This window comes from Macaca fascicularis, chromosome 13 (genome assembly GCF_037993035.2).
Source record: "Macaca fascicularis isolate 582-1 chromosome 13, T2T-MFA8v1.1".
NCBI classification, from domain to species: Eukaryota; Metazoa; Chordata; class Mammalia; order Primates; family Cercopithecidae; genus Macaca; species Macaca fascicularis.
Window position 1 is genome coordinate 82,918,130 of NC_088387.1, and position 105,341 is coordinate 83,023,470.

Here is a 105,341-nt window from a genome sequence, read left to right on the forward strand (position 1 = left end):
CATCATATTTCGGTTATTTATTTGAGGATAATGAAAACAATAGATGGGATAAGTTTCTTTTCCACAAATTCTTTTAATTCAACTGAGGTCAACATAGAACAGTTGTCAGAAATAGCATATGAAATCTTTTGGGCCGGGCGCGGTGGCTCAAGCCTGTAATCCCAGCACTTTGGGAGGCCGAGACGGGCGGATCACGAGGTCAGGAGATCGAGACCATCCTGGCTAACACGGTGAAACCCCGTCTCTGCTAAAAAATACAAAAAACTAGCCGGGCGCGGTGGCGGGCGCCTGTAGTCCCAACTACTCGGGAGGCTGAGGCAGGAGAATGGCGGGAACCCGGGAGGCGGAGCTTGCAGTGAGCTGAGATCCGGCCACTGCACTCCAGCCTGGGCGGCAGAGCCAGACTCTGTCTCAAAAAAAAAAAAAAAAAAAAAAAAAAAAAGAAAAAAAAGAAATCTTTTGATAGGTGGAAGAACTGCAGAGGACTAAACTAAGAAAATAATATCCAAATATTTTTAAGTGGATTTCCAATTAATTGATGAAAATAAACCTTTGGCATCTGGGCAAATTTGTTGTAAATAAACTGTGAGAACATTGTCTTTTATAGCTTGATTAAGGCAAGTCTACCTTATTTTCCAGGTGTAACTTTGTACTGCAAGTCAATCGATAACAGCACTAATTTAAGTCACTTCCGCTGTAATGGAGAAGTATGAAAAATTAGCTAAGATTGGAGAAGGGTCTTATGGGGTTGTATTCAAATGCAGAAACAAAACCTCTGGACAAGTAGTAGCTATTAAAAAATTTGTGGAATCTGAAGATGATCCTGTTGTTAAGAAAATAGCACTAAGAGAAATACGTATGTTGAAGGTAAGTTAACTTTATATATATGTAAAATATCATGGTATTGAGTGAAATATGCATGCTAAAATTACAAAGAATTTTAAAGTTATTTTTCCCCATTGGACTTAAATTCCTTTGTATCAGCACTTTTGGGTAATAAATTGGTTATCACTTTGGACTTTGGCCACTCTGATTTTGTCTGATGTGTATGAATGTAGCTACAGATTGTTATATTGAAAAGAACTTTTATTCTTGTTAGTAAATATCCTAAGTCCACTCACCCCAGTGTTTACACTTGCCCCCAACCTCGGCCCTCCTCTGGATGTCCCTCCAAATACTTCCCCTACCAACCAGCAACTGAAAGAGCACCTCCTGGCACAGAGAGTCAGTCCCACAGGACCGCACCAATGCCCTGGTAGGCATTGACATTCATTGGTTCCTGCCTGCACTGCACCCCAGGTTATTAGACATACTGAATATCACCCCCAGTGACGTATACATTTTTTACTTCAAGGTTTTTGTTATAATTGTTTTCCCTCTGATAAGATTTGACATGTAAGATTCCTAAGTTCTCAATGTAAATTTTTTCTTACGCTAAAAATCTTACACTTTTAGAACTATAAGCGACCTTAGAAATGCTTCTTATCCACCACCTGTATTTTCCACAGAGGAAACGGAGGTCTGGGGCAGCACTTCTCAAATGTTAATATGCGTTGGAGTCCCCAGGGACCTTGTTGAAATGCAGATTCTGAGTTGGGAGGTCTGGGGTGGGCCCGAGATTCTGCATTTCTGAGTGCGGAAGCTGCTGGTTTGTGGGCTACACATTATGTAACAAGACCCTGTGATTTCAAGGACATACAGGCAACCTTCATTTTTGACATGTCGTCTGTTTTTAGAAAATCCCCAGAAATTCAGTTTGTAAGGGGGGGATAATAATTATCACTAATAATTATCATATTATCTCTCATTTTCAAATATGATTTCCCACAGGTTTCCTCAACTAATACATACTAGAGTTTTGTTTGAAATACAACTTGATACTTAGAGTATTCAGGAACATATCCATCATGATTTAAAAAAAAAAAAAGTTCACTATTACCTGTCAGCCAGCAGAGGGCGCGCTGGTCAGCTCGCCAGCTCTGGCACCCTCACTGAGCTAAGCTGCAGGGCGGGTCTGAACCAGGCAGTGTGGCTTTCTAATAAAAATAATGCTTTTACCTGTCAGCCTTTCCCTCCCAAGTCTTCAGATCAAGTTAATGCTCAGGTGATACCTTCTGCATTACAAGTGCCCCAACTTGAGAATGAGGCTGTAAGGTAAAAAGTAGCCTGATTACGACTCAGCTTGGTCTCTGATGAAGGCCCTCAGAATGTCAGAATGTCCATCCTTCTGCTTTTGGTAGGTTGTGTCCATGTATGCCCTGAACAGCTCCTTCTGTGATCCATTGACCTTACTTTTCTCACATAGTCCTGTTATTTAAATTGTGTTTGCCTCTCTCTCCTTACTACCTGTTTTTCTTTAGGCAAGTTACTGTTTTTCTGGGCTAGGTTAACTTCATTTGCAAAGGAGATATAAATTGCTGACCTACACAAAGACAGGAGATTGGCCCAGGTTTAACCTGGACATTGCATCAAGCTGTACCATCTGTAAATCTTTTACTCCCCTAGTAGAGACCCTGCTTTGCTTCCATGCTGTGGTTTTGCAGCAGCACGAAGCCACTGGCTTTTTAGATGACCTAGTCTCCTCCACTCTTTGCCTTTCTGCTGCTTTAGGCAGTGGAGCATATAGAAAACAAATTGGTTTGGTGCTTTGAGCTTTTCTTTTTTTTTCCCTTAGAGAGATGGGGTCTCAGTATGTTGCTTAGGCTGATCTCGAACTCCTAGGCTCACGCAATCGTCCTGCCTCACTCAGCCTGGGCATATTTTTAATGTATAGTGGATTCTCTTTTCCCATGCTGTTGAGCAGCAGGCACACAGTTTTAGAGTGACATTTGTTTTGGTCAAGCCATGCTTATGTTAATAGATACTGAGGTAAAGGCATGCATCGTAAGTCTCTGTACCTAAAACTTTCTACTGGGCCTGCTATTCGTTGAGCTTCTACTATATGCAAAATGCTGTGTTCTCTCTATATATCTTTCTGGGTAAATGATAGACAGTGTGGAAAGCTGATTTGTCTACTACACTGGGAAAACAACAGGAAAGATGGGTTAAGAATAAGAGTGATCACGTATCCTAATTTGCCCAAGACAGTTCTGCTTTATAGTTTTTGTCCCAGTGTCCTGCCTGGTTCACATCTCCTTTCCAAAGTGTCCTGGTGTGGCCAGGCCCAGTGACTCACACCTGTAATCCCAGCACTTTGGAAAGCCGAGGCAGATGGATCACTTGAGGTCAGGAGTTTGAGACCAGCCTGTCCAACACGGTGAAACCCCGTCTCTACTAAAAATACGAAAATTAGTCAGGCGTGGTAGCACGCACCTGTAGTCCCAGCTACTGCAAAGGCCGAGGCATGAGCATCACTTGGACCCAGGAGGCAGAGGTTGCAGTGAGCTGAGATGACACCACTGCACTTCAGCCTGGGCGATAGAGCGAAGAAAAAAAAAAAAGTGTCCTGGTGTGTATGCTAAATTATGTGGTCACCCTAGTTACAGGCAGAGTGACCATATGTGCTGGTTTGCCTAGGATAGTCCTAGCTTCTACCCATTACCCTAGTTTGGAGGATAAAATTGCATAATCGCTGTAGTGATAGTCTATCCTACCTAATCAGCATTTTCCCTTAGGTTTACAATATTAAACAGAGGCTGTGTTATAAAATGCTTCAGTTTGGGAATAGAATTTAACACACAAAATATCTATGCATAAGAGAGAACAACAGAATCAAAGAACAATGCTGAAAATATAATAAGTAAATTTAAAACACCGACTAATTGTGGGGACTTCTAGAAGAGACAGTTTGTTCCAATTTGATGGTTAAGATCTAGTATTACTGGGAGCCAACACTAGAATCCAGACTGGATTTAAATCCATAAAATCCATGGCAATATGTAAGCTGAGTGGTATTGATGATTTTTATAGTCCTTACTCAATAATTTCATTTCCTCAATTTTCTACTCAGGTTATTTTATGACTTGAATATATAGAATTTCCATAAAATACATAAAGTGTTTTTTGTTTTAGTGCAGTATTTTAAGTTACATACTTTACTTGCTATCACCAGAGAGATTCAAGCAGTTTTGTTACCACTTATTATAGGTACATTGGATGAATCTTAAATTTCTTCCAACTTTAAGTTTCTTTAAGGGGTCTGGGGAGACGCTTTTACTAGTAGCAGATCACTTAACTTTGCATTTCAATTCTTTCACAGCAATTAAAACATCCAAATCTTGTGAACCTCATCGAGGTGTTCAGGAGAAAAAGGAAAACGCATTTAGTTTTTGAATACTGTGATCATACACTTTTAAACGAGCTGGAAAGAAACCCAAATGGGTAAGTAATCTGGAAACTGAAATTCCGTACAGCCAGTTCTCAGTTTCATTTTCTGTGGAATTAACCATGGCAGATTTCAAATCCCAGCCACAATTCCCCTCTCTACCAAAATGCATCTGGCTACCCCGTCCAGTCTCAGTTAGGATGTCTTCAAAAGGCAAACAATGATTTACCTATAGGAGTTATAATTAGGAAGAAAAACCTACTGCAGATATAAAATAAAAATGAATTTGAGGCTGAATTGCATATTGGATTATCTGAATTCAAAGAATGAACCATGGTTTGATACTAGGAAACCTATTCATGTAATTCACTAACAAGTTAAAGGATAAAAAATACATATAATTGATAAATTTGAAAGTTTGAAATGTTGAGAAATTCAACATCCTTTCCTGATGATTTTTTAAAAATCCCTTGCATCTAGGGTTAAAAGAATAGTTTCTTTTTTCTTTTCTTTTCTTTTTTTTTTTTTTTTTTTTTTGAGATGGAATCTCACTCTGTTGCCCAGACTAGAGTGCAATGGCACAATCTCAGCTCACTGCAAACTCCACCTCCTGGGTTCAAGCAATTCTCTGCCTCAGCCTCCCAAGTAGCTAGGATTACAGGCGCCTGCCACCACACCTGGCTAATTTTTGTATTTTTACTAGAGATGGGGTTTCACCATCTTGGCCAGGCTGGTCTTGAACTCCTGACCTCATGATCCACCTGCCTCTGCTTCCCAAAGTATTGGCACACACACCTCTCTTCAAATCAACTGCCAATTTTATACTCAATGGTAAAACTAAAAGAACTTTCATTAAAATGAGGAAACGCGGCCGGGCGCGGTGGCTCAAGCCTGTAATCCCAGCACTTTGGGAGGCCGAGGCGGGCGGATCACGAGGTCAGGAGATCGAGACCATCCTGGCTAACACGGTGAAACCCCGTCTCTACTAAAAATACAAAAAGAAATTAGCCGGGCGTGGTGGCGGGCGCCTGTAGTCCCAGCTACTTGGGAGGCTGAGGCAGGAGAATGGCGTGAACCCGGGAGGCGGAGCTTGCAGTGAGCCGAGATCGCGCCACTGCACTCCAGTCTGGGCGACAGAGCGAGACTCCGTCTCAAAAAAAAAAAAAAAAAAAAAAAAAAAAAAATAAAATGAGGAAACAAGACAAGGATGTCAGCTGTCACCACTATAATGTAACGTTGTTCTGAGAACTCTAGCCAATGTAATGTAATAAGAAAAGCAAATAAAACATAGCTTTTGGAAATGAAATAAAATTGTCATTATTTGCAAGATATTACTGATCTACAAACTCTAAGAGAACCACCTAAAGAGTTATTAAAACCAATAGAATTCAGTACAGTGACCCCTATAACACTACAAATTCCACATGCAAAAACTAACAGCCTTTGTGTCAAACAGCACTTCAGAAAATCTAACAGAGAATGGCTGGGTGCAGTGTCTCATGCCTGTAATCCCAGCACTTTGGGAGGCCGAGGCAGGTGGATCATTTGAACTCACAAGTTTGAGACCAGCCTGGCCAACACGGTGAACCCCTGTCTCTACTAAAAATATAAAACTTACCTAGGTGTGGTGGCGGGCGCCTGTAGTACCAGCTAGTCGGGAGGCTGAGGTATGAAGATTGCTTGAACCCAGGAGGCGGAGGTTGCAGTGAGCTGAGATCACACTGCTGCACTCCCACCTGGATGACAGAGTGAGACTCTGTCTCAAAAAAAAAAAAAAAAAAGCTAGTGGAGAAGGATCCCATTCAAATATTAACAACAACAAAAGTTTAGGAATAAAGATAAAGAGTTGTTCTGACTCTACATGAAGACAGCTACAAAACTGAGGTACATAAGGATTTTATTTAAATGAACATATGTTTCTAGATGGAAATATTCATGATTATAAAAATATTGCCTCTACAGTTTATTTATTAAACAAAATTCTAATCAGAATACCAAAAGGTTTCTTTTGAAACTTGAAAAAGACTAAATTGAGAAAAAAGAGACTTTTAACTGTCAAATATTAAATCACAGTAGTTTGAGAGACTCCCTTTGACAAAAAAGTACCATAAATGAAACTAAAAAAGAAATGAGATATTGGGTAAACTATTTGCCAGAGTTGATAAATTTTATATCTACCTATGCAGATTTTACAAATAACATTTTTTAAAAGGTTGACATCCAATTAATAAATATATTCATTCAAAAAAAAACCTTCATAAATGTGGCCTATCATTGAACAAAGCACACGCAGAAAAGGAGCCTCACCTTACCTTCCAGTGAATGTGGAAAGCACATCATTGAAAAAGAGAAGGAGGCTGGGTGCAGTGGCTCATGCCTGTAATCCCAGCCCTTTGGGAGGCTGAGGCAGGTGGATCAGTTGAGCTCGGGAGTTCAAGACCAGCCTGGCCAACATGGCGAAACCCATCTCCACAAAAACTACACAAATTAACCTAGCCTCTCGTCCCAGCTAGTTGGGAGGCTGAGGTGGGAAGATCACTTGAGCTCAAGAAGTGGAGGCTGCAGTGAGCGGAGATCATGCCACTGCATTCTAACCTGGGTAACAGAATAAGACCCCATGTCACTGAAGACAGAAGTCTTCAAAAAACAAAAAAAAGAGAGAGAGAGAGAGAAGGAAATGACCAGTACACCTAAGAAAACATGCTTATCCTTCCCTATTAATCAAGGAAATTCAAAACTTTTTAGCAAGGTACCATTTCTCATCTATTACATTTGGCAAAGATTTTTCAAAATGTATTATACTTGGTCTTATCAACAGTCAGGGAATCAGACCTCCTCATTCATGGCTGGGGAGAGTGCCATTAGGAGGGCAATTTGGCAATATGTATGAAAAAAATTTAACTCTTTTCATCCTTTGATCAAGAGATTCGATTTAGAGAAATTTATAGTAAGAAAATAATCAGATCAGGGCAAAAAGTTATGCATATGAATATTCAATACTTCATTATTTATAACAAAAATATTGGACTCCCCTAATTTTCCAATAGTAAAGAATTGATTACAGGCATTTTAGTATATCCATCCATACAATAGTATAATATGCAGCCAGTCCATTAGAGAGCATGCTTCAGAACAATAGTTCATGTTCTGAGGAAATGTTCCTGGGATGATGTATGAAAAAATGAGATAACATACTAGAATGTTAAGTATAATTAAAAATTAGAGTTTTCTCAATATTCTGTGAATGCATATATATATTACTTTTAAAATAAAAATATAAAGACAATTAAAATGGTATATTAATTCATAGATCAATTTTATTCTGCACTAAATAGGATGTTTTATGTTGACTTAGAAGACTGATATGTTCAGCCAGTCTATAAATTAATTTATAAATTAACATACATTTTCATGAAGTTAGAAATTTATGCTTACTTCATGTATTGTTCAAGGCCCTGAGACTGTTATAAAACATTCAATGCATACACCAGTTTGATTGAACTGAACATCTTTCTCTTCCCTACTTGTATCCTAAGCTTTCCTGTCTGTAGACTTAGCTCATGTTCTTCTCATTTTAATCTAGAAGGTTCTAGCCTTTTTCACCTTCACTGTCTTTATCATAATCTTTATTTATTTATTTTGAGACACAGTCTCACACTGTCGCCAGGCTGGAGTGCAGTAGGGCAATCTCGGCTCACTGCAGCCTCTACCTCCTGGGCTCAAGCAGTCCTCCCACCCCAGCCTCCCAAATAGCTGGGACTACAGGGACCCACTACCACACCCGGCTAATTTTTGTATTTTTAGTAGAGATAGGGTTTCGCCATGTTGGTCAGGCTGGTCTCGAACTCCTGACCTCAGGTGATCCACCTGCCTCGGCCTCCTAAAGGGCTGGGATTACAGGCGTGAGCCCCTGCACCTGGCCTATCATAATCTTTAAAATGTGAAATCCTAGAATCTCTAAGTTTCCTTCATCTGGATGGAATTGCTTCCTTCCTTTGAATCCCTATGGAATTTTATTTTCATCCCTGTTATGGTACTTGGTACTTACTACTGTATATGTTTTTATGTGCAAACTCTCTCTCACTAGAGTATAAGTTTTTTGAGGGCATACTTCGTGTCTCATTGATCTTAATGGCTTCCTCATGCCTAGCATTCTTTTGCTCAAAAAGTATTTCATGGAGCATTTTACACTGGTGCAGAAGATACAGTTATAATGGCACAATCCTGCCCTCAAGAAGCTTAAAATGTAATGAAGAGACAGATATTGAAAGTAACAACTACAAATGCTTACGTTGATTGGGTTAATGCTGATGCAAGGGATGCACAAGAGAAGCAACTCCAACATCTGTTGACCCCGGGAAGTGAGAGAGATTCTGCAGAGAAGGCAGCATTTGAGTTTTGAAAAGGAAGAGGAGTTGGCCAGATGGACACCCCTGGAAGAATGCACAGACACAAGAAAGAGCAAGGCATGTTCAAGCAACTCCTCTGTTGAATATGTTTTGCAGTGCCAAGGACCTCTGAACCATCCCGCTTTGCACTTTTAAGTTTTACAAATGTGCTTAGCACTGCTAGTGTTCAGTAGTGCTTTGGGTCAGCCCTGAGACTTCAATCTATTATACATGTAGTAATGCAAATAGGAACAATCTAGAATATGCTACTCTTTTATGAAATGCTGGGTACTTCTAGATAACAATGATTAATTTAAAGCATTCATCTACTTGTACTCCTTTCCTAAAATCTACTTAAATAATAGGCAAGAAAGTATTTGTAAAGGCCTAAGTCCAGTGAATACCAAACAGAGATAAACAACCAGCTAGTATACATACCAAGCCTATTGGACTATTGTTTATTGAGGGAAACGTGTAGGAGAAATAACTGATGTGTGGGCATAAGATCAATGTGGCTGGGCGCGGTGGCTCAAGCCTGTAATCCCAACACTTTGGGAAGCCAAGATGGGCAGATCACGAGGTCAGGAGATCGAGAGCATCCTGGCTAACACGGTGAAACCCTGTATCTACTAAAAAACACAAAAAAATTAGCCGGGCTTGGTGGCGGGCGCCTGTAGTCCCAGCTACTCGGGAGGCTGAGGCAGGAGAATGACGTGAACCCGGGAGGTGGAGCTTGCAGTGAGCCGAGATTGCACCACTGCACTCCAGACTGGGCGACAGAGCGAGACTCCGTCTCAAAAAAAAAAAAAAAAAAAAGATCATCTATGTAGTGAATGTGGATTGAGCCATGGAATGGTGAGATAATGAAGGGACCCAACGACTAAATTATAGCATAAAGAAGAATTGGGCCAGGCACAGTGGCTCATGCCTGTAATCCCAGCACTTTGGGAGGCCAAGGAGGGCAGATCACCTGAGGTCAGGAGTTCAAGACCAGCCTGGCCAACATGGTGAAACCCCCATCTCTACTAAAAATACAAAATTAGCCAGGTGTGGTGGTACGCACCTGTAGTCCCAACTACTTAGGAGGCTGAGGCAGGAGAATCGCTTGAACCCAGGAGGCAGAGATTGCAGTAAGCCAATATTGCACCACTGCACTCCAGCCTGGGCAACAGACTGGAACTCTGTCTCAAAAAAAAAAAAAAAGAGTTGGGCTGGGCACAATGGCTCACACCTGTAATTTCAGCACTTTGGGAGGCCAAGGCAGGCAGATCATTTGAAGTCAGGAGTTCAAGAGCAGCCTGGCCAACATGGTAAAACTACATCTCTACTAAAAATACCAAAAAATGAGCCAGGCGTGGTGGTGTGCCCTTATAGTCCCTATAGTCCCAACTACTCAGGAGGCTGAGGTAGGAGAATCGCTTCAATATGGGAGGTGGAGGTTGCAGTGAGCCAAGATTGCGCCACTGCACTCCAGCCTGGGCAACAGAGCGAGACTCCATCGAAAAAAAAAAAAAAGAAAAGAAAAAGAAAAAGGGAGTTTTTGTCACAGTGAAGTAAGGTGGTGAAAGTGTACTGCTTCTCCTGCCAGATGAAAGCTGCTCTACTTACTGGATAGAGAAAAAAGCATTTGTTACATCAATAGATGCATCCAAAGTAGTGAGGCTGTGTTGGATTTGCTCCAGTAGAGAAACTGTATGTATAAGAGCGGCTACAATTGGCATCATCTGATTAAAGTGATAATCTATTCTCATTCTCTAAGATTCATTTTTCTTTCTACAAAGCCCAATAGTAAGTTAAATGCGATAGTGATAGGAAGTATCACTCCTGTCAACAGGGAGGATTTCCCTAAACTGCTATTGCACTACACATGATAGAATAATCCTGCCATCAAGAAGTTTAAAATCTGGCTGGTGCAGTGGCTCACACGTGTAATCCTAGCACTTTGGGAGGCCGAGGCAGGTGAATCATCTGAGGTCTGGAGTTCTAGACCAGCCTGACCAACATGGTGAAACCCCGTCTCTACTAAAAATACAAAAATTAGCCAGGTGTGGTGGTGGGTGCCTATAATCCCAGCTACTTGGGAGGCTGAGGCAGGAGAATCGCTTGAACCTGGGAGGCAGAGCTTGCAGTGAGCCGAGGTCACGTCATTGCACTCCAGCCTGGGCAACAAGAACAAAACTCCATCCAAAAAAAAACACAGAAGTTTAAAGTCTGATGAAGAATCAGATTACAAGGGAACAATTATAGATTATTATAGTGTTACAACTACCAAATGGGTTTATAAAACTGTAGCTGTCCATTTCTGACTGGTGACAACACATGATGTACATTGGTAAATTAAACTTGAATTTCTTTATCAGTTAATTGAGCATAGAAATTTACCATAAGGTTATGGGTGTGGCTTGGTGGAAGGATGACATTGAATCAGGAGTATTAATAAATACATTATTGGCTGGGCACGGTGGCTCACATCTGTAATCCCAGCACTTTGGGAGGCTGAGGCGGGTGGATCACCTGGGGTCAGGAGTTCAAGAGCAGCCTGACCAACATGGTGAAACCCCATCTGTATGAAAATACAAAAATTAGCTGGGCATGGTAGTGGGCCCCTGTAGTCCCAGCTACTCGGGAGGCTGAGACGGGAGAATTGTTTGAACCCAGGAGGTGGAGGTTGCAGTGAGCTGAGATTGCACCACTGCACTCCAGCCTGGACGACAAGAGCGAGATTCCGTAAAGTAAAGCCAGTGACCAGTGACCTTGAAAACCACTGTGGTTCACCAGTTTTGGGGGAATGGGGAGCTTAATGACAGTCAGGTGGCAAATGAATTTTGACTCAAATCCATTTCATGGTTGCCCCAGTGGGTCCACAGATCCATCCTGATGAATATTTTCCCATTTCCTAAGTGAGTTGCTGAAATAAATACACTAACAAAAGGAAGAGAAGTGAGGTGGCTCTCTGATCTAAGGAATGAAGGCTGTTATGGTGGAAGAGCCTAGTAGAAGTGTCTGGCACGTTGCTTTTTACCAAAATAGAAAACTGAAAGCAATGCTGCAGATTTGGAGAAAAGCATAGATTAGCGTTACCATTAAATGCTATGGGGAGACATAGTTGGGTACTCGATGAGCATGTTGTCTATGATAAATTCTCTTCAACGTTTCTGTCTCCTCCAGTCTCTGAGTTCCTTCTCCCTCATTTTATTAATGAATTTCTGGCGTCTTAACTTCCTTTGGCATAGGCAACCATTTAGTCCAGGCTCAGTCAACCAGTTCAGCAACTAACTAGAATCATTCCTGTATGCCCCAGGTGGTATGCTGAAATCAGAATCTGGAGCCAGGTGTGGTGATTCACACCTGTAATCCCAGCACTTTGGGAGGCTGAGGGAGACGGATCACTTGAGGTCAGGAGTTTGAGATCATCCTGGCCAACATGGTGGAACCCTGTCTCTACTAAAAATACAAAAAAATTAGCCAGGCATGGTGGCAGGCACCTGTAATCCCAGCTACTCGGGAGGCTGAGACAGGAGAATTGCTTGAACCTGGGAGGCAGAGGTTGCAGTGAGCCGAAACCATGCCACTTCACTCCAACCTAGGTGACAGAGCAAAACTCCGTCTCAGAAAAAAGGAAAAAAACAAAAACAAAAACAAAAACAGAATCTCGAATAAGTTGTGCCCATATTTTTATAATCAGCCCAATCTAAAGTCATATTTCTTCCCCTCTGGTCCAACACCCGTGAAATCCATTTCTTCATACATTCCCCGTTATAAATCAGCAAAATTTTGTAGTTCTTTTCACTATGTAAATCTCCTCTTCCTCTGTTTCACTTTGTTATAGGCCCCTGAGTCATGCTGAGATCTGACTTTAGTTAAGGTTTGGAGACCCTGAGGGGAGGTGGGGAGAGGAGGCTTGAAGAGAGTAGACATCCCCACACAAGGCACCTGCCTCAGGTGAGATCTGAGAGTCTGTAGCAAGGCAGAAGCAGCCTCATTGTACAAGTTTGGGGGCTACTTCCTATAAGAAGAAAAATTTGGGAGGAACTTAGGGTGCTCTTAGTTACATGAATACTTTCAAGTGTCACATTCCAATTCCTGGACAATTTCTCCTCCTCATCTCATTAACTGAGAAACTAATTACCCTCACATAAATTCAGTCTTGTTCCCTGCAGGGTTATTGTCTGTGTCAGTTTTTAACAATCTCATGGTAGTCCCAGTGGATCTGTAAAGTGGGTCCTACAGAAACAAGAAGTAAGGGGTTCTTTTAGGGTAAATATCAGAATGCCTGATGTCCTAACTGTGCCGTGAACCAAGATATTAAAGCTCTGAACCTGTGCTTTTTTTCTTTAATTTCTCCAGTGAAATTAGAAGCAGCCAGACCACCTCACATATCTGTTATTACCTATATTCCCCATATTGTTCTATCACACTTAGTTCACCAAAGCCTTGCCTTGAATAAGCATTTTATTCTAGATGGCCACAGGTGACTATTTAAATTCCCTTTTCAGGCCAAGCACAGTGGCTCATACCTGTAATCCTAGCACTCTGGGAGGCCGAGGCAGGCAGATTGCTTGAGGTCAGGAGTTCAAGACCACTCTGGGCAACAGAGTGAAATCCTGTTTCTACTAAAATACAAAAAATTAGCCAGGTGTGGTGGCAGGCACCTATAGTCCCACCTACTCAGGTGGCTGAGGCAGGAGAATTGCTTGAACCCAGGATGCGGAGGTTGCAGTGAGCCAAGATCACGCCACTGCACTCCAGCCTGAGTGACAGAGTGAGACTCTGTCTCAAAAAAAAAAAAAAAAAAAAAAAAAATATATATATATATATATGTATATATATACCTGTTTCATTACTGGGTGGCCATCTGCCAGCATCCCCGCCATTAATGGTAATTAGATGCTGCCCTTCAGACCCCATTACATCAGATACCCAATCCTAGATTCTCACAGCCTTGGATTGTTTCCCACATCCACTTCTGGTACCATGTCTTGAATTGGTCAGGACTCAACAACAGAATTCACTCTAGCTAGTTTACAGAGAAAGACATTTGTCTCAAGGTTTTAGTTTATAAAATTTCTGGGAGTGCCAGAGAATTGGTCAGGATTCAACAACAGAATTCACTCCAGCTAGTTTAAAGAGAAAGACATTTGTCGCAAGGTTTTAGTTTATAACATTTCTGGGAGTGCCAGAGAAACAAGATTAATTGAGCTCCTATTAGGTACCAGGTCCTGTTCTAGGTGCTGGGACTGTAATAATGGGCAAGAGAAAGTCCTTGCCTTGTGCAATTTACATTCTGATGTAGTCCAGCAATAAAGAAGAGTTATGAGTCTTTGAAGAAAAATGAAGCACAACGTGAAGTTAGAGAATGCCCAGGAGGTGTATTAGTCAAGGTTCTTCAGAGAAACAAAACCAATACGATACGTAGAGGTATTGATAACAGATTTATTATGGGTATTGACTCGTGTGATTATGGAGGGAGAAAAGTTCCACAATCTGCCATCTGCAAGCCAGAGAACCAGGAAAGCCGATGGTCTAATTCAGGCCAAGTCCTAAGGCCCAAGAGGACAGAAGGCTTCTAAGTCCAAAGGCCTGAGAACCAGGAGCTTCCATGTCCAAGGGCAGGAGAAGACGGATGTCCCAGCTCAAGGAGACAGAAGCAACCCTTCCTCTACCTTTTTGTTGTATCCAGGCCCCCAGCAGGTTTGATGATGCCTGTCTGCCTACCCTCACCATTGTGGGTGGGTCTTCTTTACTCAGTCTACTGATTCAAATCTGAATCCCTTGCAGAAACACCCTCACAGACACACCCACAAATGATGTTTTGGGTTTTTTTGTTTTTTGAGAGAAGGTCTCATTCACTTGTCTCACTCTCTGCAGTGGCCTGAACATGGCTCGCTGCAGCTTCCAACTCCCGAACTCAAGCAATCCTCTTGCCTGAGCATCCTGAGCAGCTGGGACCACAGACACTCACCATTATGTCTGGCTAATTTTTAAACTGATTAGAGATGGGGTCTTGCCATGTTGCCCAGGCTGGTCTCAAACACCTGGGCTCAAGCAATCCTCGTGCCTCAGCCTCCCAAAGGGCTGGGATTACAAGCACAAGTCACTGCACCTGGCAGAAATAATGTTTTACCAGCTATCTGGGCATCCCTTAACCTAGTCAAGTTAACACAGAAAATTACTCATTACCAAAAGAGAGTAGAAGGAACAATAAACTGTTAATAGAAGTAGAAAAAGAAGTGAATATAGAAATAGAAGTAGAAATAGAAGTAAAATGTTATTAACAGCCTGATAGAAGGTATAAATAAGCCTAGGGGGCCAGGCACAGTGGCTCACACCTGTAATCCCAACACTTTTGGAAGGCCGAGGCAGGCAGATCACCTGAGGTCAGGAGTTCGAGACCAGCCTGACCAACATGGAGAAACCCCATCTCTACTAAAAATACAAAATTAGCTGGGTGCGGTGGTGCATGCCTGTAATCCCAGCTACTCAGAAGGCTGAGACAGGAGAATCACTTGAACCTGCGAGGCAGAGGTGGCGGTGAGCTGAGATTGTGCCATTGCACTCTAGCCTGGGCAACAAGAGTGAAACTCCATCTCAATAAATAAATAAATAATAAAATAAGCCTGGCGTGTTCAGAGAACAGCAGGAAATAATGGACTGGGATGGAGTGACTTTGGGGATGTGATAGGAGATAAAGTTGGGGAGGGAAATGGAAGTAAAATGTTATTAACAGCCTGGTAGGCCATAGTAACAAGGCTGGATTTTATTCTAGGATAGTAAAGATTTACTGAGAAGGACTGAATTCATCTTGGGTAGTAATAATGAAATCAAGCTTCCCCTATTAAGTTCTTATAACAAACTTCCAGGTCGTGACTTCTGATGTCAGCATCAGGTCTTCCTCTGAGTGATTCAAGGAGCATATTCCGAGCAGTTCAGTCTGAATTCCCCCATCATGTCACCCTTTCTTGTTAACCCATTCAGACTTGAACTGTGATGTCTCATGTTTGCTTTAAGGCCTTCATTACGACTTTTAGTATTACTTTTAGCGGCAAGAACCTCAATTACTTTTGAACCAATCAAATATTTGGTTTTGCACTCGCCCAAAATATAATATTTAAACACTGAGCATCATTTGATTTCACCAGAGGTTCATTTTGCTCCAAGATGCTTTGAAAAATGCTGCCTGTGGCTGAACAGTGCTGCAGCACTCTATCTTTCTGGACTGAGCACCGCGTGGATGTGCATTCTCTTTGATGGTTATCTTCTCTTTGCACGATCTGTAGTGGTGGTTTGTGGTTCTCTTTGATGACTATCTTCTCTTTGCACGATCAGGGATGTTGTTTTGCCCCTGACGGAATCTGCCTTCTTGGAAGCTAACTGAACCGAATGTGACACTTCCTGTGAGATGCCTTTAAACATCCTCTTTCATGTTAAAGGCATCTTTAATATCCTATGAAATTACTTTCCTATGAAATTACTTCATTCTTGATTCCATGTTATTTAGGCTAATAATTGGGGCTTTGCAGTTTCTGAATCCTAGCCCCTACCTCATTTCCCAATTCCTGTGCTTACTCTCCTGCACCTGTAGGCTCTTAGATCCCGACCAGACCAGCGTTCTGTTCCCACGTCAGTAGGAGCATGTGCTCCACCCTTGCTAGTTCCTCCCAAGGATGGAAATCCATTTCCCTTCCTCTCACTGCTGCCACCATAATCTAAGTGTCCAAATCTCACTTGGGTTATTGAATTAGCCTCCTAATTTCTCTCTACGTGTGTTGCCCCCCAGAAATCCATTCTCCATATTATGTCACTTCCTTGCTTGATTTCTTTCAGTGGTTTTGAATCTAGCATAAAATCCAAATTTCTTATCGAGATCTAGATCTCTGAGGCCCTCCATGGACTGGTCTCTGCCAATCTTCCCGTCTTCTTCACTCAAGCGTCAGCCACCCTGGCCTCATACTGTCTTCCCCACGCTCCCAGTTCTTTCTCTCCTCGGGGCCTCTCGCTATTCTTCTGCACCTCTTCCGTCTTTGTATGGGGTCTCAATCCCATCGACTGGCCTTATCTGATCTCAGACCTGTGTCTTCAGAACCCATGTGGGTGTTAAAACCAGACATTGAGGGGATAGATTACTCCATAAACTTATGAGATATTATTCTGTTATTACACATGAGGAAAACTGAAGGTTCAGAGAACTTAAATAATGTATGTTCAAGATTATAAAGTAGAGGCCAGACGCGATGGCTCACACCTGTAATCCCAGCACTTTGGGAGGCCGAGGGTGGATCACGAGGTCAGGAGATCAAGACCATCCTGGCTAACACGGTAAAACACCATCTCTACTAAAAATACAAAAAATTAGCTGGGTGTGGTGGCCGACACCTGTAGTCCCAGCTACTCAGGAGGCTGAGGCAGGAGAATGGTGTGAACCCAGGAGGCAGAGCTTGCAGTGAGCTGAGATTGGGCCACTGCACTCCAGCCTGGGCGACAGAGCAAGACTCTGTCTCAAAAAAAAAAAAAGATTATAAAGTAGGAAGGAAGCAGCATATCTGGGATTTGAATTCAAGCGACCTGTCTCACAGTGCTCAAAGTGGCTATACTATTCTTCCTGCCTCATATTTTAAAAATATAAATAATGTTGTTTCAGGTTTGACTCTAGGTGAAGTGGGGAGAATACAGTTACATCAGAATTCAGTGCTGGAAATAGACACTTCAAGTGGAAAGGGATTTAATCATGAGAATTAGGTACATTCACAATATTAATAATGAGGAGAACTGGAGTCAAAGGGTTGCCACTGGACCACTGATGTCAAGGGCATGCCACCATAATTGTGGTACAAGATCAGGAAACTGCTCTGAGGAAAATACCACGTACATCGCTTGCTTTTCTCTGCATGTACTTCAGCCTCACATGGTGGCATCTTGTAGCTAGTGTTATAACTGAGTCATGCCTAGGCCTTCCCACTGTTCTGTAAAGTCAGCTACATCTGCACATGTTCAGTTTTTAAAAAGTGATCTAAATATATGATTTAAATATCCAAACATGATAAAATATTAAATCTGAGTAATGGATATGTTTGGGGTATTACATAATATGATTTTTTTAATTAAGAAAATTCTTATAGTTGACATTTAGTAAAAGAAACCCTTATGTTTCAGATTTTTGAAAAATATACAGACAACAGCCACATCTCCATCAACAGGGCTGAAAGACAAACAACACTGAGAAAAATATTTGCAGCATATATAACAGACCGTGATATACATTGAGTCTTTGTAAATCAGTAAGAAAGCAGTGAACAGACCAATTTAAAAAGCAATAAATGCATGAAATGGAATTACACAAAAGAAGAAATGCAGTATCCAATAAGGGTGTGAAAAATAATAATCACTAAAAATTAGTGAAATGCAAATAAAAAACACAATGAGACATCTTTTTATTTTAACCACAGATTGGCAAACATAACATTGGCAAAACCAAATGTTGGCAAGACAATGAGGAGACAGGGACTTTGATGCACAGATGTTTGGTGGGAGTGAAAATGGGTATAACCTTCCTCAGAAAGGGTAGTTTAACAGTGTGTAAATGTGAAGGCATCATCATGGGACAGTGATGTGAGTGATGGAAAGCTACCAACAGAAAAGTTACAGAGAATGTAAATGCTATAATTCATGGAGATGGTTACATAAAGTAGAATACTCGCAAACAGAGTAAGTTTCCCAGACCCCCAATCCCCAGTGGAAAATACACCTGCCCATGATACTTCCCAATATTTTCTATACAGAGTGATGAGTCTGCCAGGGACAAGAAGCTTACACCCTCCCATTCTTATGAGATCCTTATTCTCCCTGGCCTCCTTTTGGGCTATCTGCTTACCAGGGACAAGAAACTATTACAAAATAACTTGAGTCTCTACCACCATCATGGATTGGATGAATTGAAGAGCCATCTTCCAAGTATACCTTTTTTTCCTGCAAAACCAAGTCTCAGGTCTACCTGAATTTCATCCCTGCAGGATCAAAATGTAATGGGTGCCTACCACTGGTCTCAGAAATCCCACTTCTAGAACTTATCTTAAGAAGGTAATTGCGGCCGGGCGCGGTGGCTCAAGCCTGTAATCCCAGCACTTTGGGAGGCCGAGACGGGCGGATCACAAGGTCAGGAGATCGAGACCAGCCTGGCTAATACGGTGAAACCCCGTCTCTACTAAAAAATACAAAAAACTAGCCGGGTGAGGTGGCAGGCGCCTGTAGTCCCAGCTACTCGGGAGGCTGAGGCAGGAGAATGGCATCAACCCGGGAGGCGGAGCTTGCAGTGAGCTGAGATGCGGCCACTGCACTCCAGCCTGGGGGACAGAGCGAGACTCTGTCTCAAAAAAAAAAAAAAAAAAAAAAAAGAAGGTAATTGCATAAATATCATAAGATGGATGATTACAGATATTCATTGAAGAGTTTCTAGAAATGAAAATTGGCAGAACTGAACTGCTCATCAATGGAGACTAAGTAAATTATGCTACAGCCATATAATGATCTCCTCTGGAGCCACTAAAATATATGTGTACATGTTGGTGTTTGTACCTCTATGCATAAAACATTTCTCAAAGTGGTCGGGGTGAAATTGAAGAAAATAAATGGGTGGCTAGGCAGGTGTCAGACAGACTTCATGTATATACTTTTATATGTTTAAAATTTGAACCATACAAATGTGTTTATTTTAAAATTAAAGTTAAAAAGTAAATACTGGCTGGGCATAGTGGCTCACACCGGTAATCCCAGCACTCTAGGAGGGTGAGGTAGATGGATCATCTGAGATCGGGAGTTCAGGACCACCCTGGCCAACATGGCGAAACTCCATCTCTACTAAAAATACAAAAATTAGCTGGGCATGGTGGTGCGCGCCTGTAATCCCAGCTACTTGGGAGGCTGAGGCAAGAGAATCTAATGTCTTGAACTCAGAAAGAGGAAGTTGCAGTGAGCTGAGATCATGCCACTGCACTCCAGCCTGGGTGACAGAGCCAGACCCTGTCTCCAAAAAAAAAAAAAAAAAAAGTACAGAGAGAGACAGGGAGAGAGAGGAACAGAGTTGCCTGAAGAGACAGCCACCAGAAGTTATAGCTGTTATTTTGGGGTAGCAAGATTTGACCCAACACATTTTATTCCTTTACTTTTCTATATTTTTTGAATCTTCATAAGCATGTATCATTTGTGGATGTAAAAAATTCAAATTACAAAAGGAAATTACATAACTATAATAAAAAGATAGTAAAGCCCAATTTTCACTAAAATTTTTTTTGGAATCCCTCTGCATGATGTTCCTTGAACACGGCAGTCCCTGGCCACTCCACTTCTATTCCCAACCCTTGCTTCTGGAACTCTATCCTATGAGTTTTCATTTCCTTTTTTATTTTTCCCTCAGAGTTGCTGATGGAGTGATCAAAAGTGTGTTATGGCAAACACTTCAAGCTCTTAATTTCTGTCATACACATAACGTAAGTAACATTTTCTAATGTATTTATTCATTTCTTCATGATGACTCTTCTAAATAGCTCAGGGTTTTGTTCGGAGAGCTGAAGACAAAGGGAAAGGAAGAGTCAAAGAAGCAAAACAAAAGGAAGTTCAGCCAGTAGTCCCAGCACTTTGGAAGGCAGAGGTAGGAGGATCAAGTGAGCCCCAGAGTTTGAGACCGGCCTGGGGAAAGACCCTGTCTGCAAAAAAGAAGAAAAGGAAATAACAAAAGAAAGTTCAAAATATGAGAAAAAAATGATGCATTATTCATGACTCTTTCCAATTTCTGTAAGAATCAAATTGCTAATTCCTTATGAATTAAAAATTTGAATAAATGTAATGATTCCTTTTGCCATAGTGCCAGTAACCCCTGAAACTATTTTTAAATTGGGCTAGAATAATTTTTCAGGGCCGGTGTGGTGGCTCATGCCTGTAATCCCTGCACTTTGGGAGGCCAATGCGGGCAGATGGCTTTGAGCTCAGGAGTTCAAGACCAGCCTGGGCAACATGGAGAAACCCTATCTCTATGAAAAAATATAAAAATTAGCCAGCCATGGTGGTGCACACCTGTAATCCTAGCTACTTGGGAGGCTGAAGCTGGAGAATCACTTGAACCCAGGAGGTGGAGGTTGCAGTGAGCCGAGATCACACCACTGCTCTCCAGCCTGGGCGACACAGTGAGACCCTGTCTCCAAAAGTAATAATAGTAAGTTTTCAGGATATTGCTGGTGTAATCCCCCATGGTACTTTTTTTTTTCACTATTATTTTTATGTCTCTTAAGTTCTTTACCCTATAGCAATCTAAGTCCCCCTTTCCTTTCCTTTTTAAAAGCTGTTTCCAGCCAGGCGTGGTGGCTCACGCCTGTAATCCCAGCACTTTGGGAGGCCAAGGCGGGCGGCTCATGAGGTCAGGACATCAAGACCATCCTGGCTAACACGGTGAAACCCCATCTCTACTAAGAATACAAAACATTAGCTGGGCGTGGTGGCAGGTGCTTGTAGTCCCAGCTACTAGGGAGGCTGAGGCAGGAGAATGGCATGAACCCGGGAGGCGGAGCTTGCAGTGAGCCAAGATTACACCACTGCACTCCGGCCTGGGCGACAGAGTGAGACTGTCTCAAAAAAAAAAAAAAGTTCATGAATCTTTTATAGCCGTAGTTCTCAAGCTTGGGCATGCATCAAAATCACTAGGAGGGCTTGTGAAAACACAGCTTCCTGGGCCCCGTCCCCAGAGTTTCTGATTCAGTAGGTCTGAGGCAGGGCCCCAAGAATGTGCATGTCTCCTATTTTTCCCAGATGCTACTGAAGCTGCTGGTTCAAGAACCACACTTTGAATACGACTATGTTAGAGAAATAATTTTGGCTGTTTCCTGTACATAACGTAACTTGTTCTTTCACTTGTATTTCCTGTAAATTGGAGTTTATATCTAGAGGCTTGATCATATTCAGGTTCAGCTTTCTTTTAGATAAGAACGCCTCCTATGTGGTGCTGTACACTTCCTGTCGCATCCCCATCATGAGTGCATAGCATCCACTTGTCCCACTTTCGAGAACGTTAAAATTGATGAGTGGGCTCAGGAGGTATTCGTTTGGTCCCCTCGTTATCATTTTCCCTGTCAACGTTGTTTCCCTGGTGGTTTTAGCATCCAGTGATGATTATTGTCTGCATCTAGTATTTCATGACAGTGATTTTCTAATTGTTATTCCTTCTGCATTTAATAATTGGAATTGTATGGAAAAGAACTCACCCTCATGGATTCTGGCTACTTTTATTTATCAACACTCAGGGTGATGAGCTGGTATCTTAGCAACCGTGACAAGTTTTGGGGAGAGGTGGCTGGAGCACCATTATAAACACAAATTTTGTATTGTGGTGTTTTCAATTCTTTGCTGTTATTGGTCTCTCTGATGCTCAGATTTTCCCATCTTAGGCCAATGGGAGCTTCTTCAAGTTGGCTCCTGGTACCTTTGCTCTATATCATTATATTTTTGCGACAGTCTCACTCCGTTGCCCAGGCTGGAGTACAGTGGCGTGATCATAACGCACTTGGGCCTCAAACTCCTGAGCTCAAGTGATTCTCCCACTTCAGCCTCGCTGAGTAGCTGGGACTACAGGCACATGCCACTACACTCAGCCAATTTTTGTTTCTATAGAGACGGGGGTCTCACTATCTTGCCCAGGCTGGCCTCAAACTCCTGCCTTGGCTGCCCAAAGTGCGAGGATTACAGGTGTGAACCACTGCACTCAGCCAGTGATAGCTTTTAAAAAATATATCTAGCCCTTTTGAGTTGGTGCCTAGACAGAGACAGTGCTGAGGCAATGATGCAGAGTACCATATGGTCAGTTTTGATGCCAGCAGAATGTCTATCATAGCAGTCTAGGATTGCTGAAAAAGAAAGTATAAGATCATGGGAATACATTTCAGTATGGAGGGGAAGCTTTCTTTACTTTTAGGAAAGTCAGTGAAGTTTTTATTAGGTTAAATCAAAAGCTTTTATTTTCTATTAATGTAGAGGGATATTTTTCACAAACTATGTAAACCTATTTTTCATGATGCAAATTATGCTTTCTGATACTTAATAAAGATCATGCCAAATGGAATCCTTATCTCTGTTGCTTTCCATCATGCTATAGGAGGTATCAAAGTTGCTGCAGGAGTTTTATGGGTAGTTAAAATGATTTCTAAAAATACCACTTACCACAAGTGTTTATCCCTACATAACCAGACACTTTCTGGGTACTTGGTTATAAGCTTGAATGCAATGTCTGTGGCTGCTTTATCTTTGTATCTCTTTAATACCTAAATTGGATATTTTTATATAAAGGGTGCTCAATAAATATTTATTTAATAACTGGATGGATGGATGGATGGATGGATGGATGGATGGATGGATGGATCAATGGTTGGTTGGTTGAATGAGTCAGTCAGTCAGTCAACCCAAACTGCCTAACTGATTGTGACTATTTCCAGTGGACCCAAACATTTTTGTAGACCAATGCAACTGCCATCATTTCTGCGCTTGGAACAAGACATTCTATACCCGAAGCTTTAAAACACCGAAAACTTCTGATTGATAATATATGGCCTCTATTAAAAACAAATACTTTTTCAGGCCAGGCATGGTGGTTCATGCCTGTAATCCCAGGACTTTGGGAGGTTGAGGTGGGCAGATTACCTGAGGTGAGGAGTTCAAGACCAGCCTGGCCAACATGGTGAAACCCTCTCTCTACTAAAAATACAAAAATTTTCCAGGCATGGTAATGCATGCCTGTAATCCCAGTTACTACTCGGGATGCTGAGGTGGAAGAATCACTTGAACTCGGGAGGCAGCAGTTACAGTGAGCTAAGATCAGGCCACTGCCCTCCAGCCTGGGTGACAGAGCAAGACTCTGTCTCAAAAAAAAGATAATTTTTCAGACAAATTTGTATCCTCCAAGATGGAAATTCCTTCTCATTTTCTTATGGTAAGCCTTTGTGTATCTGTCTTTTTATTTATCTATAATTAACATGCATGCAAAGAAAAAAAATCTAAGCCATATATAAAGCTGTCACAATAATACAACTAAAACCTTCATACTCTCCTTATTTTTAAATGAACTCCCATGATAGTCTCAAAGGATAGAAAAGGCAATCTGACCCAGTGGTGTTGCTGACGACTCACAGCTTTCAACCTGTAGAGACCATGTGTACCTTATCATCTCCAGAGTCGAGATCCTAAGCAGGACACTGAAGGTTAAAGTACCAAGGGATTCAGGCCTTGCTACTCCAACTATGGTTCATAGAGATCACCTGGGAGCTTGTTAGAAATGCTGACTCTGAGGTCCTCTACAGACCTGCTGAATCAGAGTCTGCATTTTAACCAGAGCTCCAGGTGGTTCATGTGCACATTAAATTTGGAGAAGCGCAGGACTTAAGAAAATACCTACTCATTTGGTTCTGTTTTACCCTATAATATCACTAGAGTGAGGTAACCAAAGTGATCCATTTAACACCATAATGATCCCATGGATTTTTATATATTTGCTGTATTGATTAGAGAAAAAGGGGAAAGGGGCTTCATCTCAAAATGGCAAAAATGACTTTTTTTTTTTTTTTTTTTCCTGAGACAGGATCTTGGTCTATTGCCCAGGCTAGAATGCAGTGGCACCTTCACGGCTCACTGCAACCTCAGCCTCCCATGCTCAAACAATCCTTTCACCTTAGCCTCCCAAGGAACTGGGACTACACATGCCACCATGCATGGCTAATTAAAAAAAAAAAATTTTTTTTTTTGGTAGTGATAGTTTCATTGTGTTGCCCAGGGTGGTCTCAAACCCCTGACCTCAAGCGATCCTCCCACCTTGGCCTCCCAAAGAGCTAGGATTACAGGCATGAGCCACCATGCCCAGCTGGCAAAAATGACTTCTGAGATAGGAGCAGGCCAGGCTGCAACCTCCATCAGCATCTTGTTGATCCTTATGTTTTGGTTGTTGAGGAGGGGGTCCCTTTTCTCTCCTTGCTGTATGAGCATCCATGCCTAAGGCTCCAAGAGAATAAATTTATCAGATAATAAAAAAAACCCTATTTATTGTTTTTATCAGGCTATTTAAGAAGCAATTTCTGGTGTGCAAGTTTGCAGAGATGATTTTAAAGTTAAAAGTCAGTTTTAAAATACCATAGATATCTCTTTTGGCTCGCTTGTGAGCCAAAAAACAAGATTGCCCATCAGCCACAACAACCGAACCTGAGCAATGTTGCTAAAAGCTGTGTACAAGGCCGAGCGTGGTGTCTCATGCCTGTAATCCCAGCACTTTGGGAGGCTGAGGCAGGTGGATCACCTGAGGTCAGGAGTTCAAGACCAGCCTGGCCAACATGGCGAAACCCCATCTCTACTAAAAAATACAAAAAATTAGCCAGGTGTGGTGGTGGGCGACTGTAATCTCAGCGACTCAGGAGGCTGACAGGCAGGAGAATCACTTGAACCCGGGAGGCAGAGCTTGCAGTGAGCCGAGATCATGCCACTGCACTCCAGCCTGGGTAACAAAGAGCGACTCCGTCTCAAAAAAATAAATAAATAAATAAATAATTTTAAAAAGCTGTGTATAAAACTCAATTTATTAAAATTATTTTATTAACAGAGACTTGCATGCTTCTTGTTCTTTGAGGGAAAATAAGCTGATTGCAAGAGGCATTGCAGAGAGTTTGCATTGAGTGTGGCTTTGCAGTGGAGTAGGTGAATGCTTTATTTCTAAGCATCTTCTTCTCCCCCATGCCCTGTTTCTTATGGTTCCAATTATTTATTTTTTAATTTTATTTTTTAATTTGTATTTATTTATTTTGAGACAGAGTCTTGCTATGTCACCCAGGCTGGGGTCCAGTGGCACAACTGCAGCTCACTGCAACCTCCACCTCCCAGGTTCAAGCGATTCTCCTGCGTCAGCCCCCCGAGTAGCTGGGATTACAGGCATCCACAACCACGCCTGGCTAATTTTTGTATGTTTAGTAGAGACAGGGTTTCACCATGTTGGCCAGGCTGATCTCGAACTCCTGACCTCAGGTGATCTGCCTGCCTCAGCCTCCCAAAGTGCTGGGATTACAGGCATGAACCACCGCACCCAGCCAGGTTCCAATTATTTTTACTCCCTTTTAAATTTCTTCAGTATCCTCTCACTCTTTATCAGTAACTTCTCCTACCTGCTCCTATACCAATAAATGTTCCTGTTTCTTTGGGATATGATATGTCAATACTTCATTTCCTTTTGTATATTTGGTTGAAAAATAAGTGCTATAAATTTCACATGGATTAAATCCAGAAAACATATGTATAGGCCAATGGACAGATATCGATGTAAATCCATTTACTTGGTAATGCTACACATAGTCTAGAAATTCTAGATTTCTAGAATTTTAAATGAGTTGATGCAAACTCATTTAAAGGACGTAACCTGTTCTAATGTAATCACCAACTATAAGTGAGTGTTACTGACTCAGAGTGTTAGTCTAAATTTCTTAAGTGTGTTGCTTAAAAGGTAGGATATCAAAACTATGTTCATTTATATTCCAACAATTTTTTTTTTTTTTTTTTTTTTGAGGCAGGGTCTCACTCTGTCAGACAGGCTAGAGTGTGGTGGTGCCATCTTGGCTCACTGCAACCTCCACCTCCTGGGCACAAGCCATCCTCCCATCTCAGCCTCTTGTGTAGCTGGGACTAAAGGCGCACACCACACACCTGGCTAATTTTTGTATTTTTTGTGGAGACTGACTTTCACCATTGGGCCCAGGCTGGTATGAAACTCCTGGGCTCAAGCGATCCGCCCAACTTGGCCTCTGGAAGTGCAAGGATTACAGGCATCAGCAACCATGCCCGGCCTATGTGTTTTTTCTAATTAGTGTCTAAGGCCTTAGTACTTTTAAGAGACCTAAAAAAGTTTCTTCTAACTGCTCTTCATACAAATTACGAAGCAGTTGACAGTAATTGAGACTAAATAGGAACAAGCTCCTGCTACCAGTGTCATTTCTGCAACCTAAAATGAATTTAGGGCTCAGCTCTTTTTCTCTTCCTAGATAGCTATTAGAGAACCAAAGACAACCATTTCAGAATTGTCAAATTGACAAAAATGCTTAAAGGGCCTGACAGCGTAGTAGAGAGGGAGGCAGAAGGAGTTGATTATTGTGACACTCAATTCATGTACTCTGTCAGCGGCCACTTGCAATCACAGGATTGTTGCAAGGATGAAATAATTCATGCTTTGAATTGAAAGTGCTTTGAAAAGTACAGAGTTCCCTGTGAGGGCCCAGTGATGGAGATCGATACTATTTTCATCCATTTTCTTTTTTGGGAGCGTGGATAAACGGGAAGTTCTGAAGGGTAAGGTCTGAGCTGTTTTCTCACAGCACCTCCGCAACATGGAAACCCATTTCTGGAATGCCCATGCGCGCGCGGGCTTACTCAGCCTGCCCTCACCCAGGCCCCTAGCCGGGCCGCTCTTGTCCGGCGAGGAGCATCTGCTTCATTCGGGGTCATTATGATTCGGCAGCAAATTGTAAGGCCGCTGCATATGAAAGCATAGCGGGGTCCAGGCGCGGTGGCTCAGGCCTGTAATCCCGGCACTTTGGGAGGCAGAGGTGGGCGGATCACTTGAGCTCAGTAATTCAAGACCAGACTGGACAACAAGATGGTGAAACCTGTCTCTACTAAAAATACAAAATTAGCCGGGCATGGTGGTGAGCGCCTGTCTAGCTACTCGGGACACACCCGTAGTCCCAGCTACTCGGGAGGCTGAGGCAGGAGAATCGCTTTAATCCAGGATGCGGAGCTTGCAGTGAGCCAAGATCGCGCCACTGCACTCCAGCCTGGGCGACAGAGCGAGTGAGGTCAGCGTGCCACAGGTCCCACTTTCCCAGTAGGGATTCTGACAACATCGTGGGCCATCTCAGGAGTGTTGCTGATCGTTCCAGGATAGCTCCGTGGTGAGGATGTGGAAATGATGCCCATGTCCTGACGAGGAATGCTTCGGAATCTCTGCTAAGTGGGGGATCGTGCGCCCCAGCTCACTCAGGCAGTCCTGGTTTGTGCCTATTGTCCTGGCATGATTATTAATAGGCCCCTCCTTCACACTTGGAAGTCTCCTGATTTGGATGTAAATAATATGGTCATTCTAATTATAAGTGAATTTTGCTTTTTGTTATCATTTAAATGTTTTTCTAATTTCTCAAATCTGCAAGTTTTTCAACCTTAATTGTGACTCTTGGGTGGCAGCAGTTATTAGAGGTACTCTGAGTCTAATCTCATTTAAGGTTTTACCTCATACAGTTTAAACAGGGACCAGCAAAAAGCGAAAGAATTGTATGATACTCTCTTCTTGAATTTAATTTTTTATTTTTATTTATTTGTTTTTGAGACAGGGTCTAGCTCAGTTGCTCAGGCTCTGTGCAGTGTGATCATAGCTCACTGCAGCCTCAACCTTCCAGGCTCAAATGATCCTTCAGCCTCAGCCTCCTGAGTAGCTAGGACCACAAGTGCATGCCACCACGCCTGGCTAATTTTTTAACTTTTTTGTAGAGACAGGGTCTCAGTGCATTGCCCAGGGTGGTCTCAAACTCCTGGCTTCAAGTTATCCTCCTGCCTCAGCCTCTCAAAGTGCTGGGATTATGGACATAGCCACCACACCTAGCCTGATAATCCCTTCTTTAAAAAAAAAAAAGAGACGGTTTTCACATACAATTATAATTTTAATTATTTCAATAATAAAACAATATTTTAATAAATGTTTTAATTTGGGTATGATAAGAGTTACAAGTGAAAAACTGCCAATTTAAGTTCTTTTAGAAAAGTGAAGGAAGCCCACATTTGTTTTTATCTCATAGGCTGTGTATCTATTAAACTAGTAGTTAATGTTTATTCTTTGTCATTTTGGTGGTTCAGAAAAATAAACAAATAATGATTTTACAGTGTATTCACAGAGATGTAAAACCTGAAAATATTCTAATAACTAAACAAGGAATAATCAAGATTTGTGACTTTGGGTTTGCACGAATTCTGAGTAAGTAGCAATTTTTTTTTACTAATATCCAGTTCAGATGATGATAAAATGACATGGTTTAAATTCTTACTTTGGATATTGGACATGTGCCAAATATTGTATTGTTGTTATTAAAAAAGGAAAATCTCACTTTAGCCTTTTAGTCAGTACATTCGTTTGCACTTCAACTCTGCTCCATTCATCTAGAATTTATTGGATGTCACCTTTCTGTGCTTTACCTCATAGGAAAGGAAAAGAGTTCTAAAAGCATTTCTGCTCTTCATGCACTTATAATCTACAGTAAAAGAAACAAAGAATAATACAAGATGATTGGCAATAAAGTACTAAAGTGAAGGTGCAGACGGTTCCCTGGAGGGAGATATTAATGTGGGCGAGAGTGGTTGAAAAAAACTTCATGGAGCTGGTGAGACTAGAAGAGTAAACTGAAAATTAAAGAGACGATTCAGAGACAGTGCTAAGAAAAAGGAGATCATTCCAGGCAAGGAGGAACTGAAGGGAAAGGGAGACAAATAATTGTTTCTCCCTCAATCTAGAACTTTGCAACAGACAAATAGATGTATTAGCAACATAAACCTCGCAGTCTGGGTGTGGACATAATCGGTATCCTGACGGCACCCAAACACGAGTGACTTGGCAATGCATGTGGAAGGGTTGGGCAAAAACAAAAACCGATCAAGGCTTTCTGAGGTTGCTGTGCTTTGTGGTAAAGATAATAGGATCCTAATGATAATTGGTCCCTGTGCCATGGGGCTGAAAAGGGAAATAGACAAACACTGGAAAACTACCGAGTTACGAACGCTGCACATAGTACCATGGTGCATCAGTATCAGGAAATGCTGGGCTGCCATTAGCAGGGATGTTTGCAGAGTTTCAGTGGCATCGGAAAATGTTTAAGACACGGTAAGAGAAAAAGAAAAGTGAAAGCGTATGTATACAGTATGATCTCAACTATACAGGAAATACATAGAAAAAAATTACTGAAATATATATGACCCTCAATTTAGGAAATTAAGTGAATGTTAGTCATCCAATGCATGGTATAGATCCGGTGTCATAGATTTGGGGTTTTTTTCCCGGAAATCCATTATATACCACCAAAATACCCAATTTAGTCACAAAAATAAGTGAAAAAACCTACACAGATATGCCATTACAAGCATTAAGAACATAAGAGCAGCATTTCATATGAAAGTTACCTCACAATTGTTCCTTTTAGGGATTTTTCTCCATGGGCTGGCAAAGCTTCTTAAACTGGCAATACTGCTGAAAATATAAATATTTTTAATTTTTCATGAATATGCATTCTTTTTTTCCCTTCCTTTTTCATTTTCCTTTGCATTTCTGTGCTGAATATGCAAGTCAGCTTTCCTACTGAGTTTTCCTGTAGCAAACATAGTCATTCTTGTCTGAATGAAGAACCTTAGAACTGAGTTCAATATTAGGGTCATCTGTCTCAGAAATTTTGACTGCATGAACACATCCAGAAGTCTGAATGGTGAACCCACTGTGGCAATTCCAATAATGATACCTTTTGCCATATTATTATAAGCAAAGTGGTAATACAAGGCACTGCCAACTTGTTAGTGCTGGCTTAAACCTCCACAAGACATGAGCTCAGGCACTGGTTACAGCTTAAGTCTTCTAAGTACTGGTATGAGTCATTGCTGGGGTCATTGTTGGCCATTTATAATGAGAAAGGCAAAGGAGGGGGTCCCATTATGTGATAAAATGCTAACAGTGGCTCAATAGACATCCACATAAAAATGTAAGCTCCTATTGGATATCCACATGCAAAAGAAGGAAGTTGGACCTTTACCTTACATTATACTCACCAAAATGAATCACCAACGTAAACATCAGAAATAAAGCTGTAGGAGAGGCGCTGGGGCTTCTTCTCCTGAAGGGGCTGCAAGAGGGAAGACTTAGCCATGTCATCCTTGATCAAAAGGGTGATCAGCACCGCAAAAGCTCCAGGGGCCATTGGACCCTACAGTCAAGCTGTGTTAGTCAACAGGACCATTTACATTTCAAGACAGATAGGCATGGACCCTTCAAGTGGACAGCTTGTGTCAGGAGGGATAGCAGAAGAAGCTAAACAAGCTCTTAAAAACATGGGTGAAATTCTGAAAGCTGCAGGCTATGACTTCACTAATGTGGTGAAAACAGCTGTTCTTCTGGCTGACATAAACGACTTCAATACTGTCAATGAAGTCTACAAACGGTATTTCAAGAGTAATTTTCCTGCTAGAGCTGCTTACCAAGTTGCTGCTTTGCCCAAAGGTAGCCAAATTGAAAGTGAAGCAGTAGCTGTCCAAGCACCGCTGACAACAGCATCACTATAAGTGGGCCAGTGCTTTGTAGTCCGGAATTGTCAACATTTTAATATCTACAACTGATGTAACATCTTAATTAACCTTTTAATTTCCACAATTGATGACAGTGTGAGCTTGATGAAAATATCTGAAGTTATTATGGAAATACCATATAATAGGGAGAGTTAAACATGAACTGAAGATTAGAGAAGGAATCCAGTTACTGTTTTAAATTACACCTGTATTACTGAATATAGGAAAGAGATACCCATTACATAGTTACTCAATAAATAAAAGAGAAATAACAGGTAGGAAAGAAGAGTAATTATTCCTGAGAAATAATCAAGAACATATCTAATTCAAACTAATGATGTGAATGATTTAGTTTTCATGTCAGGTATGTGATTCTGCTTCTACTTGAGTAAAATTTAAGTGTTTAAATTTGAGGTCAAGGAGAAGAAAGTGGACCAAAATTTAATATGGATAATATTTTTCTAATGGAAATAAAACAGACTTGCAGATTTCAAAAAAAGAAAAAAAAGAAAAGAAAGAAAGAAAAAGAAAGAAAGCTGTAAAACTCTTAGAAGAAAACATAGACCAAACGCCTCATGACATTGGATTTAACAGTGATTTCTTGAAGGTGACACCACAAGCATAAGCCACAAAAGGAAAAATAGAGAAATTGCACTTCATCAAAATTAAAAACTTCTGTGCATCAAAGGACACTATAAACAGAATGAAAAGCAACCCATGGAAAGGGAGAAAATATTAGCAGATTTATACGTAATAAAGAATTAATATCCAGAATGTTCAGAACTATAACTCAATAACAAAAACTAATTTGAAAGTGGCCAAAGGACTTGAATAGACATTTCTTTTTTGTTGTTTTATTTCAATAGGTTTTTGGGGAACAGGTGGTGTTTGGTTACATGAAAAAGTTCGTTTTGTTTTGTTATGTTTTGTTTTGTTTTGTTTGAGACAGAGTCCAGAGTCTTGCCTTGTTGCCTAGGCTGGAGTGCCATGGTGAGATCTCGGCTCACCGCAAACTCCACTTCCTGGGTTCAGGCAATTCTACTGTCTCAGCCTCCTGAGTAGCTGTAACTTCAGGAACACGCCACCACACCCAGGTAATTTTTTTTTATTTTTGGTAGAGATGGGTTTTCTCAATGTTGGCCAGGCTTGTCTTGAACTTCTGAGCTCGTCATCTGCCTGCCTCGGCCTCCCAAAGTGCTGGGATTACAGGTGTTAGCCACCACGCCTGGCTATGTGAATAATTTTTTTGGTGGTGATATCTGGGATTTTGGTTCACCCACCACCTGAGCAGTGTACACTGTGCCCAATGTGTAGTCTTTTATCCCTCACCGCCCCCCACACCCTTTCCCCTGAGTCCCCAAAGTCCATTGTATTATTCTTATGCCTTTGTGTCCTTGTAGCTTAGCTCCCACTTATTAGAACATAGATGTTTGGTTTTCTATTCCTGAGTTATTTCACTTAGAATAATGGTCTCCAATTCCATCCAGATTGCTGCAAATGCCATTATTTTGTTCCTTTGTATGACTGAGTAGTATTCTGTGGTATATATATACACCACATTTTCTTTATCTGCTTGCTGATTGATGATCATTTGGGCTGGTTCCGTATTTTTTCAGTTGCAAGTGTGCTGCTATAAACATGCGTGTGCAAGTATATATATATTTTTTTGCTTTGTTTTGTTTTGTTTTGTTTTTTGTTTTGAGACGGAGTCTCCCTCTGTCGCCTGGGCTGGAGTGCAGTGGCCGGATCTCAGCTCACTGCAAGCTCCGCCTCCCGGGTTCACGCCATTCTCCTGCCTCAGCCTCCCGAGTAGCTGGGACTACAGGCGCCCGCCACCTCGCCCGGCTAGTTTTTTGTATTTTTTTAGTAGAGACGGGGTTTCACCGTGTTAGCCAGGATGGTCTCGATCTCCTGACCTCGTGATCCGCCCGTCTCGGCCTCCCAAAGTGCTGGGATTACAGGCTTGAGCCACCGTGCCCGGCCAAGTATATTTTTTATATAATGACTTCTTTTCCTATTGGTAGATACCCAGGAGTGGGGCTGCTGGATCAAATGGTAGATCTACTTTTAGTTCTTTAAGAAATCTCCACAGTTTTTCATAGTGATTGTACTAATTTAGATTCCCTCCAAAGTATAAAAGTGTTCCCTTTTCACCACATCCATGCCAACATCTATAGTTTTGTTTTGTTTTTTGTTTTTTATTTTTGTTTTTTTTTTGGTTATGGCCATTCTTGCAGGAGTAAGGTGGTATCATATTATGGTTTTGATTTGCATTTCCCTAATAATTAGTGATGTTGAGCATTTTTTTCATGTTTTTGTTGGCCATTTGTATATCTTCTTTTGAGAACTGTCTATTCATGTCCTTAGCCCACTTTTTTGATGGTATTATTTGTTTTTTTCTTGCTGATTTGTTTGAGTTCCTTGTAGATTCTGGATATTAGTCCTCTGTTGGATGTATAGATTGTGAAGATTTTCTCCCACTCTGTGGGTTGTCTGTTTACTCTGCTGATTATTTCTTTTGTTGTGCAGAAGCTTTTTAGTTTAAGTTCCATGTATTTATCTTTGTTTTTGTTGCATTTGCTTTTGGGTTCTTGGCCATGAGAAGTCTTTGCCTAAGCCAGTGTTATCTTCTAGAATTTTTATGGTTTCAGGTCTTAGATTTAAGTCTTTGATCCATCTTGAGATGATTTTTATATAGGTGAGAGGTGAGGATCCAGTTTCATTCTTCTACATGTGGCTTGCCAATTATACCAGCACCATTTGTTTAATACAGTGTCCTTTCATCACTTTATGTTTTTGTTTGCTTTGTCAAAGATCATTTGACTATAAGTATTTGGCTTTATTTCTGGGTTCTCTATTCTGTTCCATTGGTCTATATGCTTGTCTTGATACCAATACCATACTGCTTTGATAACTATGGCCTTATAGTATAGTTTGAAGTCAGGTAGGGTAATCCCTCCAGATTTGTTCTTTTTGTTTAGTCTTGCTTTGGCTATGCAGGCTCTTTTTTTGGTTCCATATGAATTTTAGGATTTTTTTTTCTAGTTCTGTGAAGAATGATGGGGGTATTTTGATAGGAATTATGTTGGATTTGTAGGTTGCTTTTGGCAGTATGGTCATCTTCACAATATTGATTCTACCCATCCATGAGCATAGGAGGTGTTTCCATTTGTTTGTGTCATCTATGATTTCTTTCAGCAATGTTTTGTAGTTTTCCTTGTAGAGGTTTTTCACCTCCTTGGTTAAGTATATTCCTAAGTATTTTGTTTTTTGCAGCTATTATAAAAGGGGTTGAGTTCTTGGTTTGATTCTCAGCTTGGTTGTTGTTGGTGTATAGCAGGGCTACTAATTTGTGTACATTAATTTTGTTATCCTAAAATTTTGCTGAATTCATTTACCAGTTCTAGGAGCTTTTTGAATGAGTCTTAAGGGTTTTCTAGGTTTATGATCATGTCATCAGCCAACAGCAAAAGTTTGACTTCCTCTTTACCAATTTAGATGCCTTTTATTTTTTTCTCTTGTCTGATTGCTCTGGCTAGGATTTCCAGTACTATGTTGAATAGGAGTGGTGAAAGTGGGCATCCCCTTATCTTGTTCCAGTGCTCAGGGGAAATGCTTTCAACTTTTCCCTATTCAGTATAATGTTGACTGTGGGTTTGTCCTCAATGACTTTTATTACCTTAAGGTATGTCCCTTCTATGCTGATTTTGCTGAGGGTTTTCATCATAAAGCAACGCTGAATTTTGTCAAATGCTTTTTCTGCATCTATTGAGATGACCTTGTGATTTTTGTTTTTAATTATGTTTATGTGGTGTATCGCATTTATTGACTTGCAGATGTTAAACCATCCCTGCATCCCTGGTACAAAACCCACTTGATCATGGCGGATTATCTTTTTGGTATGCTGTTGGATTTGGTTAGCTAGTATTTTGTTGAGGATTTTTGCATCTATGTTCATCACGGACATTAGTCTGTAGTTTTCTTTTTTGTTATGTCCTTTCCTGGTTTTGTTATTAGGGTGATACTGGCTTCATAGAATTATTTAGAGAGGATTCCCTTTCTCTGTCTTTTGGAATAGTGTCAGTAGGATTGGTACCAATTTTTCTTTGAATGTCTGATAGAATTTAGCTGTGAATCTCTCTCGTCTTGGACTTTTTTTTCATTGGTAACTTTTTAATTATCATTTCAATCTCGCTGCTTGTTATTGGTCTGTTCAGAGGTTCTATTTCTTCCTGGTTTAATCTAGGAGGGTTGTATATTTCCAGGAATTTATCCATCCTCCTCTAGGTTTTCTAGTTTATGTGTGTAAAGGTATTCATAGGAGCCTTGAGTGATCTTTTGTATTTCTGTGGTATCAGTTGTAATATCTCCTGTTTCATTTCTAATTGAGCTTACTTTGATCTTCTCTCTTCTTTTATTGGTTAATCTTGCTAACGGCCTATCAATTTTATTTATCTTTTCAAAGAACCAGATTTTTGTTTCATTCATCTTTTGTAGGGTTTTTTGTTGTTGTTGTTTCAATATCATTTACTTCTGCTCTGATCTTGGTTATTTCTTTTCTTCTGCTGGGTTTAGGTTTGTTTTTTTCCTGTTTCTCTAGCTCCTTGAGGTGTGACCTTAGATTGTCTATTTGTGCTCTTTCAGACTTTTTGATGTAGGCATTTAATGCTATAAACTTTCCTCTTAGCATTGCCTTTGCTGTATACCAGAGGTTTTGATAGGTTGTGTCCTATTATTGTTCAGTTCAAATAATTTTAAAATTTCCATCTTGATTTCATTATTGACTCAACAATCATTCAGGAGCAGGTCATTTAATTTCCATGTATTTGCATAGTTTTGAGGATTCCTTTTGGAGTTGATTTCCAATTCTGTTCCACTGTAGTCTGAGAGAGTTCTTGCTATAATTTCAATTTTCTTTAATTTTTTTGTTTTGTGGCCTATTATATGGTCTATCTTGGCAGATGTTCCATGTGCTGATGAACAGAATGTATATTCTGCAGTTGTTGGGTAGAATATTCTGTAAATATCTGTTAAGTCCATTTGTTGTAGGGTATAGTTTAAGTCCATTGTTTCTTTGTTGACTTTCTGTCTTAATGACCTGTCTAGTGTTGTCAGTGAGTATTGAAATCCCCCACTATTATTGTGTTACTATCTCATTTCTTAGGTCTAGTAGTAATTGTTTTATAAATTTGGGAGCTCCAATGTTAGGTGCATATATATTTAGGATTGTGATATTTACCAGTTGGACAATTTTTTTTATTATCATTATATAATGTCTCTCTTTGTCTTTTTTAACTGCTGTTGCTTTAAAGTCTGTTTTGTCTGATATGAGAATAGCTACTCCTGCTCACTTTTGGTATCCATTTGCAGGGAATACCTTTTTTCCCTCCTTTACCTTAAGCTTATGTGAGTCCTTGTGTGTCAGATGAGTCTCATGAAGACAGCAGATACTTGGTTGGTGAATTTTTATCCACTCTGCCATTCTGTATCTTTTAAGTGGACCATTTAGGCCATTTATATCCAACATCAGTATTGAGATGTGAGGTACTATTCTATTCATCATGCTACTTGTTGCCTGAATACCCTGGGTTTTTTTCATTGTGTTGCTGTTTTATAGGTCCTGTGAGATTTATGCTTTAAGGGGTTTCTATTTTAGTGTATTTCAAACATTTGTTTCAAGATTTAGAGCTCCTTTTAACAGTTCCTCTAGTGCTGGCTTGGCAGTGGCAAATTCTGTCAGCATTTCTTTGTCTGAAAAAGACTGTATCTTTCCTTCATTTATGAAGCTTAGTTTCACTAGATACAAAATTCTTGGCTGATAATTGTTTTGTTTAAGAAGGCTAAAGATAGGACCTCAATCCTTTCTGGCCTGTAGGGTTTCTACTGAGAAATCTGCTGTTAGTCTGATAGGTTTTCCTTTATAGTACCTGATGTTTTTGCCTCAGAGTTCTTAATATTCTTTCCTTCGTCTTGACTTTAGATAACCTGATGCCTACGTGCCTAGGTGATGATCTTTTTGCAATAAATTTCCCAGGTGTTCTTTGAGCAAGAAGTATTTGGATGTCTAGATCTCTAGTGAGGCCAGGGAAGTTTTCCTCAATTATTCCCTCAAATACGTTTTCCAAACTTTTAGATTTCCCTTCTTCCTTGGGAACACCAATTATTCTTAGGTTTCATCATTAAACATAATACCAATCTTCTTGGAGGCTTTGTTCATTTTTTTAGTTCTTATTTCTTTGTCTTTGTCAGATTGGGTTAGTTTGAATGCCTTGTCTTCAAACTCTGAAGTTCTTTCTTGAACTTGTGCAATTCTGTTGCTGAGACTTTCCAGTGCATTTTGCATTTCTCTAAGTGTGTCCTTGATTTCCAGAAGTTGTGATTGTTTTTTTATTTATGCTCTCTATTTCACTGAAGATTTTTCCACTCATATCCTGTATCATTTTTTTTATTTCTTTAGGTTGGACTTCATCTTTCTCTGTTGCCTCCTTGATTGGCTTAATAGTTGACCTTCTGAATTCTTTTTCTATCAAATCAGAGATTATTTCTTGGCTTGGATCCATTGCTGGTGAGCTAGTGTGATCTTTTGGAAGTGTTAAAGAACCTTGTTTTGGGCCAGGCACAGTGGCTTACGCCTGTAATCTTAACACTTTGGGAGGCCAAGGCGAGCAGATACCTGAGGTCAGGAGTTCAAGAGCAGCCTGGCCAACATGGTGAAACTTCATCTGTACTAAAAATTCAAAACTTAGCTGGGCATGGCAGCACATACCTGTAGTCCCAGGTACTCAGGAGGCTCAGGCAGGAGAATCACTTGTACCCAGGAAGCAGAGGTTGCAGTGAGCCAAGATCACACCACTGCACTCCAGCCTAGGCGACAGAGCAAGATTCTGCCTCAAAAAAAAAAAGAACCTTGTTTTGTCATCATGTTACTGGAATTGTTTTCCTGGTTTCTTCTCATTTGGGTAGACTATGTCAGAGGTAAGATCTGGGACTTGAGGGCTGCTGTTCAGATTCTTCTGTCCTATGGGGTGCTCCCTTGATGTGGTGCTCTCCCCTTTCCCCTAGGGACAGGGCTTCCTGAGAGCTGAACTGCATTGATTGTTATTTCTCTTCTGGATCTAGCCACCCAGAGAAGCTACCAGGCTCTGGGCTGGTACTAAGTGTCTGCAAAGAGTCCTGTGATGTGATCCATTGTCAGGTCTTTCAGCCATGGATACCAGCACGTGCTCTGGTAGAGGTAGCAGGGGAGTGAAGCGGACTCTGTGAGGGTCCTTGGTTGTGTTTTTGTTAAGCACACTGGTTTTATGTTGGTTGACTTGGCTCTATTTTTGTTAAGCGCACTAGTTTATGTTGGTTGACCTCCAGCCAGGAGGTGGTGCTCTCAAGAGCACATCAGCTGCGGTAGCATAGGGTGGATCAGGCAGTGGGTGGGGCCATAGAGCTCCTAGGAGAATATGACCTTTGTCTTCGGAGCTCCTTGGCTGTCCCACAGAGCCTGCAGCGGTAATCCACCGTCTTCAAAGGGTCTGTGGATTCTCTCGGCTTTCCTGGTACGTTCCTGTGGTAGTTCTTGGAGCAAAAGTTCATGATGTCAGTCTCCACACGCTGCTCTGTCTGTCCCAGTCGTAGCTGCAAGTTAGTCCTGCCTCCTATCCGCCATTTTCCTCAGAAACCATCAGAATAGACATTTCTTTAAAGCAGATATATAAGGCAGGGCGCAGTGGCTCACACCTGTAATCCCAGCTAACTCAGGAGTCTGAGGCATGAGAGTAGCTCGAACCCAGGAGACAGAGGTTGCAGTGAGCCGAGATCGCACCACTACACTCCAGCCTGGGCAAGAGAGCAAGACCCTGTCTCAAAAAGAAAATAAATTAAAAATGTAAAAAATAAAAAGTAAAAAAAAAAGATATACAAATGGCCAATAAGTACATGAAAGATGCTTAAGGTAATCATTAGGGATAGGCAAATCAAAACCACAATGAGATACCACTTCACATCCATTAGGATGATTCTTATTTTTTAAAAACACACAGAACAAAATAACAAGTGTTGGTAAAGATGTGAAGAAATTAGAGCCCTCATGCATTGCTAGTGGGAATGTACCATGGTGCAGCTGCTGTGGAAAGCAGTATGGCAGTTCTTCAAAAAATTAAACATAGAATCACTGTATGATCCAGCAATTCCACTTCTAGGTACATACCCCCAAAAAACTGACAGCAGGGACTTGAAGATATTTGTATGCCAATGCTTATAGTAGGATTATTCACAATGACAAAAGGTGGAAACAACCCAAATGTCCATCAAGGATGAGTGGATAAACAAAATGTAGTATATACATATAATGAAATCTTACTCAGTCTTAAAAAGAAATGAAATTCTGATATATGCTACGACATGGATGCACCTTGAAAACATTAAGCCAAGCGAAATAAGACAGACAGAAAAGGACAAATATCATATGATTCTATTTACATGCTCTACCTAGAATAGTCAAATTCATGGAGACAGAAAAAAGAATAGTGGTTATCAGGACTAGGGGAAGGGAGAATGGGGAGCTATTGTTTAAAGGATACAGAGTTTCAGGCTGGGGTGATGGGAAAATTTTGGAAGTGCATGGTGGTGATGGTTGCGCAACACTGAATGTACTTCATGCCACTGAATTGTACAATCTTAAATGGTTAAGTGGTAAATGTTATATTATGTATATTTTACCACAAAATAAATGTAAGCTCCTCCTATATATAGATGTATAGATATACACAGAGAGGTAAAAATTTTAAAGTCAATAACCAAAGGAGAGAATATTTCAAAATTGGTAATAGGTTGATAGATAAGAGCTTATATAAATTGGTTTAAAAAAAAACCACAAAAGCTCTGAGTAGAAAAATTAGCAAGATATCGACAGTTCACAGATGAAAGAAAAGGCTAAAAACAAGAAATAGTCTTCATCTTCACTGATATCAAATAAATGCACATTAAAATACTACTCTTCACCAATGAAGCTGGCAGAGTATTTTTTGTTTGTTTGTTTGTTTTTGAGACAGAGTCTCACTCTGTCACCCAGGCTGGAGTGCAGTGGCGTGATCTCAGCTCATTGAAACCTCCACCTCCAAGGCTCAAGCAATCTTCCCACCTCAGCCTCCCAAGTAGCTGGGACGACAGATGTATACCACCACACAGGGCTAAATTTTGTATTTTTGGTAGAGACAGGGTTTCACCATGGGTCCCAGGCTGATCTCGAACTTCTGGCCTCAAGTGATCCTCCCACCTCAGTCTCCCAAAGTGCTGGGATTACAGGTGTGAGCCCCCATGCCCAGCCAGATTTTTCAAACAATAACTACACAGAGCTCACAAGATTGTTTTTAGTGGGAACACAATTTTGAACAAATCCTTGAGAAAGCAGTAAGTGCCCTTTGTATCTTTAATTTCGCTTTTAGGAATCTCTCATAATCCAAGATACTACCGCCCAAAATAATACAACATAATATTCACTGTAGAACCATTTATTACTGAGAAATAAATTAAGAGGAACCCAGTCATTCAGAAATACGGAAATGGCTAAAGAATTTATCTGACTTAATACTGTAAAAATATATTTTTAAAGGATTTTAATGACATGAGAAATGCTCTAGCTCACAACATGGGGCTAAATGAAAAAGAACACATAGCTGCACATACAGACTGATCCCAGTTCTCTTCCCCAGGTTAACTTGGTTTCTGTCTGGGTGGTAGGTGATATTTTTATTTTCTTCTTTATGCTTTTTTGTATTTTCTAAGTTTTCTACAAAGAACATAAATTTCTTTAATAATTTTATAAATGGGGCCGGGCGCGGTGGCTCAAGCCTGTAATCCCAGCACTTTGGGAGGCCGAGGCGGGCGGATCACAAGGTCAGGAGATCGAGACCATCCTGGCGAACACGGTGAAACCCCGTCTCTACTAAAAAATACAAAAAACTAGCCGGGCGAGGCGGCGGGCGCCTGTAGTCCCAGCTACTCGGGAGGCTGAGGCAGGAGAATGGCGTAAACCCGGGGGGCGGAGCTTGCAGTGAGCTGAGATCCGGCCACTGCACTCCAGCCCGGGCGACAGAGCCAGACTCCGTCTCAAAAAAAATAATCATAATAATAATAATAATAATAATAATAATAATTTTATAAATGGGCACTGTGGCCCACGCCTGTAATCCCAGCACTTTGGGAGGCCAAGGCAGGCGGATCACCTGAGGTCAGGAGTTTGAGACCAGCCTGACTCGCATAGAGAAACCCCATCTCTACTAAAAATACAAAATTAGCTGGGCATGATGACGCATGTCTGTAATCCCAGCTACTAGGGAGGCTGAGGCAGGAGAGTCGCATGTACCCGGGAGGTGGAGGTTGTGGTGAGCTGAGATCATGCCATTGAACTCCAGCCTGGGCAACAAGAGCGAAACTCCTTCTCAAAAATAATAATAATAATTTTATAAGTGATGTTTACACCTCTCAATCTAATAATTCCACTCACAGAAAATCATTCTAAAGGAATAATTCTTTTTTTTTTTTTTTTAGAGAGAGAGAGATTTTGCCATTTTGCCCAGACTGGTCTCGAATACCTAGGCTCAAGTGATCCATCCCCTTCAGCCTCCCAAAGTGCCGGGACTACAGGCATGAGCCACCAAGCCCAGCTCCTTTTTTTTTTTTTTTTTTTTTTTTTTAAGAGATGGAGTCTCGCTCTGTAGCCCAGGCTGGAGGGCAGTGATATGATCATAGCTCACTGCAGCCTCAACCTCCTAGGCTCAAGCTATCCTCCTGCCTCAACCTCCCATGTAGCTGGGACCACAGGTGCGTGCTACTATGCCTGGTTGATTTTTTTTATTTTTATTTTTGTAGAGACAAGATTTCACCATGTTGCTCTAGCTGGCCTCAAACTCCTGGGCTCACACAATCCGCCTGCCTTGGCCTCCCAAAGTGCTGAGGTTATAGGCGTCAGCTAGTGTGCCTGGCCTTGAAATAATTCTAAATACAGAAAAAGTTTTGTGCAGGGATGATTGAAAAATAATGTGGTGTTATTTGTAGTGACAAAATGTTGGACAATTTGGGGAAGGTAAAGTAAATCCTGGCGTATGCACTTGGTAAGCTGTTACGCGGCCATTAAACTCAAGTTTAGGAAGAGTTTATAACAACATGATAAATGCATAGAATTCAATGAAAAAAATCAGGACACAAAATTTTATATGTAGTATGATCAAAAGTACTTGTACCGGCCTGAGCAACGTAGTGAGACCTCCATCTATAAAAATTAAAAAAAAATTTTTTTTTTAATTTTTTTTTTTTTTAATTAGCCAGGCATAGTTTCAAGCCCCTATAGTCCCAGCTACTCAGGAGGCTGAGGCAGGAAGATCACGTGAGCCCAGGAGTTCAAAGCTGCAGTGAGCTATGATTGTTTCACTGCATTTTAGCCTGGGGGACAGCATCACCCTGCCTCCACAAAAGCACTCAAAACTATGCTGTAAATAAGAAAAAGACTCAAACAAAATACACCAAAAGATTAACACAAGGTACCTTTGGGTAGTAAAACTTGGGTTTATTTACCTTCTTTCTGTTTTCTTATGTATTTTTTCATATTCTCTGCAGTGAGCATATATGACTTTTAAGTTGAAAAATGTTCCAAACAAATAAAACAGCTGACATAGCCTGTGAATAGTGACAATTGCTAGTGGTTGTTATTTTCCTTCTTATTCTCCATTTTGCAAATTTCCATTACGGTATTTATTAATTTTTATCCTTTAAAAGTTTATATAATTTTATAAAAGAGCAATGAGCAAGTAAGATTATTTCCTTTTCCCACTCCTATGAGGACTGTTCTCTGACCAGAGCTGCAGCCGCTATTTTCTGAGCTGCCTTTTGTGGCAGCATCTTTGGGGCTACCCAACGACTTTACTAAGGAGAATTGCACATTACCTCATCTCTGCAAGCCGGGCTGCTTTCCAATTGTTCCTCCTCTGTAATGCATGTGTAGGGCTCCTTATCGTTCAGGGTCATGTGATGATTCTGGGATTGGCTTCCATCCACTTGGAGGCAGGTGTCTTGGGTCCAGGCAGTCCACACCTGTGGCATAGGGCAGGGCTGGGCAGTGAGGGTGCACCCAGCTCTCTGTCATCTGTCTATCACATACCACAGAGGACTCATATACATAGTACAAGGAGTCAAATTGAGGTCTTTGTCACCATGGGTCCTAAGTAACACATTTGGATAGAAAAATTAATTTATGCAATTGTCTAGTGCTGCATTAGTTTCCTGGGGCTGCCATGATACATTACCACAATCTGAGTGGCTGAAAACAACAGAAATCTATTTTCTCACAATTCTGGAGGCCAGACATCTGCCATCAAGGTTTCAGCAGAGCCACATCCCCTCTGAAGGCTCTAGGAGAGGACCCTTCCATGTCTCTATCCTAGCTTCTTTTTTGTATATGTGTGAGTCAGAGTCTTACTCTATCGCCCAGGCTGGAGTGCAGTGGCGCGATCACGCCTCACTGCAGCCTCCACAAGTTCAAGTGATTCTCCTGCCTCAGCTTCCCAAGTAGCTAGGACGACAAGCACACACCACCATGCCTGGCTAATGTTTGTATTTTTAGTAAAGACAGGGTTTTGCCATGTTGCCCAGGCTGGTCTCTAACTCCTGACCTCAAGTGATCTGCCCACCTCGGCCTCCCAAAGTGCTGGGATGACAGGCGTGAGCCACCATGCCCGGCCTCTATCCCAGCTGCTGGTGGATGTGGGAAACCTTGGCATTCCTGTGCTTGCAACTGCATCACTCCAGTCTCTGCCTCCAGTATCACATGGCATTCTCTGTGTCTCTGTGTCCCTGTAAGGATTCAAGTCATTGGATTTAGAGTCCACCCTAATCTAGTATGACCTCATCTTAACTAATTAATTACATCTGCAAAAACCTTATTTCCAAATAAGGTCACATTCCCAGTACCAAGAATTAGAACTTCAACCTATCTTTTGAGGGGACGCAATTCAACGCACAACAACTCCCATGCTGATGATAAAATGGAAACCAACAATGCAGTTTAGACTTAAAGTCACACTCCAGAAATTCTCATTCCCCTCATCACTACCACACCACCCGCTGCCCCAGTTTGGAGTAATAATAGATGTTAGTTACCTAAAGTGCTCTTGAATGTCAAATTTACTATGTCAATGCACAGTAACTGTTTCCTCAATTAGTGCCTCACTGCATTAACTGTTAAGAGTATCATGGCCTCTGATGGTTATTGAAGGCTGAATGCCTGATGTGTTCTTGGGAGCAGTTCACATGTTGGGAGAATTGACTTACCTGATCTGATTGATGCATTTGCAGTTCCAGGAGATGCCTACACCGATTATGTAGCTACGAGATGGTACCGAGCTCCTGAACTTCTTGTGGGAGATACTCAGTATGGTTCTTCAGTAGATATATGGGCTGTTGGTTGCGTTTTTGCAGAGCTCCTGACAGGCCAGCCACTGTGGCCTGGAAAATCAGATGTGGACCAACTTTATCTGATAATCAGAACACTAGGTATGAATTGCATTTTATGGCGACAGAGGTGCTGAACTGTTATAGCATTCATAGCATTCATATGTTACAATAAATAAATACATACATACACAAATAAATAAATAGAAAAAACAAGAGTTTTATTGCTTCTTCAAACTTTAAACTTAGGATGGTTGCTCTGGGGTCTGGGTTGTAGCCAAAGCCCAATCCTTTTCTAAACATGTAGAACCCTAACTCCTCTCAGGGAGCTCTCAGACCCCTTTCCAGGAAAAGTCAATTAGCCGTGGAATAAACTATACATTTACTTTCCATATCAGACTAAGATAGGGATAAGGATATGAGTCAGCTGCTGAGAGCCTAGTGTAAGATATTCGATCAAGTGCAATTTCTGTCCACTGTAAAAGAGGTTTCCCCCCTTTATTCTAGAGCAGGAATCAGCAAATTGTTTCCATAAAAAGCTAGATGGTAAATATTTTAGGTTATGCAGACTGTACAGTCTCTGCTGCAATTCCCCAACTCTGCTATTGTAGTGCAAAAGCAGCCATACACAGCATGTCAACAAATGAGCATAGCTGTGTTCCCATAGAACTTTATGGACACAGAAATTTTAATTTCTTCTAGTTTTCACATGCAACAAAACATCAAAAAATCTTTTTTGAATTTTAAAAATCTGCTTAAAAATGTAAAAGCAATTCTGAGGTCACAAGCCGTACAGAAACAGGCGCTAGGCCAGATTTGGCCTGCAGGCCATAGTTTGGCGGACCCCTGCCGGAGAGCTTAAGAGTCTGATTTTACTTCCTGATTAGGAGTGGCTGCTGAAGTTTCGAATAATGTTAACACATCTTCTTTGTATAGTACTTTAGAATTTACAAATTACTTTCATACGCATCATCTTTTTCAGTCTTAAGAAAAACCTGTTAAGGAAGTTACAATGTTTTTAATTGTGCCTATGTTATAAATGAGGAAACAGAGGCTTAGGGAGCTTCCATGATTGGCCTGAAGTTGCATAGCCAGGTAAGTGCAGAATAGGAATGGGACTCCAAGGGTTTCTTTCGTGAGCTTTCATTATGTGTCAGCATAACCTGAAAAGTGAGCCACAGCTTCATGCCAACAGCATAGATGCAAAGAAAGTGATACGTCTACACATAAAATGAGAATTTGTTAATTCCTTCCCACGGGCTCTCCTGGCAGCATGGCTGCTGGACAGATCCCTGTTCAGTTCCAACGTATTATGGAAAATTCTGCAGCATGAAAAATGTGGGGTAGAGTACCACTACCGGCCCCACTTTGTCTGATTCATTCCCTGAGAAGATTCTGGAAATTTGCATTACGGACCTGAGTTTAAATCCTGGATCTGTTAGGTTACTGTGTGATCTTGGACAAGTTATTACACTTCTCTGAACCTCATTTTCCTCATTGGAACAATAGGGATTTAAAATAGCAACTACTCCAACCTGGACAACATAGGCAGACCCCATATCTACAAAAAAATTTTAAAAATTGGTTGGACATGATGGCGCATACCTGTAGTCCCAGCTACTCGGGAGGCTGAGGTGAAGGATTGCTTGAGACTGGGAGGTCGAGGCTGAAATGAGCCATGATTGTGCCACTGCACTCCAGTTTTGGCAACAGAGAGAGACCCTGTCTCAAAATAAATAAATAACAACTATTGTCTTGAGATTATGAGATGAAGTCTCATCAAATCTCATTTATGAGATTAAATGAGATAATGTGTGTAAAGACTGTAGAACCATTCTCTCACCTTGTCTTTTTTTTTTTTTTTTTTTTTTTTTTGAGATGGACTGTCACTCTGTCACCAGGCTGGAGTACAGCGGTGCGATCTCGGCTCACTGCAACCTCTGCCTCCCAAATTCAAGCGATTCTCCTGCCTCGGCCTCCCAAGTAGCTGGGACTATAGGTGTGCGCACCACCACGCCCAGCTAATTTTTTGTATTTTTAGTAGAGACAGGGTTTCACCATGTTGGCCAGGATGGTCTCGAGCTCTTGACCTTGTGATCCACCTCCCCCGGCCTCCCAAAGTGCTGGGACTACAGGCATGAGCCAACGCGCCCAGTCTTCACCTTTTGATGGAGGCTGAATGGTGACCACATGTGACGAAGAGACTGGTTTGGGAGAACTGCCCTTACCTGAGAAGGCATACGTCTGCAGAATCCCATTCCTCTCATCTCTGGAGGGACCAATCAGGCACAATATTTCTTTCACACCTGCACTTCAGGCATTAACCCTGTTTTTTGTCTTTTTTGTTTGTTTTGTTTTTGTTTTGAGATGGAGTCTTGCTCTGTTGCCCAGGCTGTAGTTCAGTGCCATGATCACAGCTCACTGCAACCTCTGCCTCCCAAGATCAAGCGATTCTCCTGCCTCAGCCTCCTGAGTAGCTGGGATTACAGGCACTGACCACCACGCCTGGCTAATTTTTGTATTTTTAGTAAAGACGGGGTTTCGCCATGTTGACCAGGCTGGTCTCGAACTCTTGACGTCAAGTGATCCACCTGCCTTGGCCTCTCAAAGTGCTGGGATTACAGGTGTGAGCCTGTAATCCTTCAGGATTACACCTGGCCTTCAGGCATTAACCATTTAAACACTTGATTATTCTTTGCCAAATTTATGATGAATTATGTGGTTTGTATTTTACAGGAAAATTAATCCCAAGACATCAATCAATCTTTAAAAGTAACCGGTTTTTCCACGGCATCAGTATACCTGAACCAGAAGATATGGTAAACTGCTCTATCTTGAATATTTTATTACTTGTGTTGCTGCTTTCTTTAAAGAGGTAGTTGTTTCTTATTTATTTATTTATTTAGAGATGATATCTCACTCTATCACCAAGGCTGGAGTGCAGTGGCAAGGTCATGGCGCACTACAGCCTCAACCTCCGAGACTCAAGTGATCCTCCCACCTCAGCCTCCCCAATGCTGGAATTACTCATAGGAGCCACCATGCCCGGGCTGTTTCTTTTTTAATATTTGTGGTTTTGGCTTCTTGTGACATATTGACACAGTGTATTAGTCTGTTTTCACACTGCTGTAAAGAACTTCCCTGAGACTGGGTAATTTATAAAGGAAAGAGGTTTAATTGATTCACAGTCCTGCATGGCTGGGGAGGCCTCAGGAAACTTACAATCATGGCAGGAGGGGAAGCAAACATATCCTTCTTCACAAGGTGGCTGGAGAGGTGAGGGCACAAGGGAAAACTGCCACTTTTGAAACCATCGGATTTTGTAAGAATTCCCTTACTATCATGAGAACAGCATGGAGGAACCCCCGTCATGATCCAATCACCTCCCTCTCTCAACACATGGGGGTTATAATTTGAGATGAGATTTGTGTGGGGACACAGAGCCAAACCATATCTCATATATTGAAGAAACTATATGAAAACTACATTACAATGAGCCAGGAAAAATGCTTTAAATGTTTACTTGTCTTAACTATTCAAAAATTAATGTTAAATTTAAAGTGAAAGTATATTTAGTATCTTAGATACGACATACTTTTAATCCATTGGTCAGAGCCTTAGGAGAATTTTCCCTTAAATAGTTATATTCTCATAAAGACTACTTATAGTAGTCTTATTCATTTTGACAAAAATGCATTTTAAAATTTTTTCGGCTTGTAAAACAAAACTCAAATCAATCAAAAGCTTTTTTCACCACATATATTTTTACACGGGTGGTTGTTTTACAAAATGATCCCCATTGTACTCATTAAACTCCAAATCACAGGGATCATCTCTCTACTCTTGCAATGGTCTTTGCCTTTATTTGAAAACGTATCAATGACCACTTGACTCTCTCTCTTACCCTCTGAAGACATTGACTTCCTGTGTGTGTTACCTAAGTTCAGGCTATGCTCTTTAAAGCTCCATATGGTCCAGAATCTGCCTATAAAAGAAAAAACTGCCGGGAAAAGCATGTGTCCACACTCCAGCTGTGCTGGAGTCAGAACCATGTGCGGATGGGAAAAACTCTGAGAAGGCAAATCATGATCTGTGATAGGTGTGAACTGTCCAAATAACCTGAGCTCCAAATGATCCCAACCATCTCTAGACACCCTGTTCATTTTAAATCAATTATTTCATATAATGTCTTGAATTATATACTGGTTTTCTTTTTTATTGTCTTTGTTAAAACCTTTAACAAATGTAATACAAGGTTAAAGGCTGAACTGCAAGGTTAAAGGTTACAAAGGAATATTTATATAACATGTGTTTAAAGAATAAACTACAACAAATTTAAGTGTCTTAAGTTTCCCACCGTTATCTTTCAGGCATCTCCATCCCCTTCCTTCCTCATCATTCTGAATGTTGTGTTTTTCATTCTTTTGGTTTCTGTAGTGTTCTTATGCATGTAGTCCAAGGTATTTTCGTGAATACTCGAAAACATCCTTAGAAGTAGATCAGGCACAGATTTTACGGCACTGTTGTGGGATTTCAGATGGGAGCATTTGGGACCCACATTCACCCAGCATCAACTGCAAGACATTGTGAAATTAAGAAAATAACTTCATTTTATGTATTTCAGATCTTTACAGTGTACAATTATATAAAAGCATGATTTTTTAAAAATATATTTAAAATGAATTATCTAACCTACTAGAGGGTCTTTCTTTAAAGTGTTGTTATTACTAATATATTCAAAATATAGGCCAGGTGAGCTGGCTCACCCCTATAATCCCGGCACTTTGGGAGACTGAGGCAGAAGAATCACTTGAGGCCAGAAGTTTGAGACCAGCTCATGCAACATAGCAAGACCCCATCTCTACAAAAAAATAAAAAATTAGCTGGGTGTGGTGGCACCCACCTATAGTCCTAGATACTCAGGAGGCTGAGGTGGAAAAATCTCTTGAGCCCAGGAGTTCAAGGTTAGAGTAAGCTATGATCATGCCACTGCACTGCAGCCTGAGAGACAGAGGGAGACCCTGTCCGTAAATACACACATACACACACACACACACACACACACACAATTACTTTGTTGTTATGTAATATTGAATGTTTTAACTTTGTTTTTCAGGAAACTCTTGAGGAAAAGTTCTCAGATGCTCATCCTGTGGCTCTGAACTTCATGAAGGTACTTAAGAATCAATTATAACTCTTATTAGCTATAAATTGTAATGACTGAAGCTGGTAATTTGAGGAGGGGTGGAAAGTGGATTAAATAATGCCAAAATAGGATGTAGTCATTGAAAATGATAAAGAACTGTAAAATAATCCCAGTTAAAGGGACATCAGTGGTTAAAGCAGTCATTGTTCTAACATATCTATTAACATTAGTAGATGAGGCAAAATCAGAGCCATGCAGACACCAGACCTAGCTCCTGCACTAGGCCTAAGAGAGATGGTCAAACCAAGGACAGATTCAAATAAAAAGCAGAAGAAACTTACCTCTGCCTAGTCTGCCATTCATGCTTGACCAAATGAAGCCACACTAGAAGGTGTGTGACCCTGCCATCCATTGTATATACCAAAAGCTCATTGGACAATGGGTATGAGGATACTGGAGAGGGTATCTATCTTTAACAGTCAATTAAGTTCTGTCTACAGCAGTGTCTTCCAAATGTGGCTATTCATCTGAATGGCCTGGGAGCTTTTGAAAAATATGGATTCCGGTATCTAGCCTCAGATTGAGAAGGAGAATTTTCATGAGTGGGACCTTGGCATGTGTATCTTTAAACATGCCCTTAGGTGATTACGATCAACAACTCAGTTTAAGACTCATCTGATCTAGACAGTGGGGCCATTTGGATGACCTAGAGTCAACTTTGTAGACCAGCCTTTGTGGGAGTGCTGATCACTGCCATGGTGCTATCCAGAGTGCTGGAGTGCTTCAACCTGAGTCCTCCTGAGAGTCAGAGCCAGATACCCCTGTGCTCTCAGACTCCCCATACCATTGCTCCACCTGACCTCAGCTGCCATCTGTCCTGTCTTACTGCCCAGACCTGCCTTCATCCAGCACTCAGCAGGTCCTGTCCTAGAAGCCCAATTCCCTGACCTTGTTCTTGACAGGTGGTTCTGACCCACCTGCAATTTAGCAAAACCTGCAAGGGAGAAGGGAGGCATCAAGCACTGCAAGCCCAACCAATTCTCAGATAGAAGCCAGAGACGACCTGTGGTTCCCTCGAAGGCAACTCTGGGGCATGAAAACTGCAAGATGTAGGACAAGTTCCCCGTCCTCATCTCCAAAGATGAAGAGCCCTGGTTGGCTGCCTAAGCTTTTAGATGAAGCTAGGTTTGTTACTCAACTATTTTATTTAGACCCATAAGTATCAACCTAAGGCCCAAGAATCCTCTCAGTGCATCAAGAATTGTGCTATTACATGGGTCACACCTTATCTTATAGACTCCTGCCCCATGGTAGATGAAAGAACACTTTAATTCTTTGCAGTTGAGACATCCTTTTTTTTTTTTTTTTTTTTTTTTTTTGAGACAGAGTCTTGCTCTGTCTCCCAGGCTGGAGTTCTCTGCTCACTGCAACCTCCGCCAACTGGGTTCGAGCGATTCACCTGCCTCAGTCTCCCGAGTAGCTGGGACTACAGGTGCGCACAACCACACTGGGCTAATTTTTGTATTTTTAGTAGAGACGGGGTTTCATCATGTTGGCTAGGATGGTCTCCATCTCCTGACCTCATGATCCACTCACCTCGGCCTCCCAAAGTGCTGAGATTACAAGCGTGAGCCACTGTACCCGGCCCAGGACATCTTTAACAGCAAATAAGTACTGGCTGCCATAACTGGTGTTTATCCCATGGGACCGAATCGTAACCTATGCAGGGAACTGCCCAGGTGGATGACGTATTGGGCAATGGCGGAGTCAAGGGGAGCGGTGGCGTGCAGTGGCCAATCTATGGCAGGTCTTTTGTATTCTCTTCATTAGGTTTAAAATGAGACCATGAGCACAATCTTTCTTATTTATTACTCATTTATTTCCATAGTCATGACTATCCTATCACTATATCAGCTTAAGCTAGTCATCAAAAAGGAGACTATAGACTATTAGAAATTTTATTGGAGCGTTTTCTGTGAAATTTGAAGTTTGGACTTAAGAAAAGGATCCTGACTTGGACTTTACAGTTTTGATTTCTCATCTCCCATCTTCAAGACGTTTTCTGGGTCAGGAGCATGTCTACAGGGAACACCTCTGATTAATCCGTCAGCTTCTTGATATACAGAAAGTTATTAATCCAGGCAGGCAAAGGCTCAGAAGCCTCAGTTCTACTCAGTCCATCTTAGTGCTTCAGAACTAATCAAGCAGGACATTGTTCCCGCTCAGACTCCATGGAGGGAGCTCGGCATTAGTAGTGTCTTCTAAGAATCTAAAAATGTTCTTTAAAATGAAAATTCATAGGTATTTAGTGATGGACTAGATTTCAATAGTTTTGAAAGCCCATATAAAAATATGAATGAGTGAATGAGGCTGGGCATGGTGGCTCATGCCTGTAATCTTAGCACTTTGGGAGTCCAAGGCAGGAGGATCACTCGAGCCCAGGCATTTGAGACCAGCCTGGACAAAGTCAGACCCTATCTCTACAAAACACAAAAAATTAATAAAAATTATCCGGGAATGGTGGCACTTGCCTTTAGTCCCAGCTACTTGGGAGGCTAAGGCGGGAGGATTGCTTGAGCCCAGGAGTTGAAGACCACAGTGAGCCATGATTGTGCCACTGCACTCTAGCCTGGGCGACAGTGAAACCTCATCTCTAAAATTAAATTAAATTAAACGTGAATAAATTCAAGATATATTTGAAAGGAAAACTGATAGGACTTAATTATGACTGATATATGGGGAATAAAGTAGAAGAGGTGGCAAGGATACAGTGCCTGTATTGGTTTTTCAGGTGTTGGCAGGTCCGGGCTTTCTCTGAAAACTCTTGGCAAGGGTCTTTCCTTGCCTCTTCCAGCTTCTGGTAGCCCCAGGCATTCTTTGACTTGGGACAATGTAACTCCAATTTCTACCTCCGTCATAGCATGGCATTCACTCTGTGTGTCTGTCTATGCCATCTTCCCTCTTCTTATAAGGAAACCAATTATAATTGGGTTAGGGGGTCTACTCCATGCCATTATGACCTTGTCTTCACAAATTACTTCTGCAAAGACCTTATTTCCAAATAAGGTAACATTCTGAGGTACTGGGAGTTAGAACTTCAACATATATATTTTTGTGGCGACACAATTCAACCCACAACAGTGACCTTGAGACAGATGTTAAGTAAGCAGTTGCGCCTGCAGGTCTGGAGTTCCTAGGGGAGGTCTGGAATGGAATTGTAGATGTGGAAATCTCTGGTAAACTTTGATAATTGAAGCCATCGGCAGCAAAGAGATCACCTAGAAACCAAGAATAGATGAGAAAAAAAGGGGTGGCTAGGATTTGGCCTTGAGGAACTTTATCCAGCCATCGTGGAGAAGAAGGTAAACTAGCAAAGGCTGGTTTGAAAAGGAGTGGCCAGGAGAGAGGAGCAAGGAAAGTGAGAGATTAGAGAAGCCAAAGAGAAACAAAGTTTCAAGGAGGGCTTGGTCAGTAGTGTCTCATACTATTGAGGAGACAGAATTCAAAACACATGATCGGTTGAAGGCTATGGAAGTAGAGGTCAGAGGTGTTAATAACGAGAGCCACTTTAATGGAACAGTGGAAGCAAAAACCAGAATTGAGTGATAAAGAAATAGAGACTATCACAGTCTGTATTCAAAATAGTCTTTCTGGCCGGGTGCAGTGGCTCACGCCTGTAGTTCCAACACTGGGAGGCCGAGGCGGGCAGATTACTTGAGGTCAGGAGTTCGAGACCAGCCTGGCCAACATGGTAAACCTGTCTCTACTAAAAATACAAAAATGTACTCAGCATGGTGGTGCATGCCTGTAATTCTAGCTGTCTGGGAGGCTGAGGCATGAGAATCGCTCAAACCCGGGAGGCGGAGCTTGCAGTAAGCCGAGGTGGCGCCACTGCATTCCAACCTGGCTGACAGCCAGAACGAGACTTTGTCTCAAAAAAACAAACAAAAAAAAGTTTTTCTGTCCTGGTTATAGCCCTGACAGTATTAGGGTTTGAGGAGAATTCTTCGGCAGCTGGGGCTGATATATGGCATGGGTCATTAATTAGGGGTCATTTGCTTGGACCAGGCAGTAGACATGGAGGGACAGGTAAGTCTAGTTTTGCTGAGCAGGATTGTTTCTTGAAGAACAGGACTAATCAGATCGCTCGCCAAGGGCCAGGTGCTACTGCTTACGGGCAGGCAGCTTCAGGGATCTCAGAGATCTGAGGTCAGCTGGTGTCAGGGAGGAACAGACACCACAGGGCAGTGCCCGGCTGGGGCAGCCTCAGGCAATGCAATTGTCTGGGCTTCAGAATGTCTCAAAACAATGTTTGTGACGGTGGTGAGCCTTATTTCTCTCTTATGGATGGAAGGCAATAATTGTCAGGTCATCTGTGCCTGGGTATTGTAAAGCTGCTCCTTTTAAAAATGCAAATGTAGGAGAGATGGGGTCTCACTATGTTACCCAGTCTGGTCCAGACCTCTGGCCTCCTGAAGTGCTAGGATTACAGGCATGAGCCACCAGGTCTGGCTTAAAGCTACTGTTTATGGATCATAATCTGTGTTTATTGATGGGCAAAGTCCCACTGTCTGGCTGGAGTATCAGTGTTTCTCAGAGAAAACCTCTTTGTGTCAGGACCCCCACAGACCCCTCTGCTGTGATACTCCTCCCCACTCTCAGAAGCTGACCTAGAGGCTTCTAATGGTCTCAAATATAGAAGGGTCATCATGTCACCTTTTCTGTTTTGCCTGTAGTTTTTTTTATATGAATATATAGTCCATTCATTTCTCCTTGTTTTAGGTTCACTCTCATGACTGAGGTTCTCACTTCCTCAGCCATCTCCTTAACCCAGATGTTCTCAAACCTGAGCATATGGGCATCGGAATCACCCAGAGAGCTTGTCAAACACAAACTGCCAGGCCGCACCTCCAGTGCTTCGATTCCCTTTGGCAGGCGGGGGGTAGGACCCAAGACTTCGCGTTTCTAGCAAGTTCCTGCGACGCTGATGTTTTTAGTCCAGGGACTACACTCTGCAGACTGCTGCAAACAATTTGCTTTCAGTAGTGATTTTACAATGTCATTGGTGGGAACACCAGATCTACAGGCGGCCTCTTCCAGAGAGACACTGACCATCCATTCATTCTGCCCTCAAAAGACCTTGAAGTAGCAAAAAGAAGAGCAATCCTATTAACAAGCTCCAACTACTTGATAATACACAAACTTGAAGATTTTCTAAACTCATATTTATCCTAACAAGTTATTACTCAGTTTGTGGGCATGGTAACAAAATAAGCCCCTCCCTCAATATCTTCTTTGTGATTCTCTTCCTCCAAAGGGGTGTCTGAAGATGAATCCAGATGACAGATCAACCTGTTCCCAACTCCTGGAGAGCTCCTACTTTGATTCTTTTCATGAGGACCAAATTAAAAGAAAAGCGCGTAATGAAGGAAGAAACAGCAGACGCCAGCAGGTACTTCCGCTCAAAAGTTAAAGTGCTATAAAAAGAATTCCTTTTTTGTTTTTGTTTGTCTGCCTTTCAAAGTGAGACAAGGTGGACACCAAGACCTTTCGTTTGTACTGGTGTAGTTGTATTTGTCTAGCTTAATAAATATTGGTAATTGATGTAATAAAACCATAGAACTATGAAAATATCAAGATTATTATTACAAAACCTTATTCCAAACACACTTGAATCAAATCGTTACACAACTGTTTGGCTGCTCTGATTGGATATACCACCCACAAGATTGTATACCCGTAATATAACAACTTCATACAATCAAACGCTGATTCCAACAGGACTGAGTTTTGCCAGCATTGCAAAGGAATCCAAGTGCCTTTCTGTAGCCTCCAGATGTGCAATAAAGGTAACTTGACTCTTCCATCTTTTCACCCACGGCAGGCACCTAAGTCTGCCTTTCCTAGGCTTTTTCTCAAAACCAAGATCTGCCAGCTACAAAGGAATGAAACCCAGACATCTGGGAAACAAATTCTATCCAATGGGCCAGTATTGCAGAACAGTACAGTGACTCTTATGACAAATATTAATTCTGCAGTTTATCAGGTGACTGTCCTTCACTTGCTTTCAGAAAACTTTGAAGTTAAACCATAAACTCCATGGAAATAGGTTTGTTTTGGTTCAGGGCTTTTTCTCACCTTGTAAACCCAGCACCTAAAACAGTATCTGATCCATAGAAGGTCCTTAATATTATTAAAATAAATAAGTAGATGAACATTGCCTAATAATAAACCAAGTTGGTAATTTCCAATTTATCAGAGGCTAGCAATTTTCACAGTTTGCATTTGCTTAATCTTTCATCTTCAATCTAATTTTCAGTCATCTGTCTTCTCATTAGCATGTTTTCCATAAAGGAAGAAAGTGTTGGCTTTTCCCAACCTTTTCATAGTTAAAATAGAAGTTTGTTGGGAGAGAAAAATCAAACTAATCAAGAAGATGAAATGTTAAATCAGTTCTGTGTATCCAAAATCTCCAGGTATCCATATTTTGATTACATGGGCCATTTTACCTTTTACTATTAAATGTTTGCAAATCAAGCCCAATGCAGCTTATACTTAAATAACAACAAAAAAATTAAATAAAGATTGCTGAGGCAGCAATCTGAAAGACAGTGTGAATTGCGTGTAAAAGGACACTCTCCTGTTAAAAACATCTCAGCTGGCGCAGTGGCTCTCGCCTGTAATCCCAGCACTTTGGGAGGCCGAGGTGGGCAGATCACTTGAAGTCAGGAGTTTGAGACCAGCCTGGCCAACATGACAAAACCCTGTCTCTTCTAAAAATACAAAAATTAGCCGGGCATGGTGGCGGGTGCCTGTAATCCCAGCTCCTTGGGAGACTGAGGCAGGAGACTTGCTTGAACCTGGGAGGCAGAGTTGCAGTGAGCCAATATCATGCCACTGCACTCCAGCTTGGGCAACAAGAGCAAGACTCCATCTCAAAAAACAAAAAAAAAAAACACCTCACTGGATTCCCCCCCACACTGGCCTGGGAGGGTGCACAGTGTCAGCTGCCCCCGCTGGCCTCCTGGTTCCCCTAGTCGCTGTCTCCCTGGGAATCTGTCACGGACCTCGCCTTGCCTCGAGGGGGTTGGGTGCTGCTCTCCCTTCACAGCTCCAGCTCTCTGCTTGGGTTTACAGCTGTGCTACCCTTTCGTTCAATGCCTGTAACCCAGCTGATACAGATCAGGGACTGTGAACAAGGCCTTCCAAAAGGCCCAGAGGCAACAAAAGGAAAGAAACACAAAGGGCAGCATGTACCTAGAGATGCTCATTTACAGAGATCAGCCCATGTTCTCCATCCTCTGTAAACTGCATCCTATCCACCTCTGCATGGTGGGCCCCCCTGTAGCACACACATGAGGCCAGTCCTAAACAGCTCTCTCCTTCAAGTGAGGTGCCCAGGGAGCCAGACCAAAAGAAAGACAGGGGTGCCTTTCAAGTTCTGGTTTTCCTTCAGAAGACACACCTGAATCCTAGACATTTTACCATGGCAGAAAACAAATGTTACAGAAAAAAATATTTTCATTCATTGTGGTTTCCTTAAGAACTAAATAATGTTTAAAGTTGATAGTAAAGAGGTTTTAAGCCTTTGCTGTTCTGCCAATATCCTAGCTATTAAAAATTTGAGGCCAGGTGGGTGGCCCACGCCTGTAATCCCAGCATTTTGGGAGGCTGAGGCAGGTGGATCACCTGAGGTCAGGAGTTCAAGACCAGCCTGGCCAACATGGTGAAACTCTGTCCTTATCAAAAATGCAAAAATTAGCTGGGCATGGACGCTCATGCCTGTAATTTCAGCTACTTGGGAGGCTGAGGCACAAGAATCGCTTGAATCTGGAGGCAGAGGTTGCAGTGAGCTGAGATTGCACCATTGCACTCCAGCCTGCACAACAGGCTGAAACAGAGTGAAATGGTGTCCAAAAAACAAAAATTTGTTTTGAGATGGGTATTGTGTAGTCTCCTGGAATTATTGTATAGTAGCTGATGGGCATCTACCTCTTAAACATTGACTAGATACTCAGATTAAGTGTACTGAAATAAATAATAGTATATCCATGGGTATCCTAGAATAAGTAATAGAACCTAATTTTCAGGTATCAGAAAATCTCAATTTTTGGAAAGGTAACCCTACTTAATTTTAAAATTGATGTATTTTGACATCTTTGTACCATAAGTATCCACTTGTCTTACCATCTTTAAATCAAATTGTACAAATAAGAATTGTTTTCAATTTACTTTCTTATTTTTTGTCTTGTTCTGCTATTAGAATCAACTGTTGCCTCTCATACCAGGAAGCCACATCTCCCCCACACCTGATGGAAGAAAACAAGTCCTCCAGTTAAAATTTGATCATCTTCCAAACATTTAGGAAAATGTTCTTTCAAGTGCAAAGTAATTTAATATGTACACATTTTGTACAAGTGAGATAGGAATTCACAGTGTTTCAAATGCAAATGAGCCATATGAAAATTAAGATGCCTTCTAGAATTGTTTTGCTCCAATCATTGCTGATTCCTTTCCCCGTGCTTTTACATGCCAACTTTATCTTTTAGAATATTCCCTTTAAATGTTATAAAGCCTAAAACTGTACATATGGAAGAGACATTTTCAATTTCATCAGAGCAGCCCCTCCTGAGGCTATTTATATGGAGAATTTGTGAGCTTATACTTTGATTTATGAAAAAGATTTACATGTGTCATCTTGCTTCAGCTGACCACATAATTTCTTAAAGCAATATCAGATAGCCTGCCTCACTGTTTGTATAAGAAATGACATATGTTCCTGCATTGTAATTCACACTTATTGTAACCAGGTCTGTTGAGTAATGCTGGTATCTTATTCTGTGTTTTCACATTGGTGTAGAAAGGGAACCTTGAAAGGTCATTCAGGTTTATCTCTAGATTCCACGGCAGGCTCTCCTTTGTCTGTCTCATGAGGCATTGATGATTCTATTTTTAAAGCAAGCTAGAGAAAATTACATACAAATTCCAATACATAGCAAACAGTGGACCAATGACAAGGAATTGCCATCCTCATCAGTAATGCCCTCGGATAATTGTCTGTTGTCCTTTGCTATATCACCATTTCTTATCCTTTTCTCCTCCTGTCTAAATCATCTCAGGACCCAAGCTGATCCTCTGGGGTGTGTTGTCTAAATAGCTCATTGCCAGTCCTCTCTTGCAAACATTCGCATCCATAGCCTCTATGAAATTGTGCAGCCCAAAACTAGTCAATGTGTCGTAATCAGGTTGGTTTGTAAACACAAGAGCAGGAAGATTATCTTTCAGTTAATATCATTTCATATCTCTTACAAAACAACAAAGCAAAACAAACCCCTCAATAACTGAGCTGAATTTACTTTGGGATATTTACCCAACTAAACTTGACATACATACATATATACATATATGTATATACATGTATTTGTAAATATATACTTAAAATTATAAATTTTACAGCATCGTAGTAGGTGCCTTTTATCCTGGACATCAAAAATGATGCAGAATATTTAAAAGTACTTTTAGTTTTCTAACAAGGAACTCATATAAAATAATAGCATAGGGCTATCACTGTTAGGCAAAAAGGCACTATCAGTGATATTCCTATCAAGAAAAATTAAGAATATTTTATTAACTCATTTCTGCTCCCGTGTCTGGCATACTTGATGGTTGTCAAATTCTGCAAATACACTTTATTCCAGAAATTTTCTGTGTCCAGAACCAAGAGTTAAGGATATATTGTTAGTGAAGAAACATAAATCCTATGTTCATGTCTAAAAGTCTTCCGCACTTAGAAACACATAAACTCCCAGAGAATCTCATTCAGTTATGTAGAAGCATCCATTTCATAAGGAATTATGACATCTAAACAATAGTTTTTTGTTCAAGGGAAGGATTTCTTTTTTTTTTTTTTTTTTTTTTTGAGACAGGGTCTTGCTCTGTCACCCAGGCTGGAGTGCAGTGGTGTAACCACAGCTCCCTGCAACCTCCACCTCCCCAGCTCAAGTGATCCACCCACCTCAGCCCGTAGCTGGGACTACAGCGGGCACCACCACACCTGGCTAATTTCTAACTTGTTTTGTAGAAACAAGGTCTAGCTATGTTGCCCAGGCTGGTCTCTAACGCCTGAGTTCAAGTGATCCTCCCACCTCGGCCTCCCAAAGATTACAGGCTCATGCCTGTAATCCCAGACAGGAAGGACTTTTTAAGTGAGCTGATCTGATCTGGCCATTTTACATTCTTAGTGTAAATATAACCTGTTAAGGCCTTCTTATTTTCATCTTGTTATCAGGAATATGCCTTTTCAGATTGGTATGTTTCTTGCTTTTTTTCTTTTTGAGACAAGGTCTCACTCTGTCACCAAGGCTGGAGTGGCGCAATCATGGCTCACTGCACCCTCGACCTCCTGGGCTCAAGCAATCCTCCTGCCTCAGCCTCTCAAGTAATTGGGACTACAGGTACATGTCACCACGCCCAGCTAATTTTTTTTTTTTTTTTTGAGATGGAGTCTCACTCTGTCTCCCAGGCTGAAGTGCAGTGGTGCAATCTCTGCTCACTGCAAGCTCCGCCTCCCAGGTTCATGCCATTCTCCTGCCTCAGCCTCCCCGGTAGCTGGGACTACAGGCACCTGCCACCACGCCCGGCTAATTGTGTTGTATTTTTAGTAGAGATGGGGTTTCACTGTGTTAGCCAGGATGGCCTCCATCTCCTGACCTTGTGATCTACCTGCCTCGGCCTCCCAAAGTGCTGGGATTACAGGTGTGAGCCACTGCGCCCGGCCCCGGCTAATTTTTTGTAGAGAAAAGGTCTTGCTATATTGCCCAGGCTGATCTCAAACTCCTGGGCTCAAGCAGTCTCCCTGCCTCGCCCTCCCAAAATGCTGGGATTACAGGCGTGACCCACCACACCCAGCCGGTTTCATGCATTTTTAATCGGATGATATTACGAAAATGAGAAATAAAAGATAAAAGGCAACTTTGCTGAACAATTTATTTTTAGCTTTCATAATATTTTTCATTTAAGCCTTCTTATTATCAAACCACTCATACTGCTGTAGCTCTCCTAAATATATATCTCTATATATTATGTATCTATATAGATAATATATTTATGCATATATATATGCATACAAAATATGATATACACATACACATGCAGAAAATAAGACAGCATTCCATTGCCCATTTTGCTTGTAATTATGTTTCAAATAACAACGAAGTTTTTGGCAGGGATGGTGGGGTGACTGTCTTTCCTTATTTTTGCTTGCATTAAAAAATTAATTCAAACTAGCATTTCTTTTTTTCATTTTTTTCCTCAGACAAATCCATCATTTAGGTGTCACTGGCGAGGGGACAGGAGAGAACAGCTAATGCTTAGAAAAATGCTGTAATAGAGTCATATTACCATGAAGACAAATAAACAGGCCAGGCACAGTGGCTCATGCCTGTAATCCCAGCACTTTTGGGAGGCTGAGGCAGGCTGATCACTTGAGGTCAGGAGTTCAAGACCAGTCTGGCCAACATGGTGAAACATGTCTCTACTAAAAATACAAAAATTAGCCTGGTGTGGTGGTGGGTGCCTGTAATCCCAGCTACTCAGGAGGCCGAGGCCGGAGAATCACTTGAACCCAGGAGGCAGAGGTTGTAGTGAGCCAAGATGACACCACTTCACTCCAGCTTGGGTGACAGAGCAAGACTCCATCTAAAAAAAAAAGAAAAGACAAGAAAAGAAAAATCAGTTTCTGATGCCATATGCCTGTTTAATTGTCCCTGGGTGGCCCAGGCCACAGCATAGCACTGCTGCTGCCTGCGTTGCCCAGGGTCCCAAGTCTCAAGCTGTAACTCCTTCCTGTTTCAAGTACATATCTCTCACCTCTATGCCACACAAATTCTCTCACACCCTTCAGCCCATGGATAACAGTTGCTCTTCAGCATCTGGTTCCCAAATTGTGCAATGCCATTTTTCTTTTTCTTTTTTTGGGGGGGGACAGAGTCTCACCCTGTCATGCCCAGGCTGGAGTGCAGTGGTGCGATCTCAGCTCACTGCAACGTCTGCCTCCTGGGCTCAAACGATTCTCCTGCCTCAGCCTCCCTAGTAGCTGGGATTACAGGTGTGTGCCACCATGCCCAGCTAATTTTTTTTTTTTTTTTGTATTTTTAGTAAAAATGAGTTTTCACCATGTTGGCCAGGCTAGTCTTGAACTCCTGACCTCATGATCCGCCTGCCTCAGCCTCCCAAAGTGCTAGGACTACAGGCGTGAGCCACGGCGCCCAGCCTGTGTAATGCATTTTATAAGACTTATCTTTAGCAAATAGTCTTGTCCCAGACTCTTCACAGAAGCCTACTTGATCCCGTAATTATGAGTTTCTATTAGGCTCTTGTGCAGTTTCTGGATCACCCGGGTTCTGTCTCACTTATGCCAACTTTCAAGCCTTTTAATTTGTTTATGTAGCTCCTTCCTGATGCTGTCCAAGTACTGCGCCATCATGCTGAGTGACGCTGCCCGAACACTCCTCTGTGCTCTGCCTCTTCGTGGCCTCTTCCCACCTTAGTTTCCTCAGACTTTCCACACACATGTACTTGAGAGTCTCCAAACAGTTTTTTATTTGTTTGTTTTTTTAGTTTGTTTGCTTTCACAGTATTTTCAGGCCATTCAAAATGCAGACTTTGCTTATTCTTAGAGCTCCAACATAAAGGACATTTCATTAGACCTCTCTCAGCCCTGGAAGCCTGTGTGCTTGGGCTGTGTCTTTGGTCTCTATTTCAGTCCTGGTGATATTTGAATGTAATTTTTCCAACTTGCCCCAACCACAAAGCCCTTTTAGGAGATCACTTTCTGAAGATTACTTTAACTAGACTGAATTGCTGAAAAGTTGTATTCAAGAAGCTTTTGAATCCTTGGGATTAGGGAGGTGATTGAGTAAAGGGTAAGAACTAAGTTCTCGGGGAATGAAGAGTTGAAACAGAAAGTAATGTTTTTTTCCTTGTAAATTAGGTGTATCACGGTTCTTCATTGCACTTGCAGATTTCCCAACCACAAAATTAAGGTTATTCTGAAAACCTTTTTTTTTTTTTTTTTTTTTTTTTGTGAGACAGTCTCTCTCTGTCACTCAGGCTACAATGCAGTGGCATAATCTCAGTTAACTGCTGCCTTCACCTCCCGCGTTCAAGTGATCCTCCTGCCTCAGCCTCCCATATAACTGGTATTACAGGCATGTGCCACCACGCCCAGCTAATTTTTGTATTTTTAGTAGAGATGGGGTTTCATCCTGTCGGCCAGGCTGGTCTCGAACTCCTGACCTCAAGTAATCCACCCACCTTGGCCTCCCAAAGTGCTGAGATTACAGGAATGAGCCTGACCTGAAAATGTTTTGTGCTCCTTTAGCTTACTTGCCATAAAATTACAATTTTCCAAAAAGTTAGCACTTTCTTAGTCATTTGTTACCACCATTGATTTCTAATCCTGGTCACAGAATTCTCAAAAAAAAAATTTTTTTTTAATTAAAAAATACCACTAGAAGAGGAATAATCCTAAAATTTTGCGAACAGTAATATCCTTAAAAAACTGGGGGGCCAGGCATGGTGGCTCACGTCTGTAATCCCAGCACTTTGGGAGCCCGAGGTGGGCAGATCATGAGGTCAGGAGTTCAAGACCAGCCTGGCCAACATGGTGAAACCCCGTCTCTACTAAAAATGCAAAAATTAACCAGGCGTGGTGGTGGGCACCTGTAATCCCAGCTACTCGGGAGGCTGAGGTAAGAGAATCGCTTGAACCCGGGAGGCGGAGGTTGCAGTGAGCCAATATTGTGCCTTTGCACTCTAGCCTGGGCGACAAGCACAAGACTCTGTTTCAAAAACAACAGCAACGCCGCACGCGGTGGCTCAAGCCTGTAATCCCAGCACTTTGGGAGGCCGAGACGGGTGGATCACGAGGTCAGGAGATCGAGACCATCCTGGCTAACACCGTGAAACCCCGTCTCTACTAAAAATACAAAAAACTAGCCAGGCGAGGTGGCGGGCGCCTGTAGTCCCAGCTACTCGGGAGGCTGAGGCAGGAGAATGGCGTGAACCCGGGAGGCGGAGCTTGCAGTGAGCTGAGATCAGGCCACTGCACTCCAGCCTGGGCGACAGAGTGAGACTCTGTCTCAAAAAAAAAAAAAAAACAACAACAGCAACAAAACTGGGGAGTCAGTGTTAGCTTCATCACAAAGATACAGATTTTCAGGACATAAAGATAAAATGCCACTCACAAGTTAATGTTCTGCATATGTGTGTGTTTGTTTGCTCTTTGGAGACAGCATCTCACTCAGTCTCCAGGCTGGAGAGTTGTGTGTTTTATATGAAAATTAACAACTTCATTCTTGTTTTAGTAGAAGACTAAAGGTGTTTAAGAGTAGTAGTTAGGGCCAGGCATGGTGGTGCACACCTGTAATCTTGGCACTTTGGGAGTAGTAATTTACAGGCAACCATCTAACACAGATTAAATTTTCTAAATGAAAGTGGATTTTGAAGCTAATTATCACTAGATTTTAATAAAATAAAATAGGTGTGTTTTTAAAATGCAGAGTAATATGTAATCATTCTTTGACGTTTTCATCAAAGAATTGGAAATGATGCATATCATCAAGGAAGAACATTTAATCAAGTTTTAACTTCAGCAACACTTTTAGTAGTTTCAGTAAATGATAATTAAATTTTACAGATATATCTGAATTGTATACATTTTTGTTTCAAAAGCAAGGACTCGAGCCGGGCGCAGTGGCTCATGCTTATAATCCCAGCACTTTGGGAGGCTGAGGCGGGCAGATCACGAGGTCAACAGATCGAGACCGTCCTAGCCAACATGGTGAAACCCTGTCTTTACTAAAAATACAAAAATTAGCTGGGCGTGGTGGCGTGTGCCTGTAGTCCCAGCTACTTGGGAGGCTGAGGCAGGAGAATCGCTTGAACCCAGGAGACAGAGCTTGCAGTGAGCGGAGATAACGCCACTGTACTCCAGCCTGGCAACAGAGTGAGACTCTGTCTCAAAAAAAAAAAAAAAAAAAGCAAGGACTCAGCCTCTCTCTCTTTTTTTTTTTTTCTTTTTGAGATGGAGTTTCTTTTTTACTTTTTATTTTTGAGATGGAGTCTCACTCTGTCGCCCAGGCTGGAGTGCGATGGTGCAATCTCAGCTCACGAAAGCTCCGCCTCCCGGGTTCACCCCATTCTCCTGCCTCCGCCTCCGGAGTAGCTGGGACTACAGGCGCCCACCACCACGCCCGGCTAATTTGTTTTGTATTTTTAGTAAACACGGGGTTTCACCGTGTTAGCCAGGATGATCTCGATCTCCTGACCTCGTGATCCGCCCGCCTCGGCCTCCCAAAGTGCTGGGATTACAGGTGTGAGCCACCGCACCTGGCCTTGAGATGGAGTTTCAGTAGCGCAATCTCAGCTCACTGCAACCTCCAACTCCCGGGTTCAAGTGATTATCCTGCCTCAGCCTCCTAAGTAGCTGAGATTACAGATATGAGCCACCACACCCAACTAATTTTGTATTTTTAATAGAGATGGGGTTTCACCATGTTGACCAGGTTGGTCTCAAGCTCCTGACCTTGGGTGATCCACCTGCCTCAGCCTCCCAAAGTGCTGGGATTACAAGCATAAGCCACCTCCCCCGGCCTGGTTCAGTCAACTTTTAATTTACCCCAAAATTTGCTCAAGCTGAGATTTGGTAATCCTACTCAACAGGCATATAAATGATTTGTATTTTTAAAGTTAAAATTTTTCTTTCTGTTACGAACACTAACTCATAGACCATATGTCTAAATATTGTCATACTGAAGATTCTGTATGTCCATTTATTATTTTAGAACATATTTGTGTAGAAGCAGGTATATTTCAAACCACTTGAAATTGTAGCTATATGTTAGTTAACATTGATAATTAGCCTAATCATAATTTAAACTACTAGAAACAATTCACTAAAAGCAATTTTAGTTTTATTATGTTAAATATACATAATATTATGGTTTTTAAAAATTTAGCTTAAGATACTTTGAAAACCCACATATGGGATTAAATATTTTGCTGACTTTATATTTGTATGTATAACTTGACTATGTTCTTTAGCTTATTTTAATAAAATAAATATTTCTGTCTCCTAATTTCTATTCAACTCAGCTATTCATTAATTTTCTAATACTTCGTATTTAAATGAGAAAAACTGTCATCTTCATATGTAAATTCCGCAACTTGTTAATTTCCTATTGGTTGGAATATCTGAACGGCTGGCATGGCAAACTTTTTGTGTGTGCCTTGTGTTGGAAATTTTTACAAATGAAAAAACTAACAAAATATTTTCCAGTCTAACTAACTAGATGCTTATCCTTGAGAAAATCTTCACAACTTTACTTTGAGGCTGTAAGATTCTTTTTCTTTCGATTTATCAAAATATTTATCTGATCTCTTATAATACTGAAGCTACAGGATATGAAATTTTCTTGCATCTTCATTTCCAGGCTATCACAGTGATTTCTGTTGTGGGTTGTAAAAGGTGAAAAGGGCTGAAGACCAAACTCAGACTAATGATCAAAAGAGAGAAAAACAACTATAAAATAATGAATTAGGTCACTATTTAAATATGCTCCAATTCTTTTATTTTATTTTTAACTAATCTTTCTGCTTTTATTCTTTTAATGGTGCCTGTGTTAAAAAGAGCATAGTAGATTGTTTCTATTGATGACTGCAACAATTTCTCCCAGCCTACATGCCTTTTGCAATGATCCTTTGCCACTCTTTTTATCAAGAGGTGAAGTTGCCCTCCTCTGTTCCTACCTGAGTCCAAGCTGGCCTTGTGATTTCCTGAGGCACACAGAATGCAGCAGAGGTGATGCTGTGCCATTTCTGGACCTAGCCCTTGGAGGGCCTGGCAGCTTCTATTCCCTCTCTCTGGGAAAGCCAGCTACCCTGCTGCAAAAGAGCTTAGGCTGGACTATTAAGATACCACGGAGAGAGACAGAGACCCCTGGAGAAGCACTAAAGGGCCAGACACATGAGTGAAGCCTTCCTGGACCTTCCAACTCCGTGCAGCCACCCGCCAAATATAGCCAAACAATGGTCCCCAGCCAGCACCAAGTGGAATAGATTAACTGTCCAGCTGAGCCTAGTCAAACCACAGAATTGTGAGAAATAATAAATCGTTGTTTTAAGCCACTAAATGTTGGGATGATTTGTTATGCAGCAATACATAACTGAAACAGAATATATATTTTTTGAGACGGAGTAGCACTCTGTTGCCCAGGCTGGAGTGCAGTGGCGCAGTCTCGGCTCACTGCAACCTCTGCCTCCTGGGTTCAAGCAGTTCTCCTGCCTCAGCATCCCAAGTAGCTGGGACTACAGGTACACACCACCACGCCTGGCTAATTTTCTGTATTTTAGTAGAGACGGTTTCACCGTGTTGCCCAGGCTGTTTGTGAACTCCTGAGCTCAGGCAAACCACTCGCCTCGGCCTCCAAAGTGCTGGGATTACAGGCGTGAGCCACTGTACCCAGCTGAAACAGAGTATATTTTTAGATTGCACTACAGTTGAGCACATGTTCCCAAATAATATGCACAGTTAAGATAAGGCATAAAATCTGATGTTATTTAACCTAGAACTCTAAGTACATTCTAGGGAGTCTATCCCCACCACCTACCCCGTCAAGGCTGCTATACTTCCAAGGGTCTCATAAAACATGTGTAAGCACGCTACAGGGGAAATCTAAAGCAGTGTATTAAAGAAATGGTCCAAAACATTGTATTTTACCAAATATATGAATACAAAATTTGCTCAAGTTTTCACCATGGCCTAAAAGGAAACTTCCATTTTTGTTTTTTTCTTTTTTAAGAAACAGGAGTCTCAAGGGCCAGGTGCAGTGGCTCATGCTTGTAATCCCAGCACTTTGGGAGGCCGAGGCAGGTGGATCACGAGGTCAGCATTTCGAGACCAGCCTGACCAACATGGTGAAACCCTGTCTCTACTAAAAAATACAAAAAAATTAGCTGGGCGTGGTGGTGGGCACCTGTAATCCCAGTGACTCGGGAGGCTGAGGCAGAAGAATCGCTTGAAACCAGAAGGCAGAGGTTGCAGTGAGCCAAGATTGTGCCGTTGCACTCTAGCCTGGGCAATATGAGCAAAATTCAGTCTCAAAAAAAAAAAAAAAAAAAAAATTGAAGGAACAGGAGTCTCACTATGTTGCCCAGGCTGGCCTCAAACTTCTGGGCTCAAGTGATCCTCCCACCTCAGTCAGCTTCTCAAGTAGCTGGGCATGGCCTTTTTTTTTTTTTTTTTTGGAGAGACGGGGGTTCTCACTATGTTGCCCGGGCCAGTTGAACTCCTGGCCTCAGCTCTCCTCCTGCCTTAGCCTCCCAAAGTGCTGGGATTACAGGCGAGAGCTACCATGAGAGGCCTCATATAATTTTTTTTAATGCAGTAGTTGCCATGTTGCCTCCCAAAGAAGCATGAAACCTCATCTTACTCAATTGCTTGTATCTTCCATTTGTTCGCTTTTACATTCCTAATATGAAAAAGCTCTTGTCTTACAGCAAAAAAAAAAAAAAAGTCAGGTTATTTTCTTTACACCAATTTAGTTCATTGACACTCTTTGAAAAAGTTTGCTTATTGTTTAGCAAACACTATCACCTGAAGAAAATAAGCCCTCAGTGGATACATAGCCACCAAGAGGAAACAGCCTAACAAGCTTAACCTGAAAGACATAAGACCTCACCAGAAAACGTAAGGAAAACACCAACAGGAACATCATGAAATAAATCTGACCATGACTCCAAGAGATCTCCCTCAGGATTGAAATGATCAGAGATAGAAGAGTTGGCTGGGGCGGTATCACTAAGTTTTGAAGAAGAAACATTTTTGGTTTGGAAGACACAAAACAAATTTAATATTGTGTCTATTAGATAGTCTTTTTTTTTTCTTTTTTTTCTTTTTTTTTTTTTTTTTTGAGGCAGGGTCTCACTCTGCCACCCAGGCTGGAGTGCAGTGGTGTGATTTTGGCTCACTGCAACCTCTGCCTCCTGGGCTTAAGCCATCCTCCCACCTCAGCCTCCCGAGTAGCTGGGACTACAGATGCACACCACCATGATTGGCTGATTTTTGTGTTTTTAGTAGAGACAGGGTTTCACCATGTTGCCCAGGCTGGTCCTGAACTCCTGAGCTCAAGCTGTGTGCCCACTTCGGCTTCTCAAAGTGCTGGGATTATAGGCATGAGCCACGGCACTCAGGCCAGAAACACAAATCTTAATTAAAGCTGTATATTCCGGCCACTAAAATCATATGAGCAATTTATTTTCCTGAGGCAGTGAGGTAGTGCTATGAGTAAGAAGAGCATTCAGTTCTAATCCTTGAGAAATAGTTGCAGTGAAAAAAAAATAGAAAAGGAACCATTAGAGGTACTAGCTAGCGGCCAGGGGTGCTGACTCACGCCTGTAATCCCAGCACTTTGGGAGGCTGAGGCAACCAGCCTGGGCAACATGGCAAGACCCCATCTCTACAAAAGATGAAAAAATTAGCCAGGCATGGTGGCACACACCTGTAGTCCCAACTATTAATACTAGGGAGGCTAAGGTGGGAGGATGACTTGAGACCAGGAGATGGAGGCTGCAGTGAGCTGTGATCAAACCACTGCCCTCCAGCCTAGGCAACAGAGCAAGACCGTGTCTCCAAAAAAAAAAAAAAAAGAAAGGAAAAAAAGAAAGTACTAGCTAGAAAGAATCCATACTTGTGGCAGGGTGTGGGGGCTCACACCTATAATCCCAGCACTTTGGGAGGCCAAGAAGGATGGATCACTTGAGGTTAGGAGTTCAAGATCAACCTGGCCAACATGGTGAAACCCCCATGTCAACTAAAAATACAAAATTTAGCTGGACGTGGTGGTATCCACCTGTAATCCTGAGGTTGCACTGAGCTGAGACTGACCCACTGCACTCCAGCCAGGGTGACAGAGCAAGACGCTGTCTCAAAAAAAAAAAAAAAAAAAAAAAAAAAAAAAAAAAAATCCCTACTGTTACTTATCTTGAAGAAGTCCCCATTTCAAGATCTTTTTTCCACTGTTCCTCCTTCCTGTTTCATAATTACTCTCCTCTCCAACCAATATCTACTTTTCTTAGATTTGAATCCCTTTCCTATTCATCAGTTTCATCCTTCATCAAATCCTCAGTATTCTACGCTCTGCTCTGACAAAGGCTGGTTCCATTATCCAATTTCCTTCTTCCCGAATTTGCTAATCTCCCCCTTCTACTACTTACAATTTCCAGATCAGAGAAAATCACTCTAATTGTGTCTAATATAAGAACTCCCTGTAAAAGCCAGCACTATTTTATATAAACTACATTTGAAAATAACCTTAGATTGAATTCAAATAAATCCCTACAATATATTTTAAAGATTGATCTCTCTCTGGATGCAGTACACCTTCTTATTTTTAAAGGTAATCCCATTTGGGAAAAATAATCCCTCACCAAAATTGACTCCATCAAATATTCCCTCTAAATTATGGGTTCTTGTCCAGGCTTAGTGGCTTATGCCTGTAATCCCACCACTTTGGGGGGCCAAGGTGCGCGGATCACTTGAGATCAAGAGTTCAAGACCAGCCTGGCCTCTACTAAAAATATAAAAATTAGGTGTGGTGGCACATACCTGTAATCCCAGCTACTTGGGAGGCTGAGGCAGGAGAATCGCTTGAACCCAGGAGATGGAAGCTGCAGTGAGCCAAGATCGTGCCACTGCACTCCAGCCTGGGCAACAGAGCAAGACTCCGTCTTAATTAATTAATTAAGCGTTCTTAGTCATGAATTGACTTCAAGGCGTTCATTGGAAGTCCGAGACTGCTACTGCCCTAAACTCCTTTGAGCTCTACTGGGTTCACACCCTGAGAACTCACAGTACTTCCCACCTGCAACAAAGCGTCTGCATACCAGCTTGCTTTTCCCATCTTGCTGAGCCCTTTTTGACTTGAAATTGAGCAAGACCATAACTAAATCTGCACTATTGACTGGTTGGCCTAGAAGAGATTAAAAATTCCTTTCTCATTCTGCTTTAAATATTTAACATTTAAAAATTAGAATGTAATTAGAAGTTAGAGTTTCAAAGCAATCCCACTGAGAAGATTAGGGAGATTAAGTACCAGTTTTAAAGGGATAGCTTTCCCAAGAGCTGTTTGTCATCGGTATGCTGAGAAAATGCATGTGGGGCTGGGGTGGTGGGACTGTTGGGTGACCAGAGGGCAACATGAAGGCACTGGGACTTTTCTTAGGGGTTGGGAGTAGAGAGCACCACAAAAGAGAAACAAAGAAGCTGGAAATTTGCCTATAGCAAACCGTGTCTGCTTTGGAAATTTACCAACTCAGACCTTGGCCGTGTGTTCTTCCAAAGAAATCCATCAAAGCAGTGTAGGAAAGTGGAAAATACCTTGGCTGGGATCTAGGGCCACCTCTGCTACCTAACCTCACGGCACTGGGTATGTCCTCTTCTCTCATTGGCCCCTCCATCTGTAATAAGGGGTATCGAGCTACATTAGATGATTTTAAGGATCCTTCCAGCTAACACACTTTGTGAAATGACATAACAGGCCGGGGCAGTGGCTCACGCCTGTAATCCCAGCACTCTGGGAGGCCAAGGCGGGTGGACCACTTGAGGTCAGGAGTTCGAGACCAGCCTGGTCAACATGGTGAAACTCCATCTCTACAAAAAATAGAAAAATTAGTCGGGTGTGGTGGCCGGTGTCTGTAATTTTAGCTACTCAGGAGGCTGAGGTGGGAGAATCGTTTGAGCCCAGGAGGCGGAGGTTGCAGTGAACCATGATCATGCCACTGTACTCCAGCCTGAGCAACCAAGTGAGACTCTGCCTCAAAAAAAAAAAAAAAAGTAATTAAATAAATAAAATGACATAACAAACAGCTGTCATCCATCTATCGTCCTGCTCCTGTGTCCCCATCCACCTTCCTTTTCTCAGGTCTGTTGCAGATTGAATTGAGATGTGAGCACAGAGAGAGGGCCTGGCTAGGGATCATGCTCTACCCGCTTCACAAGGAAGAAATTAGCACTGCATCTTTCCACCTTCCTGATCTACTCTGAGATCTTCAATCTCCGTCTTGTCTGCTGTGGAGAGCTACTAGCTCCACAGTGGCAAATGGATCCTGAGGGTGCAGTTGCTTTGCAAGAAAAAGCCCAGCTTTTATTTTTTAAGCAAGCTAGTGATATATAAGAGGTAGAAGATGTTTTGTTATTCAACACTGGGCTTGGTTTTTGTTTTGTTGTTGCTGCTGTTCAGTCTTGCCTTTGTAAGCACTTTCAACTCCTTGTTGCCATATGATAGCATGCCATAAATAGATGAGTTGGACGCCACTCCGAAGAAGAAGAATGCTGTTCTTACCTAATAAGTGCACAACAGGCCCTTTGATCAATAACATTGACAAAGAAGAATGTGCATGGCGGAGAGAATAGCTATTAAATACAAGCGAAATTGAAACTTCAATTTCAAATTGCGAAATTCCTAAGGATTAAAGTAAATCCTTGGCCAGAGTCCCAAGAAGGCTCCATCTAGCAACACTGCCAGGAGATTTTCCAGCACTCTCTCAGTATGTAAAAGTCCCAGAACATTATTTACAGTATTTTGAATTTTATCCGAACTTGCTAACTATCACTTACCTTATCTTGGACAAACTTAGTGTTTTTTATATATTTTTTTCTAATTGTCAGAACTTCTAAACCCTTAGAACAATAATGATCAATGCAGTTTAATATTTTAGGGAATTTCACAGCGCCAAAACTGGGAAGAAGCATGAAATAACTGGAGAAATCTCAAGCTTAATGTAGTAAAAAGGAAAGAAATAATTTAAATCAATATTCTAAATATAAAGCAGCTACCATATATTGAAATACAAATCATTAATACATAATAGAGCTAAAGGCCGGGCGCGGTGGCTCAAGCCTGTAATCCCAGCACTTTGGGAGGCCGAGACGGGCGGATCACGAGGTCAGGAGATCGAGACCATCCTGGCGAACACGGTGAAACCCCGTCTCTACTAAAAAATACAAAAAACTAGCCGGGTGAGGCGGCGGGCGCCTGTAGTCCCAGCTACTCGGGAGGCTGAGGCAGGAGAATGGCATAAACCCGGGGGGCGGAGCTTGCAGTGAGCTGAGATCCGGCCACTGCACTCCAGCCCGGGCGACAGAGCCAGACTCCGTCTCAAAAAAAAAAAAAAAAAAAAAAAAAAAAAAAAAAAAAAATAGAGCTAAATTATGGCTTTTTCAACTCATTTTAATTTTACCCATTCATAAAGTATCATAGTTACATATATATATACTATTTTTGCTTTTTAATTAATGAATAAAAATAATACATAGTGTATACAAAGGTTGTTTTGAAATAATATACATTGTGGAATGGTTAAATTGAGCTAATTAGCATAGGCATTACCTCACATACTCATCTTTTTGTGTGTGGTAAGAACACATATAGTCTATTCTCTTAGCAATTCTTATAAATGCAATATATTGTTATTAACTAGAGTCACCACATTGTACAATAGATCTCTTGAACTCATTCCTCCTAAATGAAATTCTGTATCCTTTGACCAACATCTCCCCAACATGTATGTACTATTACCTGTTTTCTGATTGCCTTTAAGTTCTTCGTACATTAACCGGTTCAAGAGAACTAAAGTGCATTAAGCCTTCATCAGATGCCAGGCGTTGTACTGGATGCTTTATCTATTTTTTCTTCTGTACTTTCCCAGACAACATAGGAAGTAGGTTTTGTTATCCACATTTTACAAATGAGAAATCTCAGGTTCGAAGAGGTAGCCAGAAAGTGGCAGAACCAGCTTGAAAAATCTCAGAAAATTTCCACCAAATTTTTAACTTATTTTTGCATTTAAAGTTGGTAAGCATTGACTCCCTAAAGCCAAGTCCCTTGCTTGGGCCATTTTCAATTTCCCATCAACTTTTACATCTTGATAACTTGTGATTTCTCTAATGCCAACCTTAGTTAAAACAACTGTGTAAGAACACTGTGTCCTTAGCATGGCTAGCTCCAAACTATAACAAATTTTTTTGTTTTTTTGGTTTTTTTTGAGACAGAGTCTTGCTCTGTCACGCAGGCTGGAGTGCAGTGGCGTGATCTTGGCTCACTGCAACCTTCGCCTCCCACATTCAAGCAAGTCTCCTGCCTCAGCCTCCCAAGGAGCTGGGATTACAGGTGTGCACCCCCATGCCCAGCTAATTTTTGTATTTTTAGTAGAGATAGTGTTTCACCATGTTGGCCAGCTGGTTCCGAACTCCTTACCTCAAGTGATCCACCGCCTCAGCCTCCCAAAGTGCTGCGATTACAGGCATGAGCCACTGCACCCAGCCCAAAATGATCTCTTTCTGTGGACATCACACTTGTAAATAAAGTTATCTGCATATTCTTCTGTATATGCAAGGCCTGACTCTAACCAAAGTGACAGTGTTAAAATTATCATGAAATGTGAACAGTCATATGAATGCTACATAAAAAGATAGAATTTAAATCAGGGAGTCTTTTGTGGGATCACACCAAAGTTCTGATTTTACAGATAAGGAAACCAAGGTCTTGAAAAAGTTAAAGGACCAAAAGAAATGTTAAACATAGATTAAATAGGTGGTCAAAACTATATTTGTTTAATTATTTACATCTCTTTATTACCTTATTTAACTGGATTTGAGGCCACTTTTATGTATAATAATTATAAAATAAAATGGAAAAACAAGTTCAAAAAGCAAGGATGATGAAATTGTTAAAAAATAAATAGTGGTGATAATCACACAATCTGTGACTAAAAAAACACTGAATTGCATATTTGGAAATGGTGAATGTTATGGTATAGCAATTAAATTTCAATGAAGCTGTCTTTAAAGCACCACTATGGGTGCAGCACACCAACATGGCACAAGTATACATATGTAACAAACCTGCACGTTATGCACATGTACCCTACAACTTAAAGTATAATAATAATAAATAAATTTAAAAATAAAAAAAAATAAAAAAAAAGCACCACTATACTCATTTTTTTTTAAAAATAGAATAGATGATAAAATCAGGGAATGATGTTGGGCATGGTGGCTCCCGCCTGTAATCCCAGCACTTGGGAAGACTGAGGAGGGCAGGTCACCTGAGGTCAGGAGTTCAATACCAGCCTGGCCAACATGGTGAAACTCCGTCCCACTAAAAATAGAAAAATTAGCTGGGTGCGGTGGCTCACACCTGCAATCCCAGCACTTTGGGAGGTCAAGGCAGGGGGATCACAGGGTCAGGAGTTTGAGACCAGCCTCGCCAACGTGAAAAAACCCCGTCTGTTCTGAAAATACAAAAAGTAGCCGGGCCTGGTGGTACATGCCTGTAAGCCCAAGAACTTGGGGGGTTGAAGCAGGAGAATTGTTTGAACCCAGGAGGCAGATGTTGGATTGAGCTGAGATCGTACCACTGCACTCTAGCCTGGGTGACAGCAAGACTCCATCTCAAAAACAAAACAAAACAAAACCAGGGAATGATGACATCTCTCTTTTCAAGTCTATCTTAGAATATCACCAGTGAATTAGCTCCCACTATATTATTAGCTTAATGAGTCATGAACCTTGACCCATTGCCTCCATTTCTCTGTGGTAGAGTATTAGGCCAGATTTTAAAGCGTCTATTGGGGTTGAGAAATTATTTCCAAATAACACTCTGGAATGTATTTCCAAAGAGAATGCATTTTTCTCATGAGAAACTCTTTGAGTAAATTAAAAACCATAAACTAAAGAGTCTTGTTGATTTCAATTAGGAAACAAAGTTGAATCTGTTGTTCTTTATGTACGCAGGCATGTATTTCAAGCAAAATGCTTTAAGATGAGTATACACAAACTGATCTAGGAATTCCCCATCTTCAAATTTATCATAAAATGTAATGAACTCAGAAAAAGGTTTGAGAACAAAGATCTTCATCACAGCATTATCATGATTTATAATAATGAAAACGTGGAAATAAACCGAAAAGTCCAAAAACAGGATAATTTTAGGGCATAGTGAAATATGGCAAAGACCTTTTAAAAATGGGGTTTTAAAAATCTGTATTAGTTTTCAGATTATAGAGATAATGGCAATATACATAAATCGCAAAAAAAAAAAAAAAAATTAAACCTCCAAATATTTCCCCACAATCCGCACCTCCCTCCCCACCCACCCCCAAGTGTTTTTAAGACAGAGTCTTGCTCTGTCGCTCAGACTGGACACTGCAACCTCCACCTCCCAGGTTAAAGCGATTCTCCTGCCTCAGCCTCTCGAGTAGCTGGGCTTACAGGCGACCATCACCATTCCCGGCTAATTTTTGTATTTTTAGTAAAGACAGGGTTTTACCACAATGGCCAGGCTGGTCTCGAACTCCTGGCCTCAAGTGATCTGCCTACCTCACCCTCCCAAAGTGCTGGGATTACAGGTGTGAGCCACTGCACCTGGCCACAATCCCCCTTTCTTAAGAGATAAGCAAAATTAAGTGCTTGGTGAATATTTTATATGATCATCCTATAGTACTGCTTTGCAGTCTGCTTCTATATTTCCCAAATTTTCTATGATTGGCATGTTAAAAATAGTACTGGCTTTTCTACATCCAAAAATAATATAGTTTTTTTTTGTAGGCAAACTGGAAAATATAGATAACCCCAAATAAAAAAATAGGAAGTCACTCATGATCTCCCTATCCTGAGATAATAACTATTGCCATTTAGACAATACTGTGTGTTTTCTATTTTACAGAAATAAAATTATACTGGCCATAATTTTTATAACTGCCCTTTGTCACTTAAACGTATTGTGAACAGTTTTTAAATATTATTAAATACTCTTCTACAAAATGATTATTTGGCCACACAGTACTATAATTCATATATGGGCATTCAGTTGTCACCAGTGTTTGCTTTCATAATTGATGCATGAATATTTGTATGGATAAATCTTTGTGCATGTATACTGTATAATATCTGGAGGCCAGGCACAGCGGCTCATGCCTGTAATCCCAGCACTTTGGGAGGCTGAGGCGGGTGGATCACTTGAGGTCAGGAGTTTGAGACCAGCCTGGCCAACATGATGAAACCCCATGTACTAAAAATACAAAAATTAGCCCGGCATGGTGGCTGGTGCTAATCCCAGCCACTTGGGAGGCTGAGGCAGGAGAATCGCTTGAACCCAGGAGGCGGAGGTTGCAGTGTCCAGCTTAAGCAACAGAGCAAGACTCTGTCTTAAAACAAAAAAAAAAATTGGGGGGAAGTGTGGATTGTGGAGGAGGTGGAGGTTGCAGAAGCCAAGATAGCACCACTGCACTCCAGCCTGGGCGGACAGAGCAAGACTCCATTTCGAAAAGAAAAAAAGAAAATTCATCTGGATAAATAGCTAGAAATGGAATTGCTGAGTCAGGTAGTCTGCAACATTTTAATGTTTATAATACTTATTGCCAAGATACTTCAGAAAAAGATTTAGCAAGTTTTCTTCCCAGCAGTGGTATGAGATAGTGGTCATTTTCCACACGTTCAGCAGTGCCAGATGTTACTAATCTGGGGACTAACTTTTATTATTTTTTTCTTATGTAAAAAATGATAAAGGTTTGTTATAGAGACTTAGAATGTACAAACACATAAAGAAAATAAAATAAAAATCACTAACGATACCATCAATCACTGATTTTCTGTTACTCTGTATGTACTTATGTGCACATGTACATTTATATTTCTTAATTTACTAAAGTTGAATCATGGGAGTAATAAATAACACCGAATAGTGCCTGTAATCCCAGCACTTTAGAAGGCTGAGGCAGATCGATCACTTGAGACCAGGAGTTTGATACCAGCCTGGGCAACATAGTGAAACCCTGTCTCTACTAAAAATACAAAAGTGAGCTGGGCGTTGTGGCACACACCTGTACTCCCAGCTACTCAGGAGGCTGAGACACAAGAATCACTTGAACTTAGGAGGCAGAGGTTGCAGCGAGCCAAGGTAACACCACTGCACTCCAGTCTGGGCAACAGAGCAAGACTCTGTTTAAAAAAAAAAAAATCCACAAAAACAAAATTTAAAAAAACCACCTAATAGTACATATTAATATTATATTGTGCAAGATCCTATGCTATTGGTTTAAAGTGAGTTAGCTTGAATCTTTATACCCCCATATAATAATAGTATTATTAGTATTTGTGTTTCCATTTTTTTATAAAAAGGAAAACTGAGTAGAAAAATTAAGAAACTGATTCCAGGTAATACAGCTGATATGTGGCAGAGCTGAAATTAATCCATATTCAGAGCCCCTGTTCTTATGTCCAATAGCAGCCTCTAGAGTTGTCTATTCCATCTCACCTGGGATGGTCAATTTGCTAAAAGTGTAAGTCATGATCTGACTCCTTTTACTTAAACAAGAGGATTTATTACTTTTAATTAAAAGGATGCCTATGTATAAAAGTTATTGAATAAATAAATAAACTGGGAGGTGGGGAGCAATCCTTCTTTTTTTTTTTTTTTTTTTTTTTTTTGAGACGAAGTCTCGCTTTGTCACCCAGGCTGGAGTGCAGTGGCGCAATCTCGGCTTTTTTACGTCATTCTCCTGCCTCAGCCTCCCAAGTAGCTGGGACTACAGGTGCCCGCCACCTCACCCGGCTAGTTTTTTGTACGTTTTAGTAGAGACGGGGTTTCACCATATTAGCCAGGATGGTCTCGATCTCCTGACCTCCCAAAGTGCTGGGATTACAGGCTTGAGCCACCGCGCCCGGCCCGAGCAATCCTTCTTACAGAAGAATTCCAAGTACTCTTATGCAGATACTACTCCCTCCAAGGGGTGGAGCTTAGCTCACCTTCCCCTTGAGTATGGGTTGTACGTAGTGACTGTCTCCCAAAGAACAGAGTATGGAAAGAGGAAAAAACCTGGGACTTTGCAAAGGAGAAACCTGGCAGATCCCACTGTAATCATGGGACCTGGTGAACATCACCAGTATAAATCATGTTGACATCATGTACCCCGATCTGGGGTGATGAGGAGGGCACCATACCTCTGATATTCTTCCCACAATCCATAACCCCAGTATGATCATGATAAATTAACATGAAACAAACTCAAGTTGAGGGACAGTCTACAAAATACCTGACCAGTACTCTTCAGAACTGCAAACCAAGAAACTGTCACAGAGTAGAGGAGGCTGAGGAGATACAATGATGAAATGCAATGTGGGATCCTGGATTGAATACTAGAACAACAAAAGGACATTTGTGGAAAAACTGGTGAAATCCAAATAAACTCTGGAGTTTAATGGACCGGTGTTGGTTTTTGTACCATAGTTTCATATGATGTTAGCATTAGGCAAAGCCAGATGAGGGATGTAAAGGAATTATCAATGTTATCTTTGCAACTTTTCTGTAAATCTAGAATTATTCAAAAATAAAAGGTGTATTTAAAAAAGGATGCTAGGCCAAGTGTGGTGGCTCACACCTGTAATTCCAGAACTTTGGAAGGCTGAGGCAAGAGGATCTTTTGAGCCAAAAGAGTTCAAGACCAGACTAGGCAACATAGCAAGACCCCATCACTATTTTATTAAAACAAGAAGAAAATAAAAACACACAAAAATAGGATGCTTGTCTCAATATGAACACCACTTGTGGGTAGCAGAGATGAGGTTCCAGCTATGGCAGGCTTTTCAGACTATCAGAACCTGAACCAGACCCGTCTCTTCTTCTTTTTTGTTTGTTTGTTTTCATGGAGTCTCATTCTGTCACCCAGGCTAGAGTGCAATGGCATGATCTCAGCTCACTGCAACCTCCGCCTCCCAGGTTCAAGCGATTCTCCTGCCTCAGCCTCCCAAGTAGTTAGGGTTACGGGTGCCTACCACCATGCTGGGCTAATTTTTGTATTTTTAATAGAGACAAGGTTTCACCACGCTGGCCAGGCTGTTCTCAAACTCCTGACCTCAGGTGATCCACCGGCCTTGGCCTCCCAAACTGCTGGGATTATAGGCGTGAGCCACCATGCTCAGCACCACTCATCTTGTCATTGTTTCCTGGTGAGGGGGCAACATCCAGCCAGAGTGAGAGCAATAGGGAAAACTCAGGTGGGGCCGGGCCGACTGATCTCTAGGGCCTGATCCCAGGGACTATGACTAGTTTTTCTGCAAGGGTTGGTTTTATAGTTTCTGCAGAACTGACAGACCTCTGATACTGATTAGTCCATGCATGCCTCTGATAGATTTCTAACTCTGAATATTAGCAAGCAAAGTAGAAGGCGGTACAGCCCATTCCTTGGTTCACCTCAAGCATGGAAAAGAAAAGTATGTTAGGATCACCAAGTACTCAGAGAACAATAAAACACTGTGTGTTATCTCTTGCTGGATTGTCTCCCCAATATTTCCTTAGATCATGAACTGTTTCCCTGGCTACAAACATCAACTCACTAGGACAAAGAGCACAGAGGACGTATCATTCCAGGAATATGTAATGGCAAATGCCAAGCTTTTGAATGAATGTGTACATATGTGCCCTAACGATTGGAAAGAGACTTCTCGTGGACTTATAAACTAATAGAGCTCTCAACCACTTTGTAATCTGCTGCTTTAGTTTTTTTTCACTTAATAAATTATGAACGTCTATCCATGTTATTAAATGTTCTTCTACAAATTCCACAGATATGTTGATCAAAATGACTAGATAAATTAAGGGGCACACATCAAGTTCTGTGGTTGTTTAAAAGAATGAGTTAGATCTCCATTTACTCATATTGAAGAGTCTCCAAAAATCAAGTGTAAAGAGCCAAGGGGCTAGGGGCAGTGGCTCATGCCTGTAATCCTGCACTTTGGGAAGCTGAGGCCAGAGGATTATTTGAGCCCAGGAGTTCAAGAGCAACCTGGGCAACATAGTGAGTCCCTGTCTCTACAAAAAATGAAAAAATTATCCAGGTGTGGTGATGCACACCTGTGGTCTCAGCTACTCAGGAGGCTGAGGTGGGAGGATCACTTGAACCCAGGAAGTCAAGGCTGCAGTGAGCTGTGATCATGCCACTGCACTCTGGCCTGGGTGACAGAGTGAGACCCTGTCAAAAAAAAAAAAAAAAGCCAAGAGCAGAGTAGTAGGTATAATATGCTACCATATATATAAAAGAAAATATAGATATTCACTTTAACCTGGTAGGAGAAAGTTGCAGTGAGCCTAGGTCACGCTGCTGCACTCCAGCCTAGGCGACAGAATGAGACTCCATCTCAAAAAAAAAAAAAAAAAAGAGAAAATATAGATATGACACACCAGGAGAGACTGTCCCTGAATGGATTAGATTGAAAGGGAAGCATTTTAGTTGCCTTCAAGGAGGAAACTCAGTGGCTGAAAGATAGGGATGGAAAAAAGTTTAACAGAATAGCCTTTTGTATCTTAAAATTTTGTATGATATTCATGAATTATTTATTTTAAAGGAATGATTTTTTAAAATTACAACATCACTGTTGATGCCTGCCTATTTGCATTAGGCTGTTTCTTTCTTTCCTTCTTTCCTTCTCTCTTTCTTTTCTTTCTCTTTCTTTCTTTCTCTTTTTTTAGAGATGGGGTCTTGCTATGTTGCCCAGGCTGGTCTTGAACTCCTGGCCTCAAGCAATCCTCCCCCCTTGGCCTCCCAAAGTGCTGGGATTACAGGTGTGAGCTACCATACCTGGCCTGCATTAGACTGTTTCTGATTATCACTATTAGGCTGTATGCCACCTCTTAGTAGCTAAATCTTTGCCCACATTAATGCCAGTTTCCTTCAAATAACTTACTGCAAATAAAATTGCTGAGTCAAAAGGTGGGAACATTTTTAGAATTTTTGGTATGTTTTGCTAAATTCTCCAGAAAGAAATGAACTCACACCCCCACCATCATATTTCCCTGTTCCCTTCACTGACGGGAAAGAGGTTTTTTTTTTTTTTTCTCCTTCTCATTTTGTAGGATAAAAGTATAATGGAATTTTTTGTTTGTCTGTTTCAGGAGGAGAACATGGATGGTAAGCTTTTCAAGTCCTTGCATATATATCTTCATAGTTTTGTCCGTTACAGATTATTTTTATTTTTATTTTTTTAGAGTCAGGGTCTGTCTATGTTGCCCAGGCAAGTCACAAACTCTTGGGCTTATGCGATTGTCCCACCTCAGCCTCCACCTGGCTAGGACAACAGGTGTGTGCCAGCACTCCCAGGCCGTTATAGATTTTAAAGTTTAGTGTAATTTTGTTTCACAACTTTGAAGACAGACTGTCCATTACCTTCTAATACCCAGCACTGCTGATGTAGAGTCTGACATTGTCTGACTTGGGTCCCTTTGTAAGTTACCAGGTTTCTTTCTTCCCTTCTGGAAGATTTTATTATTTTATTTTATTTTATTTTATTTTATTTTATTTTATTTTATTTTATTTTTGAGCCAGAGTCTTGCTGTGTCGGCCAGGCTGGAATGCAGTGGTGTGATCTCAGCTTGCTGCAAACTCTGCCTCCTGGGCTTAAGCAATTCTCCTGCCTCAGGCCCCCAAGTAGATGGGACTACAGGCACCAGCCACCATGCCTGGCTAATTTTTTATGTGTTTTTAGTAGAGATGGGTTTCACCATGTTGGCCAGGCTAATCTCAAACCCCTGAACTCAAATGATCCACCCGCCTCAGCCTCCCAAAGTGCTGGGATTACAGGTGTGAGCCACCACACCCAGCCTGGAAGCTTTTAGAGTTTGGACTTGTTGGCTTTTGCTAGATTATGCTGCTTCACAACCTCGAAATCTTGTAGTTTACAACGACAAATATTTATCTCCTGCTCATGTTACAGGTCACTGGCTGTGTTTGGCTGCTGCAGCTCTGCTCCAAGCTGCATTGAGAATCGATTTCAAGTGTCTTCTCACTCAGGGACCCAGGCCAAAGGAGCAGCTCATATGGGAAATATGCCCTTCTCATGGCAGAGGGCACAGGAAACTTGAAATCTCCTTAAAATGTTCTGTTCAGGAGTGGTGTGCGTCACATCTGGTCACAGTTCATTTTCCAAGGAAAATTAACGGGCCAAGTTCAAGTCTAGGTCACCTACCTGTAAGGAACAAGTGAACAGGTCTTCTCCTTGGAGTTCTGAATTTTCCCTAGGAAGTATTCAGCCATGAATTTAGCTCCTCAATTTTCACAAAAACTCTATCCAAATAAAGCATTTTGTGAGTCGTAGTCTTTGCTAAAGAAAAAGAAAAGAAAATATGAAAGAAGAGGCAGGGTATTTATAGCAGTGGCACAAAAAAACTTCAAATTTGTGTTTTGACATTCATGGGTATAAAAGTCCTTTGATTCCCTGACCAAAGGGGGTCTTTGGGCTCCCACTTCATCCCATGTGTTAACCACACGTCTTGCTGTCTTCTCTCTCCTCTTCATCCTCCTCTCTCTCCTCCTCCTCACTCTCCAGTTCTTGGAATTTGGGGATTGATATTCTGGAACTTGAGCAGGAAGTGGGTGACCTGACAGAAGAAGATTAAACATGGCTGTTTCAGTTATCTTTGGCTGCTTAACAAACCACCCCAAATGCAGTGGCCGAAAACAACAGCCATTTTGTTATCTCGCACAATTCTGTGGGTTAGCTGGAGCTCAGCGGGATTGATTCTTTCTGCTGGTCTCATTTGTGGCCTCACGTGCTGCTGCCGTCAGATAGTGGTGCGGCTGAAAAATCAAGATGGCTTCCCTCATGTGTCTGGTAGGAGTCTGGGCTCAGCTGGGGCGCTGAGGCACCCAGGCCTCTCTCTCTACCCCGGATCATCTTAGGGCCCTTCTCTCTCCTGTGGTCTCTCCATGTAGTCCCTCTAGCAGGGTAGCAGGACTTGTTACATGTTTGCTCAGAGCGCCAAAACGTGCAAATGCAGAAGCTGCCAGGCCTTAAAGCCTAGGCCCGGCCAGGCGCGGTGACTCACACCTGTAATCCCAGCACTTTGGGAGGCTGAGCCAGGTTGATCACGAGGGCAGGAGTTCGAGACCAGCCTGGCCAACATGGTGAAGCCCCGTCTCTACTAAAGATACAAAAAAGTAGCCAGGCGTGGTGGCACGGCGCCTGTAATCCCAGCTACTCCAGAGGCTGAGGCAGGAGAATCGTTTGAACCCGGGAGGTGGAGGTTGCAGTGAGCCAAGATCACACCATTGCACTCCAGCCTGGGTGACAGGGCAAGACTCCATCTCAAAAAACAATAACAACAACAACAAGAACCAAAACCTAGGCCCAGGGTGAGCAGAGTATCACTATAATTTCCTACTAGGTCAAGTGCGTCCCAAGGACAGCGTGGCAGGTGATCATACAAACGCATGAATAACAGGAGGCATGCTGCATTGAGGCCCACCTTTGGAGAAAGATACCACAATGCTCTAACAACAGTAGTTAATAGTATTCATGCTTTGCAGTAGTTAATCGTATTCATGCTTTTGTTAATTGTACTCATTAAGTAGTAATAAAAGTTAATATTCACCATTGGCATTATTAAATATTAAAGTACTGGCCAGGTGCAGTGGTTCATGCCTGTATTGCCAGCAATTTGGGAGGCTGAGGCAGGTGGATCACTTGAGGCTAGGAGTTCGAGACCAGCCTGGCCAACATGGTGAAACACGGTCTCCATTAAAAATACAAAAAAAATTACCCAGATGTGGCCAGGCGCATTGGCTCATGCCTGTAATCCCAGCACTTTGGGAGGCCGAGGCGAGTGGATCATGAGGTCAGGCGTTCAAGACCAGCCTGGCCAACATAGTGAAACCCTTTCTCTACTAAAAATACAGAACATTAGCTGGGCATGGTGGCAGGCGCCTGTAATCCCGGCTACTCGGGAGGCTGAGGCAGAAGAATCGCTTGAACCTGGAGGCGGAGGTTGCAGTGAGCCGAGATCGCGTCACTGCTCTCCAGTCTGGGTGACAGTGCGAGACTCCATCTCAAAAAAAAAGAAAAAAAATTACCCAGGTGTGGCGGTGTGGTGGCAGGTGCGTGTAGTCCCAGCTACTCGGGAGGCTGAGACATGAAAATCACTTGAACCCGGGAGGCAGAGGTTGCAGTTAGCCAAGATCTCGCCATTGCACTCCAGCTTGGGCAACAGAGCAAGAGTCTACTCAAAATAAATAAATAAATAAATAAAATATTAAAGTATTGATTTTAAACTAAATCCTTTTATTACTTTGTTAATTGAGGATTTTGATTTTTTTTTTTTTTTTTTTTTTTGAGATGGAGTCTCGCTCTGTTGCCCAGGCTGAATGCAGTGGTGCCATCTCAGCTCACTGCAAGCTCCGCCTCCTGGGTTCACGCCATTCTCCTGCCTCAGCCTCCCAAGTAGCTGGGACTACAGGCGCCCACCACCATGTCCAGCTAATTTTTTGTATTTTTAGTAGAGACGGGTTTCACCGTGTTAGCCAGGATGGTCTCAATCTCCCGACCTCGTGATCCAACCGCCTCAGCCTCCCAGAGTGCTGGGAATACAGGCGTGAGCTACCACGCCCTGCCAAGGATTTTGATTTTTGATACCTCTCATTCCTACCTTCCTTCCCTTCCAAATAGATATAGCATTATAGGCTGGGCGTGGTGGCTGACACCTGTAATCCCAGCACTTTGGGAGGCCCACTTGAGGTCAGGAGTTTGATACCAGCCTGGCCAACATGAGGAAACGCCATGTCTACTAAAAATACAAACATTAGCCAGGTGTGGTGGTGTACACCTGCAATCCCAGCTACTCGGGAGACTGAGTCAGGAGAATCACTTGAACCTGGGAGGCAGAGGTTGCAGTGAGCCGATATCATGCCATTGCACTATAGCCTGGGTGACAAGAGTGAACACTCCATCTCAAAAAAAAAAGAAAAGATATAGCATTAATAGTATTATTTAGTTTATCTGTTGAATAATTTTATACCTTTAAATAATACTCTTACTTTTTTTAAACCAATCAACAGTATTTAGTTCATAAACTGGGAGATATTATCACACCTAGCTGCCCTGTAATGATGTGTGGCCAGGCACCTTCTCCTTCTAGGATCAGCTTATCCTCTGCAGGGCTGACCTGCCCTCCTTTTGGAGAGACTCTGTGGCTATGGAAGGGAGGCTCACTATTGTTCAAACTGGAGTTCAACCCTGACTGTGAAACAGTAGCAAACCTAATTCTGATTATGGCAAGCTACATTCCCTAATATGAGGTTTATAGTAGTAAAAAAAAAAAAAAAGTCATCTCTCAGACACCTGGGTTCAGTTCATAATTGATTCAGAAACCACAGTCATAAAGGGGCATAACGGATTCTCACCTCTCAACCCCAATGCTCAGAATCTCTACTGAATTTAGAATCCTCTTTAAAACTTATTGCTGTGGGTTTGTTTGTTTGTTTGTTTTTGAGACAAGATTTTGCTCTGTCACCCAGGCTGGAGTGCAGTGGCATGATCATGGCTCACTGCAACCTTGAACTCCTAGGTGTAAGCAGTCCTCTTGCCTCAGCCTCCCGAGTAGTTAGGACTACAGGAGCATGCCACCACACCCAGCTAATTTAAAAAACTTTTTTTTTTTTTTTTGGTAGAGACAGGGTTTCACTATGTTGCCTACGCTGGTCTTGAACTCCTGGCCTCAAGCGATCCTCGGCCTCAGCCTCCCAACATGTTGGGATTATAGGCGTGAGCCACCATGCCCAGCGGGAATCTGGGTTCAGAAGGTCAGGAATGATAGGAGATCAGTCACAGATCCATGGGAGGGACTGGAAAGGAATTCAGCCTGACTCTTTACAGCTTCAGGAGGCTCTGCAGTGCGTTCTATCCCATCACCTCCACAAACAGCTCACAGTGCCTGCAGCATGGGTCCCCTTTACTATCTGTGGAGAGTTTGCCTTGGGAATACTCACCAGGGCCCCGGTCTCCTCTCTCAGGAAGATGTTCTATTGCTGGTGCTGGGCATATGTCCCATGCAGGATGACAATCACCTCACTCTGTGGGGACCTGACTTCCTAATGTTGACCAACGTGCTACAACCAATCAGACAGACTGAGTGGGCTGGCAGTGGGACTGGGGGAAAGCAGGACAGCAACTCCATGTCAAAGGAGGAGAAACCTCAGCTTTCTTCTTTGTTTTATTTTTTTAGAGATGGGATCTTGCTATGTTGTCCAGGCTGGTCTTGAACTCCTGGGCCCAAACAATCCTCCCACCTTGGCCTCCCAAAGTCCTGGGATTACAGGCATGAGCCACCACTCCCCCCTGAACCTTTCTTGAAGATGATTGAGTTTAAATAGTGAAACAGTCTCTGAAAGAAAATTTTCCCATCATGGCATTTTATGGGAAGAACTGCACATTTCACTTAAAAAGTCTGTTTCGGCTAGAATAAATATATTTCCAGGGTCCTTTTTATACTCTTGAGAATCCAATAATAGCCTTAGACCTTTTAAAGGTGTGGGGAAAGCACAGGACTGGGGTGGTATCCAGGTACTCAAAGATGACCCTAATTATTCTCATCTCCTAGCTAGTGCTCATGTCCTTGTGTCATCTCCTCCCACACTGAATGGGGATGACTTGTTTAACTAATGGGATATGGAGGAAATGATGGATGTCACTTCTGAGGCAAGGTCCTACAAGAGATGGAGGCCTTTGCCTTGCTCTCTTGGATCATTTGCTCTAGGGGAAGCTAGCTGCCATGTCATGAGGACACTTAAGTAGCCAAATAGGAAGGTCCTTGAGGCAAAGAACGGAGGCTTCTGCCAACTAAGCACCAATTTGCCAGCCATGGGAATGAGCCATCTTGTAACCGGATCTTCCAGCCCCAGTCAAGCCTATGTGGCTGAGGGTGACCACAGCCTCAATTGACATCTTGGCTGCAACCTCATAAGGGATCCTGCCCAGCTAAGCTGCTCTGCATTCCTAACCCATAGAAACTGAAATAATATATGTCTATTGTTTCAAGCTGCCGGGCTTTGGGTGATTTCTTATGCAGAACAACTAATACACTATGGCATTACTTCTTGGCAGGATTGGTTAGCATCTGACAGATGTTATAAGGCTTGTCTTCTGGCAGAGAACCCTTAGCTGATTATGTAAATGGGTCCAATGTTAGCAGAGAGCAGAAAAACAACCCTGGGGGTTGTCTCAGGAGGTGATCTCTCCATCTAGAAAGGAAAGTGACATCATTACCCATTTGTGATAGTATTACCCTTTGATTTTATTTAGAATATATTAAAATATTAAATATTTTTATCCATTTGGAATTTTAGTGCAGAGTGCTTGCAAGGAATGAGTTTGAATGACAGATTTTTGCAGCCGAGCTGGGTGGCTCACGCCTGTAATCCCAGCACTTTGGGAGGCCGAGGCGGGTGGATTGCCTGAGGTCAGGAGTTTGAGACCAGCCTGGTCAACATAGTGAAACCCCGTCTCTACTAAAAATACAAAAAATTAGTCGGGCATGGTGGCAGGCGCCTGTAGTCCCAGCTACTCAGGAGACTGAGGCAGGAGAATGGCGTGAACCAGGGAGGCAGAGCTTGCAGTGAGCTGAGATCGCACCACTGCACTCCAGCGTGGGCAACAGAGTGAGACTCCGTCTCAAAAAAAAAAAAAAAAAAAAAAAGTCTATTTAAGGAAACTCCAAAATCCAGTGGTTCAAACTATGTAGAATTTTACTTCTCTGTCACATACTAGACCAAGATGGGAGTTCCAGAATAGCAGACATCTCTGCTTCACAGACACTCAGGGACTCATGCTGATGGGTGCTCTGACTCTCTTAACACATAGTATCCATGGTCATCTAGTCATCACCATTCAAGCCAAAAGTGTTGGGATTATAGGCATGAGCCACCGTGCCTGGACTGCTTCCCTCATTTTATAGATGAAGAAACTGAGGCCAGCGGGGTGAGGCCGATTCATACCTGGAGCTAAGTCCTGGGTTTTTTGACTCCCCACTCCTCAGTGATCTTTCTACTAAGCTACTAAAGGACACAAATATGCAACATGCAAAGGCCTATACCTCTTAATTTCAAGGCAAGTTCTTTTCTAAGGCTTTTATTTGCCTGAGTTGTGAATATAGAAGTTAGTTTAATAATTCCTCTTCTTAGACATTATCTACTATATTTTCCTTAAGTGTGAGAATGGTGAAGAACACAAAATAGGACCCACACCACATGTGAGACATTGAAATATGGTTGGTCCAAAGAATACGTGCTTATATGTAAAAAATACACTAAATTTCCAAGACTATGAATGTAAAATATCTCATTAATAATTTTTTACATAAGCATATGCATCCAAAAAAAGAAAATTTTATCAATTATATGTTGAAAAAATTATATTTAGGATATACTAGGTTTAAAGAAGTTTGGAGGTGGGGCATGGTGGCTCAGGTCTATAATCCCAGCACTTTGGGAGGCCGAGGTGGGCGGATCACTTGAGGTCAGGAACTCAAGACCAACCTGGCCAACATGGTAAAACCTTGTCTCTACTAAAAATACAAAAATTTGCCAGGTGTGGTCGTCTGCTCCTGTAATCCCAGCTACTCAAGAGGCTGAGGCAAGAGAATCACTTGAACCTGGGAGGCAGAGGTTGCAGTGAGCCGAGATCGTGCGACTGCACTCCAGGCTGCGTAACAAGGCAAGAGTTGGTCTCAAAAAAAAAAAAAAAAAAAAAGTTTTGAGCCTGTACTTCTAATATATCTATATTAACTTTTTTTTTTTTTTTTTGAGACAGAGTCTCGCTCTGTTGCCCAGACTGGAGTGCGGTGGCACCATCTCGGCTCACTGCAAGCTCTGCTTCCCTGGTTCACGCCATTCTCCTGCCTCAGCCTCCCAAGTAGCTGAGACTACAGGCGCCTGTCCCCACGCCCGGCTAATTTTTTATATTTTTACTACAGACAGGTTTCACCGTGTTAGCCAGGATGGTCTCAATTTCCTCACCTCCTGATCTGCCCGCCTCGGCCTCCCAAAGTGCTGGGTTTACAGGCGCAAGCCACTGTGCCCGGCCTTATATTAACTTTTTAAATTTTTCTTTTTGAAACAGGGTCTTTCTCTGTCACCAAAACTGGAGTGCAGACATGTCATCATGGCTAACTGCAACCTCAAACTCCTGGGCTCAAGCTGTCTTTCCACCTTAGCCTTCCAGGTAGCTAAGACTACACGCATGTGCCACCTTGGCAAATTTTTTTTTTTTACAGACATGGTCTTGCTATGTTGCCCCAGATGGTCTTGAACTCCTGGGCTCAAGTGATTCCCCCACTTTTGCCTCCCAAAGTGCTGAGATTACGGGTGTGAGCCACCGCACTCAGCCTATATTAACTTATAAGTTACACGCATGTACTACTAAGCTAAAATATTACGTTCATTAGAAAATATTTATTTTGGGCCGGGCACTCACGCCTGTAATCCCAGCACTTTGGGAGACCAAGGCAGGCGTATCACAAGGTCCAGAGATTGAGACCATACTGGCTAACATGGTGAAACCCCGTATCTACTAAAAATACGAAAAATTAGCCCGCATGGTGGCACGCGCCTGTAGTACCAGTTACTTGGGAGGCTGAGGCAGAAGAATCTCTTGAACCTGGGAAGCGGAGGTTGCAGTGAGCCGAGATTGCGCCACTGCACTCCAACCTAGGTGACAGAGTGAGACTCCATTTCAAAAAAAAAAAGGAAGAAAAGAAAATATTTATTTCGGCCAGGCACAGTGGCTCACACCTGTAATCCCAGCACTTTGGGAGGCCAAGGTGGGTGCATTGCTTTACGAAAATGTATTGTATTGTCCATATTTTTTCTACTTGCTGTAGTCTAGAAAAAAAACAAGTGGTTTTTGAGACTTGCTGGTCTGGAGCAGGTATCCCCAAAAACTTGCTCCCAGAATGGGTATACGAGCCGATGCTATGGAAGGAAAATAGCAGAACTTCTATTCATTTTTTAATCTGGAAGTAAGAAATGAAGCATTCTAATACTTAACATGCTGGCCAATCCTGGCACCTTCACTCAGCCACATCTGAGAAGAGGCTTCCATGACATGATTGGTTTGAGAGTGGGGCATCCATTAATTCCTTGGCTTTCAGCCATTGGAGTATTCATGGAATACTGTAGTATAGGTGAGCCTGCTAAGGGGCTTTAGTGGAATATTTATAATAATTTGTGATGAGGTGGGGAGTGTGGGGAATAAATTTTCCTTTGAGACTACTCAAACTCTTTAGAATATCCTCTCCACATTTCAATAGTTCTCCAAAATGTAAATCCCACTTCTCAATATAGAATGTGAAAAACTACATTTCTCAGCCTCCTTTGAGTTAGGGTGCAGACTTTGGATTTAGGTTCCATGCGTGAGGATCACCTATGTGACACTTTGATTTGGATCTGAGTAACATGGTGGTGGAGGCAGGTGGGAGGCATCCATTTTGCTATCATGGATAGTGGCAAAAGCTACATGGAGCTTTTGGAGCCAGCAGGTACAAGTGGCAGATGCCTTGGCAAGACAGTTCTGAGTTGGACCTTTAGAAGTTCACCCAGGGATCAGTTTCTTCTGCCTTTCTGATTATTCTTTAAAAAAAAAAAAAAAAAAAAAGTTCATAGAGACGAGAGTGGCGGTGGTGGGGGACTCCCTGTGTTGCCCAGGCTGGTCTTGAACTCCTGGCCTCCTGCCTCAGCCTCCCAAAGTGCTTGGATTACAAGTGTGAGCTACCACACCTGGCCCTGATTTTGCTTCTTAGTTACCTATGACCTTTCTGCTCAAACTAGATAGATTCTTTTATTTTCAACCGCGAACCCTGGCCAATTTCAGGAAATGACTGCCTTAGTCTATTCAGGCTACCATAACAAAATACCTTAGACTGGGTAACTTGCAAGCAACAGAAATGTATTTCTTACAGTTTTAGAGGCTGAGAAATCTAAGATAAAGTCACCAGCATATTTGCATATTTTCTGTCTGGTAAGGGCTCACTGCTCATAGATGGTACAAGCTCACTCAAGCCTCTTTAAAAAAAAAAAAAAAAAGGATTAATTCCATTCATGAGGTCTCCACCCTAATCATCCAGTCAATTACTAAAGTTCTCACCTATAAATACTATTGCATTGGGAATTAGGTTTCAACATATGAATGAGGATGCGGCACAAATAGGCCATAGCAGTAATGATGAAGACAAAGGTTTTCTGGTTATCTTCAGGCAAAATCCTTAAAGGAATCATCAAATTTGGTGAAGAGGTACAAAAAGACAAGTGTTCTAAATATGTTGACCTTTAAGTAATGACAAGAGGCTTTTTAGTAATTATAGTAGCTTTTGGAGTGAAACAAATCAGACCACCTTTTCAACACACAGGTGATATTTTAACAATAGCTACTATAGTAACTTCTTTCAGAAAGAAACATACATTAGAAAATGTGTTTCCCAAAAAACATACTTGGAAAATTTTCCTTCACTACATGAACTTTTGGAAACCTCAAATAACATAAAGAATGTCTTAAAGAAAAAAAGCTCTGAATATCTGCACACACAGAAAACTTGGAAACAGAATTTTCTGTTCACAAATCTTCCAAATGAATTCTATTTTAACTGCACTTGTTAAAGATATAAGAATTGGACAGTTTCCAATTAATTTGTAAGAATAACTGGTTGAGGCCAGGTGCAGTGGCTCATGCCTATAATCCCAGAACTTTGAGAGGCCAAGGTTGGTGGATCACCTGAAGTCACGAGTTCAAGGCCAACCTGACCAACATGGTGAAACCTAAAAATACGAAAATTAGCCAGGTGTGGTGGCACGTGCCTGTAATCCCAGCTACTCGGGAGGCTGAGGCAGGAGAATGCTTGAACCTGGGAGGCGGAGGTTGCAGTGAGCTGAGATAGTGCCACTGCACTCCAGCCTGGGCAACAAGAGCGGAACTCCATCTTAAAAATAAACAAATAGGCCAGGCACGGTGGCTCACGCCTGTCATCTCGACACTTTGGGAGGCCGAGACGGGCGGATCAGGCGATCAGGAAATCGAGACCATCCTGGCTAACACTGTGAAACCCCATCTCTACTAAAAATACAAAAACAAAATTAGCTGGGCGTGGTGGTGGGCGCCTGTGGTCCCAGGTACTCCGGAGGCTGAGGCGGGAGAATGGCGTGAACCTGGGAGGCAGAGCTTGCAGTGAGCCGAGATTGCATCACTGCACTCCAGCCTAAGCGACAGAGCAAGACTCCCTCCCGAAAAACTAATAAAATAAAATAAGAAATAGATAATCATATAGTAATTCAAATCCCTTTTGCAGGGGAATAAGCGAAATGTCAGGGAAAGCTTGAGGGCTACATAACAAATACAAGTGTGGTAAGTTTCTCAACATCATTAGTCATTAGGGAAATGCAAATCAAAAGCACAATGAAATGCCTCTTCACACATACATTAGGATGGCTATTATATTTTAAAAAAAAAGGAAAATAACAAGTGTTGGCCATGATGTGGAGAGATTGGAATTATCATGTGTGACTGGTAGGAATGTAAAGTGGTGCTGTGGAAAACTTTGGTAGCTTCTCAAAAAGTTAAACATAGAATTACCATACGATGTAGCAATTCCACTTTTAGGTGCATATCCAAAGGTATTGAAAGCGGAAATTCAAACAGATATTTATATATTAATCTTCATATTAGCATTATTCACAATATCCAAAAAGTGGAAAGTACCCAAATGTCCATCAACAGATGAATGAATAAACAAAACATGATATATGCATATTAGGAATATGATACAGCTTTAAAAAGGAGGGAAATCCTGACACATAATACAACAGGGATAAACTTTGAAAACATTATGCTAAGTGAAAGATGTCAGACACAAAAGGACAACTATTATATTATTCCAGTTACGTGAGGTACCTAGAATAGTCAAATTCTTAGAGAAAGAAAGTATAAGAGTGGTTAACAGGGGCTGGGGGAAGGGAGGTAGGAAGTTTTTGCTGAATGCATACAGAATATCAATCTGGGATGATGAAAAACTTCTGGAAATGGATAATGGTGATGGTTGCACAACACTGTGAATTTATTTATTTATTTATTTATTTATTTATTTTTATTTTTTTTTTTTTGAGACAGAGTCTCGCTCTGTCGCCCAGGCTGGAGTGCAGTGGCCGGATCTCAGCTCACTGCAAGTTCCGCCTCCGGGGTTCACGCCATTCTCCTGCCTCAGCCTCCCGAGTAGCTGGGACTACAGGCGCCTGCCACCACGCCCGGCTAGTTTTTTTTTGCATTTTTTAAGTAGAGACAGGGTTTCATGATGTTAGCCAGGATGGTCTCGATCTCCTGACCTCGTGATCCGCCCTTCTCGGCCTCCCAAAGTGCTAGGATTACAGGCTTAAGCCACCGTGCCCGGCCTGTGAATTTATTTAATGCCACTGAATTGCACACTTAAGATGGTTAAATGGTAAATTTCATGTATATTTTACCACAATTTTTTTAAAAGCAGAAAAAGGAACAAACGGTGAACATAATCAACCACATGGATGAAAGATTTGCTATCTCAGATAAATGATGGCGAGTGAAAGAATGCAGACACAAAAAGAGTCATAATTCCATTTATAAGTTTGAAATAGGTATATTTATTGTTAAATAAAACTTATAGGAGGCCATTGATTTAGACTGAGCTCCTGCACTAGGCCCCAATAGAGCAAATCAAACTGCAGTCATTCCTGCTAAAGTCACCAAATTAAATTGTTTATCTGATCTTCCAAGAAATCAGGAGAGAGATAATAGCCAAATTCCTAAACAGGCTAGTTTTAGCCTAGTATGTAAGAAAGTCTCCACAGTTTTAACCCTATAAGGAAAGAAACTTTAAGGCGATCAATCTGCTTTTTGTTCCCTATTTCTGCTTTCTTCAGTCCTTTTCTGCCCATAAAGCCAGCTTCCTCTGCTCAGCTCATTGGAACCTTTTCTGAATTTTTAGAGAAGATGCTGCTTTGGTTCACAAATCACAAATAGAAACCAATTAGATCATTTAAATTTGTTGTAATTTTGTCTTTTGACACTAACTTACAGTGATAGACATCAGAAGAGTGGTTGCTTGTATCTAGGCCGGGGCAAGTAAGGTTGATTGGAAAGGGGCACAAGGAGAGTGTCCCTTGAGAGTGATGAAAATGTTCCGTATTGGGCCGGGCGCGGTGGCTCAAGCCTGTAATCCCAGCACTTTGGGAGGCCGAGACGGGCGGATCACGAGGTCAGGAGATCGAGACCATCCTGGCTAACACGGTGAAACCCCGTCTCTACTAAAAAATACAAAAAAACTAGCCGGGCGAGGTGGCGGGCGCCTGTAGTCCCAGCTACTCGGGAGGCTGAGGCAGAAGAATGGCGTGAACCCGGGAGGCGGAGCTTGCAGTGAGCTGAGATCCGGTCACTGCACTCCAGCCTGGGTGACAGAGCAAGACTCCGTCTCAAAAAAAAAAAAAAAAAAAAAAAAAGAAAATGTTCTGTGTCTTGATTGGGGTGGTGGTTACTGTTGGTGTGTATACAATTGTCCAAACTCATGGAATTGTACACCTAGTATCTGTGCACTCTATATAAAGGACATGCCAATTAAAAGCAAACAAACAAAACAATATGATGCAAAAAATAAAACCAAAGTAAAAATTTTTTTTAGTTAGGAGTAAGAGATACTGTAAAATAAAATGATAGAATGCAATTCTGCTTCAAGACTTTAGGTTTTTCTGAGTAGCCAGAGCTCATTTCTTTACTGCTCAGTCGAATCAACATGAAAAATTCACAACTCTCAAGAAGAACTTATTTTGTTATTATTTCTTGGGGCTTTTTTTGTTTTGTTTTAATTTTTTTTTTTTTTTTTTTTTTTTTTTGAGACAGTCTCGCTCTGTCACCAAGGCTGGAATGCAGTGGTGCAATCTCAGCTCACTGCTAGCTCTGCCTCCTGGTTTCAGGTGATTCTCCTGCCTCGGCCTCCTGAATAGCTGGGATTACAGGTGTGTGCCACCACTCCTGGATCATTTTTGTATTTTTAGTAGAGATGGGGTTTCACCATGTTGGTCAGGCTGGTACTGAACTCCTGATCTCAAGTGATCTGCCTGCCTTGGCCTCCCAAAGTGCTGGTATTACAGGCGTGAGCCACTGAACCCGGCCTTGTTTTAGCTGTTAATATAAGTTAATATTAATCAGGAAAAGGACTTTAATCTCCTCAACTCCAAAGTATTGCTTTCTCAAGCATCTCCTTTATGGTCTATGTATTCTTGAGAATTTCCTGATTTTAGAAAAATACTTCCCCTACATACTCTATGGTAGTCTACTCAGTGAGATATTAATTTTGGTAAATACAAATTTGGTGACAAAAACATTCTGCTTGGTTTTCTGCTGAAAAAGACACAATTCATTAAATCATCAATGCAAACTGAAATGTAAATCCCCAACCAAACCTTCTCGGAACCACACCCAACTTTCTGGGTAGTAGGGCAGAGCCTGGAGAAATAGGTCAGCCAGGGCTGCAGGGAGCTAGAAAGATAGATGAAAGAGGGAGGATCCCATTCATTTTCAATGCCATCCACTGTTTTAGGAGCATTACTGTAATTATGTCATTTAAAGAATACAAACAAGAGTATGGAAAAGGGATTCGAACAGAGGTCAAAAAATTCCTTGCCTGTCTTTACCTATCAAGTACAAAAACATTTCTTGGCAGAAGCTGACAATGACAGATTCCAGGAAGGCCTGGGTAGAGGTGGCTGCCAAGAACAGTCACCTCCTAGGAAGTCTAACACCTCCCCCCACCCCAAACAGGTGGCTGGGTCTTTGTAAGACTTGGCTAAACAGCCAATATAAGAAAATGTGTGTTTAATTTTGGAGAAAGGGCCTGCTGTTTTATATGATTATTTTTAATGAGCTATTTTCTGAGGTTTGATTAAATTTGGAAATAATTGCATCTTGGGAACTATTCCAGAACCTCAGATTGTAAACCTAGGGCTGCCTCAGGAATTTGGGGATGGGTTGTCACCCTCTGACCAATTGCCAGTCCTGAAAACAAGCATCCTTTGTCTATAGAAGAGGTCGTGGCCATGCAAATTTTTCTAGTTCTTCTCTGCCTGGAAAGAGAATCCCATCTGGCTGACTTCTCTTTTTTCTCTATTTTCTTGTATGAAATATGCAAAACACAAATGCATGAGCCACCAGAGCAGCAGGCTATGTCGCCTGAATATTGCAGATAAAATGGAAACATGACAAGAAGTTAAAATTTGCCCTTGGAGAAAGCATGCAAAATACACTTTATTTGCATAATGACATTATAACATTTTTAATAAATCCGGAATGGGAAGTCAAGTAAATTATAGGGGGAAAAAGAAAATTGCCAGTTGGAAAAAAATTCAGTCATAAATAAACTGTAAAGAGAAATCGTTTAAGGATCTAGAATATTTAAAACTGGGATGTGAACTCACTGTTTTATAAATAGAAAAACCTGTTTCAGTTTTTGTTTGAGACAGAGTCTTGCTCTGTCGCCCAGGCTGGAATGCAGTGGTGCAGTCTCGGCTCACTGCAACCTCCGCCTCCCAGGTTCAAGCCATTCTCCTGCCTCAGCCTCCCAGGGAGCTGGGACTACAGGCATGTGCCACCATGCCTGGCTACTTTTTTTTTGTATTTTCAGTAGAGACGAGGTTTCACTATATTGGCCAGGCTGGTCTCGAATTCCTGACCTCAAGTGATCTGCCCGCCTCGACCTCCCAAAGTGCTGGGATTATAGGGGTGAGCCCCAGTGCCTGGCCAAAAAACCTGTTTCTTTATAGTGTTAAGATTATGTGTATGACCCATTTCCATTTATCACTTTGCAATTTACAAAGCACTTTTACACTCATTATACTGTCTGATACTCATGACAATCTATGCGTTAGGTAGGGCAGCTATTATTAGACCTGGTTTATACATGAAGAAACTGAAGTTCAGAACAGTGTTGTTCAAGGTCATACATGAGCTTTAATTGGAACCCACACGCAGGTCTTGACATTCAAAACTCCTGGACTCTTTACACAATATCCCACTGCTTCTATTCTCTTCCTGAAAATATTATGAAACTAAATAAGTTAACCATAGGGCAAACTCCTTATATTTACAAGCACGAATTTAGAAAGGCTTTATAGTGTGGTGGTAAAGACCACGGAATGTGAAACCACTGCTTAGCTGTGTGACCTGGTGTAAACTACTAAGCTTTCTATGCCTCAGTTTACTCTTCTGTAAGATAGGAATAATAAAAGCCCTTATCTAATCCAGGTTTCAAAAGCAACACATGAGTTAATACATGTTAAGCACTTGCTACAGTTCCCAGTTCCCAGTAATCACTTAATAAGTGCAAGGTATTACTGCTTTTGCAAATTAATTTTTGTGTTTAGGTTACTCTGAAAAGAGTAATTGAGATATTTTAAGTAGCTTTGTATGTGTTGTATTACATAGATCCTAAAACTATACAAAATAAAAACTGAAACCAGACATTTCACTATCTCTAGTTTGCTCTTGCCAGCTATAAATATATTTCTCTGTTATCTGATTTGGGATCAGACCTCGGAGTCAAATTAATTTGCCTGAAGTCATAACGAAATTCTGTAACTTACATCAACCTTGCATCATCCTACTCTAAGAATCACAGGGACTTCAATGTAATTTGGAACAGCCTTTTGCCCTTTCCAAAAAAATGGTCAAACACTTCGCTTGCTGAAGCACATTTATTATATAGAACATTATTTAGATATCAGGTCCCCTCAGGGAAATATTAAGTAGCAGACTTGGTAAAAACTACCCTCAAGATTCAGTGTAAAAACAGGCAAATACACAGTCAAATCACTGAGTCTTTTTGCATCATAATACAAGGATGCTCTCAAAAATTCTGGGCCAGGTGGAAAGAACACAGGAATAGCCTGAAGGGGATTCTATCAGATAAATGAAGAACTAGTTGGGCGTGAAAAAGAATGGTGGCATTCAAGAATTAGCAACTGAGTTTCCAAAGTCTATGAATCTATAGTGATGGGGGTGGTGACAGGGGAGAGGAGGGATAAAGAGAAAGGAAGGCTTTTCTATGTAGAAGAATGACAGCTAATAAACGTTCAATGAACTCTGGAAATTCACCATTTTGCAACCCCAGTGTTATAATTAATTAAAGCAAGAATTATCTAAACCAGTGGTTCTCAAATGTCAGTGTGCATCAGAATCACCTAGAGGCTTGTTAAAACACAGATTACTGGATGCCACCCCAGAGTTTCTAATTCAGCAGGTCTGAGGTGGGACCCAAGAATTTGCTTTTCTATCAAGCTCCCAGTTTATGCCAGTTCCAGAACAACACTTGGAGAACCACTTATCTAAACAATCAGGTGATGGGTTGTTGAATAACAGGATATTCACACAAACAAACGTTCTTCTTTTTCTTCTTTTAATGTAATACTGTTTAACTTCATAAACATTCCAGCATTTTAAACTAAACTAAACAAAAATAACAGAAAGTGCAAATCGAGTTTATGTACAGAAGATTCTTGAACTTTCATTGATGGCAGTGACTCTTCACTTTGCTGACAATGAAGAGTTCTACAGTTTAACAAACACTTTGAAAACTATCACACTTTGGCTGGGCGCAGTGGCTCATGCCTGTAATCCTAGCACTTTGGGAGGCCAAGGCAAGTGGATCATGAGGTTAGGAGTTCAAGACCAGACCAGCCCGGCCAAGATGGTGAAACCTCATCTCTACTAAAAACACAAAAATTACCTAGGCATGATGGCAGGCACCTGTAATCCCGGCTATTTGGGAGGCTGAGGCAGAGAATTGCTTAAACCCGGGAGGTGGAGACTGCAGTGAGCCGAGATTGCGCGACTGCACTCCAGCCTGGGCGACAGAGCAAGATTCCATCTTAAAAAAAAAAAAAAAGGCTGGGTGCGGTGGCTCACACCTATAATTCCAGCACTTTGGGAGGCTGAGGTCAGGAGTTCAAGACCAGCCTGACCAACATGGAGAAATCCATCTCTACTAAAAATACAAAGTTAGCCGGGTGTGGTGGTGCATGCCTGTAATCCCAGCTATTCAGGAGGCTGAGGCAGGAGAATTGCTTGAATCCGGGAGGCGGAGGTTGTGGTGAGCAGAGATTGCACCTTTGCACTCCAGCCTGGGCAACAAGAGCGAAACTCCATCTCAAAAAAAAAAAAAAATTCCAAACACTTCTCATGCCAACTGACACCCCTAAGTTGGACACAACTAAGAATGGCAGCAGAATGCTGTGTCACTATATACAGAAACAAGACAATCTGAAGCTAAATGTATGCCTGCTGCAAAGTCAACAGGTCCAGCCTCACAGTGCATGCCCTGAGCTGTAGCTGCTCCAAAAGGCATCTTCCCCAACAGCCTCAATGCCAAGCAAGGAGCATCAAAAGTTTGTCTCAATTTGTTTTGTCCTTTTTACAAACCATGATATATACAGTATCAACTGGCCACTGAGTATAACTTTTGACTCTCGAAAAACTTACTAATAGCCTACTGACTAGGAGCCTTATTAATAATATAAACAGTCTATTAACACGTATTTTGTATCTCATACGTCCTTTTTTTTTTGAGATGAAGTCTCGCTCTGTTGCCCAGGCTGGAGTCCAGTGGTGCGATCTCGGCTCACCACAACCTCCGCCTCCCAGGTTCAAATGATTCTCCTGCCTCAGCTTCCCAAGTGGCTGGGACTACAGGTGCGTGCCACCACACCCAGCTAATTTTTGTATTTTTGGTAGAGACAGGGTTACACCATGTTGGCCAGGCTGGTCTTGAACTCCTGACCTCAGGTGACCTGCCCGCCTTGGCTTCCCAAAGTGCTGAGATTACAGGTGTGAGCCATCTTGCCCACCCCTTATAGGTCTTATATACTGTGTATAAGTATATACTTATAATCTTACAATAAAGTAAATTAGAGGAAAGAAAATTTTGTGTGTGTGTGTGTGTATGTTTTTGAGACGGAGTCTCGCTCTGCTGCCCAGGAGTGGAGTGCAGTGGCGCAATCTCGGCTCACTGCAAGCTCCGCCTCCCGAGGCGGGTTCACACCATTCTCCTGCCTCAGCCTCCCGAGTAGCTGGGACTACAGGCGCCCACCACCATGCCCGGCTAATTTTTTGTACTTTTAGTAGAGACGGGGTTTCACCGTGTTAGCCAGGATGGTCTCGATCTCCTGACCTCGTGATCCACCCGCCTCGGCCTCCCAAAGTGCTGGGATTACAGGCGTGAGCCACCGCGCCCGGCCAGGAAAGAAAATGTTATTGAGAAAATCATAAGGGTCTGGGGGCGGTGGCTCATGCCTGTAATCCTAGCACTTTGAGAGGCTGAGGCAGGCAGATCACTTGAGGCCAGGAGTTCAAGACCAGCATGGTAAACATGGGGAAACCCCATCTCTACTGAAAATACAAAAAATAAGCCAGGCGTGGTGGCACGTGCCTGTAATTCCAGCTACTCAGGAGGCTGAGGCACGAGAATCACTTGAACCTGGTAGGCGGAGGTTGCAGTGAGCTGAGATCGTGCCTTTGCACTCCAGCCTGGGCAACAGAGCAAGACTCCATCTCAAAAAAAAAAAAAGAAAAAAAAAGGGGGTGGAGGTCTTGAACTAAATGTTTTCTATAATGGCAGAGGGTTACAAAGCCTGAAGAAATTAGGCTGGAAGACATTACTGCATGCTGCAGCTACGAAATCAAAAAATAGCAACAGAGAGACACCATCTCCAGTGAAAATTATTTTTATAACATTGCATCAGAGATTCCTTTTTCTAAGAAAGACGCTTGTCTTAGCAATATAGATTTTAAAATAATGCGAAAGATAAATGTTTTAAGATAAGTTTAAAAAAATCAATGTTGCCGCAGCCACTCTGCTTTATATGGGGGACTAGGAATCACTTTACTCTGCAAAAATAAACTAAATAAATTAACTCAGTTCTTCTGAACTGAGTGTTACTTTCTCACTAGATGTAAAACCACAAACCACTTTTGTAAAATTCTTTGTGTGATAATGAGGTAGATTAAGGGAGATCTTTCCAGAAAATACATGTTTCTTTGCTCAGTACTATCTGTAAAAAGCAGCTAGTTGACAATGCAATTCGGATAGGTCCCAGGTTACTCTCCTTAAGGAATCCCTATTCCAATCTTGAGGATGTTCTGAGGAACAAATGGACTTAGAGCTGCAGTAGGCATAATTTCAACGGTGCCTCAAAGACCACCTCTCCGGCTCCTGCCTTTTTACATGAATCTCATTAAAGATCTTGATGGGCATCCATGGGGAAAAGTTAGTTCCCCAAAGAAAAGCTCCCACTGGAAGAAGGGGAAGATACAAGCAAAAATACAGATTGCATGTCATTGTTTGGTTCAGTGAAATTAGAATCTCTGAGGAAATGGGAGTTCAGAATTAGACAAGTGAGGGGCTCAGGCAGCATCTGGGCAAGGAATAGGGAGACAAATCATAGAGGTAGCCAATGGGCAGTATGGGTGGAGGGAAGTTCCGGGTAGTCTGAAGGCTCAGCCTGTCTGTCAGGTGGGGAAGGAGAAGGTGACCCAGAGAGACAGGGCCTGCTTTCACTTTTGCTATGTTGCAAGTGCATTATAAATATCACTTTCAGCCAAGCTGATAAGGCTGAAATTATGCAGTTCTGGGCTTAACGTTTTTATGTCTTTTTATCCCATGCCTCAATCAGCATTGCCTTCCCCTCCCACTTCCTCCCACTCTTCTACCCCAGTAAGATACCCTTTTGTCACTTGCTGTCATAGCAGTGGGTTGTAGAGCCAGGAAAGGAGGGCAAAGCAAAGGCTTTGAAGGGCTGAGGCCTATTTTACTTGGTCTGCAGTATCCAGCTCCTTACTGCTCATCTCCAAGGGCCATAGGAATTATCCCAGTGGTCCCAAACTCTAGTTGGGATCTGCCTTTAGATGGAAAGCCAAAGTCAGATGTGCCAGTTGAGAACAAGAGGGGAAAGTGTGTCCAGCCTTTTTGGCTCATCTGCATTCCATGATAATGATATACAAAGAAACACATAATTAAAGACATTCCAAGGTGCACATAAGCATGCACGCTTATTTACCTGGTTTTGAGAAGATGTTTTAATTTTTTTTTTTTTTTTTTTTTTTTGAGACGGAGTCTCGCTCTGTCGCCCAGGCTGGAGTGCAGTGGCCTGATCTCAGCTCACTGCAAGCTCCACCTCCCGGGTTCACGCCATTCTCCTGCCTCAGCCTCCCGAGTAGCTGGGACCACAGGCGCCCGCCAGCTCGCCCGGCTAGTTTTTTGTATTTTTTAGTAGAGACGGGGTTCCACTGTGTTAGCCAGGATGGTCTCGATCTCCTGACCTTGTGATCCACCCGTCTCGGCCTCCCAAAGTGCTGGGATTACAGGCTTGAGCCACTGCGCCCGGCCCTTAATTTTTTTTTTGAGACGGAGTCTCGCTCTGTCGCCCAGGCTGGAGTGCAGTGGTGCGATCTCGGCTCACTGCAAGCTCCGCCTACCGGATTCACGCCATTCTCCTGCCTCAGCCGTCTGAGTAGCTGGGACTGCAGGAACCCGCCACCACGCCCGGCTAATTTTGTTTGTTTGTTTGTTTGTTTTTGTATTTTTAGTAGAGAAGGGGTTTCACCGTGTTAACCAGGATGGTCTCGATCTCCTGACCTCTTGATCCGCCTGCCTCGGCCTCCCAAAGTGCTGGGATTACAGGCGTGAGCCACCGCCCCCAGCCATGTTTTAATATTTCATAGTTTTAAAAGTTTACAACATTGTACAAAATAGCCTTTTCTTTTTCCTCTGATGGTGTTAACTTAGCATGGGCCACATTTTTCAATGTAATTAATTTATTAATTATTTTTTGAGATGGAGTCTCGCTTTGTTCCCGGCTGGAGTGCTGTGGCAGGATCTTGGCTCACTGCAACCTCCGCCTCCCGTGTTCAAGCTATTCTCCTACCTCAGCCTCCCGAGTGGCTGGGACTACAGGCACGTGCCACCACACCCAGCTAATTTTTGTATTTTTAGTAGAGATGGGGTTTCATCATGTTGGCCAGGCTGGTCTGGAACTGCTGACCTTGTGATCCTCGTGCCTCGGCCTCCCAAAGTGCTGGGATTACAGGCGTGAGCCACCGTGCCTGGCCTGGGTCTCATTTTTTTGGGGTGCCCGAACATACAGTGGAACATGCAATGCATATATCACAAACACAGAAATGTGTTTTTGGTTTCATGAACGTAGGTTAAGGATCCATTTTTCTAGCACTGAGTTTTAAGGGTAAGAGTTGAACAGTGACTAATGATCATACTTACCTCCTAAAAACAAAATGCTGATGAACAAGAAAGGGATTGAGCAAGGGGACCTCTTCAAGTCACAGCCTGCCATCAGCCCCAGCTGGACCTGACAATAGCCTCACACACTGATGTCCCTCAAAAGATTAAAAAACCAAAGATATTGGAACTTGCCTCTTGTGAACATTCTCGTTTTTCAAAAAGATAAATCTGAAACAGCAATGTACATACAGTCCTTGACAGGAGGAGCCATTGGGATGGAGTAAAGCAAGAGCTGAACTTGGAGTTTATTGACAGCTTTGTACTGGGTGATGTAAGTAGGACAGAGGGCTTACATTCACTGGGCCTCAGTTTTCTCCTCAGAAAATTGGGGATCTTCACACCTGTCTCACAAAATAAAATGTAAGTGAGGTACCTGGGATGTGCAATGCTCCAAAACTGCTAATATCCTTTCCCCACAGCCAAAGCAATTATTTGAAAAAGGCAGCATGGGGTCATTACAGCATGGCCTATGTATGAAGAATGAAACAGAGGGCTGGCCTGGCATGGTGTCTCATGCCTGTAATCCCAGCACTTTGGGAGGCTGAAGTGGGAGGATTGCTTGAGCTCAGGAGTTGGAGCCCAGCCTGGGCAACATAGTGAGATCCTATCTCTACTAAAAGTTAAAAAACTGACTGGGCGCGGTGGCTCACGCCTGTAATCCCAGCACTTTGGGAAGCTGAGGAGGGCAGATCACTTGAGGTCAGGAGTTTGAGACCGGCTGGGCAACATAGTGAAACCTGTCTCTACTAAAAATCCAAAAATTAGCAGGGCATGGTGGCACATGCCTGTAATCTCAGCTACTGGGGAGGCTGAGGCAGGAAAATAACTTGAATCCAGGAGGCGGAGGTTGCAGTGAGCCAAGATTGCCCCACTGCACTCCAGCCTAGGTGACAGAGTGAGACTGTTTCAAACAAACAAACAAAACCAAGAATGAAGCAGAAGGTAATGGCAATATGAGGGAGCTCCAGGTTGATGATTTTGATTTACTCAATAAAGTAAAAGTCAAGATCAGGAAAAAAGGCACTGGGAAATGGATGGGAAATAAGGTACAAGAAAAGAAGAAATGCTGAAGATTGATGTATAGAGTAGATTTCTGGGTGATATTGAGCACCCCTTTGAGGCTTGAGATTAGGAAGTTAAGGTGACCCCCAGTGGTGCAATTGTACGATTCTCTAGCAATGCTTGGGTACACAGGTCCACACACAGAACTAGTGGATGTTTGACGTTATTTGAGACTGGACTTTTTGCAAGGCGAGTGTGGCACATGGAGAGAGGCAAGGAACTGGAAAGTATGTTCAAACGCATAATAATTATTATTATTATTATGAAATTTAAGCTAAAGAGAAGAAAAGGCAGCAAGAGATTGCTCTGAAAGCAGGAGAGTTATTGATATTCATTTCACCTCTGATGTGAATTATGTTACCCCCTTAGAAGGCAGAAGCAGTTAACACCAACTCTGTTTTTTTAATTTTTATTTATTTATTTTTTGAGATAGGCTCTCACTCTGTCCCCCA

At 41.9% G+C, this 105,341-nt stretch overlaps 1 protein-coding gene and 1 pseudogene across 3 annotated transcripts; both read left to right on the top strand.

The window, feature by feature from the left end:
- Window positions 1–548: 548 nt before the first annotated feature.
- Window positions 549–59,148, top strand: CDKL4 (cyclin dependent kinase like 4). 3 transcript variants are annotated; one of them, XM_015433753.4, is made up of 9 exons: window positions 549–867; window positions 4,199–4,320; window positions 20,060–20,132; window positions 28,582–28,672; window positions 44,356–44,553; window positions 47,188–47,270; window positions 49,568–49,624; window positions 54,915–55,049; window positions 57,861–59,148. In XM_015433753.4, the coding sequence occupies exons 1-9, from the start codon at window positions 700–702 to the stop codon at window positions 57,960–57,962; spliced, it is 1,029 nt and encodes a 342-aa protein (XP_015289239.3). In that variant the 5' UTR covers window positions 549–699; the 3' UTR covers window positions 57,963–59,148. The 3 variants fall into 3 exon arrangements, with proteins under 3 accessions (XP_015289239.3, XP_045225397.2, XP_073868034.1); XM_045369462.3 differs by lacking the exon at window positions 57,861–59,148 and adding an exon at window positions 55,482–55,802; XM_074011933.1 differs by lacking the exons at window positions 44,356–44,553; window positions 47,188–47,270; window positions 49,568–49,624; window positions 54,915–55,049; window positions 57,861–59,148 and adding an exon at window positions 28,898–31,552.
- On the top strand, window positions 30,554–31,552 carry LOC102129601 (2-iminobutanoate/2-iminopropanoate deaminase pseudogene; annotated as a pseudogene).
- Window positions 59,149–105,341: the final 46,193 nt, after the last annotated feature.

Coding starts and splice junctions, on each gene's coding strand:
- CDKL4 (XM_045369462.3), top strand. CDS start 700: ATGGAGAAGTATGAAAAATTAGCTAAGATTGGAGAAGGGTCTTATGGG. Junction 28,673..44,355: donor TGGGTTTGCACGAATTCTGA/GTAAGTAGCAAT, acceptor ATGCATTTGCAG/TTCCAGGAGATGCCTACACC. Junction 47,271..49,567: donor TACCTGAACCAGAAGATATG/GTAAACTGCTCT, acceptor TTTGTTTTTCAG/GAAACTCTTGAGGAAAAGTT.